Source organism: Schistocerca cancellata, chromosome 8, assembly GCF_023864275.1.
Source record: "Schistocerca cancellata isolate TAMUIC-IGC-003103 chromosome 8, iqSchCanc2.1, whole genome shotgun sequence".
Lineage (NCBI taxonomy): Eukaryota > Metazoa > Arthropoda > Insecta > Orthoptera > Acrididae > Schistocerca > Schistocerca cancellata.
Window position 1 is genome coordinate 553,233,846 of NC_064633.1, and position 144,179 is coordinate 553,378,024.

At 39.9% G+C, this 144,179-nt stretch overlaps 1 protein-coding gene across 1 annotated transcript; it reads left to right on the plus strand.

The window, feature by feature from the left end:
• The first annotated feature begins 42,512 nt into the window (after positions 1-42,512).
• On the plus strand, positions 42,513-87,945 carry LOC126094563 (glycosylated lysosomal membrane protein-like). The gene is made up of 7 exons (XM_049909021.1): positions 42,513-42,684; positions 42,763-43,118; positions 43,190-43,450; positions 43,961-44,161; positions 53,698-53,928; positions 66,697-66,980; positions 85,624-87,945. Exons 2-7 carry the CDS (start codon positions 43,020-43,022, stop codon positions 85,793-85,795), a joined length of 1,248 nt encoding a protein of 415 aa, XP_049764978.1. The 5' UTR covers positions 42,513-42,684; positions 42,763-43,019; the 3' UTR covers positions 85,796-87,945.
• Positions 87,946-144,179: the final 56,234 nt, after the last annotated feature.

The window sequence follows — 144,179 nt, forward strand, 5'->3', positions numbered from 1 at the left end:
GTGAGCGCCACAATCAGGACTGCATACAACCGAGGCACACAGGGCCAACACCCGGCATCATGGTGTGGGGAGCGATCTCCTACACTGGCCGTACACCACTGGTGATCGTCGAGGGGACACTGAATAGTGCACGGTACATCCAAACCGTCATCGAACCCATCGTTCTACCATTCCTAGACCGGCAAGGGAACTTGCTGTTCCAACAGGACAATGCACGTCCGCATGTATCCCGTGCCACCCAACGTGCTCTAGAAGGTGTAAGTCAACTACCCTGGCCAGCAAGATCTCCGGATCTGTCCCCCATTGAGCATGTTTGGGACTGGATGAAGCGTCGTCTCACGCGGTCTGCACGTCCAGCACGAACGCTGGTCCAACTGAGGCGCCAGGTGGAAATGGCATGGCAAGCCGTTCCACAGGACTACATCCAGCATCTCTACGATCGTCTCCATCGGCGAATAGCAGCCTGCATTGCTGCGAAAGGTGGATACACACTGTACTAGTGCCGACATTGTGCATGCTCTGTTGCCTGTGTCTATGTGCCTGTGGTTCTGTCAGTGTGATCATGTGATGTATCTGACCCCAGGAATGTGTCAATAAAGTTTCCCCTTCCTGGGACAATGAATTCACGGTGTTCTTATTTCAATTTCCAGGAGTGTAGTAAGATGAACCACAATCTCTCTTATAAACTTCACATATCTTAATTGTACGATAAGCAATAACTTCAGGGCTGTTAAAAGTCTCCACCCCTGATACAGTCTCCACTTTACCACCACGAACTAGAGCCACAGTAACCTGACCATTACTATGTGCACTAGCATCAGCATTAGTAAGTGTAAAATTCTGTACACATCCACGAAACACTGAAGGACCACGAAGAATAACTTGCGCACTTACTCCGCTCTTCATAGTAGTAGACATATTATAAATAGCTTTATACACTGTAGGGCACGAACGCCTTCTCCTCCTGAAATAACATGGCATATCTAGTCTGTATCGATGCTTCTCCCCAACGGGAAGCTGATAAGGAAGGCATTGCTCTGATAACTGGCAGCTATGTAAGTGACGTTTCTGATAAGACGGCGTCAGTCATCGAGCCGCCGCATGTGCAGCAGCATCGACACAGACTAGTTATGCCGCGTTATTTTAGGAAGAGAAGGCGTTCGCGCCTTACGGTGTTTAAAGCTATTGATAATATGTTTATTACTAGGAAGAGCGGAATAAGTGCACAAGTTATTCTTCATGGTCCTTCAGTGTTTTGTTGATGTGTACAGAATTTTAGACTTACTAACGCTGTTGCTAGTGCTCATAGTAATGGTCTGTTTACTGTGGCTCTAGTTTTTGGTGGTAAAGTGGAGACTGCATCAGGGCTGGAGACTTTTAACTGCCCTGAAGTTATTGCTTATCGTACATTCCAGATATGTGAAGTGTATAACAGAGATCGTGGTTCATCTTACTATATGTCTACAATGCCACTGGTTCTTAGGACAAGGAATCGCCGTACAGTAAATGAGTCTGTGTCCATATGGGTTAAAGGTGCACTGAATTGTGCCAAGATTTAAGTTGTTGGTGATGTGACACATTACTATAGAAACTGAAATAAAGTACCTATCCTTTCCTCGAGAAAGTCTTTCTCATAGCCGAACTGTCTCCGCACCTGGGTTCTTTCGTTCTCCACTTCACAGAGTTTTTCGACAAACAGGAGCGTTCCTCTCATTTTGTGGAAACTCTCTCTCTGCCAATCGCAAGGTCCCTACCATTAAACTGCGTCGAAACATCGGCACTTTACTCCTTCCTAGTTCATTTTCGCCAATTAGACGTTTGGTGCCCGCTCCATACGCCTAAAACTTACATGCATACATCACATGTGTACCACTCGCTGTTGACGTGATCAACTGCATCACTGGTTTTGTTCGTATCCATTTGGAATTCCGAAATTCAGTTTTCTAAAGCTTCTTTCTGCCCTACTTCTGGTGGCCCATTACTTGCTCTTCAGTATGTGTCACCTGTCTGGTCGCCAACTCCTGCCTCAAGACGTCCCCTAAGAGGTTTTCGTGGCTACTCCCGTGGTGCGGCCTCTGCTTCTGCCTGCGCCTGCTTCCACACAAAACATTTCCTCTCGCTGCTTCTTTCACCTTCTGCTCATTGACATGCATTATAGAGGAGCGGTGTGTTAATACTGTCGATTGAGTATCATCCCTTTTGCATTACATACTTAAAGGCAAATCTGCTCATTAGCGCCAAAGTAAGTTAGGTGTCATATTCATCTTCCGGTTTTGATGTATGAAATGCTTATGTAAGGTGCGAAATTAACCTTCATTTGTTCTGCCACCTTACAAAGTCTTTATGAATCACATCAGCCCAACGTTGCTTAGGTCGTCCTTTGGGTCTTCAAGTGTGTACTCCACCTTGGCAATAGAGTCATCATCGGCCGGTAAAACATGCCCAAACCATCAAAGACGACTCTCATGCACCTTGTCCTGGATCGGTGCAACACCAAACTGTTTCCTAATGCTGTCATTAGAAACGTGATCTAACTTAGTGAGGCCCACTGTCCACCTTAGCATATTCGTTTCCATTACACTTAGGCAGCGTTCTGTCTCAACTGTAGTCGGCCAGCACTCATAACCACACAAGGCGACTTGTCGGATGACAGTCCTATAGATTTTTGATTTAAAATTATCTTTCATCTTGCGGCCACAAGTGACTCTGGTTTTTGTTCACCACTTCATCCAGGCTGCCTGAGTTCTGGTGTTGATCTCTTTAGTGAGTCGGCCGTCGCCGGATGGAGTGGTCGAGCGGTTCTAGGGGCTACAGTCTGGAACCGTGCGACTGCTACGGTCGCAGGTTCGAATCCTGCCTCGGGCATGGATGTGTGTGATGTCCTTAGGTTAGTTAGGCTTAATTAGTTCTAAGTTCTAGGGTACTGATGACCTCAGCAGTTAAGTCCCATAGTGCTCAGAGTCATTTGAAACATTTGAGTAGGCCGTCAACGGTGATCGTGGAACCAAGGTACTTAAACTTACTCACACGAGTCAGATCTTCACCATTAATCGTGATGATTCTCATTTCATGCCTGTCTGATGCCATGTACTCGGTTTTCTTCAAATTAAGGCGCAAACCATGTTGCACCAATCGGTCACTCCATTCTTGAGTTATGGTCTGCAGATCAAGCTTGTTTTCTGTTACCAGCATCACGTCCTCAGCATAAAGTAGGGTCCATGGTAACGGCTGGTGCAGGTCAGGTGCCACAGTGTCCGTTACGAGAATGAACAGAAGTGGTGAGAATGGAGAACCTTGATGGACGCCAACTGTGATGGGGAAGTCCTTGGATAGTCCTGAGGTTGTACGGACATAACTTCTTGGCTGTGCATAAAGTAACTGCACCCACTTAATAAGCTGCTATGGCACATCATGCTGTCGAAGTGCTAGCAAGATGAGACTGTGTGGCACCCGATCAAAGAGTCTTTCAGCATGAATTGCACCAGTTGTGCTGCAGTTCTTCACAAATCCTGCTTGGTTTCTAGAAATCAGTGTGATCTCACGGATCCTTTGGTCCAGAACACTCTCAAAGATTTTCATGGTGTGGCAGAGAAGTTGAATTGGATGGTAGTTTGTGGACTCAGTGGGATTTCCCTTCTTCTTATAGGCACGGTGATGCTCTGGTGCCAATCAGTTGGTGTTTGTCCCTTGTCAATGATCTTTTTGAGAGTTCCGTTAACCATTCGGCTGCCTTCCAATGATGGGAACACCATAACTCTGCTGCAAGTCCATCTGGACCAGTGGCTTTCCCAGGCTTCATTTTCCTCAAAGCAGTCTTGACCTCTTCGACTGCCCTTTAATGGTGGGTTTTGGTGGAAAGGGGAGCTCTTCTGTTGAGATCTTCTTAAAGTAGCTGCGCCATCGTTCTCTGGCCTTTTTCTAGTGAACTAGCAGATTACTGGTCTCATCATTGACTCTGTAGAATCAATGAACATCTTCTGAATTGGGATGTCTTGCTTTAGTGAGTCGATATAAGTTCTGCTCACCTTCACGTGTGTCACGTTTTGCTCCTAGATCAGCTTAATGTGAGAATTTGGTTGCTGCTATAGCCTCTTTTGCATCTCTTCTGACTGTTCTGTACGCATTCCATCGCTCCGGTGTTTTATCGGCAAGAAACACATGGTACAATCGTTCCTTTGTGTGTATCGCACCTTTAATGGTGTCATTCCAAAGCCACTCATCTCTGTCGATCCTCCGTCGTCCTGGTTTTCTTGTCCCAAGACTTTCATGTGCAGCTTCGTGAGCAGGCTCTTTCAGTTTCTTCCAGCTTTCTTCAACTGTGGTAATTGGGACAAAGTAATTCGGGCTATAATGTCGGCTTCCTTATCCTTGATTTTCCACCGTTTGATTCTCGCAGGTCCTGTGCGATCTACATGCTTGTTTGTTGGAAACTTGATTCATAGCTTACAGATCAACGGACGGTGTTGTCTCGCAACTGTTTCATAGGGGATGACCTTTGCATCAAGCACATCTTTGAAACCACGGCGTCTCACGAGGATGTAGTCTATCTGGGTGGCGTTAGTGCGCTGTAATACGTGATTAGATCTGAGTCACGCTTTTTGAACTATGTGTTCGCAATTGCCAGGCTATGAGCTTCTGAGAAACCGAGGATACGCTGACTTTCGTCATTTATTTCTCCGAATCCATACCCACCATGAGCAGTATGTTCTTCCTTTCTGCACCCTACGTGCCCATTCAGATCACCAGCGATGTGATGTAATCTTCTAGGGGTACTTCAGCAGTCTTTGCATCAAACATCCTCCAAAAGGCGTTCTTGATGGAAGTTGCTTGGCCAGTTTGTGGAGCGTAGGCACTGAAAAAGTGGATTTTTCTGCCATCTGCGATGTACATAATCTTAATCAGGCGATCATCATATCTTTGTACTTCAGAGATATTATCGTCAAACTTGGATTATACTATGGGCTTAATGCCAACGCCACTAGCTGTTGCGCATGTGCCCTTATACATCAGCTTGTGACTGCATCCAATGTCGTACTATTTGCTTCCTCTCCACCGTGTTTCTTGCACTGCACAGATGTCTATGCGACTGGTTTCAAGGGCTTTAGGGATTAGGGGAAGAAATGAAAGAAGAAGCCGCCCGGTAGAATTTTGCACAGAGCATAACTTAATCATAGTAATACTTGGTTCAAGAATCATAAAAGAAGATTGTATAACTGGAAGAAGCCTGGAGATACTGAAAGGTGTCAGATAGATTATATAATCGTAAGACAGAGTTTTAGGAACCAGGTTTTAAATTGTAAGACATTTCCAGGGGCTGATGTGGACTCTGACCGCAATCTATTGGTTATGAACTGTGATTAAAACCGGAAAAACTGAAAACAGTGAGAATTTAAGGAGATGGGATCTGGATACACTGAAAGAACCAGAGGTTGTAGAGAGTTTCAGAGAGAGCATTAGGGAACGATTGACAACAATGGGGGAAAGAAATACAGTAGAAAAAGAATGGGTAGCTTTGAGGGATGAAGTAGTGAAGACAGCAGAGGATCAAGTAGGTAAAAAGACGAGGCATAGTAGAAATCCTTGGGTGACAGAAGAACTATTGAATTTAATTGATGAAAGAAGAAAATATAAAAATGCAGTAAATGAAGCAGGCAAAAAGGAATACAAACGTCTCAAAAATGAGATCGACAGGAAGTGCAAAATGGCTAAGCAGGGAAGGCCAGAGGACAAATGTAAGGATGTAGAGGCTTATCTCACTAGGGGTAAGATAGATACTGCCTACAGGAAAATTAAAGAGACCTTTGGAGATAAGAGAACCACTTGCATGATTATCAAGAGCTCAGATGGAAACCTTGTTCTAAGCAAAGAAGGGAAAGTAGAAAGGTGGAAGGAGTATATAGAGTTTCTATACAAGGGCAATGTACTTCAGGGCAATATTATGGAACTGGAAGAGGACATAGATGAAGATGAAAGGGGAGATATCATACTGCGTGAAGAGTCTGACAGAGCACTGAAAGACCTAAGTCGAAACAAGGCCCCAGGAGTAGACAACATTCCATTAGAACTACTGACGGCCTTGAGAGAGCCAGTCCTGACAAAACTCTACCATCTGGTGAGCAAAATGTATGAGACAGGCGAAATACCCTCAGACTTCAAGAAGAATATAATAATTCCAACCCCAAAGAAAGCAGGTGTTGACAGATGTGAAAATTACCGAACTATCATTTTAATAAGTCACAGCTGCAAAATACTAAAGCGAATTCTTTACAGACGAGTAGAAAAACTGGTAGAAGCCGACCTCGGGGAAGATCAGTTTGGATTCCATGGAAATATTGGAACACGTGAGGCAATACTGACCCTACGACTTATCTTAGAAGAAAGATTAAGAAAAGGCAAACCTACGTTTATAACATTTATAGACTTAGAGAAAGCTTTTGACAATGTTGACTGGAATACTCTCTTTCAAATTCTGAAGATGGCAGGGGTAAAACACAGGGAGCGAAAGGCTATTCACAATTTGTACAGAAACTAGATGGCAGTTATAAGAGTCGAGGGGCATGAAAGGGAAGCAGTGGTTGAGAAGGGAGTGAGACATGGTTGTAGCCCCTCCCCAATGTTATTCAATCTGGAAACAAAAGAAAAATTCGGAGTAGGTATTAAAATCCTTGGAGAAGAAATAAAAACTTTGAGGTTCGCCGATGACATTGTAATTGTGTCAGAGACAGCAAAAGACTTGGAAGAGCAGTTGAACGGAATGGACAGTGTCATGAAAGGAGGATATAAGATGAACAGCAAGAAAGCAAAACGAGGATAATGGAATGTAGTCGAATTAAATCGGGTGATGCTGAGGGAATTAGATTAGGAAATGAGACACTTAAAGTAGTAAAGGAGTTTTTCTATTTTGGGAGCAAAGTAACTGATGATGGTCGAAGTAGAGAGGATATAAAATGTAGACTGGCAATGGCAAGGAAAACGTTTCTGAAGAAAAGAAATTTGTTAACTTCGAGTTTAGATTTAAGTGTCAGGAAGTCGTTTCTGAAAGTATTTGTATGGAATGTAGCCATGTATGGAAGTGAAACATGGATGGTAAATAGTTTAGACAAGAAAAGAATAGAAGCTTTCGAAATGTGGTGCTTCAGAAGAATGCTGAAGATTAGATGGGTAGATCACATAACTAATGAGGAGGTATTGAATAGAATTGGGGAGAAGAGGAGTTTGTGGCACAACTTGACTAGAAGAAGGGATCGAATGGTAGGACATGTTCTGAGGTTTCAAGGGATCACCAATTTAGTATTGGAGGGCAGCGTGGAGGGAGACCTAGGGATGAATACACTGAGCAGATTCAGAAGAATGTAGGCTGCAGTACATACTGGGAGATGAAGCAGCTTGCACAGGATAGAGTAGCATGGAGAGCTGCATCAAACCAGTCTCAGTACTGAAGACCACAACAACAACAACAACAACAACAACAGGTAGTTCGTTCTACCGTCCTGTCATGGTGCCGACCTTGAGTGTTGCAAGACGGGATGTGAGCACTAGCTTGCTTGGCTGTCGCCGCACATGCGACGGTAGCCCTTGCATATTTCTCACGCTGACCGGGCCATCGCATGTATATAAGGGCTGTCAATTCGACTAAATACCTATGAATTACAATTGTGAGCAACTTAAATTGAAAAGGCCACATAGATAATATTGTGTGGAAGGCGAAGGCTTTGTTGGCAGAACACTCAGAAGATGCTACAAACCCACTAAAGAGACAGACTACATGTCTACTTGTACATCCTCTGCTGGAATATTGCTGCGTGGTGTGGGATCCTTACCAGGTAGGATTGACAGAGGACATTTCGTGTCATCGTGCAATAGGAGTGAGAGTGTCAGTTATATGATACGTCAGTTGGGGTGGCAGTCACTGAAACAAAGGTGGTTTTCTTTGTGGTGAGATCTATTTACGAAATTTAAATCACCAACTTTCTCTTCCGATTGCGAAAATATTTTGTTGACACCCACCTAAAGGGGAGAAATGATCATCATAATAAAATAAGAGAAATCAGAGCTCAAACGGAAAGATTTAGGTGTTCCTTTTTCCCATGCGCCATTCGAGAGTGGAATGGTAGAGAAGTAGTATGAAAATGGTTCGATGAACCGTCTGCCAGGCAGTTAAGCGTGAATTACAGAGTAACCATGTAGATGTAGATGCCAACGCGGGTCGGCTGTCGCACCAACAAGAGATAATAAATGGGTTGTGCATTTTGACGAAAACTTCAACTGTAAAAAAACGTGTAGCAGACCTGCGAAAACATTTACATTAAGCTACTTTTGCCATAAGAATAACTGCAACTTCAGCTGTATACCAGTTAGTAAGGTAACATGTTTTTCATATTTCCATTCACAAATGCCTTATAGGGTGATATCCTGTGGTAACTTCTCACTTACAAGGGGAACTCCCCATCACACCCCTTTCAGATTTAATGGTAGGAGGGCCCAGTGGACAGCCAATCAAAAACTGAACACAGATGAAGCATGAAAAGACGAAGTAGGTATACTGAACTGTGCAAAAGAAAAAAATATAGAAAAAGTGAATGGTCTAGGCTTAACAAGTGCAACACTGAGCAAGGAAGAGAAGCCATGGCCCGGTGGCTAAGCGGACGTGTTGCTGGACTGCAAAGTGGGCGAGCTGTGTTCAGAGCACCCTCATGCCTATTTTTATTATTTTTTTCACTATTCGCTGTATCCAAATTTGTGTGTGTCATGGTTTAACATCCGTTTGTAACAGCGAGGTGTAACGAAGGGATCTATAATGAAAGTTGATTCTGCACAGCTACTCTACTAGCAGCCAAAAGGAAGTGGCTTTCAAATGGGAACCGCAAACGTTGGATAACAAGGCCGACAAGTCAACCGAATCCTCCATCAGAAAACACGTCTGATGTGTCATACACGACATGAGTGACAGTACGTGTCTCATATGATAGGAATCTCTTATAAATGCACCTAACTTGTACACCTGGTGAGTGAGTGAGATATGCCTCTGCCCAGCTTAGGTGTTCGTATGAATGTCAATGCAATCACTCCCAAGGAAATGATGAAAACATAATAGTTTATCAGATAAGCTGCGACAAATGAATGCAACAGTTTCACAACCACACAGTTTCTCTGTGCTCTGTCAAAACATAGGTTTTTAACGTTTTTGAAGTTGCATTCCATTTTGGAAGTTCATTCCTGAAATCCTTTGTTGTAACATAGTTTACATCCTTTTATTTGTCATCTTGCAGGAATGTCTCCCAAAATAAGGGACCATTTCTTTTCCTTATCAACAGACAAATTATAAGAAAAAATTCCAAATTGAAGATATTTTTTATTGATTATATCAAAGTTTGGTCTCACTTTAGAAAACTTGCCATTTTATCCAGTCTGTCATTATTAGGCAAATGGATATTTTGTTTGATTGACAAGAATTCATTATGACTCATGCAACTTCTTACAGTTAGAAATCCTTTGTCTTCATCTTTTGCCCAGTACATTTCATTGCAGGTAATGTCTGATATCCTGAAAGAATCATTATTCCTATAAATTGCTTCTGCAATGGAACAGTTATTTGAAATGAATGGCGATTGTTATCTCGTGCATATTTATTTGTGTATTCAGTAATTTCTGAAAACGCTTCTAAGTCAAAGTAAAGAGAAAAAATTTCATAAGGCAATTGACCCTCTACTATATTCTTTACGTCTTGTGTCTTGCTCAGCTCCTCTGTTATTGGTGAGGAGGTGTAAGTTGATTAAACCTTCTTTCACTTTGGAACATCTTCAATTTCTTTTCATTACATTCAGCCCAATTCGTTTTCTTTTCTTATCAGGTCCACTAGGTTCTGACCCTACAGTTGATTTCACTTTTTTTACTCACTATGAGCATGTATTTCAAAGGTACCAGCGATAGCAGTTGCTTCCTCTTCCTCAAGAAGGAGATCTTCATCAATGTCTTCTTCATCTGTGATCTTATTAACATCTGGTAGAATGTACGTGCAATTGATGCTGTCTGGACTCTCAAGTTATTCATCTTCATTCAACATGGCCATAAGTTCTGCAGTAGATAGAGGGTTTGTGTAATAATCAGACATTCCTAAACAAGCAGAAATTCCTATATGTACTGTCTGCATTCATTTACAGCAGAGTTGTGGTAAATTACTATTCAATTCGTAATACACAAAAGTAAATAAAATGTAGAACTTCAATAAAACAGACATACTAGGACTGGTAGCGAATATTTGATCACAGTTATTGTTCCATCTGCAGACACACTGAAACTGCAACCGAACTGAATGAATATCTTTTGAGCAAAGGCTAACAATAAAAAAACTGTTCAGTCATCAATGGAATACCATTATATTTTTGTGGTAGAATGAAGCAGCCATGTTTCACAAATATACTCAGTAGTCCCAAAGTTACATAAACATAACATATGGTAAATAGCAAAAAAATAGTTCGAATTCTGACATCTCTAAACAGTAATGTAGTATGATTAAAGGAGTTTGAAAGAAGTTCACTGTATAAAGCTCATTTAAAAATCAGAAAAGAAAATAAAAACTTTCACAGTGAAATACACAAATTTATCTGGAAGTTTGAAAATTCATGGTCATCAACATTACAGTCAGCGATCTAAATTAAAATGCCTAAACCAGTTTTTTCAGATATCCTCTTAACATTGCGCAGTTCATTTTATATACAAAATTTATGAATAAAATGTTGCGTTAGCGCAACTTTAGGCCTTAATGGGTTAATAAACATTTCATGTCACCAACACAGACTATAGACATGCACCAAAAGATACTGAACGATATCATTCAAGCAATGGATTTTGAATCTGAGTAAGTTATGCAAAATTAAATAAGCAATATAATGATCACATTAAAGAACAGTCAGCTTGATGGGACTGTAGTAAAAAATGTGTAAAAGAAGTAGTTACACCACAAATGTACCTCATAAGTTAAAGTATTAGAGAAGACTCATATCATAGTATGCCAGAAAAGACACTGTTAAACCAGTGCATAAGAAGAGAAGTACAAAAGAAACTTCAAACTAACACTTTCCCTCCCTTCAGTATGGTGTTTTGAAATAATATTTTTTCAGCACTCTGCTTATTTTACAACAAACAAAGCGTTAACACAAATGCAGCATGGCATCAGGAAAGACTGCTTTACTTTATTTCTCCATGAAGTGTCCCCCTTTCCTGACAAAGGAGTGTGGACAACAAGCATATTCATAAATCTTTCCACAGTCTTCCACTTGTCTAACCATGGGCTGCTTATTAACAAACTAATGGCATACAAGGTCAAAGACTTATCTGTGTATTTACTGTCCATGTACAGGTACATAACAAATCGCAAGCAGTGCACTAAACGTCCACATAAAATAAATAATAAGGTTATAGATCTCCAGTCTTCTAGGGATACAGTAATTCACAGGTTGTCACAAGGGGCAGTTCCTCGTCCCTTTCTCTTCTTGGTGTATGTCAATGAAATGACACAACTTTCAACACTCATCTAGTAAGCTATGCTGAAGACATATACTCTTATCTTATGAGAAAGACTCTGAAGTATTACAGTCAGCTGAAACTAAGAATGTAATGTGTAATGGGCCAAATATACCTGAACACATTAATAATAATTTTTTTCCAAATTGCTTTTCATACAACTATCGATCAGTTAATCTTGAAATAATATGAGAAGGTTGGCAATGGAGATATCTTTGTATACAAGGAAAAATATTACTTTTTACATATGCATTATGTTAAAACAATAAAAATATCAAAATCTATTTCTTTACTTGTAACTGAATGCTACTCTGAGTGTTTACAGAACGAGTTAATTAAAAGTAAAATTAATACCATGAAAGAGAAGTAAATGATTTGGATGACTGGCTTGAGCAGCAGGAGAAGGATGACAGACAGTGGTGAGACCTTGAATGGTGTAGATGCATTGTCTATGGCCACTGATGTAAAATTGTTGTACTGTTACAAAGTGCATCAAAAGTTCACAAAGTGGTGTGACATTTTACTTACACACTATTAAGTACTCTCTTAAATCATTAATCTGGGGATGCAAGAATTATGACACAATGATGTGAAAATCTGAGAGCCATGGCTGCTGCTGAAACAATGGCTCTGGGAAGAGTGATGTTGCTTGGTATATATTAATTTATCAGAGACATGAAGAAGCTGCATGAGATCATTTTCCTTCACCTTTCTGACGCCACAGATGCGAGAATACTTCCAACAACACAAACCATGTAAGGTAAAACGTGCATTTTGTTCAGTAAATGGAGTAACAGTCACAACAGGTCAAAGTGAAATAACAATTAATGTGAACATTATGGTTTATTAGCAACAGTGAACACACTTTTGAATATTCCATCACAATTCTATCCTAAATAATCTGTAATTTACTACTAATTACAATTTGTATAAAAACTACAATGTTTAGAACTGTAATATTATTTCAGAATTTATTACGTCAGAATACAGTTCTAATAACGCAGATCACTCAAACCAGACAAATTCAATCTCTCTGTACTGGTCGCCTTTACTTTCCTATATTCTGACGTAAATTTTGCTGATTGGAAGTTCATAGTCCAGTTAATAAGTCTCAACAATTTATTATTTAAAATAGTTTAAAGATAGTAGCCAGAATATGGTATTACAGTCCATATGGCTTGCTTCCATCATACAGTTCTGAGTACAAAGAATGGTTAATACATTTGCTTTTAAATTACAAAATTAATTAAAATTAAATTGGCTCCTTCAGAGCTTGTCGACTTTAAGAACCTAGACATTTATTTCATTTAAGAATTTATAAAATACAGTTATCTATTTTTCAGTACCTGAAATATAAACTGATCATTGGATGGATGTGCTCACAGTATCAAAAGAATGGCATCAAAATGATGTTGAAGATAGGAAGTGCTGTCATTAATACAATGTTTTTGTCTTAATGTGTGAATTTTACGACTGCGTCCCTACATCCATCAGTTTTGAAGCATACAAACAATCTAAAGATGTGATTAGTGGAAACCTTTATGATCTTGATGTTCATGAATTAAAGGTAGAGTGTCTGATTAATGAGTATGATCCAGTTAGTAGCAGTGATGACAAATTTGTATTGCCTGAACAAGACAGGTATAATGAAACAAACATCATCAAAAATGATTCACAGCACAATGAAGTCAAAGAACATGAGGTATCTGATGATCAAGTAACAAGTTTGCCACATAATGCATATGTAGATATCTATATGTAGATGTACACATATGTAAGACATGAAGATATAGTAATGATGTGGCTGGATGATAATATAATTTGTGATTCTGAGCGTTTTGTGATAGAAGAAAGTGAGTAATGGTACTGAAAGTGAATCAGAGGCTAGTGAGAATGAAGGGAAAACTTCTTTACTACAAGATACATATACAGAGGCTACTACCACTCATGGAGACCCGTAGTAATACAAGTTAAATTTGATGAAACTGAAAACTGTAAAAATGATAATATTCAACAGAATAAAAAAGGCAGTGAAATATGTAGAGGATAGAAGGAGGAAGAAACCTCTGTACAAGGGTCTTTCATGGCAAGATCTTGCAGTATAAAAGGATTTCTAGTGGGAAGAAAGTCAGATACTTTAGCACAGACCTCAATTCCTATAGAGATCTATGGGAATCATTTATTTGTTTTGCTGAAAACAGGCTGCAAATAAGTGCCATATCAAGCGCATTTCTTTAAATAATCAAAAATAATCCTGGTGTAGAAAGAATTATGGTAAATGGTGTTAAAGTAGTAGGGGCCAGCAATAAGGAGAGCAAGACCACTACATAACATATCTTATTTGATTTTAAGATCCAAGGACAATTATTTACCCATGAGTTTTTGGCTGTGCCAGAATTGAGCACAGAAGTCCAATGGGCACTGACTGGTTGGTAAAACAATGTGTCATCATTGATTGCAGCAGAAGAGTGACAATCTGTCAAGCAATAAGTAAAATGTTACAAGTGCTGGTTCAAACAGTAAATGAAATTGAAGAAGATATGATGCAATCTTTACAATTATTAGGCCAGATGGTAATGACAGTTTTGTAAATTGTTCAGAAGATTACCATATTCAGAATATTATCGAATCAAATGGAGGACCCTACTTTTGAGAAATTGTGGATCAGATTGACGATTTGTCAATAGTGCAAAAGGATCAATTACACCAGGTATCAAAAGAGAACTAAAAGGTGTTTTCCAATACACACAGGTGAAAATAAAATGTGTGGTGAAGGCCTCGTGATGGGTAGACCTGATAGCCTGGTGCATGTCTTTTGAGGTGATGCCATTCTGGCGATATGCACATTGATGAAGATAAAATGATGATGATGAAGACCACACAAACACCAAATCCCTTGGGGGGAAAATCTCCAACCCAGCCAGGAATAGAACCCAGGTCCCCTCAGCTACAGTGATGGACTATACATATGGATGCGTAATAGGATGTTATTGATGTTGAATGTTATTGAACGTGAGCCATTTTTCAAACCACCATATACAGTTTCTCTGACAAAAAGAGCTTCAACTGAAATGGAGATAGATAGGATGGCTGAATGGGGGATAACAGAATGGAGCAATAGTCCATACAACAATCTGTTATTACTGTGAGCAAAAAGGATGGAGGAGTATATGTGGTTAGTGACAGTCATACCCTACATAAGATGGGAAAGCAGGAAACAGACTCCTCAAAACCTTAAGAAATTGCTCCAAAGGTTTCTTGACATTCAATTTATGACCAGTCGATGTGGCTGCTGGGTACTGCTAGCTGCAGTCATCCCCTGAATCAACGAAGTTCACTGTTTTCTTGTTTACAGGAAAATGCTATCACTGTACACTAGTGACCTTCAGGTTAAACAGCTCAATATTCATAAGAACATCAGACTAAATTTAGGAAATGAGCTAAATCTCGAATAGTTATTTATGTACTTGTTTTGATGATAGCTACAGAAACCTGGCAAGAAATTTAGAACAGATGTACATCATGTTCAAGTAATCAGTCAAAAGGGGTACGACACTGAAGTTGACAAACTGAGAATTTGTGAAAAAAAAATTGGTTCCTGAGGCATATGTAACAACCAACGATAAAGTAAGATCTGAAGAAAGTGAAGCTATAAGGAATTGTCTTGTGCCTAAGACTTGAAAACAAAAAGCATTTTAGGCACGTGTTCGTTTTACCAGAAATACGTTGAGAAACAAGCTTTCAACAATCCAGACCTAAACTATTTACTGAGGTCTCCTGAATGCGATTTGGCTTTCAGTAAGTTGAAAGAGTGTCCGTCCAAAAGACTCAACTGTTTCATCCAGATGAGAAGGAGCCATTTCACACAGCTATGTATGGCCGATTTTGGCCCAGAAGTTCAGATTTTCCAGGAACAATAGGTTGGAGATCAAGTCATTCACAAACCAACTGGTTTAGGTAGTCGAATTTTGACACAATTGGAAAATAACTATACAGTTTAAGAAATGGGGCTTTAACTATAGTCTGAGGATGCAGAAAATTTAGGGGCACAGAACTATTGTCCATGCTAACCACAGAGCATTGACATTCCTAAAATCCTGCAGACTATTATATAACAGGATCACTAGATGGCCCCTATTTCTTCAGCAGTGAGATCTGGAAATAAGATAGAAAAAGTGGTAGATAATTAGCTTCCTGGCGCTTTGTCAAGTCTATGTGAAAATGGTGATAAGATGAAGAGAGGAAGATGAAGGCACCTTCAGATTTAATTATTTCAAACCAGTACAGGGGAAAGACCAAATTAAGGACATCTATAAGAACATGTGACGATATCAAAATGTGGACAGTTGTCTGAAAGTGGTTAAAAATAATTTTGATACCATCAATAGTGATATAACCAGAACATTCTACAAAGTATATATCGTATACCTAGCGAGTTGAGGCAGTGGTTAGCACACTGGACTCACATTTGGAAGGACGACAGTTCATATCCATGTCCAGTCATCCTGATTTAAGTTTTCTGTGACTTCCCTAAATCACTTCAGGTAAATCCCAGGACAGTTCCATTTCAAGACATGGTCGGCTTCCTTCCCTAATCCAGTGGGACTGATGGCCTCGCTATTTGGTCCCTTCCCTCAAATCAACCAACCAACCAAAATATATAAAGTTGTTTTGTACCTGAGGAAGGAAAATGATTCCTAATCTTGAAAGTTATTTGGCCTTACACATACATAAGAGAAGTTATCATTTATTTCCATTTGGATATGACCACTGCATAGCTAGAAAGTGTGCTGATAAGATATGGGAATGTGTCGCATTTAACAATTTGCTATGAAGAATAGTGGAGGAGATTATATCTTGCTATTTATGCCAAAAGGCTAAAGTAGCTAAAACTACTATCTAAGGACTGATGCCAACTATCAAGCCAAATACTATCATGGAAATGGTTGTCTTGGATTTGTCTGGTCCTTTGCCAAAAACATCAGATAATTTTTCCAATATTTTAGTAGAAGTAGATCTGTTTTCTAAGTTTATAAAGTTGTATTCTTTGTGCAAACCAACAGTCAAAGCAGTTTATAGCAAAATGACTGAAGAATAGTTTGTTAATATGAGTAAACTTCAAACGCTGTTATCCCAAATTGGATCCCAATTTTGTTCAAAATTACAGAGGGAAGGAATGGTTGAAAATTAAGTACAAGTAATCTGCACAACCCCATATCACCATCCAGCAATCCAGCTGTGAGGTATGTGTATAAAATAGGTAGGTTATGTCGTACATATAGTCATGACAATACCAAGTCATGGAGAAAATATGTATCAGAATTTGAGAACACAATGAATGCTCTGAAATATATGTTCACAGGATTTTCTCCAGATGAGATTTTGCAATAAAGGAGATCGAAATGTTTAGTGAAAAAGTTGGTAGATTTCCCTCCACATACAGAAATACATTGATGAACAGGAAGAGACGCTTAACACTAAGATGAGTAAGCAAGCAGAAGCCAGGATCTGTAGGTGCAATGAGAAGTTTGGCCCCTCCAAAAACAAGTGCACTCAGTCATGTGATAAGATTGCATCAGAATATCCAAGGACTAAGGGGTAAGCTTAATGAGTTGCTTATTTGTGTTGAAGAATTACAGTTGAGCAAATCAGTTGATATAACCTGCCTCTCTGAATATCATGTGACAACTGGTATAGATGTGTTAGATGTTACTGGATTCAAGTTAACTTCTTATTTATGTAGAGAAAAAATGGAGAAAGAAGGAGTTGCCATATTTGTCAGAAACTGTTTTGATTTCAAGAATGCTGATATTAATAAATTTTGCTCAGAACAGCACTTGGTAGCTTGTGAAACAGAATCAGTATTTCATAATATGTCCTTTATAATAGTAGGTATATACAGATCACCTTCAGGAAACTTTAACCTCTTCATAAAAATCTGGAAGCTCTGCTGTCCCATCTCATAGCAAAAAAAAAAAAAAAAAAAAAAAAAAAAAAAAAAAAAAAAAAAAAAAAACAAGGAAATAGTGGTTGCTGGGGATTTTAATGTGGATTTATTGAAACGTTCTGTCAGAGAACAATTATTGCAGTCATGAACACTATCATTCAATTTAGTTCCTACTGTGAACTTTGCTACTAGGATAAGTAAATGTTCTGAGACTGCTACTGATAATATCTTTGTAGATAAATCTAGGGAAAAAAGTCATATCACAAAACCAATAGTAAATGGGCTATGTGATAATGACATGCAGCATCTTATGGTAAATGTTGAAACTTGTCAGGATAAAAAAATCTATCAAATCCGAGTAAATAGGGTAATAAATAAGTCAAAAATTGGGAAATTCCGGAAATTGCTCAAAGACATGGACTGGATAGATGTTTACAATACGTCTGACTCAAATGGAAAATACAAAACATTCATTAATAAAGTTTCCTCCACTTTTGAAAATTGTTTTCCGCTAAAGGTAACTCAGATCACACAGAAGTCAAAAAATAAAATGTGAATTACACAAGGAATAAAGATATCATGTAGGAGAAGAAGGAGACTGTATGTACTATCTAGGAACAGTTCTGATATTAGAATTGTAATGTATTACTAAGAATAATCCTAAATATTGAAGCAAGTAATCCAGAAATCGAACCAGCTTTATTATGAGAAAAAAATAATTACATCAGATAACAAAATAAAGGCTGTAAGGGATATTGTGGAGACAGAGACAGTTGGGGCCAAAAAGGAAAAGGAACAGATAGTTCTAAAAATAAATGAGACTTGGTAACAAGTACATGTAGTGTTGCAAACCTCTTAAGCAGGTACTTCATTTCTCTTACTGACAGCTTGGGGTTATCAGGTTCGGTGAACAGTGTAATGGAGTATCTGAGACCAGTCCTTAAAAATAACTCCAGTAAAATGGAAATGACACTCATGTCTTTCAAAGAAGTAGCATCCATCATAAAATCCTTAAAATCTAAGTATTCCAGTGGGTATGATAATATATCAACAAAGTTAATCAAAGAGTGCTCTTGTGAGTTGAGTTCTATCTTAAGTTATTTGTGTAATCAATCTTTTATCAGCAGAACGTTTCCAGACTGGTTAAAATATGCTGAAGTTAAGCCTCTTTACAAGAAGGGGGATAAAGAGATACCATCAAACTCATCAAACACTCATTTATGATTCAGTGGAGGATTTGTTGATGCAAGAAGAAGAAGAACAGAACCAACACTTTCAAATTCAAGCAATTGTGAAGGCCATGGTAAACTATATCCCAGTCAATATTGTAATTGATAGCGGAAGGGAACTGACTGCGATCTCAGAAAATTTATTCATGCAGTGTAATGCCAATGAGGAATTGCCAGTTCTGAAAACACGTGATATTAAAGTAAGAGGTCCTATTAGAAACAATGCTGCGGAAGTTACGAGACAAACAAGGTTAACTCTTTCGTGTCAAGGCCAAAAGATCGAAGCCAACTTTGTGATTATACCTAAACTAACTGTAGATTTGATTATAGGTGTAGATTTTTTTAAATGAGAGGCGAGTGATAATAGATATGGGGAAAGGTAGCGTAACATTCGGGAATGTCACACTTCTCTTTGAGCAAAAGCTAAAATTACAAGAAATACCAGTTATAAACAAACAATTAAGAATGACACGAGATAAAGAGGATGAAGAATTAGAATGGTATGCACAAAAGGGGGAATCGCCTCAACTCATGTTAGAAGTCCATAAAGAAATCGACGAAAAATTGCAAGAAGTTCAAGGTATTTCGGAACACAGTAAAAGAGAATTAGAGGGTATTTTACGAGATAAAGCAGAGGTATTTTCACCTAAGACTGGCAGTATCAAACACTTTCAGTACAAGTTTGAAGTAAAACAGCACAAACCATTTAAAGTGCCACCCTATACAACCCCATTAAGCTACAAGAATAAAGTATTCCAGGAGATATCTAAAATGTTAGATGATGATATTATTGAACCAGCTACCTCCACATATAACAGCCTGCTCCATATTGTACAAAAACGAGATGGGAGCATCAGGTTAGTGCTTGATTCCAGACAGATCAACACAATCATAATCACTGAGACAGATCGCCCAGAAAAATTAGAGTAATTGATACAAAACTTCCACGGTGCTAAGATATTTTCATCAATTGATTTACGGAGTAGTTTCTGGCAAATAGAATTGGCCCCAGAATGTAGAAAATTTACAGCATTTATCGTATTCGGTAGATGTTACCAGTTTAAACGATTGCCATTTGGTTTAAACATATCATCAGCAGCGTTTATTAGGGGATTTAATACTATACTCAGTCCAGAAATTTTACAAAAAATTACTTGTCATGTTGATGATGTGATTATAGCAGAACCCTCTTGGGAACATCACAACGACACATTAAATCAGTTTTTACAGATCATGAAAGAGTATGGGGTAACAGCAAATATAACAAAATCCAAATTTGGGAGGCGAGAGGTCAAATTTCTAGGACACATAATTTCAGAGAAAGGTGTAATGCCCAACCCAGAAAAACTAACGGCAATCAAAGAATTCTGTACTCCATATAATAAGAAAACTCTCAGAGGATTTCTAGGTCTCACCGGATTCTATAAAAAAATTATTTGTATCGACTCTCTCGCAACACCAAGCCTATGTGCATTGACTGGAAACAACACGCCATGGGTATGGGATCAACAAGCCAATGAAGAATTTTTAAAAGTGAAAAACGCACTAACAACAGCATCGATTTTAGCACATCCTGATCTAACACAAAATTTTTGTATGGCCACTGATAGCGCGAAAACAGGTGTAGGAGTTGTTTTATTCCAAGAATACGAACAGGCAGGGCTCAGATCATATAGAACAAATGCATTTGCCAGTCGGGTACTCACAAAAAGCGAGAAAAACTATTGGCTTGAAGATACTGGTGGCCTGGTATGCTGCCCCTAAACTTTCCTGTAACTGACCTACACCTCGCTAAGTGGTTCATATTTCTGTACTACTAGTGGAACACTGCTCGCCTTGTTCTGTTAATACTGTTGCAACAAATCCACTTCATTGTGAATTTCTGTGGTAGAATTACGTAATGTCTCTCGCAACACATAAGAATTTTAAACACGCAAAACTGTGTTTCTTAATGGTGAAATCTGTGCATTTGTTTCTGCAGATATTTCACTTTTTAATACTGGGAACTGCCTGAATTTTCCATCTACAGTTGGTTCAACACTCTCTTCGATTAACTGTATTTCAGAATCAGATCTAATGCTGATATCAGTATTGTGCATTTGAATAGCTTATATTTCCATTTTCATAGAACTCATGGATTTGCTGTTGTTCTACCACTTTGTTGAGTCAAGACAGCTAAGTTTGGTTCCAACATGCCTTCCAATTTTTTAATGTAATTTTTAATTCATTCATCTGACTAGTAAAATAAGCTTTCAGTTTATTCTTATTATTGCTAAAATTTTGCTCCATTTTCTTACTGTTTTATTTTAAATGAGTTGTGAAATAAATATGTAGAGCCCAATACTAGATTAGAAGATATTCATATTTCCAGTCATGTTGCTCATGTGGCTGTACATGTTCCATAACATTTGCATTATTTTGGTCTCAAAGGTTCTTGCACCTCTACTACACTCTGATCTGCTACCCCATACTCTGGCTCATGAGTATCACATTCCGTTTTCACGTCTACTGTAGGTAGACGTGAGTGGTTCTGACTTTTTTCTGTTTTAGTCATCTACCCCACTCACTCCTATGTATTTAACTACAGGTGTCGTCTGTTGTTAATCAGGTGAACCTTCCATGTGTGCATCTACATTGTTCCCATCTTCTTTGTAACCATTCAGCTCCATTTTCAATTATGTTACTACTTCTTTATCACAGTTTCAGTTTTGATTTTGGCACTCTTTCCTGCGTTGCTGTTACGTAAGTGCACTCAAATAAAATTTTTTGCAACATTTTGGAGAAATTTTCTGTGATTTTTATAGAAGTTCACATCCTTAGACTTAACCAAAATCTAACACAAACTCAAGTTATCTAAACACACGCCGATCTGTGAAGCCGATATGCAACGAAATTTTTTGATATTTCAAGGTACGTGACTGGACTTTTTCTAAACATATATCAGTTTATGCAATTAAAATTTAGGCAAGTCCTGTTATGGGAAGCTATGTATGGCTGGAATTTTATTTGTTACATCACTGTTTATGCAACAGAGATTTTGCTAAGTCCTGTCATGGGAAAGGCATGTGTTACGATTTTATGGAAATTCAGTTTGTGCTTTTTAGTGGAAACAACCTGTGTACCATCACTTCAAGTTGCTTATATGAAAGTTATTATACAACTATTATTTTGACCAGTTTATCTTATAATTGTTTGATGTATATGCTAACATCATTTAAATGCACTGTAGAGGACAAAGGGTTATTTTTAGAAAATATGGTGCGAAATTGTGATTTAGCGTGTTTCAGTGTGCGATGCACCAGCCTCACGGCAGACGGTGGACGAAGGCTGGCCGGCGCGTTATGCAGGTGACACAGTTTTGCAACGAGCGTCGGTATGTGTGTACGTGTGCGGCAGCCATCAACAGCCAGAATGCAGCATTAGTAGAATTACGCATGCGCGGGCCTCGTGTGGCGCGGTTGCGTTAGCCAACTCATCGAGAACGTTCTAATAAACATGGCACCGCGTAACCAGCGGATTCAGCAGCGGTCTGCACTATTTAAGAGCATCAGAGGTGGGCGTTCGGTCGCTGTTACGTCGTCGTCATCAGTGACGCTGTCCCTGAGGACCGGCCGGCAGAGGGCGTTGCCCGCTGCTGCACCAGCGACTCCCAGCATTGTCACGAGCCACAGCATCTGCAGGACGCGAGCTAGGCCGGGCCTCGTGCTGTTAACCTCCTACCACCTGCGCAGCTGACCGAGCACGGCGTCACATTCCCCGGGCTGCACGCGTCAGCACATCTCCACCACAACACAAGCGGTGGGGCTGAGCTACCAGAAAATGTATTGGAAGAACCAACAATAAAGAGGAAGATTGCTAAAAACAGCCACCTGCTTCTACCCAGCCACACCCTACAACCCCAACCATGTCACCCACTCCGGTCATCCTGTTATAAGTGGTGTCAGTCAGGCAACATGCGCATCACACACTCCTGTTACAATTGGTGACAATAGTGGTCTGCTCCCTGGATTTGGAGGAAATTGTGGCTGGTAATCGACGAGGATATGTGGCACCTGAGAAGGGCAACAATGGATCAGCAACTCCTGCAACATGACAATTAAGTGCCAATTTTTCGTTTGGAGGTTTGTCTGAACCTGTAACATAGTCTGTCTTCCCTTCCTGTTCTTCTTTTTGAGCTTACCGTAGTTTTGATTCTATAGCTGGCAGTGATGGAGCAGTCTGTGTCAGCCGAAGTGGGTATTCAGCAGCTACTTGAGCGAGTGTCGGAATTAGAGATAGAGCTTGCTCGACCTAAAGAAGCGAGCAAGGAACGGTTTCCTGTTAATGCAGTAATTCTTGACACTAACGCTGCGTCTTTGGTCGCCCCTTTTCTCGGGAAAAGCTGGGGAGTATGTTATGATTTTTTTTGAGAACCTTAGAACAGCCGCTAAATTGGGAACTTGGGGTGCAGAAACACTTTTGCATGTGGCTAAGTTGAAAGGGGATGCCAGAGAGTATGCTACATGCCACGAAGAATTAAGGGATGCTCGGACATTTGAAGTATTCAAAAAAGGGTTGCTGGAAAGGTGTTGCAGGAAAAATACGTCTAGATATTATCGGGAACAATTGAATAGAATGTATCAAAGGAATGGGGGAATCAATACAAGCTTTTGTAGATCGAATTCGAAAACTTAATGTTAATACCTTTGAGCTAATGGATTCCGATAGGGTTAATGAAACCATTCTGCAGGAAGCTGAGCAGAGTGCACTAGACGCATTTTTGCGGGGAATACAACCCGAAACCTCCCACAAGATTAGGATGGAATTCCCTAAGAGTCTCAATGAGGCAGTCGAAATTACTGTGGCATTAGAGGAAATTGAAGCAGTAACAAAGACGCAGGACAGGAAAGCAGTGTTTAATGCAGAAATAATATGTTTCAGATGTGGTCGGATGGAACACATTAGACGCAATTGCGAGAAAGTGCAGTACAGGAAATGCAGACGTTGGGGTCATCAGAAGCGTAATTGCAATGGGTCCTGTCAGAAACATGAGAGGAAACCGCTTGGTGGGCCTCACCCCCCTCAGTTAAACGGGACAGGGGGTGGCGTGTCCACTAAAGTGCTGCAACGCTCAATGTTTGACCTGACGCGGCTCGCTTGTTGACAGGCCCCATACGACTGGCCACGGTCACATACTCGCCCCATGTCTGTTGTCCGGATTCCCGACACGTGGATAACCGAGCATGACCGGTCACTGCTGATGTCTCACCTCGCCTCACCCCAGCTCGCTGCACTGTATTGTACAAATCCAACGCCTCTCTCTCTCTCTCTCTCTCTCTCTCTCTATCTATCTATCTATCTCTCTCTCTCTCTCTCTCACACACACACACACACACACACACACATACACACACACTGTATTTATCTCTATCTCTCTCTCTTTTAATACAAAAGTAACGTTTCCAAGAACGTGTACGTGACACAGCTAAATTCATAATGCATGTGGAAAGTAAAATGATATTTCAATACAATCGCGGATAGAAGACGAGTTTCATTTCCAAACAGAAGATATATTTTTCCTTTCATTAATAGGAAACATTAAATAAGTGCTTTCCCTGTGATCTAGGAGACAACCATCTTCATAAAGAAAGCATACAAAGAACATTAAACATTTACAGACGTAACTTGTCATACTTTTCACTTGTTTGCAACAGAAACAAAATTATAGTTATTGTTGATCAGCAGTAAATCACTAACGCGTTCCGGATTTAATTGGCTGCGGCGATTTGTTAGTAACATGCCAGCTTTACTAAAGCATCTTTCACTAGGTGCGCTTGTTGCTGGGATACGTAAAATACGTCTTGCAACTGCAGTCAGGCCTAGCAGATCTGTTTCATGTCTGCTCGACCACTTTAAGATATCATCATCTCCGGGGTGCATTAAAATATAGAGATCTACTTCATCTGCTGCGGGTGATCTGTTATTCCTCCATTCCTTGAAAGAATCTCTCTTTCTGGGTGGTGATGACACAGTACTTGAAGTATCTGTGATAACAAACAAAAGAGACAAGTAATACAGAACTGATGTGGAAATCATCGAAACGTTCCCATAAAAAAGGAGGTGTTTTACGTTGATGAAATATTATACGAATTGTAGCATTCCCATTTCTCTATAATACACTATCCACTAACTATGCGAAAACGATTATGTTAATGATTGCATGTTGTACCTGCGTAAGTAGCACACATTTGTCGCACATTGCTAAGAATTTCCTGCTTTTCATTTATTTCAAGCATATTAAGATCACGGAAAGACGGCCAAAGAAACGTAGCAATTTTATGTATGGAAGTGATCACAATCTTCTCGCAAACGAAAGTCAAGGCTCGATTTTTAATCCTTTGTACCTCCTGTTAAAAAATACGTATCTGTTAGTACACATCAATTACGCTAGTTAATTATAAATCTATTGCATATCATAATGAAACAGTGCTTTTAACTGCAGTAATTGTTCACCTGACAGTCAGTGTCACTGAGACTGCAGATTGTTGCAGTTTGTGAAACCAAAGAAGAGCTAACTGGATTGTCGGTTCTTTTTCGCCTTCTAATTCATCTGTGGCCTCTTTAAATGGTCTCAGAAAATGCGCAATTTTTCCTGCAAGCTCATTATCATATCCTTGCAATCTGTAAGCGGAGTCTTTTGCCGTCAGCAAAGCAGCAACTTCGTTATACTGAGTGTGTAAGGATTCCAGCATAGTGTACAAGCTGTTCCAGCTTGTGCAGACTTCTTGTTTCAACGATGATTTCAAAGACAAGCAGATGTCACTTTTCTTAATGCACCTTACAATGCATTTTGCAGTATTTATTGTTGATGCGAAGTTCGGGGCATGATTTAACAAGCAACTTTCTTCATTGAAAGTGTTGCTAAGTGCTGTGTTTATACAATGAGCAGCACAAGGAATCCTTTCGAGATTTTCCAAAGCCTTAATTACATTGGCACCCTGGTCGGAGACAAAACCAAAACTATGCAACATGTCCGGCGAAATGTCCCAATCAGCCATCCTCTCTTCAATTCCTTCCTTAATATTTACTCCCGGCTTCTTAAAGTCCGAGAATTTTGTTGTAAATAAAACATTGTTCACAAAAGACCAATCTGTGTTAATGCAATGTGTTGTAAGCGTCAAATAGTGCACCTGATTATGCGAATCAGTCCACATATCAACTGTCGCAGCACATGTTTTATTAATAACTTCCGCAATAACAGAATCATCAGCTTGTTCTTTGACATGTCTGCTTATAGTAGAGGGATGTGGCATTACATCTGCCACGTTAACTTCTCCATAATGTGCACCTAGATGTATTAATTCTTGGCCTAGTTCTCTGAAACCTTCACCAGAAACAATGCTAAAAGGTCTCATGTCTTTAGCACACATTGCAACGCACTTTTCTGTAATACTGTTTTTTATTACTGCCGGTATCCCTGAAGGAGCTGTATCTTTGTGAGGTTTCTTGCAACTGTGTTTCTTTAAATGAGTGGTTCTCGACTGGAAGCACAATAATGTGGAGCAGTTTAGGCAGGATACGTACCCAGTAGAAGCACTGTTTTCGTCTACAACCAACAGAAATGTACTCCACACTTGGCTTTTTAGACACTCTCGTTTCTTCAATGTGTAAACATTGGTTTCAATCTTATGTCTTACTGCACTGGCTTCCTCGTGCTGCATGATTACAGAGAGAGACACACCACAAATGAGAAGCCCATACTGGCTGCAGTCTCACACGGATAATGACACGTGTAATGTGTTCGAAGTTACATGCTACGTACTCCGTCACGGCATCTATGCTCGGTCACTAGAACTAGTGCGGGCAGCCTATCCAGTTAGGGTGTGCTAGCCTCATCCCGTATTCTGTGCTCACTTACTCGGTCATGCAGGACTCATGCAGGACTCTAGTGTCCACTGTGCAACACCCCCGATAAGGATTAATGCTAGTGCCGAATCAGTGGCAGACTTTTTTCTGACCGCCTTGGTGAGGGGCAGACTGTGCAAATTTTTATTGGATACTGGGTCTCAGGTATCCGTGGCGAGTAGAAATGTACTCGGTAAAGTAGAATTAAAACCACCATGCTGGGCGTTAAGTGGCATGGGTGGGGAACAGGTGAAGTCACTCGGATCAGCGGTGTTAAACTTCCGAGTAGAAATGAGGATCTTCCAGGCGAAGGTAGAAGTTCTTCCAGTTGTTGGCAGCAGCTATGATTTCATACTCGGACTGGATTTCCTGGTTGCGCATCACGCAAAAGTTAACCTGGACTGGCGTACAGTAGAAATGGACAGAATACAATTTTGCCTAGGTTCTGCGGCCAAAAACCTATTACTGTCGGAAGGAACTGCCTAGACGTCGGGTGGGCCACCTAAACTGTGGGTTAACTCATGGGATACTATATTGAAGGGTACAGGGAAAATAATCTGGGCAGATGTTGGAGCCAGCGCGACGGTAAATTCGTTGTGTGCCGTTGAACCTTTGTCTGAGAATGAGCCGCTGGATAAAATGAAGTGCTTTTCGCGCCGTAGCATGTCCTACATGCGGGAGATAGAAGGAAAAAAGGTTCTGCCTGTCAGTATTGATAATTTTGGCCTTGGAGAGGTGCAGTTAGCACGGAGTACTGTAATAGCGAATCTGGAGATAATAGGGGAAGATGAACTGGATAAGGATTTCGCAGCAGATTACACAATGCCGGGAGAGTCTGTCAGGTGGTCCGCACTGAGGGGTAAAGTAGCACATTTAGAAGGGCAAGACAGAGAAGTCATAAACAACCTTTTGACGGAATATAAAGAGTTATTTAATTCTTATGGTCCAGTGCCTGCCACACTGTTAGTTCAGCATTACATTCCAGCTGGGAATGAAGCACCAGTATATAAACGTCCATATCTTGTTCCAAAAAGTTTACAGCCTGTCATGGAAGAATTTATTAATCAACAGCTTAGGGATGGGATAATAGAAACCAGTAGTAGTCCCTGGTCCCCTCCTGTTGTAATAGTGGGTAAAAAATCACCTGATTGGGGCAAGGCATATCGTTCTTGGTGTGATTATCGTTTCCTGAATCAAAAAAACTGTATCAGATGCATATGCAATGCCTAATATCACTGAGTCTCTGGATAATTTGGGTCAGTGTCGGTACTTCACGAACTTGGATCTTCGAAGTGGGTACCACCAGTTGGAGGTCGCCCCGGAAGACCGACCGAAGACAGCTTTTTCAACACCTACAGGTCATTTTCAGTATCGGCAAATGCCTTTCGGACTCAAAAATGCTCCGGCAACCTTCCAACGGTCACTAGATAGCATGTTACGAGGGCTGGAACGTAATCAGCGTATGGTATATTTGGACGACGTAATTGTTTTCTCAAAGGATGTGCAAGAACATGTGCGCCGTTTGCGCGAAGTTTTCCATCGTCTGAAAGAAGTGAGGTACCGTAAAACTGGGAATGGTCCATGCATAGTCGTACCAGAAAAATTGCGAAGCGAAATTTTAAGGCAAGCACACAATTCAATGTTTTCTGGTCATTCAGATCGCAGAGCAAAGGAAAGTAGGGTAGCACAGAGTTATTGGTGGTCAACACATAGGCAAGATGTTGATCAGTATGTAAAGAATTGCATTCCGTGTGCCCAACGGGCAGAATTGAGTCATCAGAAAATTGTGTTGCAATGACTACCGGAAGCGGATAGACCTTTTCAATTACTTGGCTTAGACGTCTTGGGACCGTTTGTGCAAACACCAGTGGGTAATTGCTATGTTTTAACAATAATAGAACATTTTTCGACCTATGTGTCTATGACAGCTATTCCGGACCAGCGAGCTCACGCCATGGTACATCAATGGATATTGAAATTCGGAACACCGGAAACCATAATTACAGATCAAGGGACAAACTTTATGTCCGATTTGATGAAACACTTATGCAAGTTGTTGCATGTAAAGAAATTGAGAACAAGCGCGTTACATCCACAGGCTAATGGTCGGACCGAGAGAGTTCATCATACAATCGCTAAGACGTTAAGTTGTTATGTAAATTCGCAACACAACAATTGGGATACACTACTGGCGTTTGTAACCGCAGCATGCATGAGAGTACAGGATTGTCTCCATATGAAGTACTGTTCAGTCGGAAGATGCCATCTCCGTTTGAATTGCTCAAGACCCCACCAGGAACCGATAATTCGCTGTTAAGGATTTATCCACAAAGTTGAAAACAATCTGGCGGCAGCTGAAAAAAATGAACACGAAATCGTTAGAGAGACAGGATAAAGTTCACAATAGAAAGGCGGCTTTACCCAAATATCATGTAGGACAATGGGTTATGATGACTAATCCGTATGTGCCAAAAGGCAAAACGAAAAAATTTGTATCCCGTTATCAAGGTCCTTTCCTGGTGATCGAGATGACATCGCCGGTGAAAGTAAAACTACAGCTTCCAACTCACCCTACTATTGTGCATGTGAGCCGAATTAGGCCTTTCAAGGGGTATTTTGAGGAACTTCCTTCATTGTCTGCAGTAACTTCTAGTGGAGAGAAAGATGAATCTAAGAAAAAGAATAAGAAAAGAGTAGATAAACAAGAGAAACAAGTTAATTGTGGAAGCGATCAGACATGTTATTATGCTCTTAGGCTACGCGTAAAAAGGAAGAGCTAATGTGAGTTGTTTTTCTTTTGTTTGTCAGGAAGTGTGACGTTCTGGTAAGATCAGCAGTTCCAGCGTCATGGGTTGCACTGAAGAGGGAAGAGGGAAGGTGTGCACTGTCTCTCAGCATAGTTATTCTGTTTTGCTGTTGCAACTTAGCTGGAGCTTGAAGGGACGTCCTGTATCAAGTGGTGTTTTGTTCTCGCGACAAGCGGACGTAATTATGTCTGGCCATCAATGGACCTTAAGAGTGGACTGTAATATTTGGGCTGTTGAAGACGCAATCTGTAAACCAGGGGATACATTTAATTAGCTTCATTCCATGGTGGCTAATCAGTCAAGGATTAATGACACACAGTGGGAATATCAGCTACTACGATCAGTTTTTCCACACTTACAAGTTCAGTTGAAGCAAACTGTAGTGTTAATACCGCACATCCATAGGAAAAGTGGATGGTTCTACGCAGGTGGCCGTATCCTAAAAACTGTTTTTGGGACCGCTGACGCTGAAGGTATTAAAAGTATTAATGAAACGCTAAGGCAGGTACAGGATAATGTGATAGCAACCAGGGAATGCTAGATCTTCACACAACCCAATTAGAGAGTTTGGAAAAAGATGTAACTAATAATACGCGCCAATTGCGAGCTTTGGCCACGACCTTGATGTCCCACATTAAGGCCACAGCCGACACAACCAATCACGACTTGGGTTTAATCAAGTACCGGTTGGATAACATCGATTCACAGCTGATAATCGCTAAGCTGTACGCTCCAGTGGCTGAGTGGTCAGCATGACAGACTATCAATCCTAAGGGCCCGGTTTCGATTCCTGGCTGGGTCGGAGATTTTCTCCACTCAGGGAATGGATGTTGTTTTGTCCTAATCATCATCATTTCATCCGCATCGACCCTTAAGTCGCCGAAGTGACGTCAAATCAAAAGACTTGCACCAGGTCAGCGGTCTACCCGACGGATGGCCCTCATCACAAGACTTTTTTTTTATCGCTAAGCTGCTCCGTTTTCTTGCTGACAGTATTACAGAAGCACTCATAGAAGCAACGGAACTACAGGAGGCTTTGTTGCACACAATGTGCAGTCACCTAACCCCGGTACTGTTACCTTCGGAACAACTTCGGGAAGGATTACGGAAAGTTCAATTGGAATTGCCCACATGCCTGGAGCTACTGACGACATTAACAGACGAACACTTATCTCTGTACTACAAAATGGCCGCTGTTACCAGTACGTGGACAGGTACCCTACTGAGAATTCATATCATAATACCATTAACATGTAAGGATTGTAAATTTGAATGTTACGCCTTGCATACGTATCCAGTGAAGTGGGAAATTTTGAAGAAATTCGTACAATTAATCGTACAGGAAATACTGTTAGTGGCATGTAACAGGCAAGCTAATGCTTTCCTCACTGCACAAGACTTCCTGCGTTATCGAACAAGTCCAGTTACCATCTGCCCCACGAAATTGCTACACACTGTTCCCAAATCTTGTGAGTATTCTCTATTCTGCTCTCAAGAACCAGTCGTGGAGTGCCCTAAGGAAATTATAGCAGGCACGGTGCAGTTCTTTCAGCAAGTGGGTCCACATTGGGTATTTTCAGTAATGGAAAACACAGTCGTTATCTGCGTTTGTTATGAGCAGGGTAAGCAAGGGAGTACGCAAAGAATAGAATTGCAGGGGCAGGGACTGTTAATTAACAGCACACAGTGTGACATTTCAGGGCCAACTTTCCGTTTACCAACCATGATTACTGGAGAAACAATCATGAACATAATACGCACATTGGTCTACATACCCGACCAACCGGTGCAATTCGTCATGAAAGAAAATCTCTCTTTTGAATAGCACATTAGACCCGACTTTGCTCGCCTCTGTGGACAGGATGCTAGCAGCTCAGGGTGGAAGTATAACTATGGAACATCTTTTTCAACGACTGCATGAGTACCGTATTGAGCATAAGCAACGCTTACTAGTTATTGGAACATCAACCACCGCCACCTGTATTTTTATCTTTGTCGTAGGATTACTGTACTATCGGATCACGAAGAAGGTGGCCCAAATCCCGCCCCTTCCAACCTTTAACCTAAGGGTCCAGACAAAATCACTAAACAATTGTGAGGCACTGCAGCAGAACACTGAGTAATGTTTACGAACAAAGATTAGACTGAGGATAGAAGTGAATGAACACAATGTAAATAGGGAATCAATCGCATCTTGTGGTATTGTGAAGTGAACTGTGGTTGTTTTGACTTTTTGGTTGAATTCGGGGAAGAATTCTTTTCGTATGAGGGAGGAATTGTAGAGGACAACGGGTTATTTTTAGGAAATATGGTGCAAAATTGTGATTTAGTGTGTTTCAGTGCGCGATGCGCCAGCCTCACGGCAGACGGCGGACGATAGCTGGCCGGCGCATTATGCAGGTGACACAGTTTTGCAACGCGCGTCGGTATGTGTGTATGTGCGCGGCAGCCATCAACAGCCAGAATGCAGCATTAGCAAAATTACGCAGGCACGGGCTGCGTGTGGCGCGGTTGCATTAGCCAACTTATCGAGAAAGTTCTAATAAACATGGCATCATGTAACTGGCGGATTCAGCAGCGGTCTGCACTATTTAAGGGCATCAGAGGTGGGTGTCGGCATCGGTTCGACCGATTAGGCCTTTGGTCGACTGCGACGTCGGCGTCATCAGTGATGCTGCCCTGAGGACCGGCCGGCAGAGAGCGTTGCCTGCTGCAGCACCGGCGACTCCCGGCGTTGTCACGAGCCACAGCATCTGCAGGAGGCGAGCTAGGCCGGGCCTCGTGCTGCTAACCTCCTACTGCCTGCGCAGCTGCTGACCGAGAATGGCGTTGTATTCCCCGGACTGCACGCATCAGCACGTCTCCACCACGACACGAGCAATGGGGCTGAGCTACCAGAAAATATATTGGAATAACTAACAATAAAGAGGAAGATTGCTAAAAACAGCCATCTTCTTCTACCCAGCCAAGCCCTACAACCCCGACCACGTCACTTGCTCTGGTCATCCTATGACACCACTAAGTATGGTCAGACGCTAGAATAATGAACTCTTAAAGAGTTAATTTTCTAACAGATGTTCATTAAGTTAATATTACGCCATAAAAAAGTTAAATAGCGCCCACTCTAACTTATCTATTGAAGATTTCACTTTTCCAAACCTATTTTTCGAGGAGACAACACACTTTGTAAGTGCTGGTTTTCGCCGTTTTCAGATGTAGATTTACACATACTTGAGATGTTTGAGTAAGCGTTAAGTGCAGAATTTAAATTGCTTTTCGTCCACATACATAAAGTAGAGCCTTGGCTACTTGGGGAAGTAAAGATTTAAAGTTATATCTTTTATTTATTTTTAAAACGCAAAATGTCCATATCGCATTTATGCAATTTTTCGAATGTACAAGTTTAGCAATAACTTAAGTTTAAGTGCATTACATTTCTATATTGATAGTACAAACATATATCAAAGTTCTACATAACTTTATTGTCTCCTGAGATCAGTAGATAACAGAACGTTATTGTTATTTTTTAGATAAATTTCATAAATATATTTGTGAACACCCATGAGTGCAAAGTGTTTGATCTGCTGGAGGAAATTTAGTTCTGAGGTTCTATGCAGCTGTCGTAACAGGTGGTTTCATTGGGGCGAAATCTAGTAATATGGGAACTGGGGAAGTGAATGAGACTCTTATACAGGATTGCAGAGTATGTTCAAGGGACAAAAAAATAGCTGAATGGGGAGGGAAGATTAAAGCTCTTAAGGTTGAACTGTACAGTGCTAGGGAGGATCTCATGATGTTAAGAGAGGAGAAGAGTGAAGGCAAGTGGGGAGTGGTAGAAAGGAACACACGCCACAGAAAGAGAACAATATCTGATAGTTTCATCATTGGCACAAACAACAGATTTGCCTTGCTACCTCAGGTAAGTATGGAAGAGGCTCAAGCAGATGTAGGTGTAGCGAATACCAACAAACTTTCATTAGGAAATCAACTGTTTCAAAAAAAGTAGTCGGAGGAAAGTTCTGTTGCTTGGTAGTAGCCATGGGAGAGGTATGAGCCAGATTTTGCAGGAAAAATTAGGTGACATGTACCAGGTCACATACCTTTTGAAGCCAAGTGCATGTCTTAGTGCTAGAGGGTGTAGCATCCTTGTACAAGGGCTTTACAAAGGAGGATTATGTTGCGATGGTGCGTGGAGCAGGAAACAGTAATGATAGGGATCAGCACTGCAATTTTGAAAGTGACCTGGTAAAAATAGCTTCTGCAATGAACTATACAAATGTTGGTTTGGTGCCCGCTCCCACTGAACAGCTCTGTAAGGAGGATCAATATGGAGCTGAAACAGCTGCTTTGGATTGCTGCTGGGTCAGACAAGGGTTTGGTTCCTGTTGATACTATTGGTAAGTGGAATTTCACAAGGCATGGGCCACACCTCAGTAGGAAAGGCAAGGGTAAATTGGCTGGTTTGATAGCAAAATCCTTGTTAGTATATTGCATCAGAATATCAGGTGATTAAAAAACAAAGCAGATGAACATTTTGTTTGCTTGGAAGATTTAAAAACAGAGAATGCAATAGATGTACTGTGCCTGTCTAAACATCATATAGTCACAGATTTGGAAAAGTTAAATGTAAGCAGATATAAGCTTTCAGCATATATAAGTAGAGACAATACGGAAAAAGGAGGAGTTGTCACATATGCTGAAAGTTATCATAGTGTGAAAAATTTAGAAACTAAAAATTTTTTATAGAGCAACACATAGAAGCATGTGCATGCAAGCTTAAACTAAATAATGGTAATTTTATAGTTGTAACTATGTATAGATCACCATTGGGAAATTTTCACTGATAGATGATATTTCCATAGATCAAGATAAATTTAATCAAATAAACATTTATCCTGTTAAGAATGGTCTTTCTGATCATGACGCCCGGAAAGTTACAGTAATGTCATAGCTCCATACAATAATGAAAAATTGTTCTGCAAAATGGTGCTTTCAACTGATAACTTGACGATTTAACGATCGCAAATGCTATGCAAGGCTTTTAGCAGATAGAGCTTGTAGCAATTAGACTGGGATGAAGAGCACTGGGAACCTGATACTAACTTAAAACATAACTTATTTTGGAAAACACTTTCCCTAAGATAACAGTGAAGTATAATTGCAAGCAACAATGTGAAAACCATGGCTTACTTAAACGATAAAAAAATCTTGTAAAATGGAAGTGTATCTAATAGCAAGAAAGAGTAATGGCCCAGAAACAGTCAAATATTATAAAAACTACCGTACTATCTTAAGAAAAGTTATTAAAAAAGGTACAGGCAGGAGCATGTGTATTACATCTGAGATTAGCAACTCTGATAATAAAATTAAAACAATTATTGAAATGTAAACAGGGCAACCAAAAGCACAGCAAGACTGTATTATCATTTTAAATGTTATGGGGACAATAGGATCCAGATGTACATTAGAAAAGTAAAGCTTTGCATGTAAGCGGCAATACCTATGCAGTTTGATAAAATTGAAGTTCTACCCACCTCTCCTTCTGAAGTTGGGAATATAACAAACTCATTCAAAAGTAAAAGCTTGCATGAAATTTATGGCATCTCCAACGAAGCTTGTTCCCAAAGAATAACTAGGATTCTCAGCCATATATGTAACAGTTTACTGCATAGACTGAAATATACTATTGTTAAACCATTGCATACAAAGGGGGATAGGTCTGATAACAACATCTACTGGTCAGTCTTACTTTGTCCAAAATTCTTGAAAAAGTATTGTATTCAAGAATAGCTTCATATATTTGTGCAAATAAGTTACTTGATTTTCAGAAAGGCTTTTCAACAGAAAATGATATATATGCTTTCACTGATCAAATATTAAATGTTTTGAATAACTGAACACTGCCAGTTGGGGATTTCTGTGATCTCTCAAAGGCTTTTCATTGTGTAGATCATGGAATTCTTTTAGATAAGCTTAAGCATTGCGGTGTATGTAGGCAGGGCACGAATGATTATTTAACTAGAAGAGTACAAAAGATTGAAATAAACAGTTCACATAATGTGTAAAAATCAGCAACTCATTCTACTCAATAGATGAATTTTTAGATATGAATTAGTAAGCTTACAAAAAAATGCTGGGTGGATTGTGGTTGAACTACTTACGTTATCGACTATCAGTTCTTAAGTAACTGATTGATGCAAGGACTTAATCATAAAGTTCACGCACTATTACAACAAGACTGTGTTAATCGTAAAACTGTCCACTCCTGGTAGCTGATTGGTCAGTGCGACGGAATGTCATACCTAGTGGCCCAGATTCGATTCCTGGCTGGGTCAGAGATTTTCTCCGCTCAGGGACTGGTTGCTGTGTTGTCCTTAACATCATCATTTCATCCCCATTGACACGCAAGTCGCCAAAGTGGCGTCAACACGAAAGACTTGCACCAGGTGATTGGTCTACCCAATGGGACGCCCTAGCCACACGGCATTTCCATTATCATAAAACTGCCTACCATCAGTATCATTCTGGTACCATTGTTTTGATACTGTGAGTACAGCCATGCACTGATCAGTTAATATTTCTGATACATAAAAGGAGATAATTGTGTCTTATTTTATTAATCTTCTGAAATAAATACTATGTCTAGGGTCTTATGGTTGCCAAGCTCTGAAGGAGATAATTTAATTTTAATTATTCCTGAAATTTATTGTGAATTTAAAGCAAATTTATTAACTGAGTTTTATATTCAAAACTCTAAGAAAAAAGCAATCCTTATTGATTCTAATACTATCTTCTGACAACCATTTTTTAAACTGTTTTGTGTAATGAGTTATTGAAAATTATTAACTGGATTGCCAACTTTCAATGAGCAAAATTTACACTTACTGTTATTAACTGGATTGTAGACTTTCAATTAGCAAAATTTATGTGAGCAAATGGAAAAGTGACGGCAACTAATGTATAGTGTATGAATTTATCCAGTTCGAATGATCTACATTGTTAGCATTGTATTGTGAAATACTAAATTTTGAAAATGTTATTACAATTCTAAAGACTTTAGTTTTTATATATGGCATTATTTGTATTAAATGATGAAGGATCTGGGCAGAACAGTGATGGAATAGTGAAATAACAGTCTGATCACTGTTATAGTAACCTTCTGTTAAATGTTAATACTGAACAGGATATAAAATCTGTTAAATCTGAGCTCAAAAGGGTAATCAGTAAGCCAAAAATTGATTATTTTAGGACACTCCTCAGAGACATTCACTGGACTGATGTTTACAGTGTTCATGGCATGAATGAAAAATATAACACTTTTGCTAATAAAGTGCTTACCTTATTCGAACACTGCTTTCCCCCAAAACTTACCAAGGTTAGAGCAAAGTCTACAAAGAAGCCATGGATTACTCGAGGAATAGGGGTATCTTGTAAAACCAAAAGAAAACTGTATCTGCCAATCCGAAACATTTCCAATGTTGATGCTATAGCACATTATAAGAAATACTGCAAAATATTAAAGACTGTAATACGGATGTCAAAGCAAATATATTACAAGGAAAAGATAGTCATATCAGATAACAAAATAAAGACAATATGCGATATAGTGAAGGAGGAGACCGGTAGAACCAGACATGAAGAGGAACAAATAGCATTAAGAGTAAACGATGCATTGGTGACAGATGTGTATAGTGTTGCAGAACTTTTTAACAAACATTTTATAACTGTTACTGAAAAGATGGGGTTGTCAGGTTCGGTAGATGCTGCTATGGATTACCTTAGACCAGACATTTCAAGTAACTTCCATAATATGAATTTGACCCTCACTACCCCAACAGAAATAATGTCCATCATAAAATCTTTAAAATCAAAAACATCTAGTGGGTATGATGAAATATCAACAAAGTTAATTAAAGAATGTGATTCTGAGCTAAGTAACATATTAAGCTATCTGTGTAACCAGTCGTTTATCAGTGGAATATTTCCTGAATGGCTGAAATATGCTGAAGTTAAGCCACTGTTTAAGAAGGGAGATAAAGAAATAGCATCAAATTTCCGTCCAATTTCACTGTTGCCAGCGTTCTCAAAAATTTTCGAAAAAGTAATGTACAGTCATCTTTATAACCATCTTATCTCAAATAACATACTGTCAAAGTCACAGTTTGGATTTCTAAAAGGTTCTGATATTGAGAAGGCTATCTACACTTACAGTGAAAATGTACTTAATTCATTAGACAAAAAATTGCAGGCAACTGGTATATTTTGTGATCTGTCAAAGGCATTTGACTGTGTAAATCACAATATCCTTTTAAGTAAACTAGAATATTATAGTGTAACAGGAAATGCTGCAAAATGGTTCAAATCTTATATCTCTGGCAGGAAACAAAGGGTGTTATTAGGAAAGAGACATGTATCAAGCTATCAGGCATCATCCAACTGGGAGTTAATTACATGTGGGGTCCCACAAGGTTCCATTTTGGGGCCCTTACTTTTCCTTGTGTATATCAATGACCTTTCATCAGTAACATTACCAGATGCCAAGTTTGTTTTGTTTGCCGATGATACAAACATTGCAATAAATAGCAAATCAAGTGTAGTCTTAGAAAGATCAGCCAATAAAATATTTGTGGACATTAATCACTGGTTCCTAGCCAATTCTTTGTCACTAAACTTTGAAAAAACACACTACATGCAGTTCAGAACTTGTAAGGGGTGTCCCAAGAGTATATGTCTAACATATGATGACAAGAAGATAGAAGAAGTGGACAGTGTTAAATTCTTGGGATTACAGCTTGATAATAAATTCAACTGGGAGGAGCACACCACAGAACTGCTGAAGCGTCTTAACAAATCTCTGTTTGCAATGCGAATTTTGTCAGACATAGGGGATATAAAAATGAAAAAGCTGGCATACTATGCTTACTTTCATTCCATAATGTCATATGGGATTATTTTTTGGGGTAATTCATCAAGCCAAGCTAAAGTTTTCCGGGCACAAAAACGTGCAGTAAGAATTATATGTGGTGTGAACTCAAGAACATCCTGCAGAAGCCTGTTTAGGGAACTAGGGATACTAACTACAGTTTCCCAATATATTTATTCCTTAATGAAATTTGTCATTAAAAATATATCACTTTTTCAAACCAACAGCTCAATTCATGGAATCAATACTAGAAATAAGAATAATCTTCACAAGGATTTAAAGTCACTTAGTCTTGTACAAAAAGGTGTGCATTATTCAGGAACACACATTTTCAATAACTTGCCAGCAGCCATAAAAAGCTTAACAACCAATGAAATTCAGTTTAAGAGAAGCCTAAAGGATTTATTGGTGGCCAACTCCTTCTACTCCATTGATGAATTTCTTAGTAAAACCAACTGATTTGTATATAAGTACAACATAACTTCTGCACAATTTCAGTGCAGTAATGTGTTCATTGAAAATTTGTGTGTCTGTGTGTGTGTGTGTGGTTGTGTGTAAGTATAATCTAACTTCTGCACCATTTCAGTGCAGTAATGTGTTCATTGTAAATAAGTATTTCAGTAGTTGTATTACATGTTTATTACCTTATAAATAAATAAAAAACTTTTTTATTTTAAATTCAGTGCATTAGTATTTGTAAAATGACTCTTAGTGTTCATTAAAATATGACGATCATTCCACTTGGGACCTGTGGAATGGTACATTAGCTTATTTGTTTTAGTTGTAAATATTTGTCATGTATTGTTGTTTTTCTGACATGTTCCACATCCTGGAGGACCTCCTCACTACGGATCAATTGGAATGAAAGTAAATCTAATCTAATCTAATAAACAATGTTCAATTACTTGTTATTTCACTTTAACATATGATGACAAACTGGATCAATTTAAGCTGTATGCATTGGTAACCTTTACATGTCCATTTGCAGACATAAATTTTGCTAGCAGAAAGTTCACAATCGAGTTAATAATTTTTAATACTTCATTACATAAAACTATTTAAAGATAGTTGCCAGAACATGGTATTCAAATCCAATGGCTTGCTTCCATCTTAGAATGTTGAATATAAGGCTCATTTCATCGATTTGCTTCTAAATTCTCAGTAACTTTCAATATTAATTGAAATTAAATTAGCTCCTTCAGAGCTTCGCGACTGTAAGAATCTAGAAATAATATTTCTTTTACAGACTTAATAAGATAAGACACAATCATCTCCTTTTCTGTACATGCAATATAAGGTGATCAATGGATAGGTGTACTCAAAATATCAAAACAATAGTATCACAATGATACTGATGGGAAGCAGTGTTATGATCAAACAGTGTTTTTGTAATAATGTGTGACTTTTTCAATAGAGCTCTTGCATCTTTCACTTACTTCAGAAATGGTGGTCAATTACTTTAACCATTCAACAACAATCCATCTAGGATGCACATGGTTCAGTTCATAAGCAAAGGTGATAATAACATCGTTATTTGCACAAATAAATACAATGGGAATATTCCAGTGATAGGGCGAATCTTTTGTATACATTGACAACTTTTGCGAAGGCTAAAAACTAAGATCTATGTTACAGCCAAGGCCACACACCACAGTTACACATTTGGCAGCTAAAGCATCTGATTTTGCATGAAGTGGCCGATGACAGGAAACAATTGCTTTCGTAATTCAATGTACAACTTTGACCATACCTAGTGCATTTAAACGATGTTAACATAGCAAACAGCTGGCCGCGGTGGCCGTACGGCTCTAGGCTCTTCAGTCTGGAGCCGCGAGACTGCTATGGTCACAGGTTCAAATCCTGCCTCAGGCATGGATGTGTGTGATGTCCTTAGGTTAGTTAGGATTAAGTAGTTCTAAGTTCTAGGGGACTGATGACCTCAGATGTTAAGTCCCATAGTGCTCAGAGCCGTTTGAACCATTTGAACCATAGCAAACAAACAAGTATAACACCAATTAGTCTTAAAAGCACAAATTGAATTTATATGAAATCTAAGGGTCCAGTCACAAACAGAAGTAACCTGTATATTTTACACCAAGGCTTAAATACTTACATAAGTTAATCCCAGCTACTAACATTTAAAACAACCAGCTCTCTTGAGGCTGAAGTAAGTAATGTGTGTGGTATTACATCAGTATAAACACATATCATTAAATTTATTGGTGTTCCTCTGGACAAAAATCTTTCTTGGGTAGCCCAAATTAATTCTGTATGGCAGAAAATAAGTGCAGCTTGTACCTGATAAGACAGTTGGCAAAAATAATTTCAAGTCAAACGTTGAAAGTTGCATACTGTGGGAAAAGTTAGGCGTTTCTTAATTGTGGTATTGAACTGTGGGGCTGTGCAGCAGACCTACACCAGAATAATTTTTGTTATTATAGAAAAGGGAAGTGAGGTTAATGCATGGACTGAGATCCAGAGAGTACTGTCATGGAACATTCATCCAACATAAATATCTGACAATATATTCGTCATATTTGTATAAGCTTGTAGCGACCCACAGCTGCCTACCATGTGTGTGTGTGTGTGTGTGTGTGTGTTTGTGTGCGTGTTAGTCCGCGAGTGTCAAATTTTCGCCTGTGCGTCAGTAGTTCCGTGCGCGCCGCCAGAGGCACTGGGGTTATTCGCGTGAAACTCGGATAATTTATTATTTGTTTTTGTTAATTATCCTGTGTTCCTTTCATATGTGTTTAGTAACGCTAGCAACCAAGAGGTCACTGACCTCGACCAGACTATTGCACATTACTAGAATCGTGAGCTTTGTATTTTAGCACCGCACGCAAAAATGAAGTTCCATCGTTAAGTTTGACGTATTCTGGTGCACGCAGAATATCTTTTGCAGGCATGGCAAAGTGCATAGTTGCCATTCTTCTGTAAGCCGAAAGCACATCTAGTGGGCATTTTCGTGCGCAGTGTAGCTGTTTTACTAAAGGCATGGCAGAGTCGCAGAACCTAATTAATTTCCATTGCGGCTAAAGCAGTGAATAGTTGCCGTTTTTCCATCAGCCGACAGCATATCTAGCGGCCAGTTTGGAGCGCTGTGTAGCTTTTTTTTATAATGGTATGGCAGAGGGGCAGAACCTAATTCTTTTACACTGCTGCTAAAAGTTTATTGTATTGTTTTATGAATAGTAGAAATAAATTAAACAATTGTGATTTGCATAATTATTACACAGCGACCTAAGACAGTAGACAAAATTAAAAATAACTGACAATAGCCCTTACATTAATGGGCTGATATTATTTAACAAGCTACCACATACTTTGAAAACTTGTGAAGGAAAGTTGTTCCATAGAGAATTAAAAGCTTCCTAATAACTGCTTTTAGTGAATTCTAAGCTGCAGGACCCCTATTGTAATATACAGTATACCATAATACTTATATTAATGTGAATACATGTACCATTACTATATATGTAATTTGTATTACTTTATTACTCAGTCTATGTATGACGTTCGCAAAAGTCATAAGCTTACGCTAAAAATGTAAATAACTAAAAAAAAACAAAAAACTGAATCCTGCTTCACTGGATCTCTGGAGTACTGATGTTATGGCCAATGTAGGACTGCTTGCGAGTGACACATGCCCATGCCATACGACCAAATGAGAGCGATATTTGGATGAAAAATATTGAGTACTGTCATCAGGCACTATCTCCCGTTCGCAAATACTCAAAACCCAACGCCTATTTTCACGAAGCAGTGCCGTTTCACCTGGTCGGAAGTGTAGCATTTATTCACATATACTGTTCCACGAATTTTGACAGGATAAGCATCCCTGAAGGTCTCTTCCGTTTATATGGTTTGTACGGAATACGCGTTCTTGTCGATTCGATTCCTTTCCAGTGATTAACATTGTTCATTCTTGAGAAGAAAAAGTATGCTTTTAGCCTTTTCCTGACTACTTTACGAAAGCAACCATTATCTGTATTCACCCAGTGATACAAAAATCTCTCATTTTCGTTGATCAGGGTTACGTTAGGTACTTTTTTATGTTACCGAAGTCAGCTACAAAATAGTTATGATTATTACTTCTTGCAGCGTATGAAGATCTTTAATGAAGTAAAAAAACTGACAAATGTTCACAATGATAACCATATGTAAAATTAATTTGCGTTGTGAATGTACGACTCATTGCATACCATAACCATCATGCAAAATGATGCATAGAACACATAACTAATTAACCAACCTCCATGAGAACATATGAAATCTGTGATGAATACTTTTGTTTATTCTGTGGTACCACCACTCGTAGTGATTGGATGGATTTGCCAGTATTAAATGTATTTGTAAAGAAAAAGAAGGCAGGTATAATTTTGAATTTAGTACTTCAGACTTGAACTGAGTTTGAATTACAGAAACAGACACACTGAATGCGCTTTCCAGATTTCTTGTGCGTCTGCGTCTTCGGAGCATCTTTGAGCTCGGTGACAGCGGAGACGAGAGACAGTGCGACACTTTATTTATTCATACATGAGCGTGAAGGCCAAGGTTCTTTTGGGGGAGAAGTCATTGATTAGTAGTCCGTAGTTTGGCCTAGCATGAATGTGACGTCAGCTACTATTTGGTGGAGTTTGGGAATCATGTGAAGGTGCGTCATCGGCGGCCACAACTTTAAGTCAAACAACAAAGCGTCCGTGAAGATGGCTGTTCACAGTTTGCATTTTGTTTTGAAGTTGCTCACTGTTGTTTTACTAACAGCTGCACCATGCCTGCCGTTGGGAGACGGACTGGAAAGAAGGGTATGTGTGATAACTGACGAGTATTCAGTTACTTCGTTAACGCCATCTTATTTCAATGCCTTTTCTTTCAGATTTCTTCAGAATTGAATCCACATTGCACATTGGCACAATGCAATACTTCACATTATTCTGTTGTGTATGTTAAAGCAGAAGGTCCAAATGATACATTACATTATGTGTGGGATCTTACTGCGAAGCCTTCTGTTTTACTGGCACTTACAGACAAGGATTCAAATCTCACGATTGACTGGAGGGCCTTCATTGATGGCGAAGATGGATCTTTAACGTTTTCTACGGATCCGTTTTATAGTTTTGGAATCATCATCGACAAGGTTTGAAAAATTTATCTTGCCCTGTTCGCATTAGGACAGTGTACCACCAAGCTCTCTATTTGAAATGTTGCCTGAACTTTACTTATTAGACTAGTTTAGTATATTTGGGAAAATGCGGGAACGGGGTTTGCCGAGGCCCCGTTTTTGTGCATCAGGGAAATAAAAAAAATTCAATCTGCAATTGAAAATTGTTTCAGTGCATGATGAATAAAGAATAACAGAAGGAAGTAACTAATTCTTCTTAGAATACAATTGATTCGCCACAATGATCACTTTCTACTTCAGAGAGTAAAATAATGGCTTGAATTTATGAATGAAAAGTTTCTTTGTAACTGTCATAAATGTATCAACTGTTCTTCTTTAACGGAGCTAACCACTTGCATTAAAATGTAATGTTATACCATGTAGAAACAATAACAAGAAAAATATTTTTGAAGCATTATTACATAGGTTTTTCATTTGTATGCGATTGATGGACGTAAGATTTCTTGGAATTTTTTAAAAATATAGGTGTGGGAATTCAACGATGTCAATGACACTGGTATGTTTCGTGCTGATATGAACAGTTCATACATAAAGGAATTGGACACACAGTTCTTCAATTGGAACAGAACCCAGTTTAGAGAAGAAGAAAAATCTATGGTTTTAACTGCAGAAGCCAGTGGTTACAATGATTCAGTAGTCACAAAAAATGGAACATTGAGAGTAGAGGTATGTTTATTTGTAGTAACCAGTGGCCAAATTATTGAATGTTTTGTGTAAAATTTGGGCTTTCAAAATTAAATTAAATTGTAAATGGTAAATCCTACTATTGTTATGCAACATGTTCTTTTGTAGGCATTTAACCAGAATAGTAAGCAAAACACTGAATGCTATGGGTCATTGGGATTACCTGAAGCTGTCATTGCAGCATCAACAAATTGCAACCAAACTGTCAATTTTCCTACTGATCTAGATCATAGGCTGTGCTACAGATCAGTATAACAGTACAGCTGAGATTCATGTTTATACTTGTTGATTCTAACCCACAAATTTTGTCACCTGTCAGCATAATCTATACCTCGGGCTTTGCTACAGATCATACCGTTGCAAGAAACCGCAACCCAAAAAGTAATATAAACCAAAAGGCAGTGTTTTGTTTCCTTTCTGCACATGTATGAGGTCACTCGCTGGAGTGTCATTAAACCCCGGGACAAAGGTGATATCTCTAGGTTCAGCTGACCCAGCTGTTGTACAGTATTGGATAACCCAAAATGCTTGTAGCGAAGACAGTGAATGTGAATTCAAAGATATGGTGACATATTAATCTGTGGCGTATTTTTGTTACAAAAGGTAAAACTGCAAGGTAAACTCAGAAAATCTATGTTGGGTTGAGGACTAGTCTTCAAATATTTTCATGCTTATTAAGTACACAGACTTTACATAAACTTCAGGAAATAGAAGAGTTCGCTTCGCAACTTTTACATTTTATTTGTGCTATGGTTGTGGATTGTCCCTTGTAGCAGGGCCTACTGTAAGAGCATTCAGTGGTTTTCTCGTTTTGTGTATTTCTTAAAATATATGACTCGTAAATATATAGTGGGGGGCTGCTGCTTTAGTGCTAGAATTTTTGCTACTTACAGGTGTCACATTGCATTATTTTAACTTCTACCAGTAATTTTAATCAGTACTAATGGTACCACAGTGTAAATATAACACACATTTTGTGCTGTACTTAACTTTGATTCAATCAAGTAGAAAAGTAAAATAGAAAAACACAGTAATTCATGTAGTTTATTTATTGAAGAGGGAATAACTGAAGTGTCAGATACCAGTGCTGCAGCAGGTTGTTCAGTTGGTTGGCCAAAGTGTCTGATCCCACCCGTTGGCTTTGACCCGTGTAAGGCTGTTGTTGTGTGTGATGCCATGATGGTGTGGAATTTACTTTGTGAGAGTGGCGTGTTTGTAGGTGTCGTTTTGGTGTGATTTGTGGGGGTCTCTGGTGGTGTGTTTGTGGGTAATGTGTTACATGGCGTATGGGGTTCATTTGCGTGGTAGCATTGCACATGTGTGATATCAGTAGTGACTGTGCTTTCAGCGGAGTATTTTTCAGTGAGTTAACGATTTTGGTTCTGTTATGTCGATGTTGTTGTAGTTTTTTGTTTGTAGTGTGTGAATTTTGGTAGATTTTTTTTTATGTCTTTGATAGGTATGGATATGACTGAGCAGGTCAACAGTTTTCGGTTGTTGGTGATGATGGGGGACAGTGCGCTGTCTCTAATAAAATTTCTTCAGCACTCGGGATTTTCGGGTGAAGTTGTGAAGTGTTCAGTGTTGTGAAGAAATGAGGCTTGCTAAAGTTCCAGCGTCTTGGGCCAGGGATGTGGAGATGTAAGGATAACAGGTCAAGGGAAGTGTTTCTGTTCCAGTTTTGTTGGTTTGTTGTGTTGAGATGATTGTGGACGTGGTTGTAGTTTTGGGTTTTATGATTTGGTATTGGTTGTTTCTGTTGAACTAGCCTATATAGGTCAAGAGAAGTGTTATTTGTGGGATCGGGAGCTGCTGTTTAGCTATATAGGTCAAGGGAAGTGTCCAGTTCCAGAGGATATTGTGTTTAGTGGAATTTGGGGAGTTTTGTGTTGTCGTTTTGTGGTTTGGTATGGTGGTGTGTGTCTAAATTTGTTTATATTTACTTTATCCCCATCCAAAAACCTCAAATTTCCCACGCTTGTCCTGTTAGTTTCATTTCAAATTCTGTGGAATGAGTGTGTTGGTTTTTCAATGTATTTTCGTGTTTGTGGTCACGTTCACGTAATGACATCATAGGCTCCATATTGGAGTTGTAGCGTATGGTCGTTTCCGCTCACGAATGTGTCAGAGACTAAATGTCATACCATACACAGTATATATAGAACCCAAGATAATGTTTAGTGTGAACAACACATCTGTGAGAAAGTAATAGGTGCAGAAGGACAGCTTCAACAAACTCTTAAGTGTCAGCAAGGTAAGCTTTCAGATGACTAAATAAATCTATACGTCATGTCAAAGTATAAAATGCTGAGGTGCAAACTGTAGATAGGCATACTTATGTCATACACATAAAGTGAATGTCCAAGGCATGTCAAAAAACAAAGTATAGGAAATGACCTAGATCACGACACAAGAAACTATTCAGAGTGAACAAAATTCATGTGTGAATTCACCCATATATCATGAACTGCCATAAAACAAATACCACCAAAGGACAACTATCTAACTCATGGGAATGTCATAATGCAATTGGATACATAAAAGAAAACTACTCAACAAGCAGCAGCAGTACACTCGTATAAAAAGTATTATGTATGCAAGCTTTCGAAGCCAGTGGCTCCCTCTGGCAGAAGGGTTGAAGGGGAAGGAAGAGGGGTGAAGGAAAAGGACTGGTGAGTTTTAGGAAAAAGTGTAAAGTTTGGAAAAGTCACCCAGAACCCTGGGCGGCGGGGGGGGGGGGGGGGGTCTTAGTGGGCGGGATCAGTTTCCCCTGACCTGGTGTTCTGGGTGAGTTCCCAAAATCTACCCCTTTTCCTTAACCTCACCAGTCCTCTTCCTTCTCCCCTCTTCCTTGAGTTTAAAACCTGTCTGAAGAAGCTACTGGCTCCAAAAGCTTGTGTTGTAATATTTTGTTTGAGCATTCTCCTGGTGTCACTTGGTGAGTAGTTTTTTTATCTGTCCAATTACACTGTTTTCAAAAGTTTTCATGTAATTGTAGTATATTATTAATATACCATGTGATTATAATTAAAGTTTCCCTATGTAACACATTGTAACGTGGAAACTAATTACCGCATGATGACCAAATGTGGTAGCATTAATGTCAAGGACCTGGGGAAGAGAAATAATTCAGAATCAGTTAAATTGAAACACTTTTGATGTGTGACAATGGTGCATGATACAGTTACATAGTGGTATCATTACTGCTACAAAAGGTGCTCAACATGGCAGTCATAAATGTCCAGAAGTGTCCAAAAGTGCAGGATTGCATTCTGCACAGCAGAACGAAGCATATCCGTAGGTATGCTGGCTATCTCTTAATATGCTGCACTTCAGATAAGCACGTGTGAATGTTCCCCTGGTAAACCCTGTCCTTCAGGTAGCCCCACAACCAGAAATCAAGGGAGTGCCTGCCAAGCATTTGGAAATGATAGGCTGGTAATTCAATCATTTCCAAATGTATTTCAGAGAAGCATGTGAACTTACAAGTGATGTGCAGTGGGGCCCCACCTTGCATGAATACTGTAAAGTTCAATGTGTGTCTCCTGTAGAACCAGTATAACATGCTGGTGAAGCATATCACAGTAATGCTGGCCAGTCACACTGTACATCTTCGCTCCTAGAGCGCCAACCTGTTCAAAAATGAATGGGCAAATGGTGAACGCATCTGTGTAGCCATACTACAGTGACACATCCACTGTAAAGAGGAACTTCATGTACAATGACAGGAGGTAAGGTCCCCACACTTGCTAGTTGCGTGTGTCCACCTCACAGTCAGAGAAAAATGAGATTCGTCTGTCCATAGTATGGTCCAGGGCTAGCCCTGAACAACTTCAATCATTGCGAGAAAGTGGAGAGCGAAGTCAGCACGTCACTGTGTGTCCTGTGGTGCAAACTGCTGTACAATATGGATTTTGTACGGGTACCATTTGAGGATGGTTTGAAGCACCTCCATACAATGGACTATGGAATGTTCAACTTTCATGACACAGCACTTGCATTGCCTGACAATCAGGAATTGTGCACAGCATTGTGTACTATAGCAACAGCGATTTCATAAACCATCTGTGGTGCAACTGGTTGTCGGTCTCGTCCCGGAGCTAAGCCCAGTTCTCCAGTTGATTTGAACTATGATACTCCACACAGCAGGTGGAGCAAGAGGACCCTTCCATAATCCCTTCAACTGGCTATATTCTCGAAGTGGAGCTGCAGCATTACTGCTGTACTGATAATAGAGCTACACCAATAACACCCTGGCTCCTTTTTTCCGTGCTCATGAGGACATGTCAAAGTGCACTGCAGCTGGTAAGGTGTGAGAGACTATGGATAACAGTGACTGGTCATGGCACCTAGTGGCTATAGTTGGAACTGGAGGGTGGTGCTGTGACACACAGAAATCATGCACTGCATACTCTGGACATTAATGCTACGCAGTTTGGTACTCATGCGGTAGTTAGATTCTATGTTATAATGTGTTAAATACAGAAAGTTCAATCCCCTCTGTACATCCACATAACATACAGTATCTGTAGACCCTGTGATACATTATCAGTAATATCAGAGGTGAATACATCATATGTATTCAGTGTTGTACCAAAGAACTAGATACTAATGGAAAATTGTACCTTTACAGTCTGTGCATGATGGGGAAATTGATCCTGAGATGCTTAGCCAACAGGCAATACTACTGAAGGACCTCCATTGTTGTTACTGCATCGTCATCCATTGCACGTACTGTGGCGTATTAGTGAATTTCTTTGTCAGAACAAATACAAAACATAAATTAAATGTCCAGTCACCAACAGTGTGCTGAACTAACAATTTCAAAGCCAGAAACAAATCTGTAGCCCATAACCACTGACAGTACAGTAAATTGCTAAGGAAGCTCCAAACACACAATCCCAATATGACGTCTATAAATAACATAGAGTGGAGATATTGTGTTGCAGATAAGCACTTCAGACTGTCAAAGGTTTTAGCCAAACAGGCCTTCATCCGAATAGAAACACACACACACACACACACACACACACACACACACACACACACACAGTCACTGGCTGCCAAGGCCAGAATAATTTTGTCATTATTTCATCCTGGATTTTCCATTGTTTAGTAATATACACTTGACAGACAAACCTTAAATGAGGTTATCAGCACTATAGTGGCCTAACCCACAGCACACTGGTTTGTAAGAATGGCCACTGGAAGATCTTGAGTTTTGCAGAATTGATGTGTAAGGTAGTGATTGCAGCATATAGCAATGATTGTGGTATACATAACGTGGTATGGTGTCCAGTAATCGGTTATAAGTGGAGTTGACCGAAATAGTGTTTTTTAGAATGTTTTTTGTGTGGGTTAGGCCATTATTGTTTTGGCGCACTTGGCCGTAATACGTGAAAAATGTGGGATAGGGCAATTGCTTTAGACGCTGTAGTCAAACATTGGACAAGATACACATTAGGCATTAATGATGATCATCCAAATCATCATTTACAGGGATGGTGTCACCACACAACTGTGCAGTTGTCTTCAAGTTATGGTAATAACCATGGTACACTGGGGGTATGAACTGCAGCAAGGTCATTAAATCGGTCTTTTTCAATGCACTAATAGTGTGTCCACTGGGGTATAGTAAGTCAAGAGTCTCAATTACTTTTGACCCTCATTTAGCAAAATTGACGTTGGCAAACAGGACGTCTGGCTCATTGGAGTACTTACAAAACATACGGGGAGAGGATGCTTTACACTGAAGCCACTGAATATGGAACCATTGCAACCTGGTATTTTGTGTTGACACTTTACGGTTACACATTTCTAAATGTACTGTGGACATGAAATCATTCCTTGTCATCGGTATAGTGGTGAAGGGTTGTTGTTTTCATGTAGTGATTATGATTCATCCAGTCAGAGGGTGTGTATATGTTCGGGGTGAAATTTCTTGTTATTCATGATGATACTGAAGTCCTGGTCACATGCTAGATATGAATGCCCACTCACTATGAATTTATAGGCGATTACTTCTGGTGTGAAGTCTGCATACGGAACCATGAATTGACACAGTAAGGCCATTTTTGATTCAGGTTTCGCTTGCCACATTGATCACAGTACATAATCAGTCACTTTGTTTGGACCTTATGTTTAATGTAAATCATGAGACACAATCTAATTTCTTGCAGTCCTTGGAATGCTTCTCCCTCACTCCATACATACGTGGTAGCTCTCTTGGTACATATGTCACGTATTCTGAGGCAGTATGTCCCATATGCGCACTCTCGGTCTTTCGTTGATGTAAATCTTTCATGTTCCCATTTACCCTTCTCTTCCACGGGGTTGGCTGCAGCATTTTTGATGTTATAGAGGTCACATTTACGGAGGAATCACTTACAGGGGGATGAAGTGACAAGATTAAATCTTGTATTAAATATCTGACCAAACATGTAGTAAGAGACCGGATCATCATGCTCAGCTTTATATAAATGGTATAACTGCCCCATGCTCAGGTCTGGTGACAAATACTTCTGATCCACTGTTTCATTCATTCTTGCACAATGGCTCAGATATGCTGGAAACTGTTCTATGTTCTCCAGTGCAACCATCTTTGATATTGCTGTTTTGTTTTAAGCAGAGCATGTGCCTTGTTTATTGTTGGGTGGGGTCTGGTGCTGCATTTTGTCCAAAAGAACCCTTGTAATCCTACAATCTGATATCCGCAAAATGTTCTTTAAGAACTTTTTACACACCTTCACGTCCACTCCCTCTACATTCTAGAAATGGTATAGGCGTGTTGTTACTCATCGTGACTCTGTAGTGCCAAAGGAATATGCACGGGCCGTAGGGACTAACTTCACCATAGCAAAAATGTATGCTGACTAAAAGTCGAAATTACCTAATGCATAGAACGAGTCAAATATATGTTGCTGTTGTTCGGGTGAAAAATGTCGACCACATTCCTTCTGACACGCACATGCTCAGAGGGTGGGACATTTCTTTGGCACTAAATTTCCCTTCACGTTAATGTATTCTTCCCCTTTCAATCGCTTTTCTTTTCAAATGTTCCATCCTCACGGGTGTGCATTCCAGACCCGTTTTATTCCTCATTGCAGTGCAATTATGGTACCATTACTAAGATTCCCCTCCAATACGTCCATGGTTGACATAGTGGGGGTGGTATCCTTTGATGTACTACCACTTGCACGCTGGATGAATCGGCCAGGTGCACTTGCCACCTCTGAGGCATTGGTAGTAGTGTTCGATCCAAACAGATGTGAAATTCACGCACACGCGCGGGGTTGAGTGGTGTGTCGACCACAATACTGTGAGTCTATACTGCAGCTGTGTCCTCCGCTGTCAATCATGTGCTGTATGACTTATGGTACGCTGTCCACCGGCCTACTCGCATACATGGCACAATAGTGGCCTATGTGGCATAGGCCACTATTGCGCTCCGTTTCGTACGGCACTACATGGTGCATAAACATCATCTGATGCTGCCACTTTGTCCATGATATCCGAACACATGTTCGGTGATTGTAGGACATAATGGTAGGGTGTAAAGTGATGTTCTGTGTGAATATCTCATTTTTTCCAAAAATATGGGTTAGGCCACTATTGTGCTGATAGCCTCAAATGACACTGAACACTTAAAACAAATTTAAAGTACCAACATCCAGCAATATAGAGCACGACAACATACTACAAAACATGTTCTTCAAACATGATTTATTTCTAATATGTTGACAACCATGGTGTCACATAACACGATACTTACTTAGAATCAAAGCCAACAACTGTTACTGCACATTTCAATTGATCCCTGAAGATTGCAGAATTGGAGTAGTCTTTCTGTGTATTGCCATGCCTTAATGTTACACGATTTATGTGGTGTTGTCTGTAGCAGAAAGGACAAAAGTTCGCAATTGTTGAAGATGGTAGACTACAATATCTGTGTAAAGGCTTGGCGCTATTTAGTATTTGTACACACATCAGAAAAAGTAAATAAAATGTTAAGATGCTACTCTTCTCCTGGAAATACGGAAGTGTCCGATCCCGCCCGTCTGCTTTGACCCATGACGTCACAAATATGGCGGAAACGAGCATAAACCACAATTCCAATATGGCGCATATAAAGTCGTTACGTACACATTATGAGGACGAAAATACATCAAAAAACAAACACACACTTTCCACAAAAAGCCTAATGATACTAACGGGACAAGTGCGGGAAATGGTGTTTTTGGGTGGGGGCAAACTAAATATAAACAAATTTAGACACCCACCCCCATACAAAACCACATAAAACGACGAAAAAAGCTGACATCACAAAACTCCCCAAATACCACTAAACACAATATCATCTGGAATCGGACACTTCCCTTGCCCTATATAGCTCAAAAACATCTCCCAATACCAACATACACAGCCGCACATTGGAATCGAACACTTCCCTTGACCTGCGCACTCTTAATTTTATCCGTCATATCCATTCCTGAAGAAAAACAACAACGGATTAATTTTACTAAAATTACCACATGACGTACAGCGAACAACACTAAATTAAGCTTCACACAAAATCGTTAACTCACTGAAACGAATTCCACTACAAACACAGCCGACACTCGAACAATTCTGGATAATGAGCAAAAGCAAACTGGCCCATCACACCACACAAAAGTAAACCCTGGACATACCACCAGAGAGCACAAAAAACCACAACACGACATCTACAAACACGCCACACTTACAAAACAAACTCTGCGCCGGCATGGCGTCACACACGACAACACCCTTACGTCACGGGTTAAAGCCGACGTGTGGGATCGGACGCTTCTGTCGACCCCTTCTCCTTTTACCCGTGTCACATGTCATTTCCTTGTTTTTTTTTTTTAATAGAGATTGTGGTGACACTTTTTTGTACATCGGTTTTAGGGGTGGAGAGCAACACATCGAAGAACTTAGCTACTATGAGAGTAATGATGAGTTGTGATGTACTTGTATGAACTACTATTTTTGTTCAAAAGTATCCTTATGTAAGTCATTCTAATAAATCCCAAAAAGCACAGTTTCTTTGTGTATTGAAAAAACTCTAGTTTTTAATGGAAAATTCAGAACGTTTTTGGTGGTAGTTGTATGCAGTAAGTTCTTGAATTATCTGATATCTGTGTGGATTAAGTGCATTCTACTTGTGATAAACAGTCAAGCTCTGCTTACCAGAATCATATGAAAAATATACTTTTGCCCTGGAAATAATTGTAACTAAAAAAGTTTGACCTTCTGTAACATTCAAAGGACAAAAAAGTAATTTTTGCAGCATTTGCTAGGAAGGCAGAACCTTGGGCTTCAGATTGTATTGTACATTATAAATAAAGTAGAAATGTGTTTGCAGATGATTTTAACTCAAAAATTGATTGATTTTTCTGTTGCTTGTTGTTTTTTATGTGGCTGTAAGATTTGTAAATTCCAAAGAAATGAATGTAAATGACTTTACAGTAATTATGAATTATTTGTTCTTACCCTAGGTAGAAGTATTTGGCTTCAATGACCACAGTGAGAATTTACCTCACCTTTTACACACTTCAAACACCACTCAGGTGGATATGGTATTTGACAGACTAACCACTGATCCATCTTTTAACAATTCTCGATTTGCTGTAGAATTTGTCATCGTCAGTCAAGATCAGCGTAATGGCACTATGATTGTCGATGTCAGAAAGAGCCTAGATGATGAACACACACCAGGTGTTTTCACCGTAAGTAAAGGTTTCGTGTTCTAATATTTGATGTAATTTACAGATTAACACTTAATTTTGAGTATCCTGCAATTCATAAATATATTTCATTTTGGCTATCAGTTTTCATCAGGTCAGTAATTACCAAACGAAAGCACTGGCAGGTCGATACACACAAACATAAACACGAAATTCAAGCTTTCGCAACCAACGGTTGCTTCTTTCCTGATGAAGCAACGGTTGGTTGCGAAAGGTTGAATTTTGTGTGTATGTTTGTGTGTCTATCGACCTGCCAGCACTTTCGTTTGGTAAGTAACATCATTGTGAATTAACTGTGAAATACCCCAGTCTCATCATTACTTCAAAGCTTTGAATGATTCTGTTTCTCTTGCTTTACTGTTTCTACTAAGCAAGCATACAGGAGCTAGAGTAATAATTTTCTTTAGTATTTTTTCCATATTAATGCACCTTTCCTGTTAGTTATTAGAGCTCATAATAATAAAAAAAAAAATCATTCCACCTGGGAACTATGGAAGGGACATTAGCTCATTTGTTTTAGTTGTAAATATTTGTTATGTATTATTGTTTTTCTGACATGTTCTACATCCTGGAGGACCTCCTTGCTATGGATCAATTGGAATGAAAGTAAATGTAATCTGAAAACTACCTTCAGATTTACCAATTTTTTTTTTATCTGTGATTCATTAGTTGTGATTCAATTGGGCCATATAAATAATGATATTACGCTTCTGGGTGTAAGGATGAGAATACAGATCAAATACTCAATAAAATATTTCAAAGAATTAAGATTAAACAATATTATCTTCTCACACATTGTCTGGTGTGCGAACAATGGCATTGGTAGCTGCGATTGTGCGTTTGCCAAGTATTTTTACATTACCATGTGAAATACCAGACTTCTTGCAGTAAAATTGCCATGAAGATTGACTTACTGTTCTTTTAATAATTTTCCATCAGATTGCCTACACACCTCTGCCGCTTACATCATCGTTAAAACTACTAAAATGAAAAAAAGATTACTGAAACATATATTCAAGAACTCACATATGCACATAAATTATAAATACATACACATATATAATAATTGTTGCTTGGCAGTATATTAATATAAATTAGTATGTCAATGCACCTCTTTAAAACTGCCTATGTTCAGTATGTAACGAAATGACTGGAGTTGTGGAGCAATGGCAAAATGAATCTGTACTGGAACAGATTATCTCACAACTCTAAGTAGTGCAAGAGGAGTCATAGCTGAAGTACAGTATTAAAACACATGTGCTGTTTCTTCACCGCAGCTACATTGTTTATTGTTAGCGCTTCATATCACGTCTTTGACAGTGCGAAAGAATTAGATTATCGCTTTCGTGTGCAGATGAGCCCTTGAAGCCAGTCTTTCTTAAAATTGCTACCTAAACGGAGGAAGTTATACATTCACTGGAAGAAGCAATCACTGTTGCCTACTTCTGTGGAGTACATCAAGAAGAGATTCCAACTAGTGCTAATCTACTCACACTGTAATTATGGTAATTACTTCTAAATTAAGTTGTATACATATTTTAGGGAGAAACAGTTTAATTTGAAAGAGGGCACTACTCGTTCACCTATATTACTCATCTGCTGGTTTTCTAAAACTTCAAACAAAGCAATAACTGTAATTTGCAAACACCACTATCAGCTGTTTTGTATATACCGTCAAATAAAGGGTAATCTAATACAAATATTATTAGAGTTGCACAGAATTTATGTTCTGGAGTCCAGGTGTTCTGATAAATTTCAGAAATGGCTAATGAAATATTCTTTTGCTTTGTTTTTAAATAACTGGGGATTTTTAATGTTCTGCCTGATGTCCACTGGCAATCTGTGCCTTAACCCTAGAATGGGATATGTAAGTGATTACTTTACAAATGAGTTTCGTGATAAATGTGTGCTTTTAAGAATGTAAGCAAGAAAATGCAGAAGAAAGGTTTGAAATCATGCTTAAAGTTTGTTGGAAGTCCCTAAGTGCTGTTATTATCAAACAGTAGGTGAGTATATTCTTTGTTATTTGCTAGTTTTTCGTACATCCAAATGTTTGATATATCTCCTGAACTGGCATCATACAGTAACATATTTTTGCTGACATATTCAGTATGGAAACTATGTGCAAACTATGTGCAAACTGTGTGCATTGTGAATAGTACATTGTAAAGAAGTAATAAATTAAAATATCATGCCTGATGCTGAAGTTTGACTTCTTGAACAGCGAAAATGTAGTAAGTGACAATATAGATATATATTGATATGTAAATGTTAGTCCTGGAAGAGGCTTCTGCAGATTGTTCAGTTACCAAATTGATTCGATATTCTTATTGCATGCTTCTGTAGAAAAGCCACTTTCTTCACCTTAGCTGCAATGCGAATTTATATATAGAATACTGCAGAAGAATACACCATAGAACAGAACTGAATGAAAGTATGCTAACAACCTAGTCTGCAGGCCAACACAGTGAGAGAGATTTCAGAGTGCAAAGCAGATGGAACTAAGTTTTGTTGTTAACTTGACCACATACTGGCCAGTGTACACTCGTGATTTCTACCTCTGGTCCTGTAAGTCTCTTTGTTTATTTGGAATTGCATAGTAAAAGTTTTTGTAATATTAAGCTTTAAATTGTCAGCTGCAAATAAGTTGTAAGCCTGTCTCACTATTCTCCCTGTTGTCTGGTAAGGGCATGTTTGGGCTCTTTGTCAGTATACTTACTAACAGCAAACATTACAATTTTTGAAGAGTCCTCCATTGTTAGTAAATCGTTCACGTGGTCCAAGACAAGGCCTGGGGAAAGCACCGAACTTTGTGGTGCACCGAATTTAATTTTTTTGCCACACTGAATTTAATCTTATTCCTGCCCTATCATTTGCTAATGTGACCAGTTTTCCATCGTTCATGCTGATCTTCAAGAAGTAATGTAAACTCAGTTCTACTACTCTGAATAGCCTGTATTCTCCACAGCACTCACAATTTGCATTTATTGACTTTTATGAATTAGTCATGAATCTGATATGTACAGGTCTACCTCCAAGCATTTCCACGTACATAAACAACTCACATTCAGAAGTTGGTAGTTGACTGCTGAAGAGCAGCAGCTACATTTTTGCACCACTAATGAACATAATGTGTGTGCAGTCTCCCAGTTGTCATTGTTCTGCATTAACATTTTCTTATATTTAGGAGAAATAGGGGTCGGGAGCTTTGTCTGAAATCCTGGTAGCACTGTTACATGTTTTGCAGGGCTGTGCAACAACACTTGCTATGAGATGGGAAGGGGTATGTCAATAGGGGATTGTAAGTACTCAACAAAATAGAAGACAGCATGCTTCATTGCAGGAAGTTTGTCATTGTGTCAAATTTGGTACAAATGTAACCATAGAATGCACACTGTGTTGAAAGGAACAGTGGTAGTAATCCTGAAAAAAGGTGTTTGCAATAATTATAAAAATTTCGTTACATGGTGTACAGCCAAAATTACAATGAAAATTAGAGATGAATAGATCCTCTGATCGCTGATGGTCTTCTGAATCACTGCCTCAATAGTTCAGCAGGTAGCCTGCTTGTATTACATTCATTAGCACTGCCAAATCACAGCCAGACTGTAGCCTTCCAACCAAACCTTGAGATTGAAGTATACACAGGTGACTGTCACAGTACTTTCATTTGGAAAAAATATTAGGAAGAAGTTGCGCAGGTATAACAACTTTTCATGGCCCAAAGTAACCATGAACAGTCAGCATAGATTGTCGGATATTCATTTTTGCACTACAAATAGACTCCCTTTTCTCACTTGTCATTGGTCATCTAAAAGTATTCAATTAGTTACACAAAACTGGAATATTGTCATCCGGCATAATAGAGAGAAAGTGTCCTGGCTAGCACTGCCCATACCGTATTTACTCGAATCTAAGCCGCACCTGAAAAATGAGATTCGAAATAAAGGAAAAAAAAAATTTCTGATTGTAAGCCGCAACTGAAATTTGAGACTCGAAATTCAAGGGGAGAGAGAAGTTTTAGGCCGCACCTCCAAATCGAAACAAATTTGGTCCATTGTAATATGAGACGCAATTTAGGTCGAATGAATGACTGTACAGCTACAGTAGTTCTGTTAGAGTCGTAAGCTTAGAAGGTAAGCTTTACCAGGTAGCCATTGCTATGCGTGAGGTGCTCCGTCCGTATTTATACGGGTACCCTTCCTTTTTCACGTGCTTTGTCTGGTTTGAATCGATTGCTTATTTTGCTTTGATCTGATAAGTGCCGTTCTCTTTGTTATAGGTGTTTACGTCACTCTAAGCTGAAAATGCATTACTGTACTGTGTCATGCATTGTTTGTCGCATTGTGATGGTGCGTGTTTACGGCCTGTCGCCGCTCGCGGCATGGCTTGCTTTCGTGCGCGCTACCGCCGCTTACAATTAAAAGAAAAACAGAGAGAGGAATCGTCTCATTAGCGAAACAATGGCAAGAGACTGCTATTGTTGTTACTTACACTGCTGCTTTCTTGGATAATGATCAACAAGAACCAAATAATAGACTACGTATGATAGAACATGTTCTGAATGAGAGTTAGGCGAAAATTTTTCTCCGTTTGAAAATCTTTGCGGCCGCTTATTTAGTACATCAAATTCTGCACAGAAATTAGTCATCTTAGATTTAAAAATCTAGTCAGTTGCCGTGCTTCATTTCTGACTCTATCACTATTAGGCATAAGAATAATACGAATATAAACATGACACGATACATATATTCTTCCGCGTTTGCTGTTGTCACTCTAGTTTCGTAGTTTTATTAGGCAGACAGGATTTAAATGAGATACCAGCAAACACGAAAGAATACATGGCAAAATGTTTATAATCGTATTATTCTTATGGTGAAGAGAATACTGCATGTGATTCACATTTCATCAGGTTCCTATTAGCAACAATCTCTTCTCACAGGCAGGAAAAAATTCAGAACGTAGAGTTGGCCATATTGAGAAACATCCCAAACAGTCTTGCCAGTCGGATTTTCGTAGTATATTGAAATTCTGCTACATTCGAAGATGAACAATACGGAATTTGTATTTACTTCGTTGGGTAATGTATGAAAATGCAGTGGTTGAAACTCGGGGCGGAGAAAAAAAGCTCGTCTTCCACCTTTTTTTAAATTTATTTAGTGACGCAGAGGTTTTGGCACCAGTATTTATCTTTGTGCCTACAAAGCATGCCTCTGTAGCGCTACATATATTCGATGGCAGAAGTTAGTTGTGGCGGCACCTACCAACATCTTTCAGAACTTCCTCTTGCTTTGCACTCGATTCTAAGCCGCAGGTGGTTTTTTTGGATTACAAAAACCGGAAAAAAAGTGCGGCTTAGATTAGAGTAAATACAGTATTTCAAACCCTAGTTGCAGTGGGGTTCAAATTACACTGGTCATACTCTTTTTGGTATCAGTGTTTTATGGAAACCACTTCAGGTGAGTGCTAGAATGCTTCATCTAAAGAAGCCATGTCCAGTTTCCTTCCCAATCTTTGTCTAATCCAGGTTTACTCTCAATACATAATAACCTCAGTGTTCAGCCCAAAACTGCCTACCTTTTGATGTAAAATATTTTCTGGTGACTAATCTTGCAAAGGCAATAGCCTCAACAAGCGACATTTCAAAAAATTCATATTAAATCATTTTTTAAACAACACTATGTACTCTAGGTGTAATTGATAACAGTAACATTCTTTTCCTGAATAGAGCAAATACATTGTCTGAAAATTACACTGAAGAGCCACAACACACACCTAATATCACACACCTACCTAATATCTTGTAGAGCCCCTGCAAGCACACAGAAGTGCCGCAACACGACGTGGCATGGACTCTATTAATGGCTGAAGTAGTACTGGAGGGAATTGGCACCATGAATCCTGCAGGGCTTTCCATAAATCCGTAAGAGTATGAGGGGGTGGAGATCTCTACAGAACAGCACATTACATGGCATCCCAGATATGCTCAGTATTGTTAATGTCTGGGGAGTTTGGTGGTCAGCGGAAGTGTTTAAACTCGGAAGAGTGTTCCTGGAGCCACTCTGCAGCAATTCTGGACATGTGGGGTGTCACGTTGTCCTGGAATTACCCATGTCCATCGGAATGAACAATGGACATGAATGGCTGCAGGTGATCAGATAGGATGCTTCTATACATGTCACCTGTCACAGTCGTATCTAGACGTATCAGGGGTCCCATATCACTCAAACAGCACACGCCCCACACCATTACAGAGCTTGGTTACTGCTGTTACAATGGCAGGTTCTCTGCTGATGTGCAGGGTCCATGGATTCATGAGGTTGTCTCCATTCCCATACTCATCCATTCGATCAATACAATTTGAAACTAGACTCGTCTGACCAAGTGACATGTTTCCAGTCATAAACAATCTAATGTCGGTGTTGATAGGCCCAGGTGAGGCATAAAGATATGTGTTACAGTCATCAAGGGTACAGGAGTGGGCCTTCGGTTCCGGAAACCCATATTGAACACGTTTCATTGAATGTTCACACCCTGAATTGAAATCTGCAAAAATTTCCAGAAGGGTTGCACTTCTGTCATGTTGAACGATTCTTTTCAGTTGTCGTTGGTCCTGTTGCAGTATCTTTTCCCAGCAACAGTGATGTCAGAGATGTGATTTTTACTGTATTCCTGATATTCATGGTACACTGGTGAAATGTCGTATGGAAAACCCCTCATTTTGTCACTGCCTAGGAGATGCTGTGTCCCATCGCTTGTGCACAGACTGTAACACACATTGAAACTCACTTAAATTTTGATAACCTGCCATTGCAACAGCAGTAACCAAGCTAACTACACCACACACTTGTTGTCTTACATAGGCATTGGCGAGTGCCGCATTGTATTCTGTCTGTTTACATATCTCTGTATTTGAATATGCATATGTACACCAGTTTCTTTGGCACTTCAGTGTGGTAAGTTATTCAGCTTACAGTTTTAGATCATCCAGCAACAGCAAGCACATAATGTTTGGGAACTGGGTTAATACCCTCTCTCTTGAGCCAATGGAATGGCAGCAAAGGTCTTGAAGGATGTCTAAATTATACAGGAACATAAAGTGCTATTGTATGTAGTTCCATGATTATCCCAGTGTTCTACAGATTAGGATTTTTACTAGCCACATAAGGTGGTGAGATATGGGCTTGTTAGTGACTAACACATGGAACAGTTTATAGTAAGGTACAAAGAAGGAACAAATCCGCTGTCTGGTTACACTCACATCACTGAACTGGCCACTGCCAAAAAATTTAAATTACTTCAAAATTTCTGAATGGTCAGCATGGCAAGCAGATAATCTTTTTAAAGAAAGGGATTCTTAACAGAACTCGGCCCAAAAAGAGGGAAAAATCTGAACCTTAAGTAACTGAAAAGTAATAAATTTTTACTAAAGCAATGAACAGTCTTACAGATTTACCAAATAAAGAATATGTTGGATGGACAGGGAAAAAATAAGTATGAAAGAAAGTAGTTGATATTAGGCAATTTTCATATATTTAAAGTAAATTTTAAAATCAAATATCTAGAAATTATTGGAGATTTGTCCACATTATATTCACTTTTCCTGTCTTTTCTTGCAAGTGCTAATGGTACTCTTCCAGTACATATGTGTTATACTAGAGAACACAGTTTCATTGATGAATGCAGTACCACCTGAGGAAAGCTATTAGAATTACAATAAAATGAAAGTATGGCAAAGAAAATCCAGTTAACTGCTTTCGTGCTATGATGCTGTAATGAATGCCCACATAAAGAAACATTGTTTCCTAGGGAAAAAAAATTGAACTGTGATGAGGATAGAACACTTGATTTTTGTAAATAAATTTCAACTGTTTGAACACTAAAGATCCCATGTGCTGCAAAAATTGCTGACTTCATTGAGGATCTTTAATCTAAATTTGGTAAAACTTGTTGCACATTTGTATACTGCCAAGTCTCAGTTGGAATATTACACACAACAACAACAGTTCTGCATCGTACTAATAAGTCATGTATGTGTGTTGCTATGGTGCCTCCCTCCAGTGTTTTGTACTGATTGGAAGGTTACCTCTGACATTTGTAATTATATACAGTTACCATGAGCATTACCTATGACTCAATACTGTACTCAGATGGATTGCAGCATTTCAGTTGAAAGTAAAGCACCAGTGGAGACATATTATAGACATCTACGGACCAGTAGTGAAGAGCCATCATGCCACAAAGGACAGTGGCAACTAGAGACTGGGCCTGCATCATCATGTTAAGTGCAGAAGGATTTTCAACCAGCAAAGTTGCTTGGCATGTATAGCAGATTGAAGTTATGTGACACAGATGTGGAATTGGTTCCAGCTGATGGGTAGTGTTGAGGACCACACAGGCTGTCAATTTGAGAGGTGCCCAGGATGAGCGATATCTAAGTCTATGGAGTCAAAACATTGAGCTGACTGCTTCAGAACTGAATTTGATGTTTGAAAAGGCATCAGTACATCATGTATCTCACAATGCATATCTAAAAACAAAGATGATGAGACTTACCAAACAAAAGCGCTGGCAGGTCGATACACACACAAACACAAACATACACACAAAATTCAAGCTTTCGCAACAAACAGTTGCTTCGTCAGGAAAGAGGGAAGGAGAGGGAAAGACGGAAAACCCACATCCTTTAGTCTTTCCCTCTCCTTCCCTCTTTCCTGACGAAGCAACTGTTTGTTGCGAAAGCTTGAATTTTGTGTGTATGTTTGTGTTTGTTTGTGTGTCTATCGACCTGCCAGCGCTTTTGTTTGGCAAGTCTCATCATCTTTGTTTTTAGATATATTTTTCCCACGTTGAATGTTTCCCTCTATTATATTCACATAATGCATATCTGTTGATATGCAGAAAGGGAAGGCAGAATACTTTCAGTGTAAGGATGTCAAACTGTCTTTATCAGTAAATTGTCAAAGTATTCACAACAAAGTTCCCAGCTTCACTTCTCTCCAGGAAAGTTCTCACACTCATATTGTTCTTGAGACCGAGAGCTGGGTGAAACCCGAAGTAGAAAGCTCTGAAGTATTTGATGCTGTAGGAGGGGGAGTATTCATTGCATCTGACAAATATTGTCTTCACTGTGGTCAAAGTTGTGTGAGACAGTGGAGTTACCTGGTAAAGTGTAACAGATCTAGGTAAACTAAGTTAATTAGTGAATATTTTACCAGCCAGCTGATTCCTCTGTGACAGTTCTAGAGTCATTTGAAGAAAGTCTACGGTCAGTAGTACATAAATTTCATATTGTGCAGTATCAGTTGGAGGTGACTTTGACCTACAGAGTATAGACTGAGATGCCTATGGAATCCGTTGCAAGGAGGGGGGAGGGGTGGTGTACAGACAGACTGGCTGGAACAATCTCATAGAAGTACTTTCAAACAAATTTTCTGAAAACTGTCTTGATCAGGAAGTTAAGCAGCGCACATGTAATGGAAACAGCTTAAGACATTGTAGCTAGGCCAGACCTTACTGACACATCAGTGTAGAGTTGGGGGCTGAGTGATCATGTCATTACAGCAACTGCCATTATGAATAAATCAGTCTAGAAAGCTGAGAATGTTTCTCCTAGAAAGAGCAGGTAAGACATTGTTAGCATGTGACTTAGTGAGCTGATGTCATTTAGTTCCAGTAAGATAGATTTAAAGGAATTGTGGGTGCAGTTTGAACAGATTGTTAATTGGGTGCTGGAGTACTATGTGCCTAGTAAGTGGACTCGGAATGGAAAAGACACATCTTGGTTTAATGATGAAAATGCTAAGGAAGCAAAGGCTGTTACACTCTAGGTTCAAAAGAGAACACTCAAATGACGATGACAGGCAGAGATTTTTAGATTCGTGCAGCTGTGATGAGATTTATGCATGAAACATACAGCTACTACCAGTCATACTTTAGCAAAAGCTCTGGCTGAGAACCCGAGGAAATTAGCGTCTTTTATAAAATCGCTAAGCAGGTCTAAAGGTTCCATCCACTCTCTCATTGGCCAGTCTGGTGTGGCAGTTGAAGATAGCAAATGAAAGCCGAAGTTTTAAATGTTGCATTTAAGAAATTGGTAACACTGGAGAATCATAGAAACATATCCTCGTCTGACCATTCAACAGGCTCCTGTATGGATGACATAGTAAGAACCTTCACTGGTTTAGAAAAACAACTGGAAGAGTTCAAAACAAATAATTTGCTGTGTCTGGATGGAATCCCAATTCAGTTTTACAAAGAGTGCTCTATGGTACTGGCATCTTACTTAGGTTGCATTTATCATGAATCGCTCACCCAGTGCAAAGTCCCAAGTGACTGGAAAAAAATATAGGTGACTCTTGTAGGTAACAAGTATAAAGGAATGGACATGCAAAAATAACAAATAACATCCCTGATTTTGGTTTGCTGCAGAATTCTTGAACATATTTGCAGTTCAGATACAATAAATTTTCCTGAGGCTGAGAAGCGTTAGGAAGACAGGGTGGAAAACAATGTGTTGTTTGTTTGCTGATAATACTGTGGTGAATGAAAAGACGTCGGGGTTGACTGACTGTAGGATGATACAAGATAACGTAGTCAAAATTGGTACTTGGTGCAATGAATGCCAATTTAGCTCTAAATATAGAAAAAGTAAGTTATTGCAGATGAGTATGAAAACCAAACTTGCGTTGTTTGGATACAAGGTTAGCAGTGTTCTGCGTGACTGTCACATTGATTACATATCTAGGCATCACATTGCAAAGTAATATGAAATGGAATGAGCATTCAAGATTTTTGTAGGGAAGATGAATGGTTTGGTTTATTGGGAGAATTTTGGGAAGGTGTAGTTCATCTATAAAGGAGACCACATATAAAACACTAGTGTGACCTATTCTGGAATACTGTTCATGTTTTGGGTGCACATCAGGTGAGATTCAAGGAAGACATTGAAGCAATCTGGTAAATCTGAATGACATGCAAGTGTTATGGAGATGCTTTGCTAACTCAAAAGGGAATCCCTGGGGGAACACTATTGAGGAAACTTAAGAGAACAGCATTTGAAGCTGACTGCAAAATGATTCTATCACAACCAACACAGATTTTGCATAAGAACCATGAAGATAAGGGAAATTAGGGCTCATATGGAGGTATATAGACAGTAGTTTCTACTTCGCTCTATTTGCAAGTTGAACAGGGAAGGAAATAACTAATAATGGTACAGGGTACCCCCCACCATGCACAGTGGCTTGCGGAGTATATATGTAGATGTAGAGCAAACTGTTTGATAAATGCATGATGGGAATCCACATTCCTGATGCGCATCCTCAGAACCACTTCTTAGACCACAATGCCATGGACTTGTTGCAGATGTGGAACATATCATGCAGGATGGATCCCCAGGATTGATGTCGGGTGTTGTTTACAGATGAAACTCGGAACTGTTTGCACCCGATGGAGATCATCCCATAATACTGAAAACTTCCAAAACTGTGACCCACATGTGCAACAAGGTGGTGGTAGTGAAGTGATGTTCTGGAGTGGCATTACGTGGGACCACCGTAAACCTCTTGTGGTTGTTGAAGGCAGTCTCTCTGCTCTATGGTACATGGAAACCAATAGTGGGACTCTATTGCGAACATTCTGGTGACACTTTCACCTTGATTGGAAACTCACATACTCATCATGCTGTTCTTTTGAACAAGTTGCTTCACCATGCTATGATCACCAGAAAAGAGTGGCCTGCCAGTTCTCCAGACATGAATAATCCAATCGAATATGTGTGCAATCGATTGAAATGAACTGTTTTTGGATACTGACTGATCACGTACACCATGTAGCTTCTGTAGAATCTCCATTAGAGGGGAACAATTTGGACCATGGTCATTGATGGTGTGTAAGGGTTTGAGGAAGGATTCAGACGTATTGATGTTGCTCAGGTGTGTTGAACAACCCCCGTCCCCCATTGAACAACCCCCGTCCCCCATAGAGAAACAGATTATATTGTCATTACACAAATGTTAAATGTTTGTGTTTCTTTATTGGTGATCTAGATACAATAATTGTTGTAAAAGTACAACAATAAATCACAATCAACTAATTTGAGAAAAATAAATATACGTCAACAAACAGTCAACAACTGAGCTTGAAGGCCCCTGGCATGTGCTGCACTCGGTCAGCATGATAAGTGCCAGTGTGATCAAATAAAATACTTTAACTACTGTTTTCTCCATATTATAGCGACAAGTCGCTTTCCCTCCAACTTTAAAAACAATTTCAATGTGTTAGTTTTTAAATTTTTTAAAGGGAAAGGAGAATCTCTGCCAAAAAACTAACTCCAGGAATTGATTTAATTTTGCTTCATCTAAATACTTTTTTTTTTTAGCAAGAAAACTCATTTTCTCATGCACTGCTGTCATTCACTTCATGGAAACTGCCCATTACTTTAGTTTGTAGTCTTTTTTTTCCCTTGCTACTGGTCATTATATATTTCTAACTTCTGCAATACATCAAACAACTGTTTATTTGTAGGTAAGTGCAGCAACTAAAATGCACAATTAGTAAAATGAACAAGGTGTATCGGTTTGCCTTTGACTTCAAATATGGCTGTTTACTCTGTTTCAGTTTGGCAGACTTTCTATACGCACACTAAATTTGGGCACATGGACTGTAGCAGAGTTTCTATTTTGTATACACTGTTCTGGCCCAAAAAGTAAAATAACATCTTAGGTGAATATAATTTTTTTGTTCCAGCTTGTAGATGTGGAGAGCCCAAGCAGCCATTCACACTCTTCTGGAGGGTATTTGCAGTGGAAACCAGTAGCATATTTAGCACAAAATCGTGATATATCCAATTCCACTGTTACAAATGTGTATGGACCTGTTAAAAGTCCCCCAAAGGCACTCGATAGCTCACTGTTGTCTGCCTATTATGGCAGTCAGTTAACAAATGGATCACAGACTCTTGTGCAAGCTGTGACTGTGTCTTTTGGTGAGGCAGATGATGGGTTCTACAAGAAAACAAAGTACACATCGTGGTAAGTACTATTGTAAAATATTGGTATCTAATTACAGGTTCTCCATCATTAAAACCACACACACACACACACACACACACACACACACACACACACACACACACACACACACACACTGTTACAGTGTTGACAACCAGCAGCCCCTGGTTCCAGAAACATACGTGCCCTGTAGCTACATGTTAGAATGTTTCTTTCATTTATTTCAATGGACTGTCTAATTCAGCAGGGGCATCATAATCTGGGTATATGCACATTTGAAGATCGAAACATAACAATGGACTGTGTGATTTTCTGATACTTTCTTCTGCAGAACCTTTTATATTCTGGGAGTTGTGCATGAGGCTGTTCTGTAGCTGCAGCAGCAGTGTGCTAGAGTGTATATATTTTGTCAATAAGTGATAGAATGCAATGTGGGATAGTGAAAATACAAATGGAGCCTTACAGAAAGTAAAAACAGCAACCATTAGCATCAGTTTCTTTAAATATGTTGTGAATGTTCACAGATCCAGCAGAGAACATTCAAACATGGAATATTTAATCCTGAAATCTCTTTTGTTTTGTAATTAATTTATTAATTAATATGATGGAGTCATTGATACTGTTTCACAGCACACTGAGCAGTTTTCCCCAACTGTGATGATTTTTTTCTGCACTCATTTATTTACTCTTTCCAACTAAACAGTGTGCCATTTGCTTGTGATGTTTTTAGATTGTTGGAATCTAATTCTAGTAAATGAAGGTTAAACTAAGGAATTGATTATCTAAACTATCTAACAGAAGAAAACCATTTATGCTACTATAACCCAAGTTACAGCAGCACTATTCATACCAGACCAGTGGAAAAATGCTCCTATCAAAGCACAAAAAGGTACATATGCTCCTGTTTAAAAGATTCATTGAAAAGTTGTGTACCATCTTCTTCATTTGCCTATCTGAGCACCTTTAAAAATTTTGGAATGTGGACATATTTGCACTCAGTTTAACATGCAGCTCACTTCTCACTCCCACTAGCTACCATAACTGTAACTCACTCACTCTCTAGTCCATTACTGTCACTCTCTCATACTCAAACTCCCATTGGTCCATTCTGTCTTTCAGCCCAACAGTAACTGTCACCCTCTTGTATTCTCTCACTGCTACTATCTCATCCATCCTTCCCACTGCTGCTGCTGCTTCTCTCTCTCTCTCTCTCTCTCTCTCTCTCTCTCTCTCTCTCTCTGCCACCATTTCCTTCACTCCTTCTGTACCACCTACAACCAATGTCTACTACCTTCCAGTATTGATTACTTTCCCAAAGCCACTGTCTCCTTCTCTCTCAGTATAAAAAAAGGGCAGATATGTTCACTTGCCAACACTTCAAACATGCAGAGGAAGATGGAGTGAGGCAGCTGGTACCCCAGTTATCAGTCAGTCTTTTAAAAAAGAGCATATTTGCCGTTTTTGTGCTTCAGTAGGAGCATTTTTCTGCTGGTTCCCTTCTTTTCCTACCACAGCTCGACTTGTCACTTTGGTAACCAAAAACTGTGTTTCTCTGATAAATGTTTTTGAAAAATGGAAGATGGCCCTTCTACAAGGAACAGTTAAATGAAGAAAGAACACCCACCACAGTATGATCATGGAATGGTTCCATTCAAAAGTAATCATGACGCACATTACGACATTTGATCTAGTGGGGGATGAGATGATCAATTCCTTCAACTTGGTTAGCCACTGATGGATCCTCTAGAACACCCATTCTTGCACTTCATCAGATTGAAACTGACATCCACATGTCTTTCTTCAGGTTGCCAAAGATGTGAAATCACACAGTTAACAATACAATACAATACAAATCGTCAAATGAACATTGTCCAAAGAACCCAAGACAGAAGTCAGCAGGCAGTTTGTCAAACATGCATGTGCTGTCTAAATACCATCAAATTGCATTCAACAGAAATATGTATGTGCAAAAGAGCACCATAATAAATTAGCTTCATTCTTGCATTACATTTAGGGTTTATACTCCCATGTAATGACAGTATAAAATGGTCGTTTGTCTGATAAAATTACGCAGAGACAGTGTCTTGTAAACATTTTCCTATGTAGCATTATGTTATCCTTCAAACAACCAACAAGATAAGTTGTCTTTGATGTTGAGTGAAAACTGACTTTCAATTTACTCTCACAGAGAGTCTGATGTATTTTTAAAGAGATGCCCTACATATGCCATTGATAAAATTTCTCTCCAGTCTTCTGACCTAGGACACTTATCTTCAATTTAAACTGCACCGCCGTGTGGTATTTATACAGTGGGTAGCTGTTTGTTTGTTTTCTTTTTAAACCACTTTTGTAGACTATATGTCCCAAGGTGTGACTGCTTTTGCTGTAAAGTAAAACATCGAAGAATTGGATGCATCCGTCCACTTCCATCTCTGTGGTGAATTGGCTGTTTTCATGGGTGGAATTAACATGGTCAAGGAACTGTAAGAGTATCTCTTCACCATGGGACCACACCACAAGTGTATCATCTACATACATACAAAAAAGATTAGCTTTAAAATTAGTAGAGCTTTCTCCTCTGTTTTCCTTAAACAGATTAGCTGTAGGAGGTGACAGAGGGTACCTCATGGCAACATTCTTCAAAACATGTGCCACATTAAATATGTGATGTCCTGCAGTTCATACCTAAGGTAACCAATAGATTAAGTGGCTGGAGAGGACAGTTTAAAATCTGTGGCCCTTGAATGGTATGTAGGGAGTTGTCGTCCGAAAATGTTAGATCCTCTCCACATGTAAAGTGAAAGTTATTTTTTATCTAGCATCAGAGCCAGTCTCTTGTTGGTTCACCTACCAAAGGCAGGTGTACAAAAGATACCATCTGTGTGGACTCCCTTATATAGGGAAAACGAGTTAAGGTATGTAGGTTCCACATGTCCGTTACAGCCTAACAAACCAGCTGTGACAAGCAGTGCATGTTTGAGACAGGCCACTACTTCATGGACAAAGAAAAGTCAATGTCTGCATAATCTTCTCGGGATTTGGTGATTAATAAAGTCATCAAAATCAATGTAACAAGCAGTTTATGTAACCATGATGGTGGCAGTTTTAAAATGTTAAATCATGTATGTGAAGTACTCAGCTCTAAAATACAATTGTAGAATACTCTTGTCACAGATTCTTAGTGAGTATACATAAGAACTTTGACATGGCATACATTATAGAGCATATGCACATAGCTGCTGCCTAGGTGCCACTTCTGTGGATATAATAGTCTGTATCCACACGCACAGTAGTGCGAGTGACATGTTATCAAAGCAGGCAGGACAGCTGGAATATCCATCTGATGGCTTAGAAGATGGTTGGACAGTTTACAGCTGAAAAATTATTAGAGGAGATTTACACTGGGAGCCAAAACATTGACCACTGTCCACGCTACTGATTACTGCCTTGTGGTGCTTTATGGAGAATAGAGGGTGTATAAGCAGAGGGTAGATGAACGGGGAATCATTCTAGCGGTGATATGGGTTGAAGATGAAGAAATCCACTGATGTAAGAAACTTTTACAAAGGGTAGTGTGTTATGGTTCTGCATCAGCAAACGAGCTTCTCTGAAATATCAAAGCTTATTGGCTGTTAACATACTACTGTTGGTAGCACCTATGCAAAGTGGTTGAAGGAGAGTGAAACCACGAATGAATAGGCAACAAGATGTTGAACATACATGCCTCAAGGTCAGAGGTTTGCCTACTCTGTAAGGCAGGATAGGGTGTGGTCCGTGGCAGATCCTAATGATAGAACACAATGCTAGTGCTGGCATGTGCTTTTGAGAACATGTTTCACCACATGGAGTTGAACCTGGGACTCTGTAACAACTGACTTGTGTGTTCCTATGTTGACTCAAAGAAATCATTTATTGAGATTTCATCAGGTATGGGATTATTGTGATAGGACCATGGATCAATGGAAAAGTGTTACCTGGTCGGTGAAATTATGTTTCTTATTACACCAGTGCAGTAGTCATGTCCAGATATGCTGTCATCCAGGTGAATGGTTGTTTGGAACTAAACAGTTCAGTGGATGCAGGCCAATGGGAGCAGTATTATGTTACAGGGAAAATTCACCTGGGCTTGATTAGGACCTGTGCTAACAATTGAAGGCACAGTGACAGCTGTGAACTTGTAAAGATTAGTACTGACCATCTACACTGGTGGTGGGTAGAAGGAGGAGGCTGGGAGGGGAGGGGAGAAATAGCAGGGGGGGGGGAGGAGGGGGTAGACGGCAAAGTGCTCTTGCAGAAGTGTACAGGAATGAGATGGAGAGGGGGTAGGGCAGCTGGGTGCGGTAGAGAGGTTAGACCGGGGTGGGGGTGGTTAGCAGAAAAGGAGAGAAGTAAAAAGACTGGGTGCGTTAATAGGGATAGAGGGCTGTGTAGTGTGGAAATCAGAACAGGTAAGGGGCTAGATAGGTAAGGACAATGACTAATGAAGGTTGAGGCCAGGACAGTTGGGGAAACATAGAGTATAAGAGGTCTGTTCAAAAAATTCCGGAACTTTCGTAGTTTCATGTCAGTAGTGTGTTGGAGCGAAATGTGGTTGGCATTCTTGCACATGCCGGTGTTCAATGTGTAACTGCTGGAAGTTTCATTGCTGTATTAAGTGAATGTTGTCACACAGTTCCCATATTTCAAGATGGCAGAGTGAGAGTAGCAACATGTCTGCATTAAATTTTGCACGAAACTCAAGAAAACCTTTACAGAGATACACCAAATGATGCAGGAAGCCTACAGTTATGAGTTCTTAAGCTGTACTCGGTCTTATGAATGGTTCACACAGTTTAAAAATGGCTGGACGGAAGTTAAAGATAACACTCGTTTAGGATGCCCGAGGATGTCTAGCGATGACACTCATGTCAGGAACATCAATGAAATTGTGCTTGCCAATCGAAGACATCTCGGAATGCATTGAGTTGCTGCAAAGTTCATTCCATGCCTCATGAGTCAAGACCAGAAAGAGCTTTGCCTCAGATTCTCTGAAGAGCTTTTGGGTCATGCAAGGGAGAAAGATGGCCCTTAAGAGAATCATAACTATTAATGAGACATGGATCTGTGGTTATGATGTCGAGACCAAGGTTCAATCTTCACAGTGGGTCGGGAAATGTTATCAGAGAACAATAAAAGCTTCTCAAGTAAAGTCAGATGTCGAAGCCATGCTGATAGTTTTCTCTGACTTCGAAGGATTAGTTCATCGTGAAATCGTACCAAAGGGACAAACTGTTAATCAGTGCCACTATTGGGGTGTGTTGCAAGGCCTGCGAGAGAATGGGAGGGTGGCCTGAAGTTTGGCGAGACAGTTCATGGCTCTTGCATCATTTTAATGCATCTGCACATTCATCCCTGTTGGTGCATGACTACTGCACAAAACACAAAATCACTGTCCTGCTTCATTCTCCTTACTCTCCACATCTGGCCCCTGCAGACTTTTTTTATTTCCAAAGTTGAAAAGCACAAAGGTTTGCGATGATAGATGAGATAAAAGAAAATTTGCAAATGACACTTTGCACAATCCAGCAAGGGGCATACCAAGACTGCTTCCGGAAGTGGAAACAGCTTTGGTAACGGTGTATCAATTGTGGAGGAGAGTATTTCGAAGGAGACCATCCACAATTAGTAAAAGGTAAGTGTAGAAAAGTTTTGTGGGCAAAGTTCCAGAATTTTTTGAACAGACCTCGTATTGCAGGGAGAGTTCCCACCTGCACAATTCAGCAAAGCTGGTGTTGGTGGGAAGGCTCCAGATGACATTTGCTGTGTAGCAGTCATTGTAATGAAGAATGGTGTATTGGGGGGGGTGCTCAACAATGATGTGATTCAGTTGTTTCTTGGCCTAATTTGTCTGTGACACATTCATGTGGACAGACAGCTTGGTTGTCATGCCCACGTAGAATGTAGCACAGGGGTTGCAGCTTAGCTTGTAGATCACATGACTGGTTTCAGAGGTAGCCCTGCCTTTGGTGGAAGAGGTGTTGCTTATGAGTGGACTGGAGTTGTGTTGCATCTAGGGATATTAGCCCTGAGGCGAAGGATTGCAGGCATGGGTTGTGTAGGAATGGATAAGGATACTGTGTAGGTTCAGCGGGTGGTGGAGTACTATAGGCAGGATTGGGAAGGATAGTGTTCGGTAGGACATACCTTACTTCAGGGCATGATGAGAGGTAGTCAGAACCCTGGCAGAGAATGTGATTCAGCTGCTAGAATTGAGTCATGAGGGGAATGCTCCTCTGTAGCCGGACAGTGGGACTTAGAGGAGATGGTGGGTGACTGGAGTGATAAGACATGGGAGATCTGATTTTGTACAAGGTTGGGAGGGTAATTACTGTCTGTTTAGGCATCAGTGAGATCCTGGGTATATTTCGAGAGGGACCACCTGCACGACAGATGCGACAGCCATGTGTAGGTAGGCTGCATGGAAGGGACTCCATGGCATGGAATGGGTGGCAGCTGTCGAAGTGGAGGTATTACTGGTGGTTGGTAGGTTTGATACAGATGGAGGTACTGATGTAGCCATCTTTGAGGTGGAGGAAAGTGTCTTGTTGGTTGAGTAGGACTGGGTGGCGCTAATGGGGAGACGGTGTTTATCTTCTCGAGGAATGTAGATAGGGCGTCCTCACCTTCGATCCAGATTGCGAAGATATCAGTGAATCTGAAACAGGTGAGGGGCTTTGGATTCTGGATGTTTAGGAAGGGTTCCTCTAGATGGCCCATGAATAGGTTGGCATTGGATGGTGCTACGCAGGTACCCATAGCTGTATTCTAGACTTGTTTGTTGGTAATGCCTTAAAGGAGAAGTAATTGTTGATCAGTATATAGTTGGTCACGGTGACTAGGAAGTAGGCTGTAGGTTGGGAATCCATCAGGTGCTGGTAAGGTAGCATTCAATAGTGGAAATGCCATGGTCATTAGGGGTGTTACTGTGAAGGGAGGTGGTACCAATAGTGACAAGCTAAGCACCATGTAGTAAAGGAATGGAAACTGTGGAGAGTCAGTGGAGGAAATAGTTGGTGTCTTTTACTTAATATGGTAGGTTGCAGGTAGTATGCTGAAGGTGTTGGTCTAAGAGAGTAGAGATTCCCTAAGTAAGGGCACAGAAACTGGCCACAACAGAGCATCCTGGGTGGTTGGGTTTATGAAATTTAGGAATAATGTAGAAGATAGGAGTGCAGGGAGTGGTAGACTGGAGAACCTGCTGGATTTCTGGAATGTGATCACTGTGGCAGGATTTGTAGGTAGATGAATCTTACAGCTGACAGTCCTTGTGCCAGGTAATCTTTGTGGTTCAAAACAACAGTGGTGGAGCCTTTGTCAGCAGGTAGGATTATAAGGTCAGAATCAGTTTTTAGGTTAAGTGTTGAGGTTCTTTCTGCAGATGTAAGGTTAGCTAGGATGTTGAGGTATTTGGGAAATGAGGCAAGGTTTGTGGTTAAGAAATTCTAGAATATTTACAGGGGGTGATTTTGGGGCAATGAGGGTAGAGCACAGTTGGATGGAGGAGTGAACTGCAGGGTTCAGTATTGGTCTTTGGTTGAGTCTGTTGGTGGGATTGGTGGTGAAAAAGTGTTTCCCCTTTAGGGAGTGGGTGTAGGGGAGGAGGTCTTTAACATGTCCTGCATGGCTGAATTTGGGAGTGGGGCAAAAGGTGAGGGCGTTGGAAAGGACTGGTACTTCTTTGGGGCCAAGGCATTGGGTTATTGTGTTCCACAGCTGCAGAGTACACTGGTATTTTTGACACATGCAGGAATGGAAGCATAGCTAAGGAGGTAGCTTCCTTCGTCGTCTTCAGCCCAAAGACTGATGCTTCTCCACACTATGCTATATTGTGAAAACCTCTTGTTTTCTGAATAATTGCTTCAACCTACATCCGCTTAAATCTGCTTACTGTATTTCAAGCCTTGGTCTCTCTCTACAGTTTTCATCCCTCACCTGCTACATTCCCTCCCTGCCTCCCAATAGCAAAATTATATATTTCTTGATATCCTATTAACAGAACATTTGATTGCTCTCCAGTGTGACTCTCAGTACGACCTCATTAGTTACCATGCCCATCCCATCAAACCATCTAATCTTCAGGTTTCTTCTGTAGAATAATATTCCAAAAACTTCTGTTCTCTTCTTGTCTAAACTGTTTACCATCCATGTTTCACTTCCGTCACTCCAGATGAATAACTCCATAAAAAATGACCTAACACTTAAATTTAGATTTGATGTGAACAAATTCCGCTTTTTCAGTATAGCTTATTAATCTGATGTCTTCAGCATTGGATGAATTAGACTGCATTCAGTTACCATAATTTTATTTTAGTTGATATTCATCTTATAATCTTTTTTCTATATATTATCCATTTTGTTCAACTGGTCTTTCAGGCCTTTTGCCAACATCAGTTTTCCTTCTGCTAACTTACCTTTTAAGACATGTCATAGGGTCAGTGTCACCTGGTGTGTTCGTAGATTTCTCCTGAATCCAAACTGATATTCCCGGAGATTGGCTTCTATCAGTTTTTCATTCTTCTATAAATAATTCATGTTAATATTGTGCAAGAATGACTTAATTCACTGTTGTTGTTGTTTTCAGTCCTGAGACTGGTTTGATGCAGCTCTCCATGCTACCCTATCCTGTGCAAGCTTCATCTCCCATTACTTACTGCAACCCACATCCTTCTGAATCTGCTCAGTGTATTCATCTCTTGGTCTCCCTCTATGATTTTTACCCTCCTCATTGCCCTCCCATGCTAAATTTGTGATCCCTTGATGCCTCAAAGCATGTCGTACCAACCGGTCCCTTCTTCTTGTCAAGTTGTGCCACAAACTCCTCTTCTCCCCAATGCTATTCAATACTTCATAATTAGTTATGTGATCTACCCATCTAATCTTCAGCATTCTTCTGTAGCACCACATTTCAAAAGCTTCTATTCTCTTCTTGTCCAAACTATTTATCATCCATGTTTCACTTCCATACGTGGCTACACTCCATACAAATCCTTTCAGAAACGACTTCCTGACACTTAAACCTATACTCGATGGTAACAAATTTCTCTTCCTCAGAAACACTTTTCTTGCCATTGCCAGTCTACATTTTGTATCTTCTCTACTTCGACCACCATCAGTTATTTTGCTCCCCAAATAGCAAAACTCCTTTTCTACTTTAAGTGTCTCATTTCCTAATCTAATTCCCTCAGCATCACCTGACTTAATTGGACCACATTCCATTATCCTTGTTTTGCTTTTGTTGATGTTCATCTTATATCCTCCTTTCAAGACACTGTCCATTCCGTTCAACTGCTCTTCCAAGTCCTTTGCTGTCTCTGATAGAATTAAAATGTCATTGGCGAACCTCAAAGTTTTTATTTCTTCTCCATGGATTTTAATACCTAATCCGAATTTTTCTTTTGTTTCCTTTACTGCTTGCTCAATATACAGATTGAATAACATCGGGGAGAGGCTACAACCCTGTCTCACTCCCTTCCCAACCACTGCTTCCCTTTCATGTCCCTCGACTCTTATAATTGCCATTTGGTTTCTGTACAAATTGTAAATAGCCTTTTGCTCCCTGTATTTTACCCCTGCCACCTTCAGAATTTGAAAGAGAGTATTCCAATCAACATTGTCTAAAGCTTTCTCTAAGTCTACAAATGATAGAAACGTAGGTTTGCCTTTCCTTAATCTTTCTTCTAAGATAAGTCGTAAGCTCAGTACTGCTTCACGTGTTCCAACATTTCTACGGAATCCAAACTGATCTTCCTCGAGGTCGGCTTCTACCAGTTTTTCCATTTGTCTGTAAAGAATTTGCGTTAGTATTTTGCAGCTGTGACTTATTAAACTGATAGTTCGGTAATTTTCACATCTGTCAACACGTGCTTACTTTGGGATTGGAATTATTATATTCATCTTGAAGTCTGAGGGTATTTCGCCTCTCTCATACATCTTGCTCACCAGATGGTAGAGTTTGTCAGGACTGGCTCTCCCAAGGCCATCAGTAGTTCTAATGGAATGTTGTCGACTCCCGGGGCCTTGTTTCGACTCAGGTCTTTCAGTGCTCTGTCAAACTCTTCACGCAGTATCGTATCTCCCATTTCATCTTCATCTACATCCTCTTCCATTTCCATAATATTGTCCTCAAGTACATTGCCCTTGTATAGACCCTCTATATACTCCTTCCACCTTCCACCTTTCTGCTTTCCCTTCTTTGCTCAGAACTGGGTTTCCATCTGAGCTCTTGATATTCATACAAGTGGTTCTCTTTTCTCCAAAGGTCTCTGGTCAGAGTCCACATCTGCCCCTGGAAATGTCTTACAATTTAAAACCTGGTTCCTAAATCTCTGTCTTACTATTATATAATCTATCTGATACCTTCTAGTATCTCCAGGATTCTTCCATGTATACAACCTTCTTTCATGATTCTTGAACCAAGTGTTAGCCATGATTAAGTTATGCTCTGTGCAAAACTCTACCAGACGGCTTCCTCTTTCATTTCTTAGCCCCAATCCATATTCACCTACTATGTTTCTTTCTCTCCCTTTTCCTACTCTCGAATGCCAGTCACCCATGACTATTAAATTTTCATCTCCCTTCACTACCTGAATAATTTCTTTTATATCATCGTACATTTCTTCAATTTCTTCGTCATCTGCAGAGCTAGTTGGCATATAAACTTGTACTACTGTAGGAGGCGTGGTATTCGTGTATATCTTGGCCACAATAATGTGTTCACTATACTGTTTGTAGTAGCTTACCTGCAAACCTATTTTTTTATTCATTATTAAACCTACTCCTACATTACCTCTAGTTGATTTTGTATTTATAACCCTGTATTCACCTGACCAAAAGTCTTGTTCCTCCTGCCACCAAACTTCACTAATTCCCACTATATCTAACTTTAACCTATCCATTTCCCTTTTTAAATTTTCTAATCTACCTGCCCAGTTAAGGGATCTGACATTCCACGCTCCGATCCGTAGAACGCCAATTTTCTTTTTCCTGATAATGACGTCCTCTTGAGTAGTCCCCGCCCGGAGGTCCGAATGGGGCACTATTTTACCTCTAGAATATTTTACCCAAGAGGATGCCATCATCATTTATCCATACAGTAAAGCTGCATGCCCTCGGGAAAAATTGCGGCCATAGTTTCCCCTTGCTTTCAGCCATTCGCAGTACCTGCACAGCAAGGCCTTTTTGGTTAATACTGCAAGGCCAGGTCAGTCAGTCATCCAGACTGTTGCTCCTGCAACTACTGAAAAGGCTGCTGCCACTCTTCAGGAACCACATGTTTGTCTGGCCTCTCAACAGATACCCCTCCATCTGTATCGCTGAGGCACGCAATCGTCCCCACCAACGGCAAAGTCCATGGTTCATGGGGAAGATTGTGATATGTGCACGAAATGTGATGTGTTGATTCAAAATCTAAATACTGCTATCCCATCAGCCACATATACTGAGAAGGTATAGTTACTGACACTGATACCAGGTAGCTACTCTAAGCAGCAGATACAGAAATATAACCCACTTTTTCACATTATTTGATTTCAACAGCTCGTAAAATAAAGAATGAGAATGGTATTTGGTCACACTCAGTATTTTTACTGTGGGCATCTGTTGCGAGATGATATGCTCACTGTTGCTCTGGAATATTACCTAAGTGATGACAGATTGCAACAGGCAAAGTCCTAACCAGGTTAATGTTGTCTCTGTTGGTGAAAATAGTGAAAAAGTTATGAAGGTAAAAAGATATATGAAAAGATAATAAGAGAAGCATAGCTCCTAATGAAAAAGGTATCGCAAAATTCTACTCATTACGATCAAAATGGGTAAAACGCCAGCCAGTGAAGGAAGTATGCACGTGTATTTACTGCACTAATTGGAAACTATTCTTTTGCCATTGTCACAGGAAAGTAGTTCACAGGGATGGACCTGATGCTTTCGTGTATATGTCCGGAGCTGCAAGATAAATGTTGTTTGCAGGAGTTTGCAATGTGTTCTGGTGCTGAAGTGCTGACTATTGAAGCATTACATCTTCAGAATACTGATGTAACCTATGCATTGTGGGGGTTAGGAGAGTTGGTGAAGAAGGCAGTAGAGTGAAAGAAGTTTGTTATAGAGGTTAGGCATTGGGTCATGAAAGGAATAGCTCACCATCATACCTGGAGGATTCGGACACAGGCCATAGCAGAAGTAAAATCAGCCACATCCCAGAATACTGACACTTAGTTTTTCATTTCGACTTTTGCTGAGAACTGGTCTTTTGCTTTGCAGGACGAAATTCGAAGTTAGCACTGACACACATCACATGTATCAATATTCACATGTGTTGCTCACTTCCTTCGAACATCACAAGCTATTGTCAGTAATGATCTCATTTGTGACAGTACACATGCATGCTGGGGTAGGAGGTGTCTCTAAACATCTTGCAACAAGATTTTATCTCCAGCATGAAGTTGTTGCTAGAAGAGATGCTTCAATTTGTACACACCCTATTAACATAAGAAACAAACATGAAACTCTTAATTCTTAACAGGAAAGTAGTTCACAGGGAAGATTGTGATATACATTAAGGAAATTCAGTTCAAAAAAGAGAAGGGTGGTCTGCTATGAAGCATGTGGTAGGAATTCAATTGGATCACTACTGAGTTGCACCCTGGAATGGCACATACATTGCAGGAGTGGTTCTGCATGAAATGCAGCCTGTTACTGTGTGTGAAGTGCAGAGACCCCACAGTATACATTAGAAGACATTGTAGTGACCCACTTATTTTCTTGTATGTATGAAACTGGTGGGTAGGACAGGTAAGTGTCTCTCATGAGCTGTAAGATATGTCTCCTTCGACACCTCATGGTCCTGCTCTAATGCTTTCTAATGGCTATCATCAAAAGATCAGTGTGCCGTTTCCATTTCCCAAGTACTGCTCTTGTTGTATCATCCTTGTCCATGTGCAAATTCAGCTCAGCTATAAAAGTTCAATGAGCAGCAGATGGAAAAAACAAATGAACTCTTTTCAACAGTGCAGTGTTGATTGTTATATTGAAGGGAATTTTAATTCATGGAAAGTCATGGAGAAATAAACTCATGACAAAGAAAAATCATAATTTGCAAATAATTTCATAAAAAGAAAATGGATATAAATACTCTATCTCATTTTTGTTATAAAATGCTTTTGAACAAAATTATGAATTGTTTCCCCACTCCCTTATAATGTTTTATAGTTATTAATTTGATACAGAAATGCCAGTTTTGCATGACATTTACTTTAATTCAGTGATCCATTTAAATGTCCATAATTTTTTGACCTTGAGAGAACTAGGCCTACCTAAAAAAAATTTCTTAAATTTTTTCCCGCGTGGAATGTTTCCCTCTATTATATTCATATCATTAATTTGAACCCAACAATTACGTTTCTTATTGTCACTGTTGCATTTCGAAGTCTTTTCTGTCGTCTTATTTCCTCCTCCTGTTTTTGCCAGTAGTTTCACTTCGTATTCACCTTCTCCTTTTTACCATAATCTACTACACAACTTTATCCCGCCGATATATACTCAATAATACGTAATAATACGTAACCCACTTCCAAACCATAACCAAAAAAAATTTTTTTCCGCTTTCAACACTACCACTGCTATAAAATCCACCATTTCTAGTTCACAAACAGTTCCTTTCACCTATTAAACAATCTTTTCGGCTAGTTCTAATAACTTTTGCTTTATTTCCATTTCCGTTTTTCTCACATCACCAATCATTTTTAGCCGCTTCCCACAGGTTTTAGCGTCATTATTTCTTCATCAGACAATTGTTAGCCTCATTTCCATAATCTGCCACCACCAAACCACTCCTTTTAATACATCTACACCTAGTTTTTTTCGAAATTTTCCCGAATTTCTCCACCCTTTAATGTGTTTTGGCGGCAACACAACCACCTAACCTTTATGCACATCGTTGTCTACCTACACAAGTTCACCACAGGATCTACATAGCCCAGCTCTAACCAACACTTTTTCGCCTTTTTTCACACCAGATCTCCATTTGCTTTCTAGTTCACCTATATCTCTCCCCATATATTTTTATATTTATTTTAATTTTCATTTCAGCCTCATGTTACACTTTCCACCTTCTAATACCATGTCACCCTCACAACACCACCACAACGACCCCATTAAGTTTTATTTACATTCTCTCCGCAAACATGCCTTCGCCCTAGCCAGATTACACTCCCATATTTTATTTTCTTAGGGTTGTCTGACATTTGGCATCACCCACAAAGGCCTCACACTTAGTTCCCATCTCTGGCATAAATTTAGGTCTGCTTGTGTCTTTGTATGTGCAGGTGTGTGTGCGCGTGCGTGTGCGCGCGCCTGAGTGTATACCTGTCCTTTTTTCCCCCTAAGGTAAGTCTTTCCGCTCCCGGGATTGGAATGACTCCTTACCCTCTCCCTTAAAACCCACATCCTTTCATCTTTCCCTCTCCTTCCCTCTTTCCTGACGAAGCAACTGTTTGTTGCGAAAGCTTGAATTTTGTGTGTATGTTTGTGTTTGTGTGTCTATCGACCTGCCAGCGCTTTTTCATCTTTGTTTTTGGATGTATTTTTCCCGCATGGAATGTTTCCCTCTATTTTTCCCCCCCCAGCAATCTTTCGATTAGTGATGTGACACTTTCACTCTTGACCTGTACAATTTGAGATGAAATTGCCCTTGAAGCATTAAACTCTTAATTATTGAATTTACAGCAAATGAATGTTTGAATGTGCTATAAAATATTGACGGATATGTTTATTAATAAAGAGGAACATTTGGTACATTTTATACAAAATACTGTAACTTTTTAATAACTTTTCAAGAAATAAATAATAGTATATACATTTGAAAGATGGCAAACTGAACTGAGTGAGCATATAACATTGGATGCTGAAGAAAATGACATTTATGTAGCAGCAGATTGTATATACCCTGAGAAATGTGGGAATTGTTTCATCCAGGAAAATACAGAAAAAACCTTCGAATTTAGTAGAATTCTAGAAATTTTTTCAATGTTTCGGTTCTATTTATGTAATTTTGTTAGATAAGAACTGAGACTCCAACAAAGAATTTTACTTCAGCTTGCTTGAGCACCCATAAGATCCAAATCCATCTAACCTTTAGCATGCTACTGCGTAATAATACTCCAGCAATAATACATAAGCAAGACAAAAACACCAAAATAAAACTTTAAGTTGTAAGAATATACACCATTGACAACAATAAGACAACACTGTACCCACACAAACATCTGTTGACAGCAAAATGTGTCGAATGCTTCTGGCTTGGATGAAGACTATACAATACTTACTAACAAAAACATGCTTTCAGTAAGCATGATGATTCACAACTGCTCATCTTTTTAACATGTCGTGTGAAAATATTACAAATAGTGGTTTGAGAAGTGCTACTTTCAAAGTAAATTTCCTTTACACAAGATCCAAGTGAGAGACTGTGTGATGAAGTTCTCAGATCATGGAATGTTTGACCCTCATTTAAAACTTAAAACTTGGAGGACTAGCCACCTGGAAAAAATTTGGGCCCAGAAGACAAGTGGTTTATGCCATTAATTAAAATCTTACTGGCACATTTGTTTGATATATATCATAAAGGGTAACACTCACGAAAAAAGGACTTCAAGGTTAGTTTTTCATATTCCTTTTATTTCTTTCATTGCAAATTATGCAGTAACAAAGGCAAAAAGTATAGTTATCCATAAAAAAGGAGAGGTGAGTACATGAGCAATTTCACACACAATTCGCTTTGTGCTATGGAAAAGTCATTGATTGATAGAATGTGTATTGAGCCAGGTAAATCATGAAATGTTCCATGCACAAGAGTGAAATTTATAATTGTGCATGTCAGAAATATTGAGGTCTTGCAGTTTAAGCTGTGTTCTGGGGATGCTGCCTACCCACACCTTCAGGGAAAAAGTAAAAAAATTGATGTCCAATATTGTATGTGAAAGCTTAATTTCTTGTAACTATACTGTGGGTACATTAACTGGAACCATTAACTGTCCCTATTTGCATGTTCGCACTAGTTAAGTGATACTGCTGTTGATTGACTACATCATGTATCGTATGTTCTGAACATCTGCTGCCATTGGCTGGACAGAGCACATAACATGAACTATGATTGGCTGAAAAAAGCACATCACAATCTCAATTTCATGGCTTGAGAAGCGGCCATGCTACATTTGGATGAACTTGTATTTCTGTTTCTGTAGTACAGAAATATGTAACATAAATGTTGCTGTGTGTCAAAAATCTTTCCAAAACACTTCTTTTTTCCTGGGTTTCATTTTCTAAACTGCTGGGAATCTACACTGGCGTATAAAACCTTTACCATTCAAAAGATTAAGTTTTACAGCTCTGAGGGAACTTAAACTGTCACTTAACACACAAAAATGTACTTAGACATGGGAAAAAGCGTATTTTCGCCCAGGGAACAGTGTAGTTTGAAACGGGTAATACGGGGAAAATCCAGGATCCCCCCTTGTCTGCGAATACGTCCTGAAAGTTAAAGCTTTATCTGTAATATTTTTGGGGAAGATGAAGTTATTGGCTTTGTTACACTTGCCATCAATCCACTGTTTTCCTCTTTAGTGCATGAAAACATCAGCACCTTCATGTTACTCTCTTTTTGACTGAATGCTGAGAAACATTGGTTTACATTTCTAAATTAGAAACTTTACATTTTTTGTTCAACATGTGCTTTAGTTTCAACTTTACTTTCTTTGTCTGCAATACGGAAACTTGATTACCATCATGCTTGTTATTTTGTCAAAAGTTTAGTCTTTATACACTTTATTACTTATGAGCAGAACTTGGCAGGAGAAGCTACTTAAGTGTTACAGGCCTGGAATGCACTTCAGATATAATACACGTTTCAACAATAAGAAAGTTATAGGACACTAATAAATTAGATAACTGATAATTCTGTTACGTGTATGCACTTTAAGTGTACATTACTTTTTTTTTAATGGCATTTTCGACTTCGTTGATGAAAATGGGTCTCGGCACAAAACTAGTAATTGAATGAAAAATAAAATATTTGCAACTTCGACTGGTTTTGCGTTCCATTGATTAACAGAATTTGCTGTGCCATGTTACTCCAGCATGCTGGAAGCATGTAATTAATAAAGTAGTGAAAGTGAGGTAGAAGTTGTAAATTCTGCTTACTATAGTGGCCCTATTACATTTGTGTCCTAAATTTTGTTACTAAACTACTCAATTATTTAACCTCTGTCATTGATCCGTTACTGGGAAAAAGAAAAATTTCACTGATATTACATATTGAAGCACAGTGTGTATCAAAAAGTATCATCCGTTTTGGCACATCTGTATTTTTGAAACTAATAAACATATACAATGATTTTTTGAACGGGAAGTGGAGGCACATAAATCGTCTTTCCTAAAAAGCCACAAGAAATAATCACATAGAGTCAAGTCTGATGACCTTGGAGGTCAGTAATGTAAGGCTGAATCATTTGGTCCAGCGCGACTGATCCATCATTCAGTAATCCTTTGATTTAAAAATTGCGGCGCTTCCAGATGCCAGTGTGGCGATGCCCCATCCTGTTGGTCAATGAAGTTGTTTGAATCTATCTCCAACTGTGGGAAAAGAAAGTTCTCAAACATATTGAGATGTGCTTCGTAAACAGTGTTCTCAGCAAAGAAAAATGAACCATACACCTTTTCCCATGAAACTGCATAAAATCCATTAAATTTTGATGAGTCCCTCTCATGTTGTACAACGTAGTGTGGTTGTTCCATACACCATATTCTCACATTGACAGTTCACCTTTCCATTTAAATGGAATGTTACCTCGTCACTAAATACTAAGCGTGATAGAAAACAGTCATCCTCAATCTTGTGAAGAACGAAATTACAGAACTCAACATGTTGTTGTTTGTCACCTTTGCAAAGAGCTTCCAAAAGCTGAATTTTGTATGGTTTCACGTGTAAATGTCGATGCAACACATGCCAGATGGACATTGGGGGCATGTTGAACTGTCAAGCTGCTTGGCGTACGGATTTCTGCAGACTCCTTGTGAAACTATTGCAGATGCCTTCAACGTCTGTGTCAAACACTCGAGGATGGCAAAGTGATTTGCCTTTACATAAACAACCTGTTTCTTGGAATGGTTCATGCCATCATATGATGCTCTGTGCTGGAGGGCAACCTACACCACACGTAGTACGAAACTCATGCTAAATAGTTATTACTGACCGGCACTGCCTTTCTGTTGTCCTGACAACATTTTTACTAGAACTGAAGTGAGTGCACACTGCTTCCTAGCAGGAACCATTTAAAACTCGAGACTTTGCTCTATCCACACTATGTTATTCACTTTCATATCTCAAATAACATAATAGTGATGATTTTTTTTAATTGGATGGTTCTTTTTGTTATACTCAGTGAGTTTCCCTTTAATTGGCTGGGTAATTCATTTTAAATATCAATAGAAGGCAAGGGCATACCGTCTACAATACGACCACTTCTAGTAAAGCTCTTTGGTGTTCAGACCAACTTTAGGGTTAAGAGCAACTTTAGTTTTAGAATTTTGTCATATTAAATTGCTGTCAGTATATGTGTATTTAATTTCTTTGCAGGACATTTGCCATTGGCTATGGGAAGCCACCAAATGAAGATTTCTCACTACTGGTTATTCTTGTAATCAGTATTGGCCTTGGACTTCCTGCTCTTTTGGTTGTAATCAGTGGTATTGTGATGTCCATTCGCAAGATATCGCAAAACAAGGATGATCTTTTACTGTCTAGTTGACCCTGGGCTACTTGTAAATGCAAATGCAGCCCTGTTTGATGTCAAGTGCCTGTGTATGAAATAGACTATTTTTCTTGTACTCTAAATATTTTCCAATCATTACTTGTGTGTGTGTGTGTGTGTGTGTGTGTGTGTGTGTGTGTGTGTGTGTGTGTGTGTGTGTGTGTGCAAAATATATTATTCTGTGATAATATTGCTGTGAAGTAAGCTCTCTTGCTTAAGGAAATACTTTTTCAAAAGCTGAATGATAAAACCATACTAATATCCATCATAGGTGGTAGATTCTTTATACAAGATGACCTTTAGTGTACCATGGTGTTACATTACATTTTTAAGACTTGCATTGTATTTAAGTACACGTTCATTTTGCCATGCAGGGATTGAGGAATCGTGTGCACTGCTTAGCTGGCACATGTCCATTGCTGCTGATGTCTGTATTGCATAGCTTTGTGTTTGCAGTAGGGGGTGGCTTGGCATTCCAGTACACCATTGGATAGCTGATACTTGAAGATATTCAGGCCTGAATTTTTGCAACCACGCAGTAGCTGTTCCTCCTCATATCAAAAGCTGAGTCCTGTACTTCTTTTCAAGCTGATTCACCTATGCAGGCAGTACTGGTGAATCTCCATGAAGAGAAGTACGAAAATTGAGTTTTGATATTTGTAGAAACAATTACTTCATTGTTGCTGAATCTCCTAAAGGATCAGCTAGAAAATCCTGTGCATTAAAGACTACATCGACAGCAGTGGGCATGTGCCAGCTAAGCAGTGCAAGGTATCACCCAATCCCTGAATAGATTCTACCAGTTATGCCAGCTAATAAACAGTCTGAGCAGTCCCCCAATCCCCACATTGCAAAGAGAATTTTTTTTTATTTTTCTAAAGCGAATCTTCATCTAGTATGAATAATTTGACAGCCTACGATGGACATTAAAAAGGGTTTTGCAATTCAGAAATCAGGTCGAGGCTGTTTACCCAAACATGTAGAAACATTCTCAAGCTATCATAAGCTAAAGAATGTTAGTGCTGTCATGTGCAGCATGCTGTACAAAGCTTCTTTTTAAAATATAGAGATGATAATATTAAATACTGCTCACAGAGTATCATATCTGCACCAGCTCGTGCATTTTAGCTTGTTGGAAAATGTGTAATAGATAATAGTGAAAGTCTCTGCAAACAAATTTTCATGAACTTGCTGAAGATAATATAAGTTTTATGTGAAATTGTAATCTATTTATTATATCTAATTTATACAAAGTCGCAGATAGTGAGAGTTTTTAAAACTGTGTAATATAATATTGGTGTTGAAAAATCCACGTATTCATTTAATTACTGGTGCCTTCATAAAGAAGCTTTTGATGTGGCAGCTTAATTCATAAGTTGATGCAAAGACGGAGTTGTAATTATTGAACCTCCTCTGTGACTTATGTAGCCCAGCAATGTTTCTTGTATTATTCAAGAAACAGTAGTTAATTGAAGGGAATAGGGTAGAGAAAATTGTCATTTGCCATTTCTTAGAGGCAGAATAAAGTAATGTACATCTCATATTTATTTGCACGCCAAAGTCATTGTTTTCAAAATGCTCTAACTACTAGCTGTGTAAAATACTCAGAGAAATATATGTTTGATGCAGATCAAATAAACTACATGCTTTAATTATTGTAAATAGACTTACTTTAGAGATATCCTTGTAAGTATATTGTTGTACCTTTTTTTTTTTTTTTTTTTTTTTTTAATCTTGATACTTGATGTAAAGACTTGTTGTGTTCATTCCTGTTCTTTTTATTGTCATCACCTACTTCTAATGATTATTTTAAAAAAAACATTTTGGAGGCCTTCATACTGTAAGTTTTTGTAATACATAATGGAGGTTTTGAGGGAGTAAAAATAGTGCCAGTTTCACCACTTGATATCTGTTTGAGAATAACTGCAAATTAAAACCTATATTAGGAATAAATGTAACCCTCTCTGATAAATGTTCAGTGATACATTTCATCAGAAAGTACCTTCAAATGTAAATGATAGCACAAAACAAGATGATAATTTCAGTTATTGGCACGCTGATAGTGACATTCATAAAATTTATGAAAGTTTTGAAATTTGTGGGAATAATAAACAGGTGTCTCAAATAAAAAGGTAAAACTTTTTAAATGCTCATTTCATTGGCACTATGCCAGTGTCAGACAGGATACAACTGATAAACCTACATTCAATCAATAACATTGACATCATTGTATAGTGCGTGGATCCCATCCCCTTGGAAGCTTCAAAGTATATACAGGAATCGAATGAGTGAAGGAGGTGCATCAGAAACACAAGTTTCCAGAATGATATTTTCACTCTGCAGCAGAGTGTGCGCTGATATGAAACTTCCTGGCAGATTAAAACTGTGTGCCGGATCGAGACTCGAACTCGGGACCTTTGCCTTTCGCGGGCAAGTGCTCTACCAACTGAGCTACCCAAGTGCAACTCAAGCCCCATCCCCATAGCTTTACTTCTGCCAGTAACTCGTCTCCTACCTTCCAAACTTTACAGGAGCTCTCCTGTGAACCTAGCAGAACTAGAAGTGCTGTGGGGAGGGGCCATGAGTCGTGCTTAGGTAGCTCAGTTGGTAGAGCACATGCCTGCGAAAGGCAAAGGTCCTGAGTTCGAGTCTCAGTACGCCACACAGTTTTAATCTGCCAGGAAGTTTCAGAAACACATGTTGCTATCATCAAATTTCTGTGTCTGTTACCAATCTGCAATTTGCTTCCTATTTTTATGGGGAAATAAGTTTGTTATGATATGAGGTAGAACACAAGTTTGTAACAAAATTTTATGTTGTTTTCCAGCTCTTTACAGCAGGATTATTGGTCCCAACAGTTGCACTGTGCTCAAGAAACATACTTTCTGTGTAGCCACATAAACCAGTTCAGTTCGTAAAAGTTCGCATTATGAAATTTAGCTAATTCCCATGAGAGCTGAGTATTACTTTCAGTGCACTAACTGAAACATGGTCACAGAGCCGCAACCCAACCTTCACACACAGAGGCTTGTCACAGATCGCTCTATTCCCATTTCTCTAAACCACTTGCAATATACCAGGGTACCTCCAGCCATTGGTGTGAAGTGCTAAAACCCTCAGTCTTCATGAAGACAACAATATTTCAGCTGCCAGAAATGAGCTGCTAAAGACATTGTTAGTAAGAGGGTTGATAACAGCAGCCTAACATACCCCATCACTTCACAGGCAAGTGATCTACCTCCTGAGCTGCCCGCGAAAGGCAAAGGTCCCGAATTAGAGTCTGTCTAGCATCAGTTTTAATCTGCCAGGAAGTTTAAAGAGAACGCTTGACTAAAATCTGTGGCCTAACTCTGAACTGTGTCTTTGCAGTTTACAAATATTTTTGAACTCATTCATACATTAACAGTATGCAGAAATGTGCAATTTTGACTTGGATTGGTAAGTAATTGACATCCAAGTCTATACATTACCATATATTGAAATGTGTATCAAAAAGATTTCAAAACAGCTGGAAAAACCTAGCATGTTAAAAAATGTAATCCATTGTAGAACTCAAACATTGTGTAGTGGTGCATAAAATGTTTGAAAGCAAGGAGAAACTACATTATTTCAGGGTTACGATCCGGGAAAAACCCGGGAATTTTTCATTGTTTTAGTTTTCAGTTAAATTGTTGTAATTTTGACTGGCAAGAACCGATACTCTAACAAAGGATATTACTGTATCCCGCTACTGCAGAATAATACTTCAACAATAAAACATAAACGAGTGAAAAAAGAAAATAACATAAATTGCAAAGGAAATGCGCCATATACGACGACACACAGTGCTCATGCAAGTGTCTGCCAACAGCAAAATGTGTCAAAGGCTTTAGGAAGACTATGCAATGCTTTATAACAACAAAGTGCCTCCGATGAGAGTGAAGTCACAAATGTTTACATGAGATTCGTTTTAGAGTTACGAGCGGGCTCGTGCACATGCGCAATTGAGTCGCGTTTGAGTTAAAGATTCTCCCGCTTCTGGCTACAGGAATGTGGCTGTTGGCTGTGCAAGCAGCTAGATGCTACCCCAGATCACGCTTACGTGATCTGGGATGCTACTGGGAGAAGGGGGCGCCAAATTCATATTCTTGAGGAAAAGTACTTGTTTCACAAAGCGCCTAGCATCCAGTGCACGTTTGTCTATCGATTATTCATATGATTTTGAAACGCTTCCCTGTTAGTTTTTGGACATTTTTGAACATATTTTAAGTTGATTTCTGAATGAATCAAAAGTTGATTTTTGAATGCGTGATTTCTCTGTCAGGAGAATCCTCATCGCATCTAGAAATAAACTTTCCGCAGACAAAAGGGGACGGGGCTATACGAGCTGAGCGGAGTAAAGCCGAACGGATGAATGCTCACTGTCTGATTATGTGGTTGAATGGGTTTGCGAATGATCAGCGTTGTCATAATTACTAGCAAAATCTATAGATTCAGACTACCAGAATGGAAATAAACGACTGAGAGGAATAACAGGTGAAAAGATTACGTATTATCTTCTCGGTGTATCCAAGAAAATGAAATTTTGGCAGAAAATTTTTGGCCAGATCGCTATACTAGTAAGGACCAGTAGTACAGTCCCCGCCAAGCAGCCGCTTAAGTTCTATTCTGGAAGTAACGCGGAAAACGTGTTGTACAAACACGTGCCTAACCGGAAAATAATCGCGGGATAACTAAACCTGTGATTCTGGCAGGGTTTGTGAAGTTAATGGGTGAACAAATTTTGACAATGGCAGTAATAGCTACAGAGTTGGTGATGAGGAAGGAGAAGAAACGGGGACATCACACAAATTATGGAAGAATAAGACGATTCCAAATTTATATAAAAATTTCGTAATACTACTTTTCGACCTCATGCTTGAGAAAACTGGTGCGTATGAATGAAATGTGAAACTATTTCCTAACATAAAGTTTTTCCCTTGTAGTAGGCATTTGATATTGGTACTTAGTGAATTATATTCTGTCGTGTTTTAAAAATGACCATTTGTGCCAAACCAGTATCGTTTATTCGGTGTATGTTACAAAATTGCTGCAATATTAGAAAGGCCTATTTTGTTTTATCTGGCAGACAGTGACAAAATAGACGTAATCAGATCGAGAAACCACACCAGTCTTGGGTATTATTTGTGTTAACAGCTTTTTCAGTGTTAGATAACGACATTTCGATTTTTCATGTAGCAAAACGTTTGACGAACTTTGGTGAGGTAATAGATTCTTTCGCAGAAAGGAAGCACGCCATGTAAAGCTGTAGCAAAATTAGAGAGAAAAAAATGCTAGGAGCTAAGGACTGAAGAAATGTGTGATTTCTTGCTTATGTCTGGTTTTTACTGGTTTTATGTATCCTATTTAATTTTATATCACACACAACAGCAAGTTATTAGCTAATAGGCAATAAAGAATGCAAATTTTCTGAAGAGTTCTTGTTCTCCCAATTATAAAAATCCCATCCGCTATTAATTGCGAGATTTTTTTAAAGAGGGGCAGGCTGTCAAACCGGCCGACTGGGAGCGGGAGAGGCACCACAGGACATTTCAGTTTCCACTGTCCTGAATATAGTCTGATGACATCCATTACAAAATATGCACGTTTAAATTCCACAGAGCGAAATACAGTGACGTGTGGTAGAAGAATTCTTTATGAAGAGGCGTGACACTGCACTTTGGCACACTTAAGACCAAATAATAGGTCTTATCATTTCCTCGAACACATGTTTTATGTTTCAGACTTTTCAAAAAGATATGTGCTACAAGATGGACATATTTTTGAAAATTCGATTTTTTTAGTATTGACCCGGTTCGCAAATATCGTAGATCCGGGGCTGATGCGCAGAGCAGTCTGAGTTATAGTGGGTAGTCTCCACGTGACCCGTGTTTACATTTAGTGATTTTTGCTGTTTCCCCCTCGTTTACTCTCACGTCAAATGAAAACAAAACGGATATCTGTGGCCGGGTGCTATCAAGTGAATTAAAATGCATTCACATAACTACGGAAGGCTAAAATATGTCATTAGTTTTAGATTTTATTTTATTTCCACTTTTCTGACAGTCAAGCATTAATCGCCTTGCGGAACAATGAAGCTATTTTTGTCTGTTTGCTAAAGAAATTTGACTTTTTTAAACTTTTTCCGCAGAGGAAGTCAATGTATTTGAAACGAAATGTTTAATTCCACAGTAGTTTCAACTGTTCGCTGCATTACAAGTGCATGTTTTCATCTTCTAGCACGTATGGCATTATGCCATAGTAAAGAACCAAACATGATATAATACAGTACTGGTGCTCCAAGAAAATTTACATCCCAGAAACCACACTGAAAAGCTTAACATCAGGTCGAGGTCTACTTCATTGGGAATCTGGACATACATATGTGCACTTTAAGTATGCACTTTAAATGTGCAGATTTTAGTATGGTTCACGAAATTCCGATGCTCTTGGAGTATCTTCTGATGTCTTGTTTCTTTTATGACATAATGTGTGATCTTTTAATATTTTACACGTACGTACATACGGGCTTCCTACGTCATGATAGCTGCGCAAGCGCGGTGTCGCCTGTTATTTGCGCTCTGTGGCAACTGCCGAAACGAACCTATTTCTAACAGGTCGCGGGAAAATATTGCGAATGGTGGTTTGAAAAGCGTTACTTTCAAAGTAAATATCCTTTTACGTAAGTTGAACTATGTGCGAGCATGTACCATGAATTTATTAAATCACAGAGCGTTTGACTCTCATTTAAAAATCAACTTTTTGATGACGAGCCATTTAGAAGAATTTCGAACCCTGAAGATAAGACATTTTACTGGCACATTCGTGTGATATAGAGGTGGGCCAAACGGTTATTCTGGAGTAACCGTTATCACAGTTCCAGTGATTCTTTGATTACCGTTATTTTTAACGGTTATTAATAACTGCCAAGTTATTTTTCGCTAGCCGATACCGAATACTCCGAGGGGCTACAGTTAAATAACGACAAGTTGGAATCCATCAGTTTAGTGATTAGTATAACTGCGAGTAGTGTGAAATGGCAGGAATGTCGTATGAATCGTGTCGTAACCTTAGCTTAGTAACTCCGGGTACATTTTAGTTGATGTTAGAACGATTATTAGTGTTTCATATTATATATTTGTAGATTATGGGTCGCTATTAGAAATATTATCTTCGCAGCTGCAACAGAAAGTACGCGGAAATTCGGCACAGCACTGTTTAAGTAAAATGTTAACAACGTGCGTTTTTAAGTATGTAGAAATATGTAAACTGAATACTGTAGGTTAAATACGAAGCTTAATTTCTTGTGCTGCTCACATAATAAAGTGTACAGTCTTGTAATACAACAAAAAATATACGTAATGTGACAGATTCGTTTACTCCTGTGCTGTAAAAGATAGTCCTATTGTTGAAAGTGTGAGTACGCTAATCCAAGTTTTATGTGAGATTTGGAAACTGCTCGATTTCTCCAGCTACAGCATATTTACAACATATGAAGACATGTAGATCGAAAAGGTTGACAGTGTTACAGTTCTGGGACTGCAACTCGATAATAAATTCAGTTGGAAGGGCATACCACATTTTTTCACTTTATTATTTCATAAGGGAGCATATTCTGTGGTAACTCATCAAACGTAAAAGTTTTTCGCATGTAAAAGCGTGTAATAAAAATCGTTTGTGGTATAAATTCAAGAACATCATGTAGGAACCTTGTATTCTAACCACTGCTTCCTAGCATATTTATTCCTTAATGAAATTTGTTACAAGTGTTTCCAACCAATAGCTCAATACATATCAGTACTAGAAATAGGAACTGCACTCTACATAAAGACCTAAAATCACTTACCTTGGTCCAAACGAGGTCCAATATTCAGGAGCATTTTCAATAAACTGCCAGCAAGTCAGCAACCATTAAAAACTTGGTTTCAGATAAAGCACGGTTTACAGTGTGTTTGAAAGACTTTTTGATACAGAAGTGTCTGATTCCACCCGTCATCAATATGCTGGAAATGGCTATTTTAAATGTGTGTGTGACGTCACTACATACACATGGCAACAAACAGGAAGATACATATAAATAATACAATAACATCTCCCACCAAAAATACAATCAAACCAACAGGACAACTGCGGGAAGTTGGGGGTTTTAGGGCGAGCACAAGCAAGTAAAAAAAAAAAATCTGCAGGAATCGGACACTTCCCTTGAACAATATAGGTCAACCATAGGTAACCATACCAAAACACCAATACCCACAACTAAAAGTACGAAAAATGGAATTGGACATTTTCCTTCATTTACATAGGTCAACCTCAGATGACGATACCAAAACGTCAACACATACAACTATGAAAATGGGAGTCGGTCATTTCTGGTGACCTATATAGGTCCACCACAGCTACTGATGCCAAAAAACCAACACCTACAACTGCGAAAAATAAAACCACAATCCCAAAAGTCCACAAATCAATCATTACTACATAAATTAAATCACATTTAATACTCCATAAATACACAAAACATAACAGCTAGAATAAAAATTAATTACCACCAGCAAATTCTGGCACTGCAAACTAGATCGGCCAGCCCCCCCCCCCCCCCCCCCCCACCACACACACACAAAAACCAACTCATAAACACCGTGTCGTAATGACATTCACACACCACAATACCTTTACGTCGAAGCAGACGGGTGGAATCGGACGCTTCCATTGACCCTTCCTTCTGCTCTGTAAATGAATATCGTAACAGAGACTGATGGACCAGCTTAGGTAAAAATTCTGCTATATTTCAGGTTTGACAGCACTTGGTTGCAACAATCAAGATCGGGTATTCTGTGTATGATAAATTTATTAAAAGTGCGTAACTGTGTTTTATTCTGACAGTGTATCTTCTTTCTTCTTCATGTGCCGTCTCCTCTAAGAAGGTTGGCTGTCATCATGGCAATTTCTGATCTTGATTTGGCTGATCTAAGGAGTTCTGACGTTGAGCAGTTGTACCAATTTTTTAAATTGTCAATCCAGGATGTCCGTCTTCTACCCCTCGTTCTCTTCCCACAAATTTTCCCTTCTAGTATTATTTGCAATATTTTGTAATTTACTCCCCTAATAACATGGCCTAAATATTGTAGCTTCCTTACTTTAATAGTTTTAATTAATTCTTTTTCCTTTCCCATTCTTCTTAGGACATCTTGATTAGTAATCCTCGACACCCAACTAATTCTAAGTATTCTTCTATATGCCCACATTTCAAAAGCTTCTAAACTGTTCATGTCCTTCTTTTTCAATGTCCACGCTTCCATTCCGTATAGTAATTTTCAGAATACATAGCATCTTAGCAACCTCATTTTTGTGTTTAAACAAATGTCTCTCGAACAGAATGCATTTTTCATCTTATTAAAGATACTTCTGGCCTGTCCTATTCTCGATTTAATTTCTTCTGAGCTTTCAATCTCCTCATTTACAATTGTTCCGAGATATTTAAATTTACGTACTTGATCGACTCTTTCCCTATTGATTGTAAGATTTTCTTGTTGGTGTGTTTTAGATATCACCATGAACTTAGTCTTGCTTACGTTAAGAGTCAAGCCAAATTCTTCACTTTTTTCTGCGACTTTGTCAAGAAGTAATTGTAGATCTTTGAGGTTTCCAGCTAGTAGTGCAGTGTCATCAGCAAACCTAACATTGTTAATGTTTAGCCCATTCACTTTAATGCCAGCTATTTCATCTGATAGAGCTGCCTGGAATATGTCTTCTGAATACATATTAAACAATAAGGGTGAGAGAACGCAACCTTGTCTCACACCCCTCTTTATTTCTATATCATTCGATAACTCATTTTCTACCTTCACGGTTGCGGTTTGATTGTAGTAGAGGTTATATATAATGCGGATGTCTTTCTTATCAAGTGTTTTCTTTTCTAACAATTCTATGAGATGATCATGACGAACTTTGTCAAATGCTTTATTATAATCCAGGAAGCACACATATAGTGGCTGATTAACCTCCATACATCGTTGCGCTAATATGTTAAAAGCAAACAATGCTTCTCTTGTACCGAGGGAACTTCTAAAACCGAATTGTGTTTCACTTATACCTTCTTCTACTTTTTTGTATATTCGTTGGTGTATAACTTTTAGAAATATCTTTAAGGTGTGACTCATTAAGCTTATTGTACGGTGATCATTACAAGTTTTGGCATTAGCCTTTTTGGGTAATGTAACAAAGGTAGATGTCAACCAATCCCTAGGAATAATTCCCGAATTATAAATATCATTAAACAATTGTACAAATATATCTATATGGTCTATTCCTATGAGTTTCAGGATGTCATTTGGTATCTTATCCGGTCCAGGGGCTTTTCCTGTCTTTGATTTGTTGATAACATGTAATATTTCTTCTTTCGATATGCTTGGTCCTCGTTCTCCGATCATGTTATCATAAAATTTTTGATCTTTTCTTGTATCTTCAAATAGTTCTTTGACATATTCTGTCCACCTGTCCAGTTTACCTTTAACATCAGGAATTATTTTGTCATTTTTATCTAACAATAAACTTGTACTTTTCTTTTTATTAAGTGTATCAATTCTGTAAATATTAGCAGTTACTGTAATATATTCACATATTTTGACAATCTCCTGACAAATGATGAGGATAATAAATATTATATTCAACTGTATTATGTTATACTTTCTGACATGTTATTTGTCATTCGCGATGGCCAGCGGCTATTTCCGAAGAAGTACTTAAATATTTGTTCGCATCCAGTAACCATCGTCTCTGAAATATCACTGGGTCTAAGACTGGAGTCACTGTGTCAGGAACACAGACACACAGTTATTCTGTTACCAACTTCCAGGTTACCTGTAATGGTAGCCCGATAACTGCCAGAGAGCGAGAACTGTGAGCCAATAACGATAACTGTCAGAGGAAAATACCGATCTCTGACAGTTATTTCCATAGTCGCTCGAATTCCTTATGGTACCTCTCTTTATACTACCCGTCCAAGCTAAATTGACCTATGAGGCGGTGGCTCAAGGGAACGACCGTACTTGTTAATGCCTGTACTGCAGCTCCTATCAGCCACTGCTCGGACATTAACTTTATTTAATTGCTTGTGCTAAAAGTAACGAAGGCGCACGATATAGTACACAGTTCTTATCAACAGATGGCCGCAGTCTCACAGTTATTCCCATGGCCTATAGAACGCCTTTGAAATGGTCTAGCCTCTCCTTCATTCCTAGCCAGATCACCGATGAGTTGACGGGAAAGCGTAGTACGATCTTCGGTCAACAGATGGCGCGAGGCACTGTTGACATTAGTCAGTTATTGAAATAACTGCCTGTATCAGAAGAACGGTTATCGCAGTAACCGTTACTTTTCAGTAACCGGTTATTTCTATCAGTTACGTTATTTTTTGCCACCTCTAGTGTGATATATCCTAAGAGTAACACGCGGAAAAAAGACCAACATTATGTGCGAAAGCTTAGCTTCTCTTGCAGCTTATTAACCTTAGAGACCAATATTATATGTGAGAGCTTTGCTTTTATTGTATCAACACTATATATATTAATTTAAACTATTAACTTTCCCACTTTCTGTCTTCGTGCTACTCAACAGTGATGTTGCTGTTGGTTGACTACAACATGGAGGTAAGACCTCCATGGACTACAATACGTGTCCTATGCTCTGAAGTCTGAATAAGAATATCCGCTGCCATAGGCTGGCGAGATCACGTGACATGTCCTATGACTGGCTGACAAAAGCGCATCGCAATCTCGATTTCAATGATTCGGAAAGTAACATGCGGTGTTTGGTGGAATTCCAATGTATACTTTCGTAATACGAAGATACGCAGCGTACATGTTGCTGCACATCTAAGATATTTCCAAAACGTGTCTTTTTTTCCCCTGAGTTTCGTTTTCTAAAGTGACTGGAAATTCTACCCCCATGTATAAAACCATAACCGTTCAAAGGATTGATAACTGAAAATATACTGTCACTTAACACGGAAAACGCGTTTTTTCACCCGGGAGAAAGTTTATCTTTAACCGGGAAATCCGGGAATTTTTTTTCCTTGTCCACGTATACACCCTGTATTTGTTTCCCAAGAAAGTTCAGGTATACTGTATAGCTTAATGATGGTGGTGATGTCCTCACAGCTAAAACATTCTAGAATTAAAATAGTCTCTCTTTTTGTAGGCTATATCCTTGTCGGGACTCCTTAGGAGGGTTTCATCAGCAAAATTAAAAACTGGTATTGCGCAGGTGAGGCCATGGGATGCTACAACCCTTAACTAAGTCAGTAGGTTAGAGAATATAAGTAGGAAAATAGATGAAGCTAGACATAGAAGAAATTATGGAAGTGCATTGGCAGGAAGAACAGGACTTCGGGTCAGATGACTACACTGGTATAAATAAAAAAAAAGCAATTGGGAGTAATGGAGATGACAGCGTAATGAATAAGAAAATAGGAATGTGAGTAACTTCCATTTCACAACATAGTGATAACATTATTGTAGTCAAGGTAGGGTGACACAAAGGCAACACCAACCCACTGTAGTAAATGCTTATGCTACAACTATGTCTGCAGGTGACAAAACTAAACCAATGTATAATTAGATCAAAGAAATTATACAGATAGTTAAGGGAGATGAAAATTTGTGATAGGAGACTGGGAAAGGATTAGGAAAATGGAGAAGGAAAAAAATATATTGCACTAAAATTATTTGTTTCAATAGCTTGGTTTAAAAGTTGTGAAAGAATAATGTATAGTTGGAAAAAAATTTAGCGTACAAAATATTTACAAGAGGCAGGTGCAGATTCTGACCATTATTTACAGGTTGTGAATGGCAGATTAAAACTGATGAAACTACAGAAATAAGAAGATGGAAACTGCTTAAATTGAAAGAATCAGATGTTGAGTTTCAGTGGGAGACTGGAAGAGGGCAAAAGAGTACAATAGATGATGAATGGGTAGCTTTGAGAGATGAAATAGTGAAGCAGCAGAGGATTTAATAAGCGAAACAAGGCCTACATCTACATCTATGTGATTTCTCTGCTATTTACAATAAAGTGCCTGGCAGAGGGTTCAATGAACCACCTTCAAGCTGTCTCTCCACCGTTCCACACTGGAACGACACACGGTAAAAATGAGCACTTAAATTTTTCTGTAATTCGTGATTGAAATTTCATGAGAAGATCCCGTCGCAACAAAAAACCGCCTTGTTTTAATGATTGCCACTCCAGTTCACATGTCATGTCTGTGGCACTATCCCCCCTATTTTGCGATAATACAAAATGAGCTGCCCTTCTTTGTACTTTTCTGATGTCATCCGTCAGTCCCACCTGATGCGGATCCCACACCGCACAGCAGTACTCCAGAATAGGGCAGACAAGTGTGGTGTAAGCAGTCTCTTTGGTAGACCTGTTGCACCTTCGAAGTGTTCTGCCAATGAGTCGCAGTCTTCGGTTTGCTCTACCCACAATATTATTTGTGTGATCGTTCCAATTTAGGTTATTTGTAATTGTAATCCCTGAGCATTTAGTTGAATTTACAGCCTTCAGAATTGTGTGACTTACCACGTAATCGAAATTTAGCGGGTTTCTTTTAACACTTTTCTTTATTCAGGGTCAATTGCCACTTTTTGCAACATACAGATACTTAAATCATTTTGCAATTTGTTTTGGTCATATGATGACTTTACAAGACAGCAAATGACAGCGTCATCTGTAAACAATCTAAGACGGCTACTCATATTGTCCCGTATGTTGTTAATATAGATCAGGAACAATAGAGGGCCCATAACTCTTCCTTGGGGAACACCGGATATTACTTCTGTTTTACTTGATGCCTTTCTGTCTGTTACATCTACATCTACATCATTACTCTGAAATTCAGACTTAAGTGCCTGGCCGAGGATTCATCGAACCATTTTCATACTACTTCTCTACCATTCCACTCTCGAATGGCGCATGGGAAAAAGGAACACCTAAATATTTCTGTTTGAGCTCTGATTTCTCTTATTTTATTGTTGTTGTTGTGGTCTTCAGTCCTGAGACTGGTTTGATGCAGCTCTCCATGCTACTCTATTCTGTGCAAGCTTCTTCATCTTCCAGTACCTACTGCACCCTACACCCTTCTGAATCTGCTTAGTGTATTCATCTCTTGGTCTCCCTCTACGATTTTTACCCTCCACGCTGCCCTCCAATACTAAATTGGTGATCCCTTGATGCCTCAGAACATGTCCTACCAACCAATCCCTTCTTCTGGTCAAGTTGTGCCACAAACTTCTCTTCTCCCCAACCCTATTCAATACTTCCTCATTAGTTATGTGATCTACCCATCTAATCTTCTGTAGCACCACATTTCGAAAGTTTCTGTTCTCTTCTTGTCCAAACTATTTATCGTCCATGGCTACACTCCATACAAATACTTTCAGGAATGACTTCATGACACTTAAATCTATACTCGATGTTAACAAATTTCTCTTCTTCAGAAACGCTTTCCTTGCCATTGCCAGTCTACATTTTATATCCTCTCTACTTCGACTGTCATCAGTTATTTTGCTCCCCAAATAGCAAAACTCCTTTACTACTTTAAGTGTCTCATTTCCTAATCTACGAGGGCAGTTCAATAAGTAATGCAACACATTTTTTTTCTGAAACAGGGGTTGTTTTATTCAGCATTGAAATACACCAGGTTATTCCCCAATCTTTTAGCTACACAACACTATTTTTCAACGTAATCTCCATTCAATGCTACGGCCTTACGCCGCCTTGAAATGAGGGCCTGTATTCCTGCACGGTACCATTCCACTGGTCGATGTCGGAGCCAACGTCGTACTGCATCAATAACTTCATCATCATCCGCGTAGTGCCTCCCACGGATTGCGTCCTTCATTGGGCCAAACATATGGAAATCCGACGGTGCGAGATTGGGGCTGTAGGGTGCATGAGGAAGAACAGTCCATTGAAGTTTTGTGAGCTCCTTCGGGTGCGAAGACTTGTGTGAGGTCTTGCGTTGTCATGAAGAAGGAGAAGTTCGGAAACAAACCTTTGAATATCCCAACTGGTGAACAATTGTGACAGCACTACCAACAGAGATGTCAAGTTGAGCACTGAGTTGTTTGATGGTGATCCGTCGATCATCTCGAACGAGTGTGTTCGCACGCTCCTCCATTGCAGGAGTCACAGCTGTGCACGGCCGGCCCGCACGCGGGAGATCAGACAGTCTTGCTTGACCTTGTGACAATGATGACACATGCTTTGCCCAACGACTCACGGTGCTTTTGTCCACTGCCAGATCACCGTAGACATACTGCAAGCGCCTATGAATATCTGAGATGCCCTGGTTTTCCGCCAAAAGAAACTCGATCACTGCCCGTTGTTTGCAACGCACATCCGTTACAGACACCATTGTAACAGCTCCGTACAGCGCTGCCACCTGTCGGAAGTCAATGAAACTATACGAGATGAAGCGGGAATGTTTGAAAATATTCCACAAGAAATTTCCGGTTTTTTCAACCAAAATTGGCCGAGAAAAAAAATGTGTTGCATTACTTATTGAACTGCCCTCATAATTTCCTAATTATTTTATTATGATGATCATTTCTCCCCTTTAGGTGGGTGTCAACAAAATATTTTCGCATTTGGAAGAGAAAGTTGGTGATTGAAATTTCGTAAACAGATCTCACCACAAAGAAAACCGCCTTTATTTCAGTGACTGCCACCCCAACTTGCATATCATATCACTGACTCTCTCACCCCTATTGCACGATAACACGAAATGAGCTGCCCTTCTTTGCACTTTTTCAATGTCCTCTGTCAATCCTACCTGGTAAGGATCCCATACCACGCAGCAATATTCCAGCAGAGGATGGACAAGTGTAATGTAGTCTGCCTCTTTAGTGGGTTTGTTGCATCTTCGAAGTGTTCTGCCAACAAAGTGCAGTCTTTGTTTTGCCCTCCCGCTATGTAGTCTTTCCAATTTAATTTGCTCGTAATTACAATTCCTAGGCATTTAGTCGAACTGACAGCCCTTAGATGTGTGCTATTTATTGTACACCAAAATTTATCGGATTTCTTTTAGTACCCATGTGGATGGCCTCACACTTTTCTTTGCTTAGTGCCAATTGCCACTTTTCGCACTGTACAGAAATTCTCTCTAGATCATTTTGTAATTGGGATTGATCATCTGATGATTTTACTAAATGGTAAATTACAGCGTCATCTGCAAACAATCTAAGGGGGCTGCTCAGATTGTCACCTAGATCTTTTATGTAAATCAGGAACAGCAGAGGGCCTATGACACTACCTTGTGGAACGCCAGATATCACTTCTGTTCTACTTGATGATTTACCGTCTATTTACTACGAACTGTGATCTCTCTGACAGGAAGTCACGAATCCAGTCACACAACTGAGGCGATATTCCATAAGCACACAGTTTGATTAGAAGATGCTTGTGAGGAATGGTGTCGAAAGCCTTCTGGAAATAATAAAATATGGCATGAATTTGACTTCTCCTGTCTATAGCACTCATTACTTCCCGAGTATAAAGAGCTAGTTGTGTTTCGCAAGAACGGTATTTTCTGAATCCGCGCTGACTATGTGTCAATAAATTGTTTTCTTCGATGTACTTCATAATGTTCAAACATAGTATACGTTCCAAAACTGTACTGCAAATCGACGTTAGTGATCTGGGCCTGTGTAATTCAGCAGATTACTCCTTCCCTTTTTGGGTATTCTAGTGACCTGAGCAATTTTCCAGTCTTTAGGTACAGATCTTTCTGTGAGCGAGTGGTTGTATATAATTACTAAATTGGAGCTATTGTATCAGCATACTCTGAGAGGAACTTGACTGGTATACAATCTGGTATACCCAGAGGCCTTGGCTTTATTAAGTGATTCAAGCTGCTTTGCTACATTGAGGATATCTATTTCTATGTTTCTCATTTTGGCAGTTGTTCTTGAGTGGAATTCAGGAATAATTACGTCATCTTCTTTGGTGAAGGAGTTTCGAAAAACCGTGTTTAATAACTCTGCTTTAGTGGTTCAGTCATCATGTGACTTCACCGTTGTTATCGCGCAATGAAGGTATTGATTGCGTCTTGCCACTGGTGTGCTTTATGTGTGACCAGAATGTCTTTGGGTTTTCTACCAGATTTTGAGACAGAATTTCATTGTGGAAATTTTTAAAAGCATCTCTCATTGAAGTACACACTATATTTCAAACTTAGCCAGTCTTGGGGATTTTGCGTTCTTTTGAATTTGACATGCTTTTTTCACTGCTTCTGCAACAGCGGATCTGACCCGCTTGTTTACCAAGGGGGATCGATACCATCACTTATTATGTGGTATTGCTTTTGATGTCTTTGAAATCATTCCACAACTTTTCTATGCTTACATGATCAGATCTGGAGTGAAGACTCTCTCTTAAAAAGGCGTTAAGAGCATTTTTATCGGCTTTTTTAAATAGATATATTTTGTGTTTCTTTTTGATGTGTTATAGATTGCCTAACAGCAACTGCCTTGTGGTCGCTAATCCCTGTATTCATCACGATACTCACTATTTGCCCAGGATGATTTATTGCAAAGAGGTCAAGTATGCTTTCGCAACCATTTATGCTTCAAGTAGGCTCGTGGACTAATTCAAAGTAATTTTCAGAGAAAGCATTCAGTACAATTCCAGATGACATTTTATGCCGGCCGCCGGCTTTAAACGCATAATTTTTTCAGCATATCGAGGGTAGATTAAAGTCACCACTGACTGTAATTGTATGAGTGGGGTACCTATTTGAAATGAGACTCAAGTTTTCTTTGAACTGTTCAGCAACTATATCTTCTGAGTCGGGGGACAGTAAAACAATCCAACTGATAGTTTAGTCTGATTGTCACGTATAACCTCTAACCATAATATTTTGCAGGAACTATCTACTTCAATTTCACTACAAGGCAAACTACTTCTAACAGCAATAAATACTCCACCACCAACTGTATTTAATCTATCCTTTCTGAACACTGTTAGATCATTTGAAAAAATTTCGGATTAACTTATTTCTGGCTTTAGTCAGCTTTCTATACCTTTAACTATTTGAGCTTCAGTGCTTTCTATTAGGGCTTGGAGCTCTGGTTCTTTCCCAACACAGCTACAACACTGATCGTTTCTACAACTACCTTACTGATCTTTGCCTGCTCCCTTTTAGATGGACGCCCTTTCTGTGGTTCCCCGAGACCCTCTAACATATAAACTAAAAAACCAGCCAGTGCCGTCCACACAGGCCCCGCTACCTGTGTCGCCGCTTCCTATGTGTGGTGGACTCCTGACCTAATAAGCAGAACCCAGAAACCCACCACCCGATTGTGCAAGTCAAGGTATCTGCTGCCTACATGGTCACAGAACTACCTGAGCCTCTGATACAGACCCGCCACTTGGCTCTGCACCAAAGGACCACAGTCGGTTCTGTCAACGATGCTGCAGATGGTGAGCTCCACCTTAGTCTCGCAAGTAAGACTGGCAGTCTTTACCATTTCCAATAGCTGCCCGAAACCAAAGAGAATCTCCTCCAATCCAAAGCGACACATATTATTGGTAACAACATGAGTCACCACTTGCAGTGGGCTGCACCCTGTACTCTTCGTGGCATCCGGAAGCTCCCTTTCCACATTCAGAGTGACTCCCCCTGGTATGCACATGGAGTGCACACGGCCTTTCTTCCCCTCCTTGGCAGCCATGCTCTTAAGGGGCCCCATTACATGCCTAATGTTTGAGCTCCCAACTACCAGCAGACCCACCCTCTGTGAATGCCCAGACCTTGCAGGCCGAGAAGCGTTGTCTGGAACAGGGTGGATGACTGCATCCGGCTTAGAGACATCGTCAGTCATAGATAACACCTGAAACCTGTTCATCAAATGAACGAGGGAGGCCTTATGATCAGCCCCTCAGAAAGTTTTTCACTGCCTATGAGACTTTGGATTGATCTCCCACTCAGCCACAGGTTAGGGGTCAACCTCAGTGCAGGCAGTACCTGTGGCGGCCACAGCATTGGACCGATCAGGGACACAAGGGACGTGCTCGACATCCCTCACATCTCCGCATCCGACCCTCCACAGTGATGCCCCTTGGCAGCAGCCTCAAGCTGTGTGAAAGAAGTCAACATATCCTGGAGCTGTGATTGAAGGGTTGCCAACTCAGCTTGCATCTGTACACAGCAGTCACAGTTCCTATCCATGACTGAAGTCCCTCATGCTTGAAGCTCATAAAAATATGTAATAAATGAACAGTGTACTCAACTTATTAGCAGCATGAATTCTAAGTGCGATTTAACTGACACTGAGCTACACTAACCAAAACAAACAAAAGCCTAAACGATATGAGGGTCAATAACAAGGGCTACGCTGTTATTAAAAGGAATGGTTGTGCCTAGTAAGCACTCAAACATGCAAGAAATTACAAAAACAATCTAGGAACTACACAGGTATCTGTAAATCAAGTTGCTCATGTGGGAAGCTCATAAAAATATATAAAAAGAACGAATAGTGTAATATAAATCCTTGGGTAACATGTGAGACTTTAATCAATGAGAGATGAAAATATAACAATGCAAGAAAAGAAGCATGCAAAAGGCAATACAGAATTCAAAAAATCCTGATTTTTGACAAAGTGCAAAATGGCTGAGCAGCTATGGCTAGAGGACAAATTCTAGACTGTAGAAGCATGCAAGACTACGGGAAAGATAGGGGCCACCTATAGGCAATTTAAAGAAAACTTTTGAGAAAAGAGAAGCAGCTGTTTGAACATTAAGAACTTAGATGGCATGCCAGAACCAAACAAAAAAGGGAAAAGTGGAAGGAATATATGGAAGGGTTATACAACTGAAATGAAAAAGGTAGTATATAAACATGAAATGCAATTTTGCAAGAATAATTTGACAGAGCTCTGAATGACTTTGGCAGGCGATATTATTGAGATTCTTGGAGAGCCAGCCATGACAACACTAATCCACCTGATGTGCAAGTTATGAGACTTGCGAAATACACATATGGTTCAAGAACAGCATAGTAATTCCAACAAGGGCATGTGCTGACAGGTGTGAATATTGCAGAACTATCAGTTTAAGAAGTCGTAGTTGCAATAAAAAAAAAGTGAGCTCCTTGCCAGGTGGTGAAGGCCAAAGGGATGTCTACTGGGCACTGTGTCATCATTTGCCTTTTGGTATTGTGTGGATGTAATATGGAGGGGCATATGGTGAGCACACTGCTCTCCTGGCAGTTTTGCAGAATTTCCAGACTATGGAGCCACTACTACGAGGTCAAGTAGCTTCTCAATTGGCATCATGAGGTTGAGTGCATCCGATACCAATCCTTCCACCAAGGAAAAATCCTTGCCAGTTCCAGGAAGCGAATTCAGGTCCTCCGCACGATAGCCATCTATGCTGACCACATAGCTGTTATGTGGATATGGTTGCAATATACTGATGCAAATTATTCACAGAAGAATGGACAGGCTGGTGGGGACCAACCTCAGGGGGATCAATTTGGATTTCAGAGTAATGTAGGAACACAATAGGCAATACTGAAACTATAACTTAAGATAGGTTAATGATAAAAAAACATATGTTTACATTGTTAGTACATTTTGAGATAGCTTCATGATACTGACTATGCACTGGTCTCCCCACTTCCTGAATTCTGTTGAACTACTTTATTTGCTTCCATCAGTCTGTCCACCAGAACTTTGTAATCTTTTTCAACTGATGTGTGGAACTTGTTATTGGAGTTGATGTGTGTTCCAAGAAGTGCCGTTTGACAACTGAGCAAGTATCAACTAGTACTTCTCAGTGCACATAACACCACTGTGAACAGGTTTCTTGTGTCATCCAGCACATTCTGGTCTGAAGTTGCTCACTTAGACTGAAACCGCTTTTCAAATTATATAATAAATACTAGTTGCGATCTGGACTGAATGTTTGTTATATTGCTAATTATGATCACTATCTTTCCACTAAGACAACAGAAATTCTTGCTTGTTGCTAGGGGCTCTTGTCCTACCCTCGCCTTGGTTCATAATGCAATAATTACTAAGGCATCCATCTTTGACTCCTTGATGTCGTACTGCATGACATCAGTCAGTGTTATGAAAAATTTCTATCAGGTATGTACTATTACCTATGCCTTAACATTCCTTCTCGTTATTATGAAAGAATGGCAAGAAAGAATGTATTTAGGCCCAGTAACTCATTTCGTTGTACACAGTTTACAACCAAATAGTGCACCTTTTCAAAACGACTAACTTCCTGAATACTGAAAACCATTGCACACATATTTAACAAGTTCTCTAAACAAATTATGAAAAACCACACATACTAATTAACCCCAAAAAAGGGAAGATAACTGAGCATTATTTAAACTTGGAAAAAGTTGATTGGGTCTAAATTAAACCCGTGAAAGGGAAAGTATCTCTGGATATTAATTAGTTCCAGAAAAAATTGGGTATTCATTACACATGAAAAGTAAAAGAGAAGTAGGCATTAAATAAACCCAAAAAATACAGCTTGATATTAATTAGATCAAACAGTTACTAAAAAAAATGCAAAAAATATGTGGATTGAATTTTAACATTGGTGCGCAAAACTTAAGAGCTTAAATAACTTTTGCATTATGCGTCACTGCCAAGTAACATAGCTGCATGAAACTTGAACCATACATAGAAAGAACTGCTACAGTGTACTACAGAAGGTAACCAGAGGGGAATACACAGTGAGACAGACAGAAATGACACTTATTCAAGGACAGTAATTACAACAAAGTCACCACGATTCATGATGGACCCCTGGACACTATAAAAGGCAGGGCATGGTTGTGATTACGAAGGCTTTCCCAGCGTAATAATTGATAATATTCTTCTCGGGTGTGCAGCCGGATTATAACGTCATCTTGATTAGGCAAGAGGTCTCACACACATTGCGTTGGGCACCACCTCCACGGAGTAACATCCCCTCTCTCAAAAGGACAGCAGTAAGGTCCATCAGAGAAGATGAATATCTGATAATTCTACCAGCGGACAAAGGCAACGCAACAATTCTTCTGTCACGTGATGACTATATGGGAAAGATGGATCTCTTACTCAAGGACTCAGCATACAGAAGATTGCAGGACGACCCAACTGAACGGATAAAATGGAAGGTGCTTTCACTGCTGAAGAAGAGTTCTTTACCTGACGACGTTCTCAAAAAACTTCATCCTGTTGCTGCCGTTCTGCCAAGATTATATGGTCTACCCAAGATTCATAAGCAAGGGGTCCCACTTCGTCCGATCGTGAATAATTTGGGTGCTCCTACCTACAATCTAGCCAAGTATTTAGCATCTGTTCTTAGCCCTCACGTCTGTAAGTGCGAACATCACATTCCCAATTCTATGGTGTTTATTCAGAGATTGAAGTCCTTGTCTCTTAGTCCCTGGGATTTGCTTGTGAGTTTTGATGTTGTGTCGCTTTTTACCCTGATTCCTCTGGAAGAATGCTTGCAGTTAATTGGTGAGAAACTGGATGAGGAAACAACCAAGCTTTGTCACCATGTGCTGACATCGACGTACTTTTTATTCAATGACAAATATTTTGAACAGACTGATGGAGCAGCTATGGGGAGACCATTGTCCCCAATAGTCGCCAATCTTTTTATCAAGGATTCTGAGGACATAGCACTGAAGACGGCGTCTTTAAAACCAACCTGTTTCTGGACGTACGTCGATGATACGTTTATGGTGTGGCCTCATGGGACAGAAGCTCTTGACCACCTCCTAGATCTTTTAATTCTCTGCATCCTAGCATCAAGTTTACCATGGAGGTGGAAAGTGATGGAAAGCTTCCGTTTCTGGATGTTCTGGTGTACAGAAAGGATGATGGGACACTGGGACACAGTGTTCATCGAAAGCCTACACACACGGACTGTTACCTGCATGCTTCTAGCTGTCATCCATCATTTCAGCTTACAGGGGTCCTGCGGACGTTGGTGAGAAGAGCTTATGTCATTTCAGATGGAGTAAGCTTGACACAAGAATTGGACAATCTTAAGGTTGTGTTCAAGCAGAATGGCTATACAAATAAACAGATCCATTGTGCTTTCTAGTTTGGACCTTCGCCTGAACCACCAGAAGATACCTGCAAATTGGTGGTTTTCCTGCCTTTTGCTGGGAGCATTTCCTTGAAGATAGGAAGAATTCTAAAAAGATATCGTATCAAAAGTATTTTTTGTCCACCAGCCAAGATTAGAGTGCTTCTTGGCTCTGTTAAGGATGACTTGGGTTTGAGGAAGCCTGGTGTGTACAAGATCCCTTGCCACTGTGGGAAGGCTTATATTGGTCAGACAATCCGGACCATTCAGGACCAATGTGTTGAGTACCAGCGACACACACGGTTGCTTCAACCTGAGAAATCTGCAGTGGCAGAGCACTGTCTTGCTGAGGGACATAGAATGCTGTATGACGAGACACAAATGGTTGCCCCTGCATCTCACTATAGGGACTGTGTTTCAAAAGAATCTATAGAGATTCATTTATCTGATAATCTTATTAATAGAGACAAGGGTTATCTTTTAAGTAAGACTTGGAGCCCGGTGTTATCAGACATTAAAAAATGACGGTCTGTGTTTCAATTGTCGGAATAATTTTTAATTTTTGATAGCGATATCTCGATTTTGCCTGTTTCCACCACTGGTAGCGCAGTATGTTTACTTGCGCTAGAGGGCAGTTACGGCACCTTCTCGTGCATGCGTTATGGGCCTTCTGCGGCCTATATAGGGGCCACCGCTTGTGCTGAGAAGTCAGTTCCAGTGAGATCATGTACCAGCACTCTCGCCTGAAGATGGCGGCCAGTTGGACCGTGGGAATATTGTGCCAAGATGATGTTATGATCTGGCTGCACACCTGAGAAGAATATTACCAGGACATGGTTCTCAGCTCATTGCGTGATCATCATGAATAGCAATGCATGCTCTGCAAGTTGCTCCTATGTCAGGCACTAGGTTGGTGTTCTTGTAGTAGGACATTTCATTCTTACACCAATGCAGTTAACAACAGCTGAATGGTCATTGGTGCATGTGGGTGTGCAGCAGCACATGTTACCAACACTTCCCACACATGCTCAATCAGATTTAGTTGGAAGAATGGACAGCCCAGTCCATTCAATGAATGTCTTTTTGCTCCAAGAGCTGCTCCACCTGCACAGTTTCATACGGTCATGCATTGTCATCTGTGAAAATGAAGCCAGGGCCGAAGGCATATGTGAAGCAATGCACATGAGAAAGGAGTACATTGTTACAATAACATTGATCAGTGAATGAGTGTACTGTGCTCAAAGTTTCAGAGATTAGTAGGCCCTTGTAACATCATGCCTCCCTTCACCATGGCACCTGGACCACCAGAGCTATCATTTTTGACAGTGTTCCTGGGTGGATTGTGTGATCCCACCTCTTGCTGTATGAGGGTGCATCTAACTGTGGAAATAAATGTATCAGCCCATGACATACATATTGCATATTTCCACTCAATAATGTCTTGCAGAATAATTTTTTGGGATAACTCAGCACTTAGAAAGACATTATTGATTATTCAAAGGCAAGCAGTAAGAATAATGTGTTGTTCACCCAAAGACCATGTGAAAGTACCTCTTCAAGGAGCTAGGCATTTTAAGGGGACCACACCATGGTTCAGGTAAAAAAAAAAAAAAAAAAAAAAAATTCAGTTTTTAACATATTTCGATAGATTAAGGTTTTCATTTAAGTACTCTGAAAAGGATTTTGCTGAAAAATATTTTTTTCGAGCATTTTCCTACCACATGTGTTCACGTACCATGCCCACTTTTCTGTCACCCACTGTCAACCCACCCTCTGTCAACTCTAAGCCTTATGGAGATGGCATTATTAGCAAAATAGAATGTGTAGGCCATGTTCAAAAATGTTTGGGAACAAGTCTGAGAAAATTAACTGTTGATATGAGAGGAAAAAAAGTAGAAGATGGAAAATTGTTGACCGAACGGGGTCTGTTAACTAAAACTTAAATAGAAAACTTACAGGTATACTATGGGCAGGCAATTAGGAGAAATAAAGAAAATCTGGAGGCAAAAGAGAGATGTTTGGGCCATATTCTTCCATAAGTCCTCTACTGATGATAAGCCATGTCATGGATTGTGCCCATTAGGAGAAAATTTGTGGTGCAAATACAATAGGGCTCAGGCAACTGGAGAATCTTATTCTCACCAATATTCTCTTCCTGTTTCTGTTATTACAGTAATTAAACCTATTTTCAGAGACTTGGCTCATCCTGACCTTCTAAGGAAATGTCTGCATGAGCAGACACAGAACCCAAATGAACGTTTCAACAGCATAATTTGGAACTGCCTTCCTAAAACTGTATTTGTAGGCATGCATACAATGAAACTAGGAGTTCATGATGCTGTTATTACATTCAATTGTGGTAATATTGAAAAGTGTTGAGTACTGAAAAAACTGGGAATTAATCCTGATGAAAATATGATCACTGGGCTGCAACATTGTGATAAAATGAGGATAGTCAATGCAGACAGGTCTGCATCTAATATGGCCAAGAAAGCAAGACAAACATCCAGGAAGGTGAAATAGAAGCTGGAAGACCTGCTAGAGGCCAAAGAAGGGTCATCATATGCAGCAGGTCAGTTTTAATTAACTGTAAGTAACAAATGAAATTTTCAGCAACTAGCATAAAAAGCCACCTCTGGTACTACATTCATTAATATTCCCCCATTAGGAAGTTCACAAAAAATATTTTCTGCAGAAAAACTTAATATTTTTTATTAATAAATTTAAAAAGGCATTTCTTAAAAACTATAAAATGGATAAAGTAGATTTTAGTGCAGTTGACTCTATTAGCATCATGTAACATACAGTAAAAATATTAAGGTCCTGCATCAAATAGGTTTTTCAGAAATGGGTCAGATACCTGCCTAAATTAACATGGGTTAGATAGGCAGGGTGTGGTCCCCTTAACTGTGCCGTCACAGTACATATATTCGCTAATGAAATTCAACATAAATAATCCATCACAATTTGAGAAGAGCAGTGATATCCATACCTACAACACCGGAGAGAAACAAATGTCCTTTATTATTCACTGTTACAACTGTCAATGGTTCAAAAAGGAGTTCAATTTGGTCCATGTGTTACAGTGTGGTGAGGCATGATGTTACATGTATGCACTGACCTCCAGATATTTGAACATAGTACACTCACTGATCAGTGTTACTATGATACTGTGCTCCTTACCCATGTGCATGTTTACATGGTTGCATTTAGCCCCAATATTAATTTTATGGATGACGATGTGTGATTGCATCGAATAGAGCACGTGAAGCAACTCTTGGAATGAGAGGATATTTGGTGAATAAACTGGCCTGCCTATAACCCCCCCCCCCCCCCCCCTCTCCCCCCAAGCTTTGGGCACATGTAGAATTAACTGAAGAATACTAGTCCATATATTCTGAACACACAATACATTGTGCTACAACAATGCGTAACTGTCCAAGTATGTGAGCTGAATCTTCGCCTACCATGGTTGATGCACAAGAGAATGATGCTGCAATAGCGGCGTTCCGACAGGGACACTTGTCCAGTAGTAGCACTGCCATCAAGGGAAGCAGGCACCCTCATATTGCCTTCTCAAAGGCAGTGCCAAATACAAATGGCATAGTCATGGTGGCAGCATACATGGATGCACTGCCACATCCCTCCCCTTTCTCCAGGGAGCCAGCATGACATTCAGTGAACAAAGACAGAGAATCAGCTGGGTGGGGCTGTTGGCAACTGGCATGTGTGACTGAGGAGGGCGTGAGGTACCCAGTGGGTGTGGATCAACAGCAGCTGTAGGTTGTCTCATTTGCACCTGAAGCCTGAAGCAGTGGCGCCAATGTGAGACTGCACAATCATCTGTGGCCCAGTGGGCATATGTCTGCAAGAGGCCTTGACAGTGGTGAGCTGGATGTGGTAAAGACCCCGTAGTTGGCAACAAAGCAGAAGACGTGCTGTTGGCATTGACAGATGGAGGTCACAATAATGGGGTAGGGGCTGCCCAGCACTCGTGCTGTAGGGAAGCATCCATGCAGCTGCGGCACCGGAAGAGGGTGTGGAATGGCCAGCAGCTACATCTCAACGTTACTGTCACCCAACAGCATGTGGACTAGAGGATCGTCCATTGTGCTGGGCCCCTGGGGTGGGCAGTGCTAATAGAAGGGTTCTATGCCAGCAGCTGCAGCAACTCTGAATGAGGTAGTTCAGGGCCTTACAAGGGGTGTAGCTGGATCTGATGGTGGAAGAGGAGTACAATGCCAGTGTCCACAAAAACCTGCTGACTGCGCGTTGCATGCACAAATGCTGGCACTCACCAAGGCCGCTGACTGAAAGTGCGTGCCATGATAGGGTCGCTCAGAGTGCAATGTGGTCAAGAACACACCGCAGGTTGTGCCGCAGTGCAAAGCAGATGAAGCAGCATGTGTGGCTGATGGCCATGGAAGATTTCAGTGGGTTGTGGCCATTCACCGTGGCAGTTCTGTAGATGCTGAGAAACAGAGGCAACACCGAATCTGCTGATGAATCTGTCAAGCACTTCTTTAAGTAAGTCTTAAGTGTGTGCAGTATACACTTTGCCTATGCATTTGACTGCATGGGAAACGGAGTGGAAGTGAGATACATAACACCATTGTAAGTGCAAGAAGTCTAAAACAGTGCAAAAACGAACTGTGGGCTATTATCAGAGACTACTGTCTGGGGTGGCCCTTTGATCACAAAAACCTGGGTGAAAATCCGCACAGTAGCTTCCACCATGGTGGAGTGCTTTTACATGACAAATGGATAGTTGGACAGTGCATAAACTACTGTCAGCCACATGGAATTACAGCAAGGGTCTGTAAAGTAAATGAGGATAGGGTCCCATGCCTGACTGGGCATGGGCCATTCAGCGTAAGTCCGTTTTGATGCCACCTGCTTCTCTGTGCACTCATGAACGATTTTCTCAATTTCTGGACAAGTGGCAGGCCAGTAGACAAGAACCTTCACGCGAGTCATGCTCCAGTGACCATGATGGAGGAGATCAAGTATATCAGCTTGCAGGACCAGAGGGAGGATGCAGCAGGGGTCATCGGTGTCGGTACTATGAAGGAGCATGCTGTGGATGAGTGTCTGCCAGTGATGGAGGAGGAAATAGTTATGGAGCAGGCCAGACACATTGGCGGACAAATGCTCAAACCAACTGTCATACATAAACTGGACAGGAAATACAGAAGCATCCAATTCCACCCATCTGCTTTGACCCATGACGTCACAAATATGGCGGAAACGACCATACACAATAACTCCAATATGGCACCTATGACGTCATTAAGTAAACATGACCACAGACACGAAAATACATTGAAAAACCAACACACACACATTCCACAAAAAACCTAATGAAACTAACGGGACAAGCGTGTGAAACTGGGGGTTTTTGGGTGGGGACAAAGTAAACATAAACAAATTTAGACACACACCACCATACCAAACCACACAAAACGATGAAAAAAACCGACAACACAAAACTCCCCAAATTCCACTAAACACAATATCCTCTGGAATCGGACACTTCCCTTGACCTATATTCTCAACAGCAGCTCCCGATCCCACAAACTGGAATCTAACACATCCCTTGACCTATATAGCTCAACATCAGCTCCCAATCCCACAAATAACACTTCCCTTGACCTATTTAGCTCAACAGCAATTCCCAGCTCCACAAATTGGAATCAAACGCTTCCCTTGACCTATGTAGTTCAATAGCAACTCCATATACCAGAACACCCACAGCAACCACACATTGGAATTGAAAACTTCCCTTGACCTATATAGGTCAACAGAAACTACCAATACCAACTCATAAAACCCAAAACTACAACCATGTCCACAATCATCACTACCCCAAAAAACACAACAAACCAACGAAATTGGAATCGAACACTTCTTCCCTTGACATGTTATCCTTACGACATATCCACATATAGCCGTCCCTGGTCTGAGATGACAGAACTTTAGTAAGCCTCATTGCTTCACAACACACTGAACACTTCACGACTTCATCCAAAAATCCAAATAGTTCAAGAAATGTTATTAGAGACAGCGCACTGTCCCCCATCATTGCCGACAACCAAAAACTGTTCACCTTGTCAGTCATATCCATACCTACCAAAGACATAAAAAAAAGCAATTTACCAAAATTCACACACAACAAACAGAAAGAAACTGCAATAACCTTGACATAACAAAAAAAAATCGCTAATTCACTGAAAAATATTCCGCTGAAAGCACAGTTACTACCGATATCACACACGTGCTATGCTGCCGAGCAAATGAAGACCATACACCACGTAACACGCTACCCATAAACACACCACCAGAGAGAACCATGGACCGCAACAATACGCCACCTATAAACACGCCACACACGCAAACTAAACCAAAAACATCACCTAACACACAACACATATACACACCACCAGAGAGCACCACCGATCACATCAAAACTACACCTACAAATACGCCACTCTCACAAACTAAATTCGATGCCGTCGTGATGTCACACACCACAACAGCCTTATGTCACGGGTCAAAGCCAACAGGTGGGATCGGACACTTCGGTCGACCCACTGAACAACCTGCTGCAGCACCGGATCCTGACTGGTGGCCTGTGCTATGCGATGGGCCATTACTGGAACTCAACCAGCCACTTGCTGCAAATGATGATTGATCAGGCAACCTCAGCAATCCTGTCAGGAAGGCTTGAACGAGGGCCGGTTAGTGCCAAAAGTGGCTTACAATCAGTGATGAGATGGAATTTGTTCTCACAGAGGAGGACATGGAACTTTTGGATGTGTACACATTGGCCAGAGCCTCCTCCTTGATTTGAGAGTAACTGCATATGTTGGAATAATAAATGACTACCCAAAAATGGATGGAGTTCATTCCAGTTCCATGCTGGACGTAGGTTGGCAGTTGCTACCCTGTACTGTTCTATATGTTTGACACTTTGAAAGAAGGTGGCCCAGATATTCGATTACTGTCTGGGGCAAAAAAAAAAAGTTTGCAAATTGCACTTAAGGCCCACCTCTTGCAGTTTTGTGAACAGCACAAGCAGGTTGGTGAGATGCTTCTGCCATGAGGGACTGTTAAGAAAGATGTCATCAAGACAGTTTGCATAGCATGGTACAGTCCGTGTTAAATGTTCCAAAAATCTCTGAAAAATAGCGGAGGCATTCCCAATGCCGAAATGCAGGCATGTATGTCAGTATAACCTGTAAGGAGTTGTTTAGAGGCAGAGTCAAGACAAAGTTCCAAGTATGCTTCTGCCATGTCAGTTTTTGAAAAATGTACACTGACCACTAACTGTGTGAGAAATTCGTCAGGCATTAACACTGTACTTAAAATGCCCACACAAACGAAGTGCTCCCATAGGTTTATGAATGACCACCAGAGGTGTAGCCCACTGGCTAGAAGGAACCAGTTCAGTGATGCCCAGGTTTTGCAACCTGTCCGATTCATGTGACAAAAAGTATAGGCTGACCATGACAAAATTTGGGAATGACCATTGGTTTAAGGGTGATGTGGGTCTCATAGCCCCTTGCTGCACCCATTCCAGGCAAAAACAGAGACCCAAACTCACACCAGAGCTTGTTCACTTCCTGGAACAGAATGCAGTTTGGAAACAAGATGCACAGAATATTGAATGGAAAATCCAAAAACCCTGAATGTGTTGAGACCAAAAATGTTTTCTGATGTCACACTGTTGACTGTCAAAAATGTGATCAACCCCATGACATGCTGTTACACAAAGTCAATCATGAACTGGCTGCATACAGGATGGGCTTCTCACCTAAAACATCCAAATAAGATCTGTTGAGGGAAGAGCAGGGTGACCCAAGGTTTCAACATTCGCTAGAGACACAGTGGGCCCAGTATCAACCTGTAAACAGAGTGGCTGTAGCTGTATGTGCAGTGTAATGTAGATCTTATAGGGGAACACTGAGCTCTGGGCCATGTACATGCATAATACTATGGATTTCATGAACTCCAAGTCCACAACTCGGGACTGGCTGTGCAGGCAGCTACGGCAAACAGCTGGTCTGGTTTTTGTCGAGTCTTGTTTTGTCGGCCTTGCCTACTGGTGCGGGCAGTGACTATGGATGTTCACAAGGAAACAATAAGGTCATCAGGGGAACAATTGTTGGAAGGGAGCTATGTGTATCTGTGAATGGCAAGAACCTGTTGAGCATTATGAGATTGTCATTGAACAGTGCCTTTGCTGTGGAAACGCATGCACTGACGTGACATCCAAGACATCCTCAAACTGTCCTGTCGCAGCCTGGTACACCTCAAACACCCAAATTATATCCAAAACCACCTCTACTGTCAGATTTTCTTAAGCAAAGCCATGCTGAACAGACGAAAATGTTGCATATCAGAATTTCTGCACAAGAATGTTGACAAAGAGCACATATAAATTTGCATTTCCTATTTAAAACTCAGAGGTTTGCCATCTACACTTCACAGGACTGGCCTAATTTCTTGTGTCACTGGAGAAACTCCATACAGGAAATAACAATGTGGGCTTTCTTGAGATAATGTGCATGGAGCAATTCCTGAAATTCGGAAAACAGTGCTACATCTACATCTACATCTACATTTATACTCCGCAAGCCACCCAACGGTGTGTGGCGGAGGGCACTTTACGTGCCACTGTCATTATCTCCCTTTCCTGTTCCAGTCGCGTATGGTTCGCGGGAAGAACGACTGTCTGAAAGCCTCTGTGCGCGCTCTAATCTCTCTAATTTTACATTCGTGATCTCCTCGGGAGGTATAAGTAGGGGGAAGCAATATATTCGATACCTCATCCAGAAACGCACCCTCTCGAAACCTGGCGAGCAAGCTACACCGCGATGCAGAGCGCCTCTCTTGCAGAGTCTGCCACTTGAGTTTGTTAAACATCTCCGTAACGCTATCACGGTTACCAAATAACCCTGTGACGAAACGCGCCGCTCTTCTTTGGATCTTCTCTATCTCCTCCGTCAACCCGATCTGGTACGGATCCCACACTGATGAGCAATACTCAAGTATAGGTCGAACGAGTGTTTTGTAAGCCACCTCCTGGTTCCTTTAATGGAGCAACTTTTTGAAGCAAATGAAATGTTTCTGGCTCCACCCAAGACAAGAAGAAAGTCTTTTGCAAAGATGGGTGCTCTAACTGGTGCTCTCCCTGAAATGCTGTGAAATGTTATTGCAAACAGTCCATGTACGAGTCCCAATATTCCTTGGCTTCCTCGATGGTGGAAAAGTAGGAAGAGTGCTTGGACATGCAGAGGGGAGTTGTGGAGGGCCTGTGGCACTGTGCAAATTTGGAACCAACTGAGAAAACAAATCTAACTGCTGCTGTTCAAACTGCTGTTGCTGCTGAGAAAGTTGCTGCTGCTGCTGAACCAATGTCAGATCCATTGTATCATGGAACCCAGGTGGAAACGAAACTATCTCGTCACCAAAAATCTAGAATCTGCAGTTCTATATTGACAACAAAACACAAGTAGTTACAGAGGTGGCGAGCCGAGGACCAGAATTAAACAAGCATAAATGAACATTACCTGAAGAATACAAGTCCAGGTAGAGTCTGATCACATACCACATTGTCCTGTGGTGACACATAATTGACCCAAGTCTGTGAGTTTTGAACCTTCCTTTCGCACAGCTGAAGCACAAGAGAGCAAGGCTGCATTAGTGGGATGCTGCCGTCAACACTTTTTTGGCAATGGCACTACCATTGAGGGGAGCAAGCGTGCTTTTGTTGCCTTCTCACGGATGGCACCGAATACAAACATTGCGGTGGTGTTGGTGGCAGTATATGTGGGTGTGCTACCATGTAGTAGTGGCTTTTCCTTCTGTCTGGTCTTAATTTCACTTTCTTATTTTGTGACCCATACATTGTACAGTTTAAATTCCACCACATTCCAATATTTTTTTGGACTTTGGGTAAAACAAAAAATACACATTTGGGTGTTCCGTTTGTGTAACCTCGTACAACCCTTCATACATGTTAAAGACTTTTAATATCTTCTAGTCAATCTATTTAGGTTTTTTGTGTGTCTGTACCAGAGCCCAGTCTCTTATTTTGAAATTAGCCCTATAGTTCATTTATCATATTGTTCTTTCTGTATTTGTACCTTTCTCTCAATATTCTTCTTCACTAATTTTCTCTTGTCCTCTGTCTGCCCCTGGTAGCTGAGTGGTCAGTATGACAGAATGTCATACCTAATGGCCCGGGTTCGATTCCCGGCTGGGTCAGAGATTTTCTCCACTTGGGTACTGGGTGTTGTGTTGTCCTTATCATCATCATTTCATCCCCATCAACATGCAAGTCGCCGATGTGGCGTCAACTCGAAAAACTTACACCAGGCGAATGGTCTACCCGACAGGAGGCCCTAGCCACACAGTATTTCCATTTCTTGTCCTCTGTACTCAACTCCTTTCTGAGCAGGAAAGACACTAATTCTTCTATTAAATGAAGATTTCCAACCTTGATCATAGTATATTGATGTACAAAATTGGTGGTCTCATGGACTACATTGTTAAATATGTCTTCCATTTCTGTCACAAAATTTTCCCAAACACTATGTTCAGGTCTACAGAAGGTTCTTCATAAATGTCAGCTTTCCCTCGTATACCATTCAGTGGGATCAGAAGTGGGATGGGATGGATATATTAAATCTTCTACCTTATTTCATTCCATTCCTCTCTCCAAAATTTTGAAATAAATTGCAGTTCATTATCAGAGAGATTTCCTGTACTTAGGCATATGTTCTTTCTCCAATTTACTAAGTACCACTGCACTGTTTGCTTTATTTAGCAGAAACAGTTAATAAATTTTGAAATACTTACAGAACCACAAATATGTAACAATAACCATCCCTGGATTTGGGTAAGGGTCTATGTAAGTCCACTGCTAGGTTTTCATTATGTCCATTGGATTTATACCATGCATAGTCAAGCGATTCGTCATGTTGCCAGGTGTCGACATTTATATGCCAATGGACAACTTTTTTCATGCTGTCAAAATGCACTATTTTGCAGCCCAGTGTGTCCATGTTTTAAATGTAATACATCTATTAAGTCTTCAGTCTACTTTTTAGACCAACATACTACCCAGTGTTCAGATTCTTCTGACCTCCAGAGTAAAACTGTGTCATGAATTTTATAGAAGTTCCTTACATTCACCTCCTTTTTTGTAATGAATATGGTTTTTGTGGATTTCCGTACCTCTCTTCATTTTGTTTCTACATGAGATTTTTACAAATTACTACCTTTTTTTTTTTTTTTTTTTTTTTTTTTCCCCCCCCAGACACCCTTCACTATACTGATTAGGTTCGCCATTTTCTTCCATCCACAATCAGTAATGTTGACAGGGCATCTGATTTTGTTTCATTGGAGTGTGCAGGATTTCTATGAAAAGTTTTGGGAAAAGTTTCAGAAAAATAGATGTACCTGAGATATTGTGACAATGCCTCAAAATTCTTCAAAATACAGCCCTTGAGCTTCAACACACTTTTGCCAGTGGCTTTTCTGTGACTCGAAGGCTTCCTGGTAGGTGAATTCCAGGAGGTCCTTAAGGGTACACATGCATGCTTCTTTGACGGCACTTTGGGTCTCATTGTGGCATCCACTGAGGGAGGATTTCACTTTTGGGAAGTGGTCAGCTGGTGCCAATTCAGGACTGGGGAACAACTGCAGTGCCATTTATCATCATGTAGTTGTGGCCTTGGAGCAGGTGTGGCTGAGTGCATTTCCATGATGCAGTTTCTGAAAACAGCTGGCCTCACATGGTTGACCCCCACCCCCCTTCTTTGGTTATCTTAGCACTTGTAGGTAAAAAGCACCATTCACTGTATGCCCCTCAGATACAAATTTGTCGTGGACCAGCACCCTGGCATCAAAGAATATAGTCAGCATACATTTCACTTGAATATTCTCATTCAACCCTTTTTTTAAAAATAAGGTGATGATACAATGTGCCATTCAGAATTTTACCACTTTGTGTCTGGATCGTATTCAATATCCAAGTTTTATCTCCCTTGATTCTGTTGCCCAAGAAGCTGGAGTCTTCTTCAATGTGCTGCAGAAGGTCTTTGCTTTTGGTTGTCCATCAAGGCATTCAGGATGAGTTTAGCACAGATCTTTTGCATTGCCAAATGTTCAGTGATAGTGGTATGTACATATTTATCAATGTCAATTGCATATCCAACCATGTGTACATGCAGTCATGTGCATGTTGCACACGTTGCTGTCATTTCCAGACTTCAGTGACTGTCCAGTATAGGACTCATCTAGTACACTCTCTTGGCCATCTTTGAAAACCTTGTGCCACATAAAAACTTAAGTTTGGACATGCTTTCTTCCTTGAACAGTTGGCAAATCATGGCCAATGTCTCTGAACCTGATTTCCCTGGTCCAACACAAAATTTGATGGCATACCACTGTTCAATCATTCGCTGTGTTTTGCACTTGTACCGAGTCACTTGACAGGCTACCACTAAAAACATGATCTTGCTTGAATGGCCGATTGCAGGCACGTGGCACTTGAAGGTCACAACCCCCACCATCACGCTTGCACGGTGCAAGCACACTGTGATGTGCAGTCAGATTAGGGAAAAATTCTTGCCGATACTTTTTATATAGACTCGATATATCACTGTTAGCTTAAATTGTTGCAGAAACAGTGACCACCATGTCAGCTGACTGTGCAATAATAAACTATTTCTCAAAAATGTCAATGCCTTGTGATCAGTGGAAATTGTAATTTCCTGGCTCAGGACATAGCTACAGTATTTTTGAAAGCCCCACAATATGACTAAAATGCTATAATTCCTCTCATGTTTAGTTAGACTCTGACTTGGAAAGGCAGTACCCCCGTGTTCCTCTCTCCCTTCCACCAACACTAATGGTGAAACATTCCTCTGTGATCACATATCCACTGATTTCTGCTTTCATATGAAACCATGAGCCAAATTTATGGTGATACAACAACTTATTTTTGGAGAGTTCCTCTTTTAATCATTCAAAAGCAATTTCAGTCCTACAAAGTATGCAGGAGAACTTTTGTGAAGTTTGGAAAGTTGGAGATGAGGTGCAGACAGAAATAGAGTTGTAAGGTCGGGTTGTGAATCAAGCTTAGATAGCTCAGTAGGTAGAGCACTTAGTCACAAAAGGCAAATGTCCCAGGATTGAGTCCCAGTCCAACACACAGTTTTAATCTGCCAGGAAGTTTCAAATCAGCACAAACTCTGCTGCAGAGTGAAAATGCATTCTCGCGTACATGTGGTGTTGCAGGACATCTAAAGAATGACTGTCCAAAGAAAAGTGGAAAACACGTATCCATTCTGTGGTCATACAGGTGCAAACATTGTAATGAAGTAGGAAAAGAATGTATGTGTTTCTGCTTGAACAAAAAATCTGAAGACCCAAATATGGCCATGGCTAGTAGAACTACGAATTTTTTGCATGCAACAACGTGTGATGTGCAGTACTCACGCACAGGTTACAACATGTTGCAAGAAGAACAGAAGCTGAAATCCCAATTAATGGGTATAAAGCTGTTAATACCTGATGGTGGAGCACAATGAGACAGTAACTCACCAAAAGCGCAAGAGACAAAAATTCTCATGTAGGAGAAAGCAAGATGTGGAGAGAGCACAGAATTTCTGGCAGGATTTTTTTTAAGGAAAAGTTTTACTAAAGATGCAGTTGCTCTGAGAAGAATCATTCACAACTGAGCCATAAAGGCAACTTGAATCTGTACAACATTTGTCAAACTTCGGAATGTGGTACAACACACCAACAAAAGAAGGTACTGAAATTGAGTGCCACGAGATGTCAAGCACAACTAGTACAGACAGAAAACATCTCAAAGTACAAGTCCAGTGCAGGTGAGTACTGGTAAAGCAACAGAACCACCAACAAAGAGAGATGCCAAATTCAACATGAGACGTTTGCACACCTTAAAATCGTGAGTCACCACAACGTATGGTTCCTCCACCCAATGCTATAGACTGTGTTCAACTGGGATTGAAGAAATTACCTACGGATCACCAGCTTCTGGAGAACTTATTGCTTAAACTTTTCACAGAAGAAATATAGAGTATGATATTGAAGAGCTGTATAAGCGGTTCATTATATCGTATGATAGAGTAGGATTTGAGCTGCAGCAATGAAACGCTGCTATTTTCATATACGTTATCCACAGATAGACACAAATTGTTTAAAAGTAGCCCAGTTAAACTGCACAGGAAGACAGGACATCTAATGTGAAAGCCGCAAAAAATCTCAGGAAATGAAATTCGATATTCTAGGCTTACAGGAACCATACATAAAAAGTGACAAAATCCCTTGAACACCAGGTGCAGCTCAGGTCATCACACATGGTCAAAAACTGATGACAGCCATTGCATTATTTAACAATAAAATCTCAACTGTAAAAAATAGTAAAACATATAATGAACACATGACTTGTGTTGAGGTTCTGATAGCCATGCGAAGTTTGATTTTTGTCTCAGTGTATTTCCAGCTCAGCGACATCATAGATGAGTACGTTGAGCAGTTCAAAGACATCATTGACCTTGGTAAAATGAAATCACTAATCTACACCATGGACACAAACACTAAATCGCCATTATGGTTCACCTCACTGCAGGATGAGAGAGGTGTCTTACTACAGGAAGTCATTATGGAATTAAATATGGAAGTAGCAAACAGAAGTGGAAATTCACCCACATATGAAAGGAGGGCTCATGTGCAGCCCAATGTAAACATCACAATAGCTAATGAGAATGCAATTAGGAAGATCAGAACCTGGTAAACTGAAAGAGGCCTCACCGTGCAGGACCACAACATTATAATTTTCACAGCTGACCCTGCAAAAATTGACTCAGTAATGATGATGTACTGAACATGTTAAAGACACATTACAACATAAGGAAAGCCGACTGCAATCATCTGTGCAACATTTTCTACTGATTGAACCTGGTGGAGGTAGATGACTGTGTAGATACTGCAGCACATGAGGTCATGAAAAGTGCAATACCAGTCATAAGACAAAGTGCAGAAGTTCACAAGTACCATGGAACAATGGTCTTCATAGACTGAGAAAGAAGTCAGGTGGCAAGAAAGATTCTACGAGAAAGACTGCTCTGCAAAAGAAAGAGCTTGCAGAGAGGATAGATTAAAGACCTCTTGATCCCTGGGGTAAGCCACATAAAATCATTAGTCCAAAAACAATGCTAAAACAAACAGATGGCACCATGACAGAAAACTGGTGGCAATCTGCACACTCACTCATGAACACACTTTTCAGATGACACACAGAGGACTAATTTGATGAACACAGAGAACTGCAGAACAGAAGTAGGGAAGCATGCTGTGGAGATTGGGGGGGGGGGGGGGTCCAGTTTTGGAAGAAGAGATGAGGAAAGAAATCTTGAAAGTGAAAATGAATATATCACCTGGCCCTGGTGGCATCCCTGCTGTAGTTCTGCAAGCCTTTAATATGCACGTAAGTTTATATTTATGCCAAATCTACAATTCATGTTTATTGCAGGGAAGAACACCAGATGCACGGAAGAAAGCAAATATGATTATCTCGAAAAATGATGATGACAAGGATCTCCTAGCTCCAAAGCAATTTTTTTTTGAATTGGCAGTCATCTGATTGGTTTGATGTGGCCCACCATGAATTCCTCTCCTGAGCCAACTTCTTCACTATTGACACCACCTCCATTTACACTAACATCCCTAATGTCCATGGCCTTACCGCTATTAAACACTACCTTGCCCAAACCCAGATGGATGCCAAACCAACAACCTCCTTCCTAGTCATCATGAGCTACTATATCCTCACCCACACTTACTTTTCCTTGGAAGGCATTACCTACAAACAAATCTGCAGTACGGCCATGGGCACCCACATAGTACCATCCTATTCATGGACCATCTAGAGGAATCCTTTCTAAACACCCAGAATAGTAAACCCTTCACCTAGTTTACATTTATTGATGGTATCTTTGTGATCTGGATTGAGGGTGAGGACACCCACCACTTCCCAAAATCTCACTGTCTGGCTAAGGAGGAGCATTCCCCTCATAAACAGTACATTCTCCATCAGGGTTTTGACTACCTTTCGTTGTGCCCTGAAATGAGAAATGTCCTGCCCACTGTCCTTCCCAGTCTCCCACAGTGGCATTCCACTGTCCACTGAACCTACACAATATACTCGTCCAGCCCTACACAACCCATGCTCCCAACCCCTTACCTCATGGCTCATATCCCTGTAATAGACCTAGATGCAAGACCTGTCCCATACATCCTCACACCACCAACTACTCCAGTCCAGTCACAAACATCACTTATCCCATCAAAGGCAAGGCTGCCTGTGAAACCAGTCAGAAATTTTGACTTTACTCCTGTCATCACCTCCAAGGCTGAATAACCAGTTGTGTTACTTTTCACGCCGTTTAGAACATCCTCAAATGAATGTACATATTCCACCCACTTTGAGTGTCTATCACTCACGTAAGTCCAACACAGGCATATTTTGATGTGTTTTCTATCCTCGTCATTCATAAATTTGTTCCAAATTTTGAGGTAAATGAGATCCGATGTCAGATAACAGCCTTTCTGGTTCGATTACGTTTTTAAAGAAATCCATTTCTAACTTGGCTATGAGTGTCTTGCTGTTAGCTTTCCATATTGGATAAAGTTTAATAAATTTTGAAAAGAGGTCCATAAAAACAAATATGTACTTCATACCGCAACGTGCTGTGGGCAGTGGGCCAAAATTGTCAACCACCAGTAACTCTCCTACCTTGGTTGGTTTTATGCTTTGCATTTCACCTTGTTGTGCTGTAGTGCAACATTTTACTTGCTAACATCGATCACAGGCAGCCAGCTGTGCGTGTAATTGTCTGGCGAGGTTATTATTGTGGATGTATTGCTCTATAAGTTCCGTGCACTTCTGGGCCCTGTAATGACCGTGATTTCCGTGGACATAATCTATCATCTGTTTCCCATATTTGTCTGGGAAGCACAGTCTCCAGTGATCTGTCTTCTGGTCTCTTCTGCAAAACAGCATGCCCTTGTGGATCTCAAAATAGTGGGGTACTTTTTCGTAGCCCTTGCTGTCACAGTTGATTTTGATGTTCTTCAGTTCAGGGTCACCATTTTGCGCTCTTCGCATATCCCTGCAAGCCACATGAATTTCCTTTTCCCCTGGTACTCCTTTCATGTACAGCAGCTGAAATTCGTTCTTTGTCCCCTCCCCTTCATTGTCTTCCTCTCCAACAGGCAGCTGTGACAGAGCATCGGCAGTACAATTCTTGGTCCCTTTAATGTAGCGTACCTGGAACTAAATTGCTGCAGGAACATAGCCCAGTGCATCAAATGGTCATTTAGTATTCTACAGTCTTGCAGAAAGCTAAGGGCCTCATGGTTGGATAGCACTGTTACCTCTCTACCTTCCCAATACATACAGAACTTTTTGAATCCATACATGATTGCAAGTAGCTCCTTCTCTGATATGCTGTATCTGCATTCGTGTTTGTTGAGCAAGTGGCTGGTGAAAGCCATGCTTCGATGTTCTAGCTTCCCATTGATATGTTTTTCTTGAAAGATTTCGCAGCCTATTCCATAATCTGAACTGTCCGATGACAAACAGAACATAAGTGTCATGTTGGGATAATAGAGCATCTTGCTCGAACACAGTTTATCCTTTATGTTCTGAAATTCCTTATCACATTCCTCGGGCCATTTCCATGATGTGTGTTTCTTTAATAATTTACATAAATTTTGGTTATTCATTCCTCCACCCCCAAGAATTTTCAATAAAACCCATATAATCCGAGGTATGATTTTAATTGCTTTCTGTTGGTTGGCCTTTTACAATCTGTGATTGATTTTAGTTTCTCAGTACTCAGTACAATTCTCTCAGATGTAAGAGTGTGTCCTAGAAACTGAATTTCTGCTCAGACAAATTCACATTTGGCAATCTTTAATGAAAATCCTCCTCATATTAAGGCCACAAGCACTTCCTCTAGCAATTTACAGTGTTTGTACCAGGATTCCATCGCTATTAAAATGTCGTCCACATAGATCATCAACTTGCTCATTAAGCATTCTCCTATGACATGGCTTAGTGCACTCTCAAATACTGCCACTGAAATTGTGAGGCCGAATGGTACAACCTTAAATTGGTAGCTTCGTCCTTTGAATATGAAAGCTGTGTAATGTCTGCTTTCTTCTGCCAATAGGGTTTGCCAAAATCCTGATGTCAAGTCAACACTAGACATCAATTTTACGTTCCTGAAGTTTTGCAGCAGTTCCTCCATATTACTAGACTGGTCGAGTTTTCTCGTAATTACCTTATTTATCTTATGCGCATCTAACATGATTCTAACCGATTTGTCATTTTTCTTTACAATTACAATGGGATTACAATAATCGCTCCTACACTGCTCTATAACATCCTGTTCTAGCATTTGCCTTAACTTGGCCCTGATGGCTTCCTGATCAGCAATAGGAATTGCATAAGTTGTGCACTTAATGGAGTACTCGAAGTCTGTTACTTTACCGCAATGATCAGAAAATATGTCCTCGTAACAGCACAACAATTCACATAACTCCTTTTTCTATACATCTGATATACCCTCAACTGCTTCTACTGTTTCCTTTATCCTGTCACACATATTGTTCTCTTCATTCCAACCATGTGTAATTATGGTGTGTGCAATCTGGTTGTCCCCCGTCAAAATATTCTTAAATTTTACATTCCTTATTTTCACCCTCAATTTCAAAATCCAAGCACCTTCACACGCATTGAAGCGAAGTTTTATATTTACATAAGAAATCTGTTCCCAGCACCACATCTTTTACAAGTCCATTCACTACAAAGCATCTTATACTAAAATGATTCTGCTCGCACTTGAATTCCAAGAGCACTTCTTGCCTTATCAGCTTACTTAAACCGCCAGCTGCCATTTTAATTTTTACACCTTTTACAGGTAGTAACACTAATTTCTTATTCTTTATCCTATGTACAAAACCTTCTGACACTACCAACACATTACTTCCAGAATTGAGCAGTGCATCTATTTTCTCGTCATCTACTTTAATTTCAATGATAGGCTGAACATTAATCATTTCTTTTTGCTCTAAACACTGTTCCCTCAATAAATCATTCTCTTCTCTAGTCCCTTCTCTTCCATCTCTAGAGTACACATATCCCTCAATTTCGTACTCATCCCAGAATAATTCATTAAATGTTTCTTTCATCCCAATTTCATTTTTTCTTCCTTCTAGATCTCTTGTTATCTTAAACTACCCTTGAATCCAAAAATGAGGCAATAACAATCATAATGTTGTACTGTACCATCGCCAGTCAGTCACAGTAAAATCACGTTCCTCCTTAAGATACCATTCTGTCCAAATATCACTTTCTATATTAGAATCAAACTAGCTGTATTCTCCCTTAAAATTGTTGACATTAATAGCTCCAACATCATTATCATGAAATAAAGCATTACATTTTACTTCCATGTCATTACAAACACCTTCACAAACAGCACTTTCAACAGCCGCTGATACATCATACAACTCGCTACATAAAACCTCATTTACCTCCATTGACAAATCACAAATATAAGAAGCACTAATAGTTTCACCATCCTCAGCCATTAAATCAAATAAATTATAGCTACAGCATCGTGCAATTTCAGAATCAACAGTACCATTAAATTTTGCTGTGTTTTGACTTAAACCTGAGCATAATACCCTTTTCTCTCCTACACGCTCCTATGCCACATTTATTTCAGATCACACATCAAATTCAGATCCATATTCATTCTCAAACAAACATTCAAGATCCACAGATCCATCCAGAATTTCGGGTTCACCTCCATTAGTAGAAAGACGCACACAGATTTCTTCCTCTAAAAGTATCAATACTAGCAGCTTCAACTTTCATAACTTCAGCACGTAAAACATCATTACTACCTTCCTTCAAAATTAATTCACCAATATCCACTGATACACACACAAATTCATCAACAGCTGACAAGGCTAGCGCTATGCCGCCTTATTTACCTCCTTAACAACTTTCGCCATCACAATATCACCTGAACCATCATCACCTTCATCACTATAATTGTTACCATAGGTTAGTACCTCTTTACAATTTTCTATACCATCTAATTCCACCAAATTCAGCTCCACCTCAGCCTCCTTTTGGCACATAGAATCTTTCATTGTACACTCCTGGAAATTGAAATAAGAACACTGTGAATTCATTGTCCCAGGAAGGGGAAACTTTATTGACACATTCCTGGGGTCAGATACATCACATGATCACACTGACAGAACCACAGGCACATAGACACAGGCAACAGAGCATGCACAATGTCGGCACTAGTACAGTGTATATCCACCTTTCGCAGCAATGCAGGCTGCTATTCTCCCATGGAGACGATCGTAGAGATGCTGGATGTAGTCCTGTGGAACGGCTTGCCATGCCATTTCCACCTGGCACCTCAGTTGGACCAGCGTTCGTGCTGGACGTGCAGACCGCTTCATCCAGTCCCAAACATTCTCAATGGGGGACAGATCCGGAGATCTTGCTGGCCAGGGTAGTTGACTTACACCTTCTAGAGCACGTTGGGTGGCACGGGATACATGCGGACGTGCATTGTCCTGTTGGAACAGCAAGTTCCCTTGCCGGTCTAGGAATGGTAGAACGATGGGTTCGATGACGGTTTGGATGTACCGTGCACTATTCAGTGTCCCCTCGACGGTCACTAGTGGTGTACGGCCAGTGTAGGAGATCGCTCCCCACACCATGATGCCGGGTGTTGGCCCTGTGTGCCTCGGTCGTATGCAGTCCTGATTGTGGCGCTCACCTGCACGGCGCCAAACACGCATACGACCATCATTGGCACCAAGGCAGAAGCGACTCTCATCGCTGAAGACGACACGTCTCCATTCGTCCCTCCATTCACGCCTGTCGCGACACCACTGGAGGCGGGCTGCACGATGTTGGGGCGTGAGCGGAAGATGGCCTAACGGTGTGCGGGACCGTAGCCCAGCTTCATGGAGACGGTTGCGAAAGGTCCTCGCCGATACCCCAGGAGCAACAGTGTCCCTAATTTGCTGGGAAGTGGCGGTGCGGTCCCCTACGGCACTGCGTAGGATCCTACGGTCTTGGCGTGCATCCGTGCGTCGCTGCGGTCCGGTCCCAGGTCGATGGGCACGTGCACCTTCCGCCGACCACTGGCGACAACATCGATGTACTGTGGAGACCTCACGCCCCACGTGTTGAGCAATTCGGCGGTACGTCCACCCGGCCTCCCGCATGCCCACTATACGCCCTCGCTCAAAGTCCGTCAACTGCACATACGGTTCACGTCCACGCTATCGAGGCATGCTACCAGTGTTAAAGACTGCGATGGAGCTCCGTATGCCACGGCAAACTGGCTGACTCTGACGGCGGCGGTGCACAAATGCTACGCACCTAGCGCCATTCGACGGCCAACACTGCGGTTCCTGGTGTGTCCGCTGTGCCGTGCGTGTGATCATTGCTTGTACAGCCCTCTCGCAGTGTCCGGAGCAAGTATGGTGGGTCTGACACACCGGTGTCAATGTGTTCTTTTTTCCATTTCCAGGAGTGTATTAACATTCACACACTCTTTCGTCTCACATTCATAAAACAAATCATTTATCCCGAAATCGTCATCGCCTTTATCGTTATCTTTCATTATCTTAGGATTATGCCCATTATCTTAGGATTATGCCTTTTATGAGCAAAATAACTGATGATGGTGGAAGTAGAGAGGATATAAAATGTAGACTGGCAATGAGAAGGAAAGTGTTTCTGAAGAAGAGAAATTTGTTAACATCAAGTATAGATTTAAATGTCAGGAAGTCGTTTCTGAAAGTATTTGTGTGGAGTGTGGCCATGTATGGAAGTGAAACATGAACGATAAATAATTTGGACAAGAAGAGAATAGAAGCTTTCGAAATGTGGTGCTACAGAAGAATGCTGAAGATAAGGTGGGTAGATCACATAACTAATGAGGAGGTATTGAATAGGATTGGGGAGAAGAGAAATTTGTGGCACAACTTGACTAGTAGAAGGGATCGGTTGGTAGGACATGTTCTGAGGCATCAAGGGATCACCAATTTAGTATTGGAGGGCAGCTTGGAGGGTAAAAATCATAGGGGGAGACCAAGAGATGAATACACTAAGCAGATTCAGAAGGATGTAGGTTGCAGTAGCTACTGGGAGATGAAGCAGCTTGCACAGGATAGAGTAGCACGGAGAGCTGCATCAAACCAGTCCAGGCCTGAAGACCACAACAACAACAACATGCCTTTTATGTAAGGTATGATTTGAAAATTTACCTATTTGATTCTCATCTCTAATCAATTTCATTTCAAAATTCTGACACCTTTCTGCCGATTTATTAACACCTATCACATTTCCATTACCTCGCGTCCTATTCATCGCTGGTTTATTTTGCCATCTCCGGACCTGAGATGCGCTGAAACTTAATTTCTCGATCTCCCATTACACTGGTTCATTTCACCAGGTGCTGGTCCCTCAGATATACGTTCTTGGTGTCAGTCCCTGTCACGAAAGTATCCGTTCCCATTACCCCTTTGAAATTCATCATTGGATGTGTTCCTGTTGCCGTTTCCCTTATCAAAACTGTTGTTTGCATTCCGTTTATAACTTCTGGATATCTTTCATAGTAGTTAATTGGACTGTAGTTATGATTTATACTCTGAAAACTATTTGTCTGCTTACTTTTCAGTTTAAATTTCAGTGCCCGTTCTAACTTTTCTACAAAGTCCAAAAAATTGGCTATTGAGTAGCTAGGACTGTGCACTAGATCCCACTGCAAATTTTCTGGTTACCACCTTTTCAACATCATAATTTCAGTGAGCACTCCCATTGGACATTTCACATGCATTAATCTTGCAAGTTCACATTTATAAAATACTCACATTGAGCCATTCCCATATTTAAATGTTGGCCCATTCAGGGGGCAAACGTATCACTGTGTATATTTGCCCATGATTGCGGCTCACCTTTCAAATATCTTTTCACAAATTTTATCTTTGCCTCACCAGACATTCCCCTTATAAAACTATCCCTGCAAGCTCGAGAAGGAAAGTTGCTACTCACCATATAGCGGAGATGCTGAGTCACGATAGGCACAACAAAAAAGATTCACACAGTTATAGCTTTCGCGGCCATTAAGGCCTTTGTCGGCAATAGACACACACACACACACACACACACACACACACACACACACACACACACACACACACACACACACACACACACACATACACACACATATATATCTGCAGTCTCAGATAACTGAAACCACACTCCTTCTCTAATATTGTTACATTCCATCCTGGATTTTCCATTGTTTGATTCATCCCTGAATGCTGCTAGTAAATTTACTGGGTGATATTTCCCAATGTCTGCAAAACATTTGACTGATCTTGAGTTCATCCATGGAACACTGATTGCTGTAGAGGTTCTACGTGCAGCCTTGAACTTTTTCCATAAACACTCAACATTGTAAGTGTCGGAACAGAAATTTTCGTTTTGATCTGTTAGGTAGTCTGAAATCTGCCTTCTATTACTCTTGCTAAACAGATAAACCTTCCTCCCTTTTTTTATATTCCTATTAACTTCCGTATTCAGGGATGCTGCAACGACCTTATGATCACTGATTCCCTGTTCCGCACATACAGAGTCGAAAAGTTCGGGTCTGTTTGTTATCAGTAGGTCCAAGATGTTATCTCCACGAGTCGGTTCTCTGTTTAATTGCTCGAGGTAATGTTTGGATAGTGCACTCAGTATAATGTCACTCAATGCTCTATCCCTACCACCCGTTCTAAACATCTGAGTGTCCCAGTCTATATCTGGTAAATTGAAATCTCCACCTAAGACTATAACATGCTGAGAAAATTTATGTGAAATGTATTCCAAATTTTCTCTCATTTGTTCTGCCACTAATGCAGCTGAGTTGGGAGGTCGGTAAAAGAAGCCAATTATTAACGTAGCTCGGTTGTTGAGTGTAACCTCCACCCGTAATAATTCACAGGAACTATCCACTTCTACTTCACTACAGGATAAACTACTACTAACAGAGACGAACACTCCACCACCAGTTGCATGCAGTCTATCCTTTCTAAACACCGTCTGTACCTTTGCAAAAATTTTGGCAGAATTTATCTCTGGCTTCAGCCAGCTTTCTGTACCTATAATGATTTCAGCTTCGGTGCTTTCTATCAGCGCCTAAAGTTCCAGTACTTTACCAATGCAGCTTCGATAGTTTACAATTACAACACCGATTGCTGCTTGGTCCCCGCATGTCCTGACTTTGCCCCACACCCGTTGAGGCTGTTGCCCTTTCTGTACTTGCCCAAGGCCATCTAACCTAAAAAACCGCCCAGCCCACACCACACAACCCCTGCTACCCGTGTAGCCGCTTTTTGCGTTTAGTGGACTCCTGACCTATCCAGTGGAACCTAAAACCCCACCACCCTATGGTGCAAGTCGCAAATTACTATAGTAACTGAAAAAGAAAGGTTATTGCACATATAATTAGCACTAGAAGCGTGGCAACTGAAGGTTGACGCGTGTAGTGTGAAAACTGAAAGTTTGTCAGAAGTAATAAATTTCGATACACTCTGACTTAATTTAGCAAAAGAATTAATTAAAACCGGAAAATTGAAAGTTAATTTAGTGACTGAAATTAATAGTGAGATTTGTTTCTGAAGCACTACGAAATTCAGTAAAATAAGGTTAGTCTTGGGCTACCTCAACAATCATTTCAAAAGCTACTTGAATCTACGCAATTTAGAACTAAGAGATTTAACTTTTAACTTGAATTAAATGATTCTGGACAATTAACAATAGTAACATTTAGTACGTACCAAGCTGAGCTGCAGTCACAGGTAAGCTAAAATATGCTAACAAAACTCGCACTCTTCATTTGTGCTTGTGTAATCTAAATATTGTGGCCAGCTATGAATACCTTAACTGAACTTTGAAATTAAAGCAGTGAAATGGAATGATATTACTTTAATGCTGGCATCTGAATTTCAATGACACTCGGGTTCATTTTGGAAAAGGAAGGGACCCTGCTTGGTAATGCAATTGGGACAATGAGCAACAAAGGTTCATGCTAAGTTGCTGTAATTTTGTGATGCAACAATTTTAAATGCTGAGGTCTGCCATACAGTTCTAAAACTTTACGTGCTTCCAGTCTTCCTTGTTGGTTAATTGAAGGTTTGAAGTCGTCGGTTGAGCAGGTGATGACAGTCACTCATTGTCGGCCGTCGCTGTTGCAGAAGCTGGATGTTGGCGCGCCTTCTTCTCGACATGGTCACCAGGCGAAACGGGCTCTTGATGTGCGTCAGCTAATGCTTCCCGTCCGCGACACCGTGCCAGAAACTATCATAGCAAGTCGAGCGCAATTACATGCTGCCAAACCCCGAAAGCGCGGCAACTCGCGGGAGCGTCACACAACACACCTGCTCCACTGCACTACTCCAGCCAGACTCTGCTCTGCCCGCACTCCACGCGGCCGAGTTCACACTACCAAAGATCCTAAACACTTTGGTTCTCCACACGACCTATCGATGTAGTCGTTCGATAGCATTGTTTTCCCTAGGGCAGACCCCGCATAAAAATACAAATAATATTAACAAAACAAACCAATTATACATCGACATAAATGCATAAATATATTTATATATATACAAATAGTAAAACAATTACAATATATAAAGACACAGAAATGTCATATCTTCAGGTAAAAATAAGGGAAAAAATTTATAGTACTATAGATGTAAATAGGAGGAAATGCATTTCCGGCGTCACAAGGGCCCCCATGCAAACTGCCTAAACTGCCACAGACTTGGGACCTAGGTCACAGAATGTCATTAACTGTGTTAACTGTGAGAATTACAATTGTAATTTCACAACTATTAAAGAAACCCAATATTCAGTCCTGAACCAATCTGACATTTAACTTTCATGAGAGGTCCTGCCTATCGAAGTTCAGATAATACTTTTGGAAACAAAGCACTTTGCAGAATTCAAATCCAATTCTAAACTTTCCACAGTTCATATTCCGCAACTAACAATTTCCAAAATCCAATCCTGTTCCTACACTTTGCAAGATTCTTATCCCTCAACTAACACTTTGCAAATTCCTATCTGAGACAAGCCCCGAATTGCGAGCTAACATCCCATATATGTTTGGGCTTGGTTCTTCTTTGTTGAAATTTCTTGGCTCAAACTCATCTAGGGGTTGAACCGCATGTGTCGCATTACATGCCCTAAATTAGACTCTTGTGACCCTTTGGTTAAATTGTGTGGCTGATGGCAAGTTTGCAAAATACACAGTTAATATAACATATAATAACCGTAATAATAATAATAATAATAATAATAATAATAAAACACTACATGGCAAGCACCCGTATCATCTAACACAGCCACACATCGATTAAGATGCATCCAACACATGGCTAAGAAAAGGCATTATATACAGTGAGACGGAAGGATTCATGATTGCAATACAGGATCAAACAATAAACACCAGATATTACAGCAGGCATATTATTAAAGATCCCAATACCACAACAGATAAATGCAGACTTTGCAAACAACAAATAGAAACAGTAGATCACATCACAAGCGGATGTACAATACTAGCAAATACAGAATACCCCAAAAGACATGGCAATGTAGCAAAAATAATACATCAACAGCTTGCCTTACAACATAAACTTATAAAACAACACATTCCCACATACAAGTATGCACCAAAAAATGTACTGGAGAATGATGAATACAAATTATACTGGAACAGAACCATTATAACAGATAAAACACCACATAACAAACCTGACATCATACTCACCAATAAAAAGAAGAAATTAACACATCTAATCGAAATATCCATACCCAATACAACAAATATACAAAAGAAAACAGGAGAAAAAATTGAAAAATACATACAACTGGCTGAGGAAGTCAAGGACATGTGGCATCAGGATAAAGTTGACATTATACCAATTATACTATCAACTACAGGAGTCATACCGCACAATATCCACCAGTACATCAATGCAATACAGCTACATCCAAACTTATATATACAACTACAGAAATCCGTAATTATTGATACATGTTCAATTACCTGAAAGTTCGTAATGCAATATAACATATACCGTACAGTTAAAAGGAAGTCACGCTTGATCAAGGTGCACGTCACTTTTCATTTTTGACCAGACATAACGTCTGAGAAAAGAAAGAAATAACAATAATAATATCGGGAACTAAATTAACAACCCATAAATGATGTAGGCCACACAGTTCCGATTTGGTTAGAATAATGTTTATTCTGAAAGAAAACTAATAGCGAAAATGGTCATGTTTAGAATTACTATTACACTCAAGCACATATCCATTCAACACAGTTCGATCATTCACAATCTCACTGTGAAACAAGTCCAATACTCCACCTTAATATTTACACATAAAGTTAGAGTTCACATCAGGCACACAGCTGCTCACCGCTCAGAGACTAAGTCCCGTGATACCACAGAATGCAAAATTTTCTAAATCATTTCACTTCCTAGCTGCCTGAAGACCAACTGTCCACTTTCACGTCTCAATCCGAACTGTACCCTTTGGTGTCTCATCTAGAACTGTACTCTTTGGTGTCTAGAGCAGAACTGTTCCCTTCCGCATCTGCTCCAGCACTGTCTCTGCCTGTCCCCGGTCGCGTTTTCCCACACACTGAACATCCTCACTCAATTGACTAGCACAGTTCCCTTTCCTGAATCTGTCCATCTGATTGGCTACAGCTTATTCTACATTATTTTACATTTTAACATATTTAAATAATCAAAGCTTGACCTCTTTCACGCACTAAATAAAGTAACAATATTCTTCATTACATAATAAACGTTAAATTCTTTTACATAAAACCAATACAATTTCCTTATTAGTTTTGAATGCCTCAGCCAGTAGCCTTGCACCAATGTGCTTTCTCATAAATAAATAAAGAACAAAAGTAACTATTATGCACTAAACTTAACAACAAATATTCTATTACCTAATGATTCAATAAGGTGTCATGCTGTCATCGTTCAATGTATTTTGTGTGGAGGAAATGATGATATGATGCCTAACTGAAAATACTGATAATTTTATTTACTGTATCTTTTAAACAAATAAAGTTACAGAGTTGATTTTTTTACATTGTTTGTCATTTTAATGATGCACTTCTATATGAAATGTCGATTGTTAAGATCGACCAAAGTGTTCTGATTTTAGCATTCAGGTCTTTGTTACAAAAATGGTTAATTTCTCTTTAACAGTAAATCCTAAACTATTACAGATATGATCAATATTCATGTTTTATTGGGATCACCATGAAAATTTATGGAGGATGGCAGATTAAAATTACTGTGGCTTGATTCCCTGCACTACTACAGAATTAAATAGTTTTCATAAATGTTTCCCTTTATGACCGATCTTAGATCCACCATATTTAACACTGCTATGTCTCCTTGGTCACAAAAGGCTTCTACTGGGTATCCTTATGATGTAGGTTCTAGTCTGTCTCACTTGCTCACTACAGCGCTTAGGTCTCAATAGACAATAGACGCGTGTGAGTTTCCCCATCTCATGGTGAATTTGCGCCCTTTGTGGCATGTGGTCCTGGTTGACAGGGTTCGTTTCACATTTCCTGTAGGCTGACTCTTTTGGCCATATATTTAAATGAGAGCACAATGCACATTAACTCACAACTGTCATGCCCAGGAGACACTCTTCCAAGAGCTGAGAATACTCGCAACAGTATCTCAGTACGTTTTCTCTCTCATGTGTAAAAACCATTCCCTTTTTGAAATGAACAGCATGTGTCATAACTGTGACACTAGGGTAACAAATGATCTACATCTTGAACAAAAGAATCTAAGTATGGTGCAAAAAGGAGTACACTACTCTTGCGTAAAAATATTTAATGCTCTCCCTCAGGCAATAAGAATGTCAGTTACTGATCCACCTACTTTTAAAGATCAACTTAAATAGTATCTTCTAAGTAAAACCATTTACTCACTGGATGAATTTATGTATGAGAATATGTGAATTGATTTTGATCTATTGTAAGTCTGTTCAATGTAATTTGTAACTTTTTACAAAAAAATTCTTGTAAACATTTTTCTATGTAATATATTATTCATTGTACAACCTATTATTATAAACAAATGTAAACAAATCTATGTAAATGTAGTGATTTATCACTAATGGGTCTACAGAACACGAATGAAATAAATAAAATAAAAATAAAAAAGAAATTTCAAAGGCTGCCCACAGGTATCAATAAGCAGTTCTATTTTCTGGGAGCTCATACTCAACCCGGTATTAGGAAAGTTGCAGGATAGTTAAGATGTCATAGGATTAGTGACATATACTGGTAACCTCATGATTCTTGTGAAGGAATGTTGCAGAAGCAGCCTGGAAGATGGATGTAACATAGTCATTCAGTAGTTAATCACTGATGCCAAGAAGTCAAATTATCTGTTGCATATGAAAAACCACATACATGCTGTCGTTTAAGAGAACCAACCACAAAATTAAGTGACAGATCCACATAGAGAAAGTCCATCACCAGATACTTAGGTGTCTTCTTGGATGAACGATAAAATTATAGTGCACATACTGAGGAAATGAGCCAGCGAGACAGGAACATGATCAACAAAATGATTAAACTTGCTGGTTATGATTCTAAGTTGCTAATGCATACAATAAGAGTGTATCATAACCCAGGATTGCCACAAGTTCTGGAAATCAGGAATATCAGGGAATTTCAAATGTGTCAGGTAAATCATGGAAATTTGAAAAAAAAACTCTGGAAAAATCTCATTTTTGTCTCACTAGATTAAATTGTTTGTTTGCTGAGATGTCATGCATCATCGCTGGCTGGATGCAGCTGAGTATGTGCGCTGCTTCCCTACTCCCTCATTCTTACTGCTTCTTCCATTCCCACCTCTACCCTCAGCCTGCAGTCAGTGCTGCCACAACTTTGTGCTGCTAGCATAGCAGCTGCCGATGAGAGGCAGGGAGGCATGAGGATTCATTTGTTTGGGTCTGATTCTCAGAGACTGTTGACATAGCAGTCAGAGACGGAGGACATGTGCATGAGTTGTGTCCATGTGTTGTGTGAATGTGTGTGTGCTCTCATTTTCTGAAAAAGGCTATGACCAAAAATTCAGTCAATTGTGAGAGTGCGATTGCCTTTTCCATGTGCCTGTCTGCAGCTTAGAAGTCATCTTTATGATGAGTTTCTATCCATCCTCATTAGTATTGATTCTCAGTGTATCCTTGCAAGTTATGTGTTGCATGGATTGATCACCACAGTTTAGATTGGATTAGATTCAGTTTTACACTCCTGGAAATGGAAAAAAGAACACATTGACACCGGTGTGTCAGACCCACCATACTTGCTCCGGACACTGCGAGAGGGCTGTACAAGCAATGATCACACGCACGGCACAGCGGACACACCAGGAACCGCGGTGTTGGCCGTCGAATGGCGCTAGCTGCGCAGCATTTGTGCACCGCCGCCGTCAGTGTCAGCCAGTTTGCCGTGGCATACGGAGCTCCATCGCAGTCTTTAACACTGGTAGCATGCCGCGACAGCGTGGACGTGAACCGTATGTGCAGTTGACGGACTTTGAGCGAGGGCGTATAGTGGGCATGCGGGAGGCCGGGTGGACGTACCGCCGAATTGCTCAACACGTGGGGCGTGAGGTCTCCACAGTACATCGATGTTGTCGCCAGTGGTCGGCGGAAGGTGCACGTGCCCGACGACCTGGGACCGGACCGCAGCGACGCACGGATGCACGCCAAGACCGTAGGATCCTACGCAGTGCCTAGGGGACCGTACCGCCACTTCCCAGCAAATTAGGGACACTGTTGCTCCTGGGGTATCGGCGAGGACCTTTCGCAATCATCTCCATGAAGCTGGGCTACGGTCCCACACACCGTTAGGCCGTCTTCCGCTCACGCCCCAACATCGTGCAGCCCGCCTCCAGTGGTGTCGCGACAGGCGTGAATGGAGGGACGAATGGAGACGTGTCGTCTTCAGCGATGAGAGTCGCTTCTGCCTTGGTGCCAATGATGGTCGTATGCGTGTTTGGCGCCGTGCAGGTGAGCGCCACAATCAGGACTGCATACGACCGAGGCACACAGGGCCAACACCCGGCATCATGGTGTGGGGAGCGATCTCCTACACCGGCCGTACACCACTGGTGATCGTCGAGGGGACACTGAATAGTGCACGGTACATCCAAACCGTCAACGAACCCATCGTTCTACCATTCCTAGACCGGCAAGGGAACTTGCTGTTCCAACAGGACAATGCACGTCCGCATGTATCCCGTGCCACCCAACGTGCTCTAGAAGGTGTAAGTCAACTACCCTGGCCAGCAAGATCTCCGGATCTGTCCCCCATTGAGCATGTTTGGGACTGGATGAAGCGTTGTCTCACGCTTTCTGCACGTCCAGCACGAACGCTGGTCCAACTGAGGTGCCAGGTGGAAATGGCATGGCAAGCCGTTCCACAGGACTACATCCAGCATCTCTATGATCGTCTCCATGGGAGAATAGCAGCCTGCATTGCTGCGAAAGGTGGATATACACTGTACTAGTGCCGACATTGTGCATGCTCTGTTGCCTGTGTCTATGTGCCTGTGGTTCTGTCAGTGTGATCATGTGATGTATCTGACCCCAGGAATGTGTCAATAAAGTTTCCCCTTCCTGGGACAATGAATTCACGGTGTTCTTATTTCAATTTCCAGGAGTGTAGTTGCATAGTCCCAAAAAGTGAGATGATTCTAGTGGGTGTGGAACATGTCAGAAAGTATAGCATAAAAAACATAAACATTTGGATATAATATTTACCACCCTGGTCATTTGTCAGGAGATTGTCAAAATAGGTGAATACATTACAGTAAACTGGAACTGCTAATGTTTACAGAATTAATACACTGTCTGAATGAAACATTGTTAAGCACTTTTAACAAATTTATCATACATAAAATACCTAATCTTGACTGTTGTGATCAAGTGCTGTCAAAACTGAAATCTAACAGACTTTTTTACTTACATTGGTCTAACAGTCCCTGTCAAGATATTCATCTATAGAGTAGAAGGAACTGCCTATCAAGATGTCTTTCAAACTCTGTTTAAACCATGATTTATCTGAAACCAAGTTTTTAATGGTTGCTGGCAATTTATTGAAAATGTGTGTTCCTGAATATTGAATCCCTTTTTGGACCAAGTGAAGTGATTTTAGGTCTTTATGTAGATTGTTCTTATTCCTAGTATTGATACTATGTATTGAGCTGTTGGTTGGAAATAGAGATATATTACTTGCAACAAATTTCATTAAGGAATAAATATACTGAGAAGCTGTGGTTAGAATACAGAGTTCCTTGAACTTGGTTGCAGCAGTTGCAGCTTGCCTTGTAGATCACATGACTGGTTTCACAGGTAACCATGCCTTTGATGGGATAGGTGATGTTTGTGACTAGACTGAAGTACGTAGGTGATGGTGGGAGAATGTATGGAACTGGTCTCGCATCTAGGTCTTTTATAGGGGTATGAGCCATGAAGAAAGGGGTTGGGAGCAAGGGTTGTGTATGGATGGATGCAGATATTGTGCAAGTTTGGTGGATGGCGGAATGCAACTGTGGGATGGTAAGACATTCCACATTTTGTGGCACGGCGAGAGTCAAAACCCTGGTGCAGAATGTGATTCAGTTTCTCCAGTTCTGGGTGGCACTGAGCCATGAGGGGAATGCTGCTCTGTGGCTGGATGGTGTGACTTTGGGGGGTGGTGGGAGATCTGTTTTTGTACAAGGGTGAGATGGTAATTAGGAGCAGTGACCTAAGTGTAGTGCTTTGCTGGTATAATATGTTGTTTGGAAGGGACAGAAATGCTAGTTGGACCAAACCTGGGTACACACATTTGGGAAATTTAGTGATGTTGACAGCCAAGCATGGACTACAACTGTCTGTAGCTAAAGATGCTTCTGAAGAAAATAGAACAGAAACTTAGTTTGATGATCACCTGATAAAAGAAATACTATTGCAATCAAAAGGTAACATGGAAGGTATAACATCCTTAAAAGGCTTATTAATGCACTGTGTTTTCGGAGGAAACAAGAGTTGGTCTTTTGATAACATGATGAAACAACAGATTCTATTAATCAGGCAAATTATATGGAATTGGTAAAGTAGAAGTATACTGCAGAGTATGATACTCTTTCAGGAGAGTACATAAAAACTTCTAATGTGTTAAAAGGAATTTCTTATCAAATTCAGAATGATCTAATACAAGCCATAGATTTGACTGTTTAATCAGCTATAAAGTGGGAAAGTGTTTATGTTCCTTCTGCAGCCATCGCCCTTCATGAAACCTCAGATGTGGCAAATGAAGCAAAGTGTTCTGTTGCCCTACCTTCTGTATACAAAGGAGAGATAATGGAAATATTCTTTTGGATTTTTGATATAAGTGGTGACACATTATCCCAGCATATTGTTATAGTTATATAGTTTATTTTTTCTCAATTTATCAGTTTTACAATGATTTCAGACATGTTATGTTGCAATTTATACATAAATAAACAAATTTCTTGGAAATTTGTCATACTAATGCATGAAATAATTCTGTAGTAATGTTTACTGATAATATTTTTACTCAGTGATATATGATAGCCTGTGATATATGATAGCCTGTGTTGATTTATGCAACAACTCATAGGGAAAGTCTACAATCTAATTTTTTTGTCAAACTGCTAATAATAATAAATAATACATTTTAGAAGAACTGAGGACTAACTTTTTAGTTCATTTATGTTAAACTCACTGCAGAGAAATATTAGGACAGTTATACATCATTGCAACACTACATCTTAGTCCGTATGTTCTCTTCTGTATTTTCAGCACTAAACTTTATTTTCCTTTTCCTTCTTTCAGGAAAATTTGACATTCCAACTTACATTTGTACTGTTTCACCTTATACCAGTATCCAGAGATGAGGTGTTCCTTGAGGTTCTTTTTCTTTATCTTAAAAAGAAAAAAGGGATGCTCAGTTCCTTTATGCTAGATGGTAGTCTGTTATAAAATAAGCTTTCTGCAATTTTAAGGACCCTGTCTGTCATTTTCAATCTTTTGCTGCAGATGTGGCAATTTTCTCTGGTTCTTGCATTGTGGTAATTAAAGTCTCTGTTTCCAGGTGCTGTACAATTTACTATTAGAAGTATTGTGTCATATATGCACAAACATGGTACAGTTAAAATTTTAAATTTCTTGAATTTGTTTTTGCAGGATTCCCAAGGCATTAGTTTAGCTATGCATCTAACATCTTTCTTTTGAAGTTTTAGGATTCTTTGTACATGTACATCTGCTGCAACACCCTATATTGGGTTACAGTACAATATGTGTGGGAAAATAAGTCTGTAGTGCATTTTAAGCAAGGTTTCTGTGTCCACCGTATTGCACATTTTTTTTTGTTAAAATATATTTGTATTTATTTTGGAACAAGTCCTATCAATGTGGTTTTCTCAGGCCAGAAATTTGTCCACATCTAAATGCAGAAACCTATTACAGTCCACTGATTCTAAGTGTACATTGCCAATACACAGAGTAAATTCTTCTGCTCTGTTGGTTCTGTTTGTTTCGAAATTTGCGCTCATAGTTTTCTTCCTGTTGATGAATAAGTTATTTTCTGTAAAATACATTTCTGCCATTTGCAAGTTCTCATTCGCTCTGTCTTCCAAATCCTTCACTGACTCATTACATACTAGTAAAGTTGTGTCATCGGCATACATGACCACTTTTTCATTTACAGTAATGGGCATATCATTTATGTATAAGATAAAGAGCAGAGGTCATAGTACTGAATCCTGAGCTACTCCATATTTTACCTCCATAAAATCAAAGTAGACATTTCTCTCTGGATTTCCAGATTTATGTTTTATTTCAGCTTACTGTTGTCTGTTTTCAACAAAGGTTTTTGTAATATCAGCAGTTTTCCATTTTATGCCATATCAGTCCAGTTTCTGTAGATGATTTTTATGGCAGACACAGTCAAAAGCTTTTGAAAGGTCTAAATAAACACTAGA

What these genes read in the sequence shown, in the direction of transcription:
- LOC126094563 (XM_049909021.1), top strand. Translation starts at nt 43,020, where the DNA reads ATGGCTGTTCACAGTTTGCATTTTGTTTTGAAGTTGCTCACTGTTGTT. An exon ending in ATGGAACATTGAGAGTAGAG is followed by an intron (nt 44,162 to 53,697) that starts GTATGTTTATTT and finishes TTCTTACCCTAG; the next exon opens with GTAGAAGTATTTGGCTTCAA. An exon ending in AAAACAAAGTACACATCGTG is followed by an intron (nt 66,981 to 85,623) that starts GTAAGTACTATT and finishes ATTTCTTTGCAG; the next exon opens with GACATTTGCCATTGGCTATG.